This window comes from Amblyomma maculatum, unplaced genomic scaffold (assembly GCF_055883805.1).
Source record: "Amblyomma maculatum isolate TAMU_Amacu unplaced genomic scaffold, ASM5588380v1 scaffold_24, whole genome shotgun sequence".
NCBI classification, from domain to species: domain Eukaryota; kingdom Metazoa; phylum Arthropoda; class Arachnida; order Ixodida; family Ixodidae; genus Amblyomma; species Amblyomma maculatum.
Window position 1 is genome coordinate 3,099,419 of NW_028146749.1, and position 144,179 is coordinate 3,243,597.

General features: G+C 45.9%; 3 protein-coding genes, 1 long non-coding RNA gene and 2 pseudogenes across 13 annotated transcripts in view; 5 read left to right on the forward strand and 1 right to left on the reverse strand.

The window, feature by feature from the left end:
• LOC146171023 (uncharacterized) overlaps window positions 1–5,017 on the forward strand; it is a 9,888-nt gene extending 4,871 nt beyond the window's left edge. For 2 of the 3 annotated variants that reach the window (XM_084586577.1, XM_084586579.1), the window contains exons 3-4: window positions 3,208–3,347; window positions 3,798–5,017. In XM_084586577.1, the coding sequence (XP_084442703.1) occupies window positions 3,208–3,347; window positions 3,798–4,023 (366 nt within the window). In that variant the 3' untranslated portion in view covers window positions 4,024–5,017. The remainder of the gene's footprint in view (window positions 1–3,207; window positions 3,348–3,797) is intronic. The other variant, XM_084586578.1, reaches the window with a different exon arrangement.
• A 3,180-nt stretch (window positions 5,018–8,197) lies between these two features.
• On the forward strand, window positions 8,198–10,309 carry LOC146171024 (uncharacterized; annotated as a pseudogene).
• Window positions 10,310–29,649: 19,340 nt separating this feature from the next.
• Window positions 29,650–32,019, forward strand: LOC146171025 (uncharacterized). Its single transcript, XM_084586568.1, has 4 exons — window positions 29,650–30,622; window positions 30,697–30,832; window positions 30,895–31,137; window positions 31,339–32,019. Exons 1-4 carry the CDS (start codon window positions 29,676–29,678, stop codon window positions 31,747–31,749), a joined length of 1,737 nt encoding a protein of 578 aa, XP_084442694.1. The 5' UTR covers window positions 29,650–29,675; the 3' UTR covers window positions 31,750–32,019.
• A 1,329-nt stretch (window positions 32,020–33,348) lies between these two features.
• LOC146171026 (uncharacterized) lies at window positions 33,349–76,934 on the forward strand. 7 transcript variants are annotated; one of them, XR_014703033.1, is made up of 8 exons: window positions 33,349–33,509; window positions 38,018–38,159; window positions 39,569–39,707; window positions 41,598–41,750; window positions 54,243–54,487; window positions 58,272–58,606; window positions 62,772–62,924; window positions 76,789–76,928. XR_014703033.1 is itself a non-coding variant. In XM_084586653.1 (7 exons), exons 6-7 carry the CDS (start codon window positions 58,297–58,299, stop codon window positions 58,803–58,805), a joined length of 384 nt encoding a protein of 127 aa, XP_084442779.1. In that variant the 5' UTR covers window positions 33,349–33,509; window positions 38,018–38,159; window positions 39,569–39,707; window positions 41,598–41,750; window positions 54,243–54,487; window positions 58,272–58,296; the 3' UTR covers window positions 58,806–58,875. The 7 variants fall into 7 exon arrangements, 3 of the variants coding, with proteins under 3 accessions (XP_084442779.1, XP_084442782.1, XP_084442781.1); XR_014703034.1 differs by lacking the exon at window positions 58,272–58,606 and having other exon boundaries at window positions 76,764–76,934; XR_014703032.1 differs by lacking the exon at window positions 76,789–76,928 and having other exon boundaries at window positions 62,772–63,054.
• Window positions 76,935–78,200: 1,266 nt separating this feature from the next.
• Window positions 78,201–97,346, reverse strand: LOC146171027 (uncharacterized). 2 transcript variants are annotated; one of them, XR_014703046.1, is made up of 3 exons: window positions 96,702–97,120; window positions 81,410–81,548; window positions 78,201–80,132 (listed from the first exon to the last, which is right to left on the reverse strand). It is a non-coding gene; the product is annotated as an uncharacterized LOC146171027 (long non-coding RNA). The 2 variants fall into 2 exon arrangements; XR_014703045.1 differs by lacking the exon at window positions 78,201–80,132 and having other exon boundaries at window positions 81,346–81,548; window positions 96,702–97,346.
• Window positions 97,347–110,997: 13,651 nt separating this feature from the next.
• LOC146171028 (uncharacterized) lies at window positions 110,998–129,802 on the forward strand (annotated as a pseudogene).
• Window positions 129,803–144,179: the final 14,377 nt, after the last annotated feature.

Here is a 144,179-nt window from a genome sequence, read left to right on the forward strand (position 1 = left end):
GTCGTTATTTTTGTTCAATCAACACCAAATTTGGCATGCATGATCTTTAGGATGTGTAGAATGCAAGTATCTAGGTTTAAATGCAATCAGCAGTATTTTTGGGCATGCAAATTTAAAAAATTATCTTGTTCTAGCCACTAAAAACAAGGCACCAGATATAAAATTGTCTCAAAACATTGCATGCCAAGGGAATGTTGCTATGTTGCTTATTTGCACTCAGTGGAGTGTTGGGGACATAAAGAACTAGTTGGCTCTGCCCTACCATGCTTGCTGCTCTGTACAGCAGCTGCACAAACATGCATTGTTTTTCACTTATGCATGGCATTTAGAATATGAAGGCATTAAGCTATTTTAAAACTAAAAGCATATTTAGAAAGAGGAGATCAATCTCTATAAGTGGTGCAATTTTCATTCACCTAGCATCAATATTAAGAAAAAAATGTTTTCGAGTAGCATCTCCCCTTAAACAGGAGCGCTAGTTTTCGTAACGTTGCACCTAATGTATGAAACGAAGTTTAGCTAGGCCTGGTCCCGTAATCATACTGCGACGGGCCGCTACATACACCATGGCACTTTTTTCTGCCTTTAGAGTAGAGGATGTGGAAATTAAGCACTCCCTTCTTTTTTTTTTTCCCCCATGCAGCAGAGTGTAGTCAGTTTGCTGTTACTAGGTTTCTTCTTGTATCGCATATTGTAGTATATTGTCATATACGACAACAGCAAATTGTCAGGATTGATTATTAATGCGAAAGCATTACTAGGCTATGTTGGCAAGGTCGCATGTACAGGACGTGTCCGCAGCCGTTCTCGTTCTTAGAAGAGTTAGGATGAAATGAATCATTTTGAATCGTAGAGGATGATGTCAGCATACTGCAGTGGTGGAATTAAGTGAATAGGTTAGTTAATTACACCCAAAGATGTAAAAGTAAAATCGATCACGTGTTGAAGTAGCTATATGATAAATGTCAACATCCAAGGGATGTGAAGCCCCGCCAATTCTCAGAATTTTTTAAAGCTTTTATCTGCACACAACTGCGAACATTTAATGTTAGAAAGTGAAGAAAAAAATTTTTTTCTTATTAGGAGTAAATTGCTTGGTGCTTCTAGTTAGAAGTAGCTTCAGTAAATGGCATCAGCTACATTGGCACCAATGTGTGCTTTTGGAGAGAGCACCATCTTGTGATCAAATAGTTTGGTGGAATGACACTAATGAACAATCTCTGTCCTTGTATCCCTCCGTTCATTGCAAAGAAAACCATTTGTAGGTTATAGAGGACGCACTGTTGAAAAGCGTTCATTATTCTGAGTAGTTTCTTACCTGCAAGAAATCAGTATGCTGTTGCAGCAAAGTGGCTTATCCTGCTTTATATTTACTGACCGTAAAAGCTGTCTTTAGAGTGATGTGGCGATTAAGGCTGTTTTCGCTATTTGTGAGCGAAATGTAACCAAATTTGGCATAATTATGTAGATTCTTAGCTGTGTTTTGCAGATTTGAATTTAAATTAGGGTACCTGGTACAGCTGTTGAGTACTTACGATTAACATCTTCTTAAACTTATCCCTGGGGTGATAAATAATCGGTTTAAAGTGCGCACGTTTGGCAGTTGAACATTTTTGCAGTGGTCTGTTATGTACAATGAAATGTTTTTTTGATACGGACATATTTAGAAACAAAGGTTACAACTTAGGGATAGTTGACGACTGTTTTTCAAAAGTCAATTTCAAGAATATTATAGGCATAATCGTTAAAGGCCTTACTGCACTCTTCTGTTTCCTTGGAGTCAGAGCAAACAGGATCTTTCTGTAGCTGGTTTTGAAATGCTGCAACGATGAGTAATAGCAATAGCCTGAAAAGAGATGAGAAAATCAGCCCCAAAGGTTTTTTTCTCCGTGTTTGCCAGGTATGGTTGCCTCACATATTTGGGATCTTGATCAGAAGAATAAGGCTTTGTAACTGATAGAAGCTTTGTTCTTTTTCTCTCCACTTAATGGTAATACTAAGATAGGTTGTGTTCTGTCATCTGAAGTCCATTGAATTCACGTGCTAGGGCCATCACAAGTACGACTTATTCATAAATATGACCACTGTTCAATTAAAAAAGATATATTTTAAATATTTACCGTAAGCATTTTATTAACGTTTCGGCACAATGCAGGTAAAGAGCAGAGAGTTAAGAAAATAGATGAAGTGAGGGTTGGAAGATGCCTCTGAATTGGTAATTTAATTTGTCTTGCCACCCTCAATGCGACAGTAGCACTGTAACCACAATGGGAATACATCTGCAAGGCTCAAGTTTCAGATTCTGGACTTGTAAAACTTGACATTAAAGCTGTCGTTTGGCTTCAGATAACTTCATTTCCTCAAGAGTAGAGGCTTAATGCCGATGCCCGAGCAGGAGCTGTTTTGGGAGGTTAAACCTCATTAACCAAACCAGATTTAAGTGCTGGCCACAGAAAATGCAGAACAGTGTTCTGGTGCTTTTTTGTAGCCTGTGGTGTAACCATGATAGCATTGCAAGGTCACATTCATTCTTGTTCAGTTCCATGACAGTGCAGGCATTGACAAAGCGTCCTATCAAAGGGTGCTACCATGCATTTCATGTGCTGTTGATCCCCTGTGAGCATGCAAAGGCTTTTTGAAGTTTGGGTGGTAAGATTAACAGGTTTGCGCTCTGGTCGCTTTAGTGAGAACACAAACGCCACTTGATTGTTGAACAGCTCAGATGAGGATCTGTGGCCAATGTAGAACTAAGCATGTTTGTTTCAAAGAGGTGCTTCTGTTCATACTTTTGGACGTCACTTGACTGGGTGATTGATTGATGCCACTCACCTTCAATTATTGGTAGGTATGGCTGGAAGAATCCGAAACCTTGGTATGTGAAGCATGAACCACACAGCAGCTGTGTAATAACATTTCAACATATGTAGATGACCTAGCCTTGCTAGAGCAGGTTGAAATACAAGCACTGTGCAGGTTTTGAAATTTTGAAGTTCAGTTGAAACCTATGTTTTGTACCAAACTGGCCACAAACTGTAATTTAACTTAAGGCTGGCCAGAGAGTCAGTTTAGCAAATAAGACTCGTTGAGTTGGCTCATTCATGCAGTTGTCTTTCAGCATTCCTTCAATTCGGCACAGACACCTCTAACCAGTGCCCATTTTTGTCCACGATGATTCTGAAGCTGGCTGATTGGGTACTTTTTGCACAGGTACGTCCTGAAAATATCATCAAGGAAGACTTTGTCAACGCAAGTTCTGGCTTGAGCATGGACGACCTGTGCAGTCATTTGAAGGACAGTGATCACTTGTGCACCATCAGTTGCACAACAAAGTCCAGCCCCATGCTTGGGTAAGTGTGCACTGTAGCCTTCTGTTATTTTGTGGATTTCGGAGATTTACTGCTCGAAAGTATTTTTTCTGTGGTTGTGGGGGGCTGCTCAAGCTTTTGTTTATGTGATATGTATTGGGTTTTGAAAGAAGGATCCATCAGCAGGTTTCCCAGATTCTTTCTAAACCCATTCTCCTCGTTAATCTTTCATCTATCCTGCCAGTGTCAGTCTAAAACTTCGCAGTATGTTGACCTAAGACCGGACTTGGCTCAAAGCTTGTATTTTTTACACATAACTTGTCAGCCTCATGCTGTTCAGAGCAAGTTTTATTTTCTGTTCTTGCTGTAACTTTTAAAAAGTACAAACGGTCTTGGGTGTCTCAGGGCCTTCGGCATTTTTCAAAAATTATCCCCACCGTGACTGCCAAGTGAAGAAGCCAACATGGTGGTTTTCTTCTCTCCTTGTTCCAGCAGAGAAGCGATGATGGAAGGCGGTTGCAGCGCAGACAGGATTGCAGAGAGGGTAGTGAATGGTCGCCGCGACATCCTTCTACTCAACTGGTGTGCGCTTGCCGCAGTCGAAGATCTTTTGACCATCTGTCATGGCTGTGCTCTAAATGGCACCATTGATTGTTATCTTATGAGCTCACCACCTTATCACAAGTTCTGCCAAGAAGAACTTGTTACGTTTCGTTGATTCTTGTGAGCAGACCATTCATTGCGACACTACTTTGTCATCCGAGACTTCGTTTGTCAGTATTTTGCTCTCTATGGCTGAAATTCTGATTTTTCGACGAAGTCTCGTTTTGTATAGTTTTTGTTCATAATAAACATCAGCAATTTCGTTGCAAGTGGCTTAGCACGAACTGTTCCAACCTGGCAAAGCCTTCAAATGCCGGTGAATAATATAGTTCCTTAGCAGAATTTTTCCTCTACGCGCATTCTAATTAACTAAACAATTGGAAGGTGTCAGAACTGATTGGCGCCAACTCAAATTCAACTGGTTCCAACTGTGTTTTGCCTCCTTCCGCTTGAGTTTTCATATTGGGTTGCTGCGAGGGGACTGAGACGCATTTGCCCGATTGCTTGTTATTCACTTGAAATAAAATGTGAATACCTTGTCCAAATGGGTGCAGCATTTGTCGTCCTGTTTGGTTTACTATAATTCTTGGTGTATAAGGCACAGCTTCTTTTTGTCTCAATTTTCAATTTTGTATTTTTAACAGTAATGATACATATGAGGGGTGATCAGAAAGGTTTGCAATCCATGTATAAATAAAACTGCCAGTTCTTTGAAACATTTTTGTGATCATAACCTTATGTAATGCCCCGAAGGGTACAGATTTTTATTTGTTGTTTTCAGCAGTTGTTTGCATGTGGCCTTATCTTTGATTGCAGCGCATTGGGATGATTTTGTGCTCATGTGTTTATGCTCAGTGTCTCGAAATGGCGCTTTATCATTTGCTTTGCTGTGCTAGATGCGCCGAGATTAGTCTGGAATGGTAGAAGCACAACAGTTTCTGTGTTCCAGGCTTTCCCAGTATCCTTTCTGGACGGTATATCTCGATCTTTCTGCGCTGATTGTAAATTGAGTACTGCCACATGCAGCGGGCATGTTTGCTGCTATGTCCTCCGCTGAGTTTTTTAGTTCTTTATTGGGCACAAGTGAGCCTAATAAAGAGTTCATTTCAGTGCTGTTGCACGTTTCTTATTTTTTGTGCTTATGGCCTTGCCACTACCACGTGACATCTGGTGAAGGTGCTGGATATCGATCCCAGTCAGGGTTCGTAACGGTCTGTGAAACCCTTGAAAACCCTGGAATTAAAAAATAGCATTTTTAAGGCCTTGAAAACCCTTAATTATTTTGAAGTCCTTAAATAATCCTTGAATTTCTTCGATAGGCTTTCGTTCAGCCGGTTTTTAGCGAATGCCTCTTGAACGACTGGCAACTACGTACTCGAGCCAACCAAAGCATCCAATCCAATCTGTCTCTGTAGCCACAATGCAGTAGCGTTGTGAGCTAGAATGGGGTAGTGGGCTCACGGGGGCTCTTTCCCTGACGCAGTGTATGTTATGTGCACGAGGTGGCGCCACCGGAGACTTCAATGTAGATTGAAGCGCTCTTCTGGTTGAGGGGTTGCGTTCGTGCGACCGCAGCCTTCTCACTTTAGAAAAACGCAGCGTCTTCGTGCACACTTTTTAGATTTGCGTGTGGCAGCTATGCAGAGGTTGGATATATTAGCAAGTTGTGCTACTACTGGTGTTAAACGATAAGCTAAGAGGTTTCTAACTGCAAACGCGTGTCCGATTTCCCTCCGACGTCCTTGGCGAAAAGTGAATTAAGGCGCTTGTATGAAAATGACTGCGGCGCTCGATAGCCCCATTTTCTGACGTTTGTGATTCACGGCCGCAATGATAAAGAGTACAGAGACACATAGGTTTGCGCAGGTAACGTGTAAAGCTGTATTCGTATTCCTAATAGGCCGCAGCTGTCGGCATCTTTTTGTCGCACCTGCCTTCTGGATTGTGAATTTACTGTCGACGCTGTTTATGGAAGAAAGGTGCATAAAAATTGCCACAACTCATTATTGAACACATCTTAAAAGCTTGCAGTTGTGCATCCTCCGTCCATTATCAGCAGTTTAATTTCTGAGAATTTTCAGATAACTGCACAATTGCGAATTAGCTGTATTCGTGTAGACAGTGTTCTGATTGATAGAGAAGGACCTGACAGGAGCTCTAGGAGTGTGAAAACAAGCATTTAGTAGGCATCTCGGGTTGATGAACGGCGGCTCCACTGCTTCCTTGACAAAAAGTACACCCGTGTTAATATTAACTGAGAGGCGAGGCGTATATATGTTTTAAACATCAGATTTCTCGCTGTGTCTTTTACTACTCCGAGTACATCAGTTTATTTGCTGCCCGAATACAGTTCATGGCATAAAAAAAAAAATAAAAAATAAAAAAGCTCAGTGAACATATATTTTTGAGAACGAATGTATACAGTGCAAATTTAAGACGACACAAGAAACAAAAGAGCGCATGCTTACATGGTATTCTTTTATTTCTTGTGTTGTCTTCTTTGCGCCGTATACAGTGTTTCTCGAAAATATGTTCACGGAGTGTTTTTCTTTCGTGCCATTAACTGCATTACGAACACAGAAAAGAAAAGGACACAACATGTGTCGTGTCCGTTTTTTGTTTTCTTGTGTTGTCATCTTTGCGCCGTGTACAGTAGTTTTCAAGTCGCGAATTATCGCCCCACAGGCCATCATATTTTCGAGCTTGCTCAAGAGGCAGTAAAGCTGAACTGACAATAGCTGAGTCTCCATTGTCGCGGAATTAAGTTTGTGACGAGTAAGCTGTTTGCTCCAGGCGACGCCGGGTTAGCAGGCTTGTACAAGCTTCGCAATTCAATTTCATTAGACTCTATTTTGCATAGTTATAGCAGCGCGTAGCCGGACAAGGACAAAGACGGAAGAACACGTGAGATGCAGAGGCGCTAAACTGTAACTTTATTTTTGGAAATCAGCCAACCATGTCATATATATACATATATATACGCGCTGCTATAACTATGGAAAACCAACTAGCCCGACAGCTTGTCCTCTTCAAGTCTATTTTGCAACATGCCTGTGAAATATTAGCCTATAATCACTTCAGCTATAATATGCTGGCTGTAGTCAACAGATATACCAGCACATTATTGACGCTTAGTAATGCGTTGAATACAGTTATTTCCTAACTACTGGTCCTCCTTTTTGTTCACATTCGTATTTGGCTTTGTGCTTCTCCTTGATGCAGCATGTCGACAATCCGGCTAGCTGGCCCTGCTTGCACGAATTCCCCTGGCTTATTGTTTCCACAAGGCCATAGAATAAAATACAACTGAAAACCTAGGATGGTATACGTGTAATTGATGTGATCAGGTCATTGTGTATTTATATCCATTAGGAAGAATTTATAGTTGCTCCCATTATTTTCCAAGTGTCTCATATATCTTTCGATTCGTGCTTGGCGCCTTTCCGGTATGCGTGTCCGGCAGCCTAGCACGATGGTTTTGTCATCGGGGTGGCATCTTCGCATCAGAAGTCGTAATTCGTTGGGTCACATTGCCCACTACAAAACGAAACCCGCAATGGCGAGAATACAGCAGCGAAGGCAAACGGCGCGCGGCGCGCGGTGCCGCGCTCTGCTACATTGAAGGCGGCAGTGGCGGCCCTTTGCGGAGGCGCACAGAACTAGAATCTGTTGACATAAGCGGCGTCATCACAATGTATGGCGCCGGCTGAGGAGTGAGCCCACTACCCAATTCTAGCTCAGTTTAGTAGCGTGGTTACAGTGGCGGCAGCGACCGCAGCTAAGCCTACCTTCGATGTGGAAAAGCATGGTGCGCGAATAGTTGCTGTTGCGTCTTTCGTAGCTGCAATATGCCCGGGAAGTGCAATTTCCAGCAGTCGTGGTTATACAGTGCTACGTATAGGGAGTGGATTTCTCCGGATGCGTCAAACTCGCATTGGGCAAAGTGCAAGGCATGCGGGAAAACTTTCTATGTGTCATCAATGGGTGAGTCGGCCGTCAAAAGCCATATGAAGAGCACAAAACACATTGCGAACACGAAAGCGACTACGGCGAATAGTACCATGCGGAGCTACGTGACAGCAATTGCTTGTGAGCAACGCATCGAGCCGGCTCCATCAACGTCGTCGGATGTGAGCAGCCTGTGCAAAGCGCACGAGTGTGTGACCGACGTGGAGATACTGTGGACCCTGAAAATGGTAACATCACACTATTCCTACAACTCATCATCACACACAGGGGAGCTGTTCAAGAAAATGTTTCCGGATAGCGAAACCGGCAAGTCATTTTCCTGCGGTGAAAGAAAATCTGCATGTGTAGTGTGCCATGGTATGAGACCATTTTTTCTCTCGTGCCTACAACGTGAATTAGAGAAATCTGATGGCTACACAGTTCTGTTTGATGTCTTTGAACGACTGCCTGCAAAAAAAAAAAAGAAAACATATGGACATCCATTTGCGGTACTGGAGTACTCAGCCCGAGCGGGTAACCACGAGGTATTATACGTCGGTGTTCATGGGACATTCGACTGCCGAAGACCTTCAAGAGAAGCTTCTGGCTGCCTTGGCAGATTTACCGTTGGCGAAAGCTGTCTATGGATGGCCCCAATGTGAACCTACAGTGTTTTAGGGAAATGCAGGAATACTTGCAGCAGAATCATCAAGTTCAGTGTTTGGACCTTGGCACTTGCGGACTGCATACAATACATAACGCTTACAGGGCGGGTGTTGTTGCCAGCAAGTGGGACATAGAGAATCTTGTTTCAAGCCTCAGTGCCATTTTTCATGATGCGCCAGCTCGAAGGGAAGACTTCTCTACTGTGACAGGCCAAATGAAATTTCTTCTAAACTTTGTTGCTCATCGCTGGGTAGAAAATGTTGTTGTGATCGAACGTGCCATTGCGCTGTGTGGTGATGTGAAAAGGTACGTGGAATGTGCAAAAAAAAAGGTGAACTTGCCAAAGTGTGCGTTATTTACACAGCTCTGCGAATTCTGCCAGGACCCACTGCTGTTGGCCAAACTGAACTTTGCTCACGGCATCGCGATGATTCTGAAACCATTCCTCATGGAATACCAAATGGACAAACCGCTGATGTTCTTTTTAGAAAGAGATGTGGAGTGTCTCTTGAGGAAACTTCTCACAAGATTCATGAAGTGCTGTCAGCTTCGACAGGAGTTGTCGGCTTGCTCAAAATGGATCTCGTAAACCCAAATAATCATGTATCTTCAGAGAAAGTTTACATTGGGCATGCAGCTGAAGAAATGGTCAAAGCCGCAAAGGTGAGTGCCAAGGACGTATTTGCCTTCAGGATGGAATGCAAACAGTTCCTTATTAGTACTACCAAGAATATTCTGCAAAAGAGCCCGCTGACATATCATCTAGTTAGGAGCCTGTCTTCGCTAGACCCTCGTCAAATGACCTCAAAGCCAGATGAGTGCCTCACAGGCTTCAGGAAAGTATTAGATGTCCTCATTGCAGTTAGACGATTGGGTGAGCATGAGCGTGATTCGGTCCTAGGCGAATACGCAGAACTTCTGCAAAACAAGAAACACAACCTGCAGCAGTTTGACAAACACTCTTTTAGCCTAGACGAGTTCTACCGTGAGCTTTTGACGGTTGACTCATCCTATAAGCACTTTTGGAAAGTTGTGCGACTTCTTCTCGTCTTCAGCCACGGGCAGGCAACTGTGGAAAGAGGCTTCAGTGTGAACCGCCACGTCTCTGTCGAAAACCTGAAGGAGATCTCATATGTGTCGCAGCGAATCGTTTAGGATGCAGTAAACAAGGCTGGTGGCATCCTGAACATTGCAATAACAAAGGAGTTGCGTAGATCTGTCTTGCCTGCACACAACCGCTATCGAGCCTACTTGGAGGATAAAAAAAAAAAAAAGCGATCGAGCAGTCAAAGGCATCAAAGAGAAGCCACATTGAAGAAATACACGGCATGAAGATGAAGAGGAGGAGGCTGGAGGCAACAATTGCCAATTTAACAGTTTGTACTGACAACTACGCTGAGCGGGCAGAAGCTACAAGCGACATCACCTTCATTGTGAACTCCAACAGTTTAAGAAAAACGGCAAAAGAAAAGACTATGGGGCTTGCAGAAATTGATGACAATTTGAAGGAAAAGCTTCAGGAACTTAATCACGAGTCCACTGTTTGAGAATGGGCCTCTTTTTGTGGGTGTGTGCAATATGTCTTAGAAAAGAAGCTAGTTAGGTATTTATTGTGAAAAATGTGCCTACTTTTGCTTGTGTGCAGTAAAAGATGTGCTTCCTTTCTGTAAAGCATGTTGTGGTCTTTTTCTATCATCTCAAAAAGTCTTGTTTCAAGTCCTTGAAAATTCTTTTTTAGGTCCTTGAAAGTCCTTAAAAACCCTTGAATTTTTTCCTTCCTGGTGGCTATGAACCCTGCCAGTACCCCTCGCTATCTTCACGGCAATAGCGCTCATGTGGTTTTCCCATATTTCTAGTTGCCAAACCACCCTTCTGTGGCAGATTGATTTTGTTCCAGGTAACAAAGCCTTGTTCTTTCAACTTATTGTGGTTTAGAAATTCAGTTACTAATGCCCAGGACGTAAATGAAGTGTGTGGCACAGCTCTTCAAAGCCACACTCTTATGCCGCCCTCAGCAGTACAACACCTGTGAACTGGGGCATTTGCAAAATTTTCTACACTTTTCGTCCACGATGAGCTTGTGCAGTTTTTGGAGAGCATTGGCGTAATGTTCCCTTTTTACTCTGGTGTTTTTTCCCAGTTAATGAGCAGGGTCTTTCATTCCAAAAAATTGGCAGTGGCTTAGCTCGGCTATGCCAGAATATAAGTAGCGAGAGCTATGTTACTCTGGTATTGGCATTTTGCAGAGACTATTGTTGAGCTTATGTTGGTTAGCAATGAAGGCACATTAGTCGTCACAAAAAATGTTTTCTATTTCATGCACAGAAATGAAGATGGCCCGGTGATCAGTATAGTAACACGCGGCCGATTCGATTGAATGTATGCAGAATTTTGAATGCATGGGCCCTTTAAATCCTCTTCTCTCATTGTCGTCTGTTCCCCTTGATCTTTCAAAGGCTCCATCTGAGCTGCTGTACGCCGCCTATTGCGCTCTGTATTCTGTCGTGTTCGCTTGGTGAGACGTTCTCTCTGTTCAGGGGTCTTTGCTACCTGCTTGGCCTTTCGGTATTCATTCTTTCACTACTGAATGGCCAATTGCCAGGCGACTACTGGATCAGAGGAATTGAGCCTCTCCTGTCGATACTGCCGTTGAGCAGTGGCCTGATTCGTTCTCCATGCGAAACAACTGTGCTGCGGCTACCGTTTCTCTCCTCCGTTTATACACGCAGTTGCGCATGCACAGTTATATGCGTAGCTAGCACATGGCATTCGCGTGACTGCGCACGCGGCAGCGGAGGCTGCACCTGGCAGTTACTCTCTTATGTCGCGCCCCTTGCACCTGCTCCTCCTCTCCACGGCGCATTGCACATATTCCAGAGCGGTTCCATAGTGAAATGCTGGACTGGTAGCCGAATATAGCTCTCGCTACAATACTGTCTCCATGACTTCCTTCCTGGAGGTTTAGGGCTTAATTTTTTCGAAGATCACAATGCTTCCACCACAAAGACTGCCGCTTTGTTTCTCAATCTCACATGAATAACCATGTCTTATCCCATCACAAGCCATGAGCAAGATCTTTTCTGGGTGGCTTGAATAAAGATGGGAAATTTCCGTAGGTGAATGCACATTGTGGTGTCAACTTTGGTAGAGATTTTGTGGTGCCTCTGGCAGCACCCTCCACAATACCAAACGTGATGAATGGTTCTGAAACCAGTGCTGGAAGGAAATGCTAGATCCTATTTTTCGGCCTAATTCAACTGTTTTTAATGAAAAGGCTCTCAGTTGTGGATCGACAATGCAAATATAGTTTCGAAGTGCTGATCTATTTTCAACGAGGGTGGTCTTGCACATCCACGAGGCCCTTTTAAAACTCAAGTTTCTTGAACATACTGCCATGCACATTAACCAGTCTAGTGCAAGTTTCTTAGGTGGAACATACTTCTGTTGAAAAAACCTCACGCTTCAGTACACAAATTTCTAAACGTGACAAGACTCCTAATTAATTTACTGGTGCACACCAGGGGGCCCAACTGTGGAAGGTTTGATGATGAGCTCCTGCTTGGCTCAAAAGATGACCTGGCTAAACAAATGGTAAAGGGTCATCATTGAGATGCTTGGTCATAGCCAAGTTGTGTAACGTTTAGATATCCCCTCATATTTATGGTGAAAAGTGATGTGCTTCCGTGCGCCATGTTTTGACATGAGCAGCAACTGTTGCAAAAGAAATACATACATGAGGGGGAAAAAAACGTTACCTCCTGTATAGAACTTCATAACTTCGCAACAAGACTGAATGTGGGAACTTGACAACATGGCGCACGTTTGGGTCAAATGAATGCAGTGCCGAATTCGAAACTGTGTTATGCTCACATGTGAAGGGTAGCAGCAAAGATGCACATTTTAAATCTGTTTTCCGAAACTGGCCAAAGCCATAAGAACTTTCCAATTGATGAAGCCAACAGAAAGGTAAATTCAAGAAGGCATGCTGGCCAGACTTCGAGATTTGCCGCTCTAGTTTCCACGCCCTCTTATTTTAGTCGCAGTTTCCGATGAAGGGAATTTCAGCGTGATTTTATAGTTCTTAATGCATGGAAGCATCTTGTATGCCGATGCATTTTTTTTGTATGACTGCTAATGATAGAAGGGTGAAACTTCTCGAAAAATAATTGTTGCCTGCAGTGCATTGCACACGGATCTGCAGAGTTTCAGGTGAAATTCCAGATGTGTCGTATGCACAGTGGTCAAGGATGTGCTGAAGTGTGTTTTTTTACTGTTGCATGTCTCTCGGGGCGAATCACATACAGTGCTGCGTGATTTGGCATGACATGCGCGATAATGCACCACCGTTTGGTCCCTGTCATCATCCTCTTGCTCGGGCTTTGTTTTGTACAGGACGCTTCTGTGATTTGTTGACATGAGCCTGCAAGGATTAGATGCTGATCTAGTCTACAGCAGTTTTGAATATTTCCCATATGTGCAGTAAAAAGCAAATGGGGCATGGGGCTGTTTCAAATATTTGCTCATTTCTCTCTGCAGGTAGTGGTGTTCTGTATACTGTGAATTAAAAAAAAAACAATTTTTTTTTTTACATTTTTGATGTGGCTTAGCACTGCGTTAACCCTCCACACGATGTAAGTTGCATGCGCACATCACATAGATACAAATGATAAAACCGCAGTCCGCGAAGCTCTAGAAACAATTATTCCTCTGTCAGGCAGTGTTGACCACAAGCTTTCTTTTTTACTAGAAACTGTTAAACCACTACTATCTAACACTTGATAAAGAGCATGTAATATTCGTACCTACTTCATTTTGACATACCAGCTTGGATTAGGATCTGCGCAGTTATTTCTAAAAGTGCAGGGTTATGTCATACAGATTTTCTTTTCTTTTTTTTTTTTTCTATACTGGCTGCCGAGGAGTCGTGCTGTTGTGTTCCAAGCCACCTTTTCTTCCCGGAATGCCGGGGACTCTGAAAGGCATCATAAATTTTAATTCTGCATCCATGCCGATGCTTGTTTTGTTTCTTAAGCGCACAATATTTTGAATGTGTTGCTATGTTGCTACTCCATCACCTCAATATAAATGTTTTATAACCATTCCTTTCATCTTTGCTTTCTGTTTTGGCTGTAGGAGTCTTGAAGGGGGAGGGGGGCACTGCTGTGAAACTTCTCTCCTCCTAATGCAGAACCCTGCATACGCCTATGGCTTCAAGTAGTATTAAGAGGCAGCTGACTTACTGAAAAAAAAATAACCAGAACAATCAAATATTTTTCATGCCAAAATGGTCTGCGCAGTATTGTACAGCCAATGTAAACATGTGCAAAACACCAAGCACACTAATTAGCCAAAGATAAAAATACACTGAATGCTTTAATTTATAGTTTGGTAGTATTCAGTTTGCCAGCACTTAGCACCTTAACCGAGTGGGGACAAACGTGTCCTGCCCTGCCGGCTAGGCCAAGGACAGGAAAAAGGTGGGGGAAGAATCGTCCGTGCCAAAATGGAGGAAAGCTTCCATGTGGGCTCGTGAGTACTGTTAATAAGTAGCTACATCCACTACAGGGCAAGACCCTTTCCTAGTGCTTTGTGTTCCACTCCTGTGCCTGCCACAGCCACCCTTTCCATACAAACATCCTTAGCTCTTCTGGATGTTCAGCCAGGTCCATCGCAGACCATTGGTTCTGTGCGTGCTGAGAGAGTAGGCTACACTTCCAGTTTTACTTTAGCATTACCTAATACTAGTTGTGCGGTACTATCCCATCAGCAGTGCTGTCAAGTGCCTGCCGGTTTGCAGTAGCTACTAGTTTTACCCTGGCCTACTGCTCGGCTTCTCTGGGCTGAAATACTTAGAAAACGAGCCTCTCATTGTGTCTTGAGTAGGTGAAAGGATCTAATGCCATGGCGCTAAAAGCTGCCAATGAAAATGCATCATCAACTTTTCCATCAGGCTCCAAAACTCTTCTTATATGATCTTTGCCTGGTAAGAAGAATATGAAGGCAGGATGAGCCTGATGTACCATGTTCGTGTATCACGTTTTGAGCCTCAGAGTTGTGGTTTATTAACAAAATTCCACTCAAATCTCCCAAGTAACGCAAAATGTTGCCTCAACATTGCCGTATCAACTGCCACTTGGTGTTGAGCAACACAATGTGATATTGCCTGAGGTAAGTTTCATATTGTTTTAGAACTACATCACCAGAACATTTATGGGTATATATCGCACCAACGTTGGGTGCAGACATCTCACCGACGTTTCTGAGACTACCGAGGTTTAGAATAGGGAGAGCCTTTTGGTTAGTGGCTGGGGGACAGCAAGGCGTGAGTGCGCATGCCCAGAATGAAAAGTGTGCCATTCGCACTTTCAGCAAAGCATTTTATACATGCAAACTCGTGCCCTCCCCTATCCCTGTAACCAGTAAGGTCCCCCTATTCTAAAACACATATGTATGGAGAACATTTGTGAACAGAAATTTGTAATATAGTACTGACAAGGCTAATATATTGCACTGGCAATTTATATTGTTTACAAAATCTGTCGCTTTTTGTGAACCCTGTGCATGTAGTGTAACTGGAGGATACTGAAGCAACATATGAATAGGGCTCAGAAAGGTGCCTTCTTGAGGGTTAACACATGTTTCAACGGCTGTATTTGCTTAATATTTGCACAAATTGACAGCTGGCTATATATGGACTTCTCAGTAAAGTTTATCAGCAAGATGATCATGCTTTCCTTATATTTTTCATTTCTGCCTTAAGTTTAGGATTGACCAAAAAACTCTCATCTCTCAATTTACCAGCATCACTGACTTTAAAACAAGGGCTTCATGAAGTATATGTACTCTCACTGAAAGTTGCCATTTTGTGTATGTGTGATGGTGTTTCCTTCTCGTAGTGTTTATTTTGTGCAGTCTCATGATACAACGGATTTACCTGATCACTGCAGAAATGTTTGTGTAGCGTAAAAGATTGATCTCTTGCAATCTGTTGACTTAAAATGCCACTATATTTGCTTCACATTTGCAGGATATGCAGAGTAAAAATTTTTTTTAAGCAAATTAAATGGCATCACTTTTCTGCGCTCCTGTCAGTCTAATGTCAGCATAATCTCATTACTCAAACATTGTACTAATGTTATTGCAGAACGTTAACTATTGTGATGAGTGATATTATTAGCACCATTTAGGCAACATTATAGACAGATTGGAATCTATTTGGGCAGTTTTCCAGCATTTTGTGTTGCTTGGCTATGCTCGCTCCTACCGATTTCTTTGTCTAGTCTACCTACTCTTGGTGCAAACTTTGAACTTCTCATTCTTCCAATGTTCGTAAGCCCGACAGTCGTTTATGTGGTACTTCATTTCTTTCTTGAAAACTATGCTCCTCGGGAGGTTAAGTGCTTCATCAGTAAAAATGGTGCAAGTGTCAGGCCTCCCTCATTCCTATATACTTTGTAAAAACCATGAATTGCAGCACAGCTTCCATGAAAAGAGCCTTACAGTGCATTCCTGTGTGACTAGTTGATCAGTATTCTGGCTTGAATTTAGGACACCACTGACTGCTGAAAAGCCTCGGAGATGGAAGCAGTTTTCAAACTGTGTGATGAAAACATTACAAATGTAGCTGCAGGTCATACAGGACAAAAGCAATAGTGTAACAATTTGCTATTTTGTCTTGTATCTAGTCGCAAAATTGACCATAAATTTGTACTTCATCTACGATGCTGATCAATTTTTCATGTTCCGTCATGTTTTTGATGTTCCTTTTCCATTTCTACCTGAACGTAACTGTGTTAACATTTCGAGGCATTTCCATGCAGCCTCCTCTCAGTAAAACCCATAAGGACATTTTTTTCTCAAGTACCTCTGATATTTGCTAGTTAGGTCCCAGAGTTTGTTTGTTTCTCTTTGATAGCTGAAGGCACTGAAACTGTCCCTTTAAATAGTAGGCTTGATATGCATGTGGATGGGCTCTTCTGTTGAAAAGACCCTTTGCCTTTTTTCGTTTGTTTGCTCTTTTGCTTGCATGGAAACGGCTTGTTTTGCTTACGGTAATCTAGATTTTAAACCTTTGCTAACAAAGGCGTGAGCAGTAGAAGGTTGCAAATCCATGCACTTGTCCCAGCCTGCTGCTCTTATACACATGAAAATCCGGACAGATTTAGGGCTTCAGTCCCTGTAATTTTTTTCTTCCTCTGTTGTGTTTGAATATCAAATGTCCCACAACCATGCAGAGAAGAAAAAAAAGTGAAGCTTGTCACATCTGTTGCAAGTACCTGGTGATTGAAGCATGATGGCATGAAGGGTGTGTATTAACTCCATGGACTCCACCAGCTCGGTGAGACACGTGAAACTTCAGGTGGAACTTATGATTGCGTTTGACTAGGAAGAGTAAGGATTGCAGTAAATCGATTCTAGAAATAAAATATGATTAAAGCGAAATAGATACATTGACAAGCATACCGTTACGTAATCGGTATATATTACACCTATGCACCTGCCAAACTCTGCGCATATAACACTGATGCAAGAAGGAAACGAAGATGAATGTGTGTGTATGCGACCATCATCAAAACAATTGGTTGTCACAAATTTTTTTTTATAAAAGATTAGAAACAAATACATACAAAGTAGGTAACCCTACGAATGACGCAGTCACAAAAATAAGGCAACATTTTACAATCTTGCGAAAGTATTTGAAACCAATACATGACGTGCTATAAAATAAAAACTATCAAAACAAACATCTTTAAAATAGTCGGGTTCAAAATTTTAAATACTGAAAATTTTTATGAATACCATCACCACCATCAGAACAGTCGGAAACGAGGAATCAAAACCGAAACTGAAGAATCTCTCGTAGACAGCGCGGACAGCGTTTCTCCTCTGCAGCTACCTCTCCATCCGGCACCTACTTGCCGGCGCAGTTTGAAAATCTTTTGCAGGACGCAGCGAGCAGGTCACCTAAGTCTCTATGGGAATGAGGCAGCCGACGCCGCCGCCCGCGCGCTCTCTCTCCTTGCATTTTCCACGGGACCCGACGCGGACCAGGATTGTGATTTCAGCCCAGCTTACAAATTTAAAGAAATATGTGAATATTACAGATACACGCACCAAACTCTTCCCACCCCGTGCAAAGGGCTGGGGAAGGCTAACGAGCGGGTGCTCCTGCGCCTGCTCACCATACCATAGCCCCCTTTATACTCTCTGTGCCCGTCAGCTCAACGCGATAACAATAGCGCGGCACCGTCGCGGATGTTGCGCGACGCCGCCGTTCTCACTGCTGGGGGCGCCACTGAAAGAGGGTCAGGGAGCAGACAGCGGGGGGAGTACCGCGTCGTTGCTATTTGCCACAAGCGGAACGTTTGCAATTAAATCTGTGTTACACCTTTCTATTCTACTTGAAAGGCGGATTTATCTACGAGTAACGGCCATTTAACGCATTTTGTTGCCGAGACGTGAAAATTTCAACATTGCATGCAATTTGCGCACTGCACATAACACTACAAGATTCATCAACAGTGTTCTGCTTTTTCTGCAGTTGCAGCTCGAATAAATGAAGATTAATAATACACTCATCTAAAACAAAATTCAGCAGCACAGGTACCAGCGTTTATTTACAGGTTTAAAAGAAAGCTGCTGAGAAAGCCAGAAATAATAAATGATTCAAATTGCACTCATCTAAAACAAAACTGAGGAGCATGCATAGCAGTATTTATTGACAGGTTTCAAGTCAAAAACAGCTGCTCTACAGTTTCATGCATTTCCGCAAAAGAGGCTTCTGGCTGAATGGCTTGTACAAGTCATGTTTGTCCGTTATTGTACTTGCATAGTTGATTAGCAGTGGCCTGATGAACCTGGTGGTCATGAGTTCAGCCAAAGTTTCACGGTGCCCTCTGTCATTTACAGGACACTTCAGGAGGTGTGATTTGCAGATAGCTGGCACTGCTGCCTCTGTCAGGGTCTTCAGTGGCTTTTGAAGTTGTGGTTTCACTTTCAAAGCTGCTTCCACAAACAGTCGCAGTGTTTCTAAAATGTATAGCAGCTGATCTGAGGGATAAAGTAGTCCCCCTCTGTCCTGCAGCCGAGTAAACTGCTGAAGTGGCTGATTAGTAGGCGGCTTTGTAGTGAGCGCACAACACTTATCACAATCTATATGCTCACTTACAATGCGAGCTATGTAGCCGCCTATATAAACTGTTGCAGACAACTGCAAAGTGGGGAGAGCTGCAGGGACACTCTGCACATTTAAACGCCTTAATACGTGCACAGCTGATGCTGGCAGCTCGTCAGTGCTCTCAGATGCTTTTGGCATTGCAGCCGTAAGTGCTTTGCTGTGCTCTTCATCTTCACGACGTAGCACATTGCTGTATTCTGAGGCAGCTGCGATACCAGTCTTCAAGATTTTTTGTAATCCTGACAGTACTGAGCGCACATCCAGTTGGTCATTGCAGCCCAGTGACCGCCTCAAAGTTCCAAATAAAGACTCAATAGGGTCGCTGCTGAATTTCCTAGTGAGAACAAAGAAGAACTGCTCCTCAACTAATAAGTAGCGAATGCAGGCAGCAGTCGAGTATGTTGTCAGCAGGAGAGCTTCATATGTCTCAGTTGTTAGAAAGCCGCGTGCATAAGTGGCACTTTTCTTTAATTTATCCATGTACAGTGGAAATGTCACCTCGAGCCATTCAAGCCTCTCATCGTTTGCATCATCGAAGTGCCTGACATCAGGGCACCTTTTCTCAATATGTTGCTGCTTGTTGCTCGTGTCATGCAGCAGAAACCAACGATAGACATTTTTCATGAACACTACCGTTGGTCCAGCATAACCAAACGATGGATGGCAACTGTGCCCTGCTTGTTCTTTTAAAAACTCGAGGGCAGATGTAACGTCAGGTGAAAGCACCTCCACGGCTCGCCTCACGTTCATTTTCTCAATGTTGTTGGGAAACACATGTTTCCTAGTTAAATTTCTCACTGGCTTCACTATCCATTCCTTCTGCATTTCATACAACTTCTTCAAGTGAGATGATGATACCTCTCCCTTCTCTCCGAGGTCCCGAGCAAGAAACTGCGAGCGAATGTTCTTCAGTATGTGGCAATAGTCGAAGCTTAAAGAAAGCAGCCTTTCTGGATCACATGGATGCTCTATCCTGTAGGTCAGGAATCCCCCGCAGAGTTCTTTCATCGCACTGACGTTTACTTTGTGATTGTCACTGACAAGACGCACCACCTTGAAGCCGGCCTCCTCAACCTTGTCCAGAACAAAGAGCATCAGTTTTGACAGTTGCTTGCCGTTGAGGCCTTTTGTAAAAAAATATGACACAGGTATCCTGTATGAGGTGGACAGCCCATTAATAACAAAACAAAGCAAAGAATTTGCCAGTACAGATTTGCTGTCAGGGTCATTGGCTACACCCATGTCTACATGGCCAACAAAGCAATCTTGTTGCTTATTATATTGCAACTTTGCTTTAATCCTCATTTCGTCCACAATCAGGGAACAAACTCTGGACTGTGGAGAGTTAAGCTTCTCCAGCTCAGATTTTAGTCGAGCTTCTACAAGGCCACTAAAACCTGTCTCTCCAGAGGTATTCCCAATGAAGTTTTGAAGCGTGTTCCTGCTTGGCAGCTTCAGAAGTCTTTCCTTCCTGATGTGCTCATACGCCTTGGTAGAAAGGTGCCTAAGCACAATGCAATGACGTACTACATCTTCCGACCACGTTGGCATTTTTCGCTTGTAGTTCACAATTTGGTTTAATAGGAATATTGCAGCAATGTCCTTCTGATTTGCCTGTTCCTTAATATATGTAATATCGCCAAATCCAGAGTCTTCATTAAGTCTTTTGAGCTCTCTTTTGTATTGGTCTACTGTGGTGCAGAGCCTCTCTATTTGCTTCTTCAGATCTCTTTCCTTCCTCTTCCATTTTGTTCTTTCCACGGCCAGGCTGGCAGGTCTGAGGTCAGCTTGTGTTGTTTTGTCAGCAAGAATTGGTGCTTCATGTTGCTTTGCGCTAATGCAGCTTGAATGCTCTTGTGACACATCAAAAAGGTTGTCGCTTGGCATTGGGGAGCCCTCAGGTATATGACTAACTAAGGTTTTGTCAGGAAGAATCGGTGCTTCAAGTTGATTTGCACTAATGCAGCTTTGCTCTTGTGCCACGTCAAAAAAGTTGTCACTTGGCATTGGGGAGCACCTAGATAACACTTCAGGAATTGTATTTTCGTTATTCCTCTTGCGTTTTTTCGTGGGCTCATCTTGGCTGTGCTGGCTCTCCAAAGCTGATCTTTTCCTGATGGTTTCACTATTTCTTTCTTTCAATGTACGGGGTTGCATGTACGTCGGGTAGTCGGCAAACACAGAGGGCACAATGCCCTTTTTCAGACGGCGCCGTTTGCCCTCTAAGAAGTCCGAGTCTGTGAAATGTTTACTACAGACCTTCGAATAGCTCGAGGTACAGTTCGGGACCCAGCCATCTCTTCTTATCTTTTTAATCCACTGCTCGCGTAGTGAAGCTTCGGCAGGAATCTCGTGGAAGGAGACGCCAGGTTCCTTCTTTTTCCCGTCTGATCGGCACAGTGGCACACAGCAGTATGCCATCGGGATCTGTAAATTGAATATTCAGACTCTTAGCAAGATATTCTAAGTTTCTGCACTTCGTGCACAAAATAACTTGCTAATCACACTTGACAAACAAATGAAACTGAAATACATATTACAGTATTCGATTTCGCGGACATGGTAACGTATGCTTACAATTCTAACGTATGTAACGTTGAACACACAGTCGCTCAATTAAATAGCTGATAATGCGATGCGCCGCAAAGAAAACTTGCATAGAAACACGTGCATCATGCTGCGCACACGTGCTTACCAAAAAAACAAACAATTGGATATGCAAATTTACGCGCAAAGTTATCGAAACTGCAATACTGACGCATATGGCTCTTCCGAATGATAACATCAATCTTTATCGAGTCTTAATGAAGCAAAGTATGAGTTATTACTTCATTTAGTTCACCGAAAAAACACGGCCCGATCGCTGAACGATAAAGCAATTGCTATCACTCAGGTGTCTAATATGAACAACAAAAACAGCAACTTACAGGTTGTTCCAGCGGCGTAGTCCTGCTACGTCCAAATGCAGTAAGAGTAGCACCAAAACCTAGATGCAACAAGCAATGCTGGTGCACGAAATGAAAACAGCACGACGGAAGAACGTACGCCAAATGCGATTTGCTGCAACGCTACGCACGATACGCGAGCGGCAGGGCACCCTCTGTCGCCGTCGCCATCTGTCGGCAGCTAGCCGCGTAACCTCCCGATGGTGGAGGAGGATGGGAGGAGGGGCAACGACGGCCACGGAGCGCGCCGTTGCCAGGCACAGGGGAGTATAAAGGAGGCTATGACCATACAATGTTATGCCCGGCTGCTCTAAAACATTTCGATCCACAATTTGACGGGCTGTGCTCGCACTGTGGGGTGGTGTCTGACACCTACCACATGGTGTGGGCCTGCCAAAAAAACCCATCTTTGCCCCCAATCCCCAACCCCACCCGAGAAAACTGGGGGCGACCCTGTCCGGCTGCTGCACCCTAGAAACCCAAAAGGTCAACGCAGAGCGCCCGGGCCATGCCCGGGCTGCGGCAAACACCAATGGAGTGCCTGTCTAGGCATCCCAAGGGCATCCAACCTAGTGTATATACCTCTTTGTACATATAATAAATGTTTTCACCATAGAGTTTCTTACGCTAACTCACGGAGTAAGATAGACAGGAGCGCCGACTCCGCTCTTTGGAAGAGCGAAATTTTGCTACGTCGGAAAAAGCTTGGTGGCGGATCGGATAGATGGCGCTAGTATTTGTCACTGACTTTTGTCATCTCTTACTTTTTGCTTTTCTCGTACCTTTTTAGTTTATCTACTTCACCAGGCTAGGGCACATTACTGAACCCACCCGATACAAAGGGTACAGTCACAAATCATCATCATCATCGACGCTGCTGCAGCGTTCCGCAGCCGCGCATCCGCTCCGGCGGTTCCGTGCTGCCACCGAGTCTGTCGTCTGCTTCATGTCGCTGCACTTGCGTATCACCTGCATCGCTGCGGGAATATGTATCGCCTGCATCGCCGCGGGGAATATATCCCTTGAAATTGTGTTGTCTGCATCTTCGAGCTGTACCGAGGTGTCACCTGTTGCCTGCCTCATCGTTGTCATATATCTTTTTCAGTCCCGTTGCGCTCATCTGCTTCATACAGCTCACCTGCCGCGTCCCGCTGACTCCTTCCTATTTGGGAAGATCCTCATGCAGACAGCGCGTTTCACCTCTCTGTGTTTTCTCCTGTGGATGAAAGTGTGAGTATTACGATTAGAAAAACAGTACGCGTTGTTAAGTTCAGTCTCCGGCCCCTGCGCATAGACGAACAGAGGCCGAAGTGGATGGTTCTCGATCAATTTAGACCACCTAGGGCTCTTGAATATGCGCTGACATTCCACAGCGAGCGCATAATCTGCGTGTTTATTACATTTCCTCTGCTCAACGTTGTAGATGCAGCATCGGTGGCAGAATTATGTTCTGCTTCCACTACTCGAAAAGCTTTGAATCAGTTTGCGGCTGAAACAAGGGGACTTTTTCGTTTCCTTTGCCGTACCCTGAATTACATCCAACGATGAAACACTTCATCGCCTACCTTGCCATCCGCATATAAAAAAAGAAGCAATGCACATCATGCGCTCCTCACACACATGTCACGCTGTGTGCCGTTCCGTCAAACGTTGGTTCCGTCTGCGTACTGGTGATCTCGCTGCGTGGTTTGTCGTCTGCGTGCCCCTGTCGACTCATGCTTAAGGGAATACGCAGACGACAAAAAACAAAACAAGAAAACACTGGCAGAGCTTTATCTTGAAGTTTTATCGTAAAAAAAAGATACAGGTTGGTGATGACCACGATTCCACTTGTGCGTTTTCCGGCTAGCAAGGAAGATAGAGAGAGGAGGAAAGCGTGACCAAAGCCGCGTCGGCGAGGAAAGGGGAGCGGAGGAAGAGAGTACAGTCCGAAGCTGAGTGCCGGACGCCGGCTCGGCGTTCGTGTAGCAAAATGGGCCTACGCCGAATGCATTGCAGCGCTCCTGTCAGTAGGTCGTGCTCCTGTCTATCTTACTCCGTGCACTAACACGGCCGGTCTCGAGGGAGAGCGCGTTTCTCTCTTCTCTTCATAGAGTTAATACAAAGAGTCTTTGTATTAACTCTATGCTTCTCTTACGGCCTCTCCAATGGGGTCTGTTTCCACCGCCCGCCGCGCCTCGGTGGGGTCGCCACCGCCCCACTGCTGCTCCTCCGCTACAGCCGTTCACGCGCAAGGGAAACGCGCGCTCGCTCTTCGCTCCGCCCGCATCGGTTGCAACCGGCAGGTTCTGATAGTTCACCCCTTATGGCTTATAGGAAGAAGCCGTAATCAGCGTCTGATTTATCGTGTATGAGTCAATAATGCGCGTGCGCGCGCCTTCTTCAGTGCTATCGCGCACGGTCGAATGAAGTTTCGGGTGCACTTACATCAACACTTTTTGCCCCTAAATTTTTACAAAGCTATATGTACCATTTTATGCAGTGTGCCTTTGAAAGCTGTAAGCAGGTACAGCGCGACCTGACGCTAGTGCATGACAAACTGTTCGGTGGATATTCTGTCAACCGCTGCCGTTTTCGTTTAGAGCAAAGAGGCACCGACGAAAATTCATAGCACATCTCAGATTCAGAAATTTACGCATACAGTTAAAATTTCAATTGTCTAGTGAAGTGGGCTGTTCTAGCTTCGTTTAAAACAAATCAGTAGGTTGAAAGACAGCAGATGTATACGCAGTCTCGCGACTGACGCACACGTAGACAGTCGTAGTCAGTTTAATACAGTGATAAAAAAACATTTAATCAAGGAAATGGGCATAAACAGATATGCATAATTTAAAAGAGCAACAAGCAATAAAAAAATATGTCCTTCAAAGTTAACACATTGCGCACTCATTCATCAGAACGGTACATATGCGGCTAGAACATTGATGTCTCAAAATCTTTCTGGATGGTTTGTGCACATATATGGAGCTGGCCTTTCGTTTCTGTCTGTCACTTTCTTAGCATAATTGACAAGAAGGATTCTGAGAAATTTATCACATATTAAAGAAGCGGACCTTATAGCATGGCTATATATTGTCAATGCCTTCCGGGCAACTCAGCAAAGGTGAGTTCTCAAGTGCTGGCTGGATTAAGATTTGAAGGACTTCCAGGACATTTGTGTGTGGTAGGTGCACGACAGCTTTTTTTTTTTTTTTTTTTTTTTTTTTTTTTTTTTAGACACAACCTTGCCCAAGAGGGCTACAAACTCTGGTTTTGGATAATGCAGTCCGCTAGAATCTTGTCCTCGCAGAATATAGTGTACATTGGGCTGCTTCTTTCGCTGGTTTCAAGAAGGACAAGCGTCACACCCGAAGTCACTGATTAACTGCACAATGTATCCAGCGACGTAAGCTAAACCAGAATACGTGACAGTGGGTAATGGGATGACAGGAGATACCATCACTTCTTTCAGTTCCTCGGTTACCGATTGCGGCAGAGCTGAAATGATTTCGTCGGTGTCGACACTCCTAGCGCGCAATACAGCGCGACATACAACTCTTATAGTCACCTCTGAATAAATAGCACAGAGAAAAGCTTTTATATCCATTATTGAGGAGTGTCCCTTGAGTAACAGTGGCGAATGTGTAATGAGCAAAGCATTCTACCAAAATAATGGGGCAGCGATTGCTCTCTAAGGCAGGCGTTGGAACTATTAGTTCAAAAACATACTAGAAAAAGAAAGAAAATATTGCTAGGAATTAGTGCTTGAAATAGATTTCCTGTTTTCTCATGAAATAATCATGTAAACATTTCATTAAACCAACGTTTATTTGCAAAATTAAAATAATGTTTACAACATAAAACATTTGCTGGTCTATAATTTATAGCAAAATTGATAACAAAACTTAAAAGCGTTTACTCTGACGTTATACTAATACTTTATGTCATGTAAGCATTGTGCAACTTACATTACATTTTTATAAAATTATTTTCATCTTCGGTGTTACCTCGATGGTCTGCAGCTAGCGCTGAAAGATGGTTTTCCCATTGTTGCTGTTATGTTTGCCTTGAAGCTTCGATGTGATCATGCTCATTCATTTTTTTTTGTTCATCTTCTTGTACAGGCTTGGGAAACAAAAGTAGATACCATGCTGCAATACATGTCATATGCTTGTCGAACGTTTGCTGAGCGACAGTGTTTTTTAATATAAAGACTCCATTCACGTGTGTAGCACGCTGACAGGATGCCGCTGCAGCATCTACCTTCTGTAATCTTTCATTCAGGGGCTGCACTCACCACGAAACCCGCGGGCGACAGCGCGAAACTAGGCAAAAGTCACCCGCCGCCACTGAAGCAGATGCGGAGCGAACAGTGAGCAGGTCGCGCCCCTTGCGGCGGCGGAGAGCGTAACTCAAGGAGAAAAGTTCCCATTGTTCACGCGGCGATTGAGGGTGCGTTCCAATACCCCCTCGTAGACGTCTACTTAGACGGCTACGCGAGCAGCCGCCATCTTGGGACGCGTTCCAATTCTCGCGAAGCAGTCTCGCGAAGACGGCTTCGCCGAAGTCAACATCGATGCAGACTACTTTGCTGTCCAAACATGGCGGACAGAGCGCGTTTCGCGCTGAGTGAGTCGCGCGTGCGGTGGTTGCAGTAGCTGTACGGTGGTCGTGCTCTTTGCGAACGTCGGAGTATGCATAATGAACGATCTTTCAAACGTGAGTTGTTACGTCAATGTATGCGCTAGCTAGAGGCTAATTTAGCTGTCTTTATGGTCGTGAGATATAGCACTGCAGATTCTTTTACCGCGCTAAGAGGAAAGCGTGCGTTGGATGCTGTTGGTCTTCTTTTTTTAACTTGTCGACGACTTTCTTCAGTCTGCTTCAGTCTTGATGTTATCGACGAACTCGTCGCACCTCGCCGGGAGTCAGGACGGCTGCTGCACAGCGCACGTGTGTGCTTCTATCTTGCTGTAGTAGCCGTGGCAAACTCTTCCGCGGATTTTCAGTTAATCTCGGAAGAACGAACTCGCCTGACGATGCCGACTTGTTGCGCATTGATTTTTTTGTGCCTGTACATTATTAAAACAAGTTGGCTTTGGTTTCCTCGTCTAGTGACTACAGACAACAGGTGTAACGGCACAGTTTTTCGTTTGCTGTAGCCGGTTATCACCTTTCGTCCGTAATCGCCTCAAGTTTACAGTATTTTGCATGTTTTCATTTTTACAGCTGTGTGAATGAGACATCTGAGAAGCATGTACACTTCAGCATCAGTAATAAAAAAGGAAAAACGGACTAACGTTATCTTCCGTCAATTCGTGAGCATGCTCATTGCGTGAGAAGTCTGTCTGCTACAAGTTAACCTACTAATAGTCCATCTACATTGTGGCGATTACACATGTAATATTGTTGCTGCAAAAAATCGGCGAACCGTTAAAAACGTGATTTTTACCTGTATTGTCGTAAATCTTTAAAGAAAACAGCGTTATAATAGTTGTACAAACTTTTTAGTTCAACCTTTATGCCGCGAGGTGACGCTAGGCGTAAACAGGTAGACGCGTTCCAATACGCGAACCTGTAGACGTCTACGTAGACGTCTACGAAGCAGTCTTGCTAGACGTCTAAGAATTGGAACGCACCCTGAGAACGCCGTAAGAAAGAGCTCGCGCTCTCTCCCTCGAGACCAGCCGTGGCACTAACTAGAGGGAAAGCTGAGGGCGCTGCACTTCAGTCACCATGGGCGCGCTAAGAATTATGGGCCGGTGTGCTACTTAAGTTATTGTGACTGGCCATAGGGTTACAATACAATAACAAGTACAGAGTCTTGAATATTTGGGGGCTGGAATTTAAAAAATTCCTATGCAAAATCTACTGCCCCATTCGAGCTGAAATAACGTTCACAAAGTAGCAAAATATCGTCTACGTTATCTGATAAGTGATTCAATATCGGTACTTGCCTACATTTTCCGAAATCGAGAAAAAGCTGCTCTTGGCGGTGTGCACAATTTTCGCAGAAGAGAGTCGAAAAGCTATTTCGACATGATGCGTCATCTGTCGAGCAGTGAGACAAGCTCCATCCCGGCCGTTGGCGCGCTTGCCTCGCTGCCCGACAGATGACTTAAGGCGCTCGTGAACTGTTTTGTGTGTTTCTTCCTGTGTCCTGTTGAAGTTGTTGCGCATTTCTCTTATATACTATGCAGAACCAACTAGCCCGACAACACGCTCTTCTGAAATATTCAAGACCCTTAGTACACCGGCTTATGTGCTTAGGAGACGCCTGCTTCTGCAGGGAAAGAGAGGTTAGCCTTGACCGCCTAGTAAAGAGCAGAGACATTAGTCTGCCAACCAAGATCCGTATAACTCGTGCTATGGTCTTTCCAGTTGTGATGTATGGAAAGAAGGCTGACCGCCGAAGAATTGACGCGTTTGAATTGTGGTGCTGGCGGAGACTCTTGAGAGTTCCTTTGACTGCCAGAAGATCGAATCAGTCGATATATCGATGGTCGACAATATATTGTCGACCATAACCCTGACTGCTCACTGGAGGGTCAAATTATAAAGTTAAAGCTCAGCTACTTTGGTCATCTGATGAGAAGAGCGGAGTCGCTGGAGAAAGATTTGATGTTGGGAAAGGTTGCGGGTCGCCGGAGAAGGGGTAGGCAGCGAACGCGATGGTTAGATATGGCATCTTCGAGGCGGATGCCATATCCGCGGCCGCTCAATGGAGGCGCACTTGGTGCGGCCCGTCGCGTCGCGCCGCAATGGCTGGGGAAGCGCGTATTGGGAGAAGTTACAGTTTCCGCCGTCATTCTCCGCGGGGGCGCCACCACTCCGGGACGAGGCGCCGCCGGCTACCGCCGGCACGGACGGCCAGACGACGCGGAAGGACTTCGCTCGCTGTTTTGGCGCGTGTTTTAGTTGTTGCTGCTCAGCATGCCTGCGTGGTTCTGCTAGTTCTGCGTGCATGTCATCGGTGTCTGTGTCAACAGCGTCCTAAACGCATGCGTCACTATGCCACGCAACTGCTGTGTGCCGCTATGCACCACGAACTCAAGGAAAGATCCGAAGATCGGTTACCACGAGTTCCCGTGCGATTTACAACGTCGAGCAGCATAGCTGAAAAACATATCTCGGGAGGGCTCGGCCGGAAAAGGAAGCCAGTGGGAGCCGAATGACAGGTCACTGGTATGCTCACTGCACTTCACAGACGACGACTACAGGAAGAACACAAAACTGAAGATCCTGCTTCCATCAGCCGTCCCCTCTGTATTCGCGAACTACCCACATTACATGCAACCAACAAGTTCGCAAAGAACAAAGAGACCTCGAGTTGACCGGTCTGCTGATGGCACAGTTCGGAGAACTCCAACTGAGCGTGATGGTTCCAGAGAGGATCCAAATGTGAGTGGGTCTCGTCTTTCTGATTGCTACCATGATGTTGCTCCTGAAGTAAGCACGCAAGTGAACATCAAAAGTAACGTGTTGGTGGAGGATGCATGCCAGTCTGCGTTGGAAATCTGTAGCAAAAATGCTCTGCTGGTTGATGAGGCTTGTCAGACTGCATTCGATCTCGCGAGCGTGTTGGACGATGCAAAGAAGGCCAAGAACAGGCTGAAATAAAAAATCGCTCGCCAAGCAAAAGCGCTGCAAAAACTGCAAGCCGAGCACGACAAATTGAAAGAGCGCTTGCAAGGTTATGAAGAAAACAAGGCGGTTCAGGACTTCATGAAGTTACTAAAATCAGCCGAAGCAGGTGAAAAAACAGCTCTCTTCATCAGAAATCAAGTGACCAACTGTCGCATGAAAAAAACTGTGTACAGTGAGCATGTTCTGAGAGAGTGCATACTTTGGAAAGCATGCTCAAGCAAAGGCTACGAGCACGTCCGATCAAGAGGTCTTTTTAAGCTGCCGTGCCGTACCACTCTGCAGAAATATGTTGGTCAGTCAACAGGAGAAGTTGATGTGACATCTCTCATCAAAGAACGCCTTCGTGTAGAATACGAAAACTTGAGTGTGCCGCAAGAGGCCTACTGTTCATTAATTGTTGATGAGATGTCTATAGCTCAAAAGGTCATATATGACCGGCAAGTCGACAAAGTGTTCGGCCTCGTAGACATCGGCTCTGCAGAGCTCTCAACAACAATCCCTCAGGTGGCAAACCGTCTGTTGTGTTTTGTTTTGAGAGGCTTATCAACATCTTACATCATACCAGTGGGTTATTTTTTCACCCGCTGCCTTAAGAATGATAAGCTTCATTCAATGGCCATGGAAGTCATGCAGTCAGTCGAAGAGGTTGGCTTTCGCATCGCAACAATTGTTGCGGACAACCATCAAACTAACGTTGCCTTTTTCAAGAGCCTTTCAGAGGAAAGTGCACTTGTACATGCGGTGCCTCACCCTTTCAGAAGTGACCCCCTTTTTTTGGCGTTTGACCCAAACCACTTGATAAAAAATCTCCGCACGAACTTTCTGGAAAGAGAAATGATGGATGAGGGGCAGGCCATTCGAGGTGGATATTACTTGAAGAAGATTTTTGACATACAATCCCAGCTTCTAGTTAAACCTGTAAAGTTCCTCACGCGGGCTCATGTTGAGCCAAGCAACCTTGAAAAAATGAAGGTGCGCAGGGCAGTAGATTTATTTTCCCCACCTGTGATAGCCACACTTCAGTTCCTCCAGAGCAACCCTCGGTGCGACCCTGAAGCGTGTGAGTTTCAAGATAGTTCCGCCACAATCACGTTTATGCAAATGATATCGAAATGGTATGCCTTGCACAACATTGCATCAGTGAAGGCATGGAAGCACCAAGAGGAGCCATTCTATCTGTCAGATGACGAGCGGCTCTCTTGGTTAGAGTTGGACTTTGTTTGCTATATCGAAGACATTCAGGTCCAAGGAGGCACGTCGAAGCAAAGACTAACCAAGGAAACGTACGAAGCAACAATCATGACAACTAGATCAACAGTGGCGCTAATTGAGTACCTTCTTGATCACTTCAAGTAAGTATCTTTACAATAATGTCTTCTGTGCGCCTTACTAGTGCATTGCATCTGACCGAATCTCCTATTTTCAGCTTCCGATACGTCCTAACGCAGGCCCTGAACAGCGATCCTGTAGAATCGCTTTTTAGCAGCCTAAGGCAATTCAATGGCGGGAACGACAGAGTTGACGCAAGGGCTGCAGTTTTCACTTCAGAGAAAATACTGAAGGTACCATTAGCGACAAACGAAAATCAACGGAGATAATACAAATTTTGCCATGCTTTGTGCAGGTTGGCATCTTGCAAGCATCAAAGTCCGCAAATGCACCTATTAACTCTGAGGCGAAGGCAGCTATAAAATTTGGCATTAAAGATTACGAAAGTTGTACCTTGCCCGCTGCCATCACCTCTGCTGCGAGAGAGTTTTCGAGAGAGCTTGGATACATTCATGTGTGGTGTGAACCAGCAGCAGACATAGAGTCAGCACCGATCGCATACTTGGCTGGTTACCTTGCACGTGCATGTGAAGAGGAGGTATGAACATTTTTACAAAATTGCATAAAACATTCTTTTTTTTTTAATTTGGTTGTTGTTTTTAGTGCTTGCCCTGGGGGGAGGGGGGTCTTTATTATTTATATTTAACAAAAGTTTAAAAGTATTCGAGTGCTTACTTTAGAGTGTCATTATTTTTTTATTTGTCCCAATCCTTTGATAAAGGTTTGTGCTCGTTTTCAGGTGCCTTGTGATTCCTGCAAAACCCTGCTGCAGGTAGCAAAGCCAACTGAAGCAATTTATGGAATTATCAAGAATCTTGACGATGGACACCTAAGGTATCCAAAAATGGAGGTAGTTGCCTTGTGCAAGCTCACATGCACCTTTGTTAGCAAAGTGATGAAGTGCCCAGAGGTCAGAAGAAGCAGCAAGTTATGCAACATGTTGGTTTTATCCCTTCTCCCCTATTTTGTGCAATGTCCGGAGTTGATTTGCGAGAGAGGAGACCGCAGTCACACCAAGGACCTCTGCAAAACGTTTTTAACGAAACTAATGCGACCCCTGCTGACCAACTGGGCAGGAAATATAAACCTGACAGTGGAAAAAATAATACTTGCACATAAACCTCTTTCTAGGAAAGTTCTTCGTTTGTAATAGGCTTGGGTGTCCTCTGTGCGTCATGTGGCTTCAAAATAAAAAGAAAAAAATTGCCTAACCTTCGGGCGTCTGGTTGAACTGGTTGTCTCGTGTTGTTTCTTTTGTAAGTTTGTGTTAGCTAGTATATTCAGGTGGTGCTTCTCACTTCAATATTATTTCCAGCGAAAATGGAGGAACACGCTGAACAATAATGCTGAACGCTACGTCCTGAATTGTGAGTTTCCACAAAGTGCACGCTGAATAAATGGCCCCAAACTTTGTCATGAGTTCAAGATTGTAATATGTTATATTTTATTACAGTGGTTTAAACGCCCGTAACTAAATGGGTGCCCACTCGGCGAGGCGCACTGCTTCTTCGATTCTCGTTGTAAACGGGTCAACGTCTAACTTGGAAAAGCGCTTTCATGGTGACATGCCGCTATCACCTTATCAATAACAAATTTGCACGTGACATCACCATAATGTGTGAAACGCAGCTCATAAATCCTAAAATGATCCAGCGCCGCTCGCGCGGATGCCTAAACGAAAGCACAGGCACGGCCGCTGCGCGCAGCTCTTCGCCTGGACTTGTCCCGGAGCGGTGGCGCCGCGGCGGTGGCGATGAGAACTAGGCGCAATACGGCTCTTTCGGGAGACGCGACGGGCCGCACCCAAGTGCGCCTCCCCATTGAGCGGCCGTGCCATATCTAACGGGTCACGAAGAGTCGGACACGACTGAACTGGTGCTACTTGTTGCGGGACAGTCGGTTTTTCTCGGATGCAAAAATTGGCATTACTGTGACGTTTTTTTCATCATCATCATCATTTCGAGGTGAAAAGCCATAGCCATAGAGTTAATACCTCTTTGGCCATAGCACGGTGAGCCACCGTGAGCCATAGTAGCGAAGGCGCAAAAGCAGACGTCGCCATAAAAGGTTTCTGTTTCCTGAAATGCCACTAAAAACTTCCTTAAGTAATTGCACAACCGTAAATATTTACAAAACATTTTTTTTTCCTTTTAAAGTGTGCCTGTTAAGTGCGAAATATTGGCATTTGTGCTGCTCAAAACTAAGCCGATAGGAGAAAGAGCCATCGCTTATATTGGATAAATCTCACACTGACATGCTGTTTATCTCCCTTTTTAAAATTTATAGTCACAATATTGAATGATAGGACATTATTTACGGTAGAACAACGTTTATCTTTGAACTAGTTTTGGCCAAAAGTTGTAGTTCTGCACTCGGTAGCTCTCCGACCCACGAGATTTTTTTTCCTGTATACCTGATTTGCTTGGAACATCAGTCATCAGTTGTGTATGAGTAATCAACAAATCTGCCGAGAGATTGTCGAGGCTTACTATATCCGTAAGGCGAAAGACACATGTGTAGCGAAGCCATTGGTTTATCTTCACAAGAAAAAGTTGCATTCTTAGATATGTCATAGAGTTGATAATGTATTAGAGCAACGGTTGATGCTTTGAGCGCCCATGGTGGCTGAACTGGTCGATTGGAAACTCTTTCCTTCCTCCATGCGTTTCATACATGTATATATACCTATATACCTTATTCCATATACAGCGCCATATATCAACTGACGACGGCTTTGCTTGTTGCGCCACCAGAGGGACTGCAAAAACTCGCGCACGCCCACCACCCCTCCCCCCTCAGCGAGAAGCGTGCTCTGAAGGCATGGAGGAAGTCTGAAGGAATGGTGGAGGTGCTGAACTGCTGATGACCTTTGCGTGTCGGTTCGCTCTTCCTTCGTTCTCACCGCCGTTGGTAACTATAATGACTATAATATATTATTCGCTGATGTGATAGCAAGTGGTTACAGAGCTTGCTTGTCAAGCTGCTAGCTTGCGTAGGCTGCCTTTGCTGCGTTCAAAACAAGAGCTGGCGAGCGGCAAAATCCGCGATATTCATATTCGATATGTTGAAGAACAGACAAAGCGTTATATTACGACTTTTTGTTGCCGGCAGGTAGGTGTACATTTCTCATGTGATATCAACCGTAGGTTGGAAATATCTTGAAAAGCGCACATCAAGCGCATTCTGCCATTTGGTCCCCTATGAGGCCAAGGTGTGGCAACTAAGAAAAAAAAGGGGGAGAGGTAAGTTTTACAAAGAAGGAGTACAGCGTGAATGAGAGAACAAGTGTGAGATGAATGTATTTTAAGAAAATTAAAGGAAAAAGTAGAGTAGGCAGGTCATATATGGGTACGACAGGTGGTCAGTTACAGCTGACAGCAAGGTGGTCGCATGGCCTGTAGAGAGCCAAGATATAAATACACTGGCAGAGTGCAGCCGCTGGCCTGACCAACCCTTCCTTGTTTAGGAACTTCAAATTTGAAATAAACAGGATGTGGGAATGTAGTAGAAGCTTGGCTTTTCTTGTAGCAGCTGTATGCGTCTGAAGGGGATGCCGGGCTTCGCTATAAGGACGAAGGCCATCTAGCGTGACACCCACCTTATGCCATTTCCTGTCATTTCTACCCTGCACAATCCAGACGTGGCACACGTTTCCAAGCGCTACTAGGACCTCAAACTCACTCAGGCCTGCACGAAGAAGCACAGGAAGAAACTTGTTGAGTGCAAACAAGGTGTTGTTTACTCCCTGCCACTGTCTTGTGGTAAATTTTATGTAGGTCAGACCGGAAGATTTCTAAATGACAGCTGCTACGAGAACCTAAAAAATGGTAAAGGTAATCTGCTTGAACACCCAGTAGAGTGCAAGCCGGACTTTATAAAATGTCGTCATTAACAAAAACGGGAAACAGGTAACAAGAGAGATCATGGAGGCAAGATAGATAAAAAGCCTAGACAGGAAATATCTGAGATGTGTGAGCATGCCCTCTGTATCACTATCAAGAAAAGAATTGCTGTTTCTTGATGGCGCAAACAAAAACTAGAATCTGTTGCACTAGTGGTTGCAGTGTGATAGGAGATGCCTTCGTTTGTGTTTCCGAGCGCTAGAGGTCTTCATCATTAAGGCTGCGTGCCAGCTTCTCGGCCAGACCCCTCTTTTCGGCAAACAGCGGCATGACGCTTACAGCGCGCGCAGCTTATGCCACTTTTGGGCGCGGATTTTCCACACTTTCTGTGTTGTCGTTCTCACTGTCAGTTGGCCACAACTGAGCAACGATGGCTTCGTCAGACATCTCTGACGAAGTGTCCACTTCCCTGTCGACGTCACTGAAATCAGAGAAGGCAGTGCCTTCTGAAGCACCTTCCCTCTCAAGGACTTCAGTTAGCAAGCTCTCACAAGCTCGGACCAGGGCGCTGGTGATGTCGCTTGCGTCGTCAGCGTCACTCGCGTACACTTCACGGAAACCTGCACGCTTGATGCATGTTCCAGCAAGTGAATCGCTCGCAGTAGATCAATGGCATACACCTTGTCGCATTCCATTGCTAGCGGCATTCTGCGCAGCAAATTCTTTCTGTAGACCTGCTTAACAGCTCTAATAATGCCTTGGTTCAAAGGCTGGGCAATTGCTGTCATGTTCGGTGGCAAACTTCAGCGCCTTGAGGCCATCCACTGCAGCGTGTGTCAATGCGTTGTCAAGAATAATGACAACACTTCTTTGTTTCACCTCAATACGGCGGTCAAAGAGGCCCACATACTCTTGAAAGAGCTTTCAAGTCATCCATGCCTTTGTTTTGTTCCTATGAAGGACTTCTGATGACATTTGGGCGCCATTGAAGCACCTTGGCTTCGCTGACTTGCCACTGACGAAAAGCGGCAGTTTCTCACTTCTACACAGGTTACATGCGAAAAAAAACTGAAATGCCATCCATTGCACGCTTGCCGTTGGTGCACAGCTCTCCCTTGAACGCAAGCATTCTGTTTGGCAGCAGCTTAGAAAAATAGTGCGGGCTCATCCTGGTTAAATATATCATCAGGCTCGTAGTCTTTCAAAAGACTCCCAGCTGACCATTCCTCCAACCTTCTGTCCCTTCAATGTCAGCCGCAGCACCTTTTCTAGCTACGGTCTACGTGCTAATGCCATGCCACCGCTTTCAATATAGCTAGCCAGCCATTGCTATACACAAAGTCAGCATGGTTGAGCAGCGAGGCAAAAACCAGGGCTTTCTCAACTAGGAGAGGTCCACTGACTGGCAAGTTTTTCGACCGAGCTGTTTTCCGCCTTTGCACCAACGCCTCCACCACATCTGCAAATATTGAGCCTAATACGTGACATCCCTTTGCAGCCGCTGCAGCACTGCTGAGCAGCTTTTTCCTGACATTCCAAATGCCACACACACAGTCAGCGGCAAGTGTCTCTAGCGCGTCAGCACAGACTTCTTTGCCACCCTCTTGATGGCACAGACAATATCTATTTGTCATTTACGCTGAGCACCTGGTACTTTTGTCCAACATTTGGCATGATGTGGACGGTGAACTCGCAATGCACTCTCCTCAAGGCCACCGGAGGGCGCTTGACCTGGGATGACAATTTTGAATTCCACTGGTTGATCGGGATAGGTTGTGTGTATTTCGCTGGTCATCTGGAGCAACTCAGGGCACTCTAGGTTGATCTGCTGACCAGAGTCAGATCTTATTGGAGGTTCTAGACGGTGATGTCGTCACTTCCTGAATTTTTTGTTTGGTTTTAGCGGTTTTAGAGATATCGGTAGAGAACACGGGGCATCATTGTTTCTTTTTGCGGTAACATGTCGAAATGTGCCTATTGAAAAATGTCTGCAGTATTAAAATTATGCGAAAGAAAGTAGCAGAGGGCTGCACTCCTGCTTATTTATCAACCGCAACAATTTCGCCGCCGGGATGACACATCAACTTGCGGAACTGGCTCAGCATTACTTGCTCCGCACGCTCTGCACATTCCGCTGGTTGACCAGGGTGATTCGCTCTGTAGAGGTTTAGGTCGCACTATTCCAGTTCGGGCACCGAGTTCCAGTCGACCAGTGCAAATCGTCATTATTGAGGTGCAGATGCTCAGACTGGTCTAAAATAGGGCCCGCTGGGTGGGAGGTAGGTGGATGTGACTGCGTGATCAGCTCCTGCGGCGCCCTGCTCAGAGGCAACAGCTAGTTTACGGCCTGAATTTGAGCGCTTGTCAAGCGTGCCAATCCAGGTGGCCATGTTGGCCAAGGGTATTTGTCGCTGCTGCAGAGGGAACTCCAAAGCTGGTGATAGTTTTATCATCATTGCCGCTGCATTTATCATTGGCCATGTAGCTTGCCATCATATCGGTTGCATTTACAGCAGTTTGTCACATTGCTAGTTGAACAGTCTTTTGTGAAGCAGTACACAGTACTACCTTAGTGAATTGAAAATAGAATGTGCTGATACATGTTTCATAAGCTGGTATGGTTTATGCGGATGCAAAATGCATTATGATCAATGAGTGCCAGGCCGAGGACTTGACTTTACTACTATTAAAACGAAACTACTCCTGAAGTGGGTACATTTTAACGAGGTTTTACTGTACTGACTTATCGGTCAATTGGAAAACCAAAGTTTAGTGGCAAATTTCTGTGCCGCTTACAGTGCAGCTCTGAAGAGATCTGGATGCACTATTGTGCTGAGTGAGGGTTTAAGACTTGAAATATTTGCTCCAAATTTGTTTGTGCTCGGCCATTGCTATACAATGCAAAGCTCAACACACATTTTTATTGCGACAGCAATACTACTCTAGGTTTCGAGCCTTCAGCGTAGCGCGGCCGGTAGCCACGTCTTACCCACGTGACGCTGTGACGTCACACCCCACGTGACACTAGGTTGTGGGCTGGCAGGAGCTGCCAACTTAGGTCTCTCGTTTCACATGGGACGGTTATGTCAGAATCAGCCTGCTAGGACCCTGGCATTCAGATTACCTCTATAGGCCACTAAGGCATGCTCATACGGCTTGGTTAAAGCAGAGCTTTATATGTGGGCTGAGGAAGAAGAAAAAGAGAAGAACGCTCGGTCACCCGCAGCTAATGCTTTCGCTCAATATTTGGTTGAGCAGTATTGAACCCTTGTAATTCTTTATTACAGTTTGGGACGTTAAACCCCACAAACCTATTACAGAGTGCCCCCCCCCCCCCCCCCCAATAGGGCCATACTCAATAATATGGACATTTGTAGTACAAGAGCGTACTTTCTTGATGACACTGCTCCTATTTGCAGGCAAAAATCTCATGCACTAAACAAAATGCCTCGCTCTTCTGTTTGCATACCACTACTTTTTTCAGGCCCCGCCTGATAGAAGGTGTCAGCAGGACAGTTAAACTTGTAGTAGTGCACTATCTCGAGGTATTTTGCAATAACTGTTTTGTCGTTCCAGTAGCACTACCTGGATTGCACGGTTTGGGACCAGCCACAGGATGAGGATGTTGCTGCTCTGCGACGAGTGCAACACCAGCTATCAAACTTACCGAGTTTCCACCACTTTGGACTGTGCCTCAAGGAAACTGGAAGTGCTACTGGTATGGACTGAGCCATTTGTTCTCCCCAGTTTGTTCTCTCTTGTTGGGCTTCCTGTCAGGTTAAGGACCAAGTCTATGTGATTTCAAATGTTACATTTTTTGTCGGCGACCAGTGGAAAAACAAATTTCTGTTTATGTTTCGACCCCTGTGTGCCGAAACAGACCCCTGTGTGCCGAAACATAGACAGAAACCTGTTTTTTCACTGGCCAACAACTGCTTTTATTTATTTACTTTTTTTTTTATAAACATGTACTCCCTGCTCTCCCCCCCTGCTCGGCCAGATGGTGGTGGCAGTAGAAACATTTATTGCCAATATTACAGAAGGTGGGGGTGCAGCCTTCTACACGGTATAAGCACAAAGCAAAGGAAAGCCCTTGGAAGGCTATCCTAGCGAGAGCGCTAGTAATAATCTTGCTCTGGTCCTGACCGGAGGTACTGGTGAGTAGGTGTTTCCAGTAATTTAGGGCCACCTCTGGAGAAGGAGGATGTGTGAATGAGGGACAGGTGAGTACTGTGTCTAAAATGTCACTAGGTGTGCCACAGAGCTTGCAGGAAGAAGGAAATTGATCAGGAAAGTGGGCATGGAGAAGGATGGGGTATGGGGCTGTACACGTTTGTAGCTTGCACCAATGGGTAGCTTATGTTATTGTGAGTCGGGCCAGGGGTTGTGTAAGATCTATTTTCGTGGTAGTAGTTAAGGGGCAAAGAGGGGATCGAAGGCTAACTTCCTTATTTTTTGCCATAGGGTGATGAAAATTAGCACAGAGACTTGATATAGCATCAAACAGTCAGATTTAATGTTTCACAATGATACCTTCAATATCATTTTTTTCATGTTGTACACATGTTGCCTACTAGTGGGAAGCTTAGCACGGCAATAAAACGGGCTAAGGGCTTGTAAATAGTTTTAATTACTAAGAAGTTTGGACCGTCTAAATCAAGATATTCTTTATTTCATTTTAATTTCTTTGCTCTTTTTTTAAACGACATAGCATGCACCTTCTCCGAATGTATAGAATGCATCATGACCCAATTACTGAATAATAAAAAAAAAAATGAGAGCTAGTGGTAAATCTGAGACTGCCTTGATACAGGGCATGTGTCAGCAATTAAAAAACAAACGTCATTAAAATCCGTGCATCCTTGTGGAGCTATACTACTTATCACGAGCAAGGTGAAATGCTCAAAACAAATTTTTGAGAAAACAAGCCTGAATGTTCTGAACTAGAATACATTGCCTATATACCTTACACTATCTGTATATTTATTTGCAACACTTAAAATTTGTTTTTCAGTGAAATATTTTAGTACAACACAGAATGAGTGTTGTAGATGCTGAAAACTTAAGTTTTCTAAAATCAACTTTCTTTGCGATTTTTGCGATCTGATCCCCAATTCCCCCCTTCAGGATGTCACAAAAGGACAGCAGGCACTCCCCAGCATCTGAGGAAGGCCGTTCCTCCCCAGCCTGGAAAGTGAGACCTCGGGCCAGGAAGTGAGACTCCTCATTACCGGGAAGGCCCGCATATGCAGATGTCCAAATAAGGGTGACAGATTTTATTTATTTATTTATTACAGATTCCTGCAGCGCCCAAAGGCATCATTGCAGGGGGGGGGGGGAGATGACAAATAACATTTGTAGAAACGCCAGTAGTACAATAAAAATACATAAAAATGGAGAAAATAAAACGACACAAGTGATAATGCAAAAAGAGAAACATGCATCTAAAGGGGGCAACTGCGCGACGAACAAAGTGATGAAGAAAACACAAGCAAGAGAACTGAGCGCTACGTCACACATTTGATAAAAAAGCCCGAAATAAATTTTCCGTGCTGCACTCAGTGATGCTAGCTGGCAGTCGGTTCCACTCACTGATCGTCAGTGGAAAGAACGATGTTATATATACATTTGTCCGACATTTTATTTCTCGAATCTTCCACTGATGATCAAGTCGGCTAGATAAAAAGTGAGGCTGAAGCAGGTACCGGTCTTTATCAATGCTGAGCTTTTCAAAATAAATGCGATACATGATCTGCAATCTGAAATGTTTTCTGCGGTGAGCTAAAGATTCCCAACCAAGATGATGTTTAATAGACGTGATACTAGATGAAAAGTTGTAACTGTTAGACTCAAATCTGGCAGCATTATTTTGGACGCGTTCGAGCATGTCAGATAAGTAAACTGGGGATCCCATACAGGGTATGCATATTCAAGAATTGGCCTTATGTAAGTGAAACACAGGAGCTGCTTGACATTTGACTGCGCTTTGTTGAAATTACGCTTTAAAAAACTAAACGTTCTGCAGGCTTTCGATTTAATATGCTCAACTTGCCTCGTCCACGTAAGGTTAGATGTGAAATATACGCCGAGATACATATATTCAGAAACTTTTTGCAGGGGAACATTATTTAATGAGTAACAGGTCTGTAGAGGGGAACGCTTACGAGTGAACGAGACAAGTTTGCATTTTGAAATTTTCAAAGACATTTGCCATTTTGAGCACCAGTACTGGATAAAATGCAAGTCTCGCTGAAGTTTTAATGCGTCAGAAGAACTTTCCACAACATGGTAAAGCACACAGTCGTCAGCATATAGCCGAACTTGGCAGGTGAGGTCAAGAACAATATCATTAATAAAAATGAAAAAAAGAAGGGGTCCAAGGACAGACCCCTGGGGCACACCTGAGGAGACGTTTACGGAATTGGAGTTACAACCATTAATTGCAACACGCTGCATGCGGTCCTGGAGATATGAATGAAGCCAGTCGATGATATTGTAATGCAGACCAAGACAATGTAACTTATGTAATAATAGCACATGAGGTACAGAATCAAAGGCTTTTTTAAAATCCAGAAATATACAATCAATATGATATCCGTGGTCAAAAGAGGAAAACAGATCATTACTGAACTCAAGTAACTGGGTGGTACAGGAAAAATCCATTCTAAAGCCATGCTGAACTGGCGTAAAGAAGTCGGGGTTGCCAAAAAAGCGAGAGACGATGGGTGTTGGGGGACAGTAAACCATTGGCAAATTTAAGGACGGCCGATTTTGAATCCGAGATGATTTTCGTGGCAGCCGTAGGTGTCATGGCTAGTGCAATGGCTGCCTCCTCCCCCTCTGTTGTAGAATCAGTGACAATTGAGCAACCTGAGAGAAGTTTTGCATGATTGTAAATGCTAGTACCTTCCGATGGGCGTTTGCATAAGTGGCTGCATCTGCATATGCTACATTGGGGTCTTCTCCATATTATCTGTGTTAGGCTTGCGCCCTGACTCTTCTGTGGTTTCCATCCCGTTCCGGGTTCATGTTTTAGGCAGAGGGGGCACTAAATTTTTGGAGCAAATTGCAGGAGGTAATTAGAAAATCGGGACAGTTAAACTTGTAGTAGTGCACTATTTCAAGGTGTTTTGCAATAACTGTTTTCTTGTTACAGCCGTACATATGGCACCACCTGGATTGCATGGTCTGGGACCAGCCACAGGATGAGAGAATGTTGCTGCTCTGCGACGAGTGCGACATAAGCTACCAAACTTACCGAGTTTCCGCCATTTAGGACTGTGCCTCAAGAAAACTGGAAGTGCTGGTGGTATGGACTGAGCCATTTGTTCTCCCCGTTTTATTCCCTCTTGTTGGGCTTCTTGTCAGGTTCATTAAGGACCAAGTTTATGTGACTTCAATTGTTAAATATACTGTCGGCGACAAGTTGAAAAACAAATTTCTGTTGATGTTTTGGCGCATGGGGGCCGAAACATCAACAGAAATCTGTTTTATTTCTGGTCAACGACTGCTTTTATTTATTTATTCCATACAAATGTACCCCACCTTCTGCTTGAACAAATGGGATTCCATGACATTCTCAACTTCAACATTATACATGTCTAAAAAGTTGAACTTTCGCCTAGTGAATACTATTTGTGTTCACAGATTACACATGGTTTAATTTTTTTATTAAGAAAATTATTTATTTAAGGAAAAAAAAGTCTGGGCTGATTGCACCTGCGACATTTGCCCCGCTAGATCACATAGATCAGATAAGGAGTCGGCTAGAATGTGAAAATGGGCTAGAATGTGAAAATGGTGCTTACAGTACTTCCAGGGCTTCTCAGTGCCAGAATTTGTGGGCTCATGTGGAAAACCTCATTGAATATAAGTAAATCAATACACACACAAATTTAGAGGTACCGTCAGGATAACCCTGGTCATTTTTGAAGAATGGTGCCAATGGGTCAGGAGGCAGCTGTGGTGTACAGTTAGAACACCCACCTCACGGGCAAAAAAGGACCCTGGTTCAAATACTGGTGCCACTCAATTCTCCACCGGTGTTCTCCATCCATCGGTGTGTTGATCGAATATCATAAACAAGTTTGGGGTGTGACCTGAAGCCGGTGAACACTTATAGAAATGCACTGCTACACCAGAACAGGATTTGGCCACCCTCGTGTAGCAATTTGCCACAACCTTCAATGAATACTCCAACAAACCACTGGCCCTCAGTCCCCAGCAGCTGCGAAGCAACTGACCACGGTGGCGGTGAGAGCTGTGATGCAGCGGAGGGGGCTATGATTCTGTGGCTCTGGAGAAGCCACTATCGGAAACTGACCCTGGCAACGTTTTACGCTATAATCCTAGCTAGTGAGGCTAGTTTTACAGAGCTGTTCAAGGAACTAGCGGGCATGAAATGGGATATTGTCACAGATGCCAGCAGAACTGGGTAGGCAGGATTACTACACCAACGCAAAAGCACTAGCAAAAGAAGGCACGGCTGGCTAACTAACTGACGAGCGCGTGCCAGTCTCCCGAGCTCGCCACATGGGAGGTGCCAGTAATAACATTGCGGCAATATCATAAGGCTTAGTAGAGGCCGTACTGTACTAAAGGGGAGGTATGTATTGTGTCGTCAAGGCAAACCTCGATAACAAAATACTACACATGGAGAATGCATAGATACCTCAATAACATAATACATGTGGAGAAATAGGAGCTATGGTAGGGCTCTGTCAGTAAGCATACAGCAAGTAACACAGATGAGTTGTATAGCATTAATGAGAGGATGGCAGGCATTGTCATTAGTGGAGTCATGACAGCTAATATTTGAACATAAACTGATTATTGCGTTTCACTCCACACACGTAAAATTATAGATCCTTGAAATTTGAACTCATTCAGTTCAGTAGATAGCTTTAAAATGAATTTCTATTATTAATATCGAAAGCAGCTTTCTGGTCTGACAACCGGTAGCCACTAACGTCACAACGAGATCTCGTCCCCATGTCGTCTGCTGCACGCTGTAGACGGTGGCCACTGAGATACTTTTATTTTCTTAAAAAAAAAAAAAAATTTATTCGCTCATTCCTTTTCTTTGAGAAGCCTTCACTATAATATGTGACCTTAGTGATTTTGTCTAGAGAATGTCGAGGAGGCTGAAATCGATGGCCTTATGCTGTATTATTTAGGCATACAATCAGAAGCATGTTATTCTTTAGTTATGAGAGTTAGCTTGTATAGCAACAAAACGCTCCCGCATATAAAAAGGCACATGTCCAACGTTTCCTTCCGCAATGTGTGCGGCGAAAGGGGGGAAGGGTTAGCGTTGTGTTACTGATTTCTAAGTTATTGCCCGTCGCTCTTTCAGTCCAAAACTAAGAGGAAATCCCAAACAAGCATACGTTAGTGCGAGAGCATACCTTGCGACAATAGAGAAGCAGACAATACTTTTGAATGAAGCGGTACTTCTTGACTTACTGTTATATGCACGTGTTAGTCAAACTTAATTATTCTCAGCTAGTAAAGCATTCTTTGTTTTTTGTTGCAAAATTATGTTTAGTTTGGCCACAGCCAGCACACAAAAGCATGCGCCACCACCCCCGCTTGAGTCCCGTCATCATAAAATCCATCGCGATTAGAGTGCGCTTCTATGTCCGCACCGAACAAGAGCCTCCCATCTGCAGCCGTCTCTGCCTTTCCCGCAGCCACACGCGCGACTGCGACCGGCTCCCGAGCCCAAATGACGCCTTGCGAGTGCTTCAACGTAAACACAGTAAACATACACCATTTAGTATTTAGTATGTGAGCCCTAAACTCCCGCAGGAATGCGCCAATTCGCAGATTACGACTGCGCTCCCTGTGTGTTTGTTTACCCACAAGCGGTGCCGACAGCTACCGGCTGCGCTTACCAGACAGGGTCACATAGACGCTTCCCGCTCAATGTGCATGCGCTTTGTGATGCAAGCAGTCGTCAATTTGGAATCACTACTGCCAGAACTACACTCGATGGCCACATTGAACTGCTAAAGCTTGTGAATGCGTGCGCTCCGTAATCGGCGAAACTCTAGACCCAAACCCCGCATACTTGTGCTAGGCCTACTAGTCGTGGAACGGGCCGCAATCACGGACTAACATTTCTGGCCAAGGTCATTGCTGATGAGAAGGGAGAACATATAAAGTGCAGCTGCTTCTTCTTATTTTTCTTACACGGTTAAGCTTCAGACAAGCGCAGCTGTTCAAGCCGTTAACTTATCGGGTGTCAAGTTCTCGCTCGGCCTCCGATCCGACCAAAACAGGTCGGGCGACTGTCCGCTGATCAGTTCCGAAGGCGTCACGGTGCCGAAAACCTCACGTGACGGTGATAGGGTTGATCGCGCTGGCGACGTTTGCGGTGTAATGCGACAGATCAGTGTGTGGATAAGTAGCTGAGGAACCTAACCGTGCAGCTCAGTGACTGTGACCGTGCCTTATACGGAAAAAAAAAAAATGCTTTGCTCTATATCGCTTTCCTGCGGTAACATCTTCATCAAGCACTTCTGCATAAGGCACAACCACTGTTTCAAACATAAAAAAAGAGAGAAGAAAAAAAAAATAAAGCAAGAGAAAGAGAGAGACGTGTTTTTTTATATTGCAGCCTTCATTGCAGATGACGCTCCGCCACGTATCCTCTGTGACATCACACGAGCATTTCAAAATGGCGGTTGTTCTCGGTGGGAGGAGCTTCTCGATTCTGATTTCTATCGCGTTTTTTCGTAATATGCGCCGCTTGCTAGGCACTAGAACTTTGCGGGTTGAATCACAGGCCTGTATATTATTTACGTAAGTAAGAAACGGCAATACATCGACCGACCCTGAACATCGCCCCTTTAAGCTTGAAATGAGTTAGACAGCTTTAGAGTATAAGCTACAAATGATAATTTCATAGCTATAATTATTGAGTACATGGACAGGATAGAACTGAGCTTTCAAAGCTAATCGATAGGTTTAAAGCATCCGAAATAAGGAGGTACAGCATGAAAAAAATCACACATGCTCTAAAAAACGGCAATAGCCTGAAATCAGTGAAGAGGAAACCAGGCTTAGGCAAAAGTGTGATGCATGTGCTAACATTGGTGGCAGCGTAGCCCGAACACTTGGCAGACACGTCTAAGCCCTATCGATTAGAGATAGTGAAATTTGAATCCATGTTCACTGTGCTTCAGTTCTCGTTATTCCTGGCGGGAAAATTGTGTCATCATCATTTTGAAGTTCGGTGCAGGCTCGGAATAGCGCCCCCCCCCCCCCCCCCCCCTTCTTTATTTTGGCCGGGAAGGGGGGGAGTGCACTTGTTCGATAGGTTACAGTGATCTTTTTTTTTTTTTTGTGCATGGCATCACATGTTCTCACTTCATCGCATATTCCCATCGCTTGCATCCATGCACTGCTCCTAGGACGTTTAAGTTGCACACTGGACATGCGCTGTTCATAGTCAGTGCAGTGAACTATATCCTCAAAACATGAGAGGGCCACTCATAAGCAGACACCATTTTTACTGGGTTGGATTGCAAAGACAGTAGTGCATGCCGTCACAGTTTTGATGAAGATTTGGCCACAGGCATTGCTGCAAAATGCTGTTATCACTGCTACTAACTGTTTATATTTGTGCTTCGTAGCTGCTACAGAGCATACATTTCCTGCTCTATTACTGCTCCAAAACACATATTTTACTGCTCCAGGAGCTGCTCCAAAGCCTGTTTTAGCCATCCTGAGGTCAACATTGGGTGCTGGCCGTAATACGGTGGTCTGACGTGGCCTATTCAACTTTGTCAATTACCTGCCTAGTGTTATGTCATATTTTCTGGATGGCCACAGACCACGATGGACCATAGGGAAGACCTTTTCTAAGTCGTCCCCTGTGTGTAGGTGACCCAGGAGGGCCAAGATAGATGCACAGTGCCAACATATATACAGTGAAACTTCACTTGAACGAACTTCCAGGGACCTTAGGAAAATGTTTGTTAAAGTGAAAGTTCGCTGAACCGAAATTTTGCAGCACTTTTGAACTTAGGACTGCAGTGGTCTTGGCCTCAGTCACTGTGTGCAAGCTCCCGTGAACCTCGCGCAGCGATCTGCTGGGCAGCAGAGGCATTCATTTCCTCCAACCAGATCATTCCTTCCGCAGATCACAATTAACCAGCATGTATACGTACGCCTTTCTTAGAGCTAAGAAGCTTTGTAGGGCTGAAGTTGTACTGTGGATCCAATTAAGCATGCAAAGATAACTGTGATTCCGCTGGATACAAGCTTGTTTAGATAGCCAGTAGAGCTTAGAGCTAAATGACGGCCAGCTTTCGTCACGCGCTAATAAAATATGTTTCTCAAAATATTCAGTAAAACGTGCACGTTGTTCTGGTTAAAATACTCAGTATGACGTGGGAAACACAGGATGACGTTATAGAAAATGTTCGTAAAACTGAAATGAACAACAATTGAATTTCGTTAAAATGAAGGGCGTTTGCATAGCGTTTAATGGAGCTTCGGCGGGGGAAATTAATAAAGTTCGTACAACTGAATACTTCGTTTAAGTGACGTTCGTTCAAGTGGTATTTTACTGTATATACACTTGGCAGCTCAAAACAGTATTGTCTTGAAGGAAACAATGTGAAAAGGTTAATTACAAAGTACTGTTCCACAGCACATACACAAACACAAAGAAAAAATAAATTAGCGAAAAACAACGAAAGGGCGAGGTGGTAGTGTTTATTGCACTACATATTGGCTAATCATCATCCATTCACTCAACGCCTACAAGGATGTTCGTGTTGACACATCTCGTGTCATTAACCACATCGAAAAAAGAAAAAAAATGGAGGACTCATTTTCTTTTGAGAAATGAGCAACAGTGTTGTATGGGAGGGTCACAGTATTATACAAAAAAGCCGATATAAACGACCTTTCCAACTATCGCCCATTATCTATCCTGCCTACCTTCTCAAAAGGATTTGAAAAGTTAATTCTTGCTCGTCTTACGTCCTTTATTAATCATAATATTTTAAACCCCTCTCAATTCGGGATTCGGAAAAACAGATCTACTGAGCTTGCCCTTTTCGCTCAAAGAGAGTATATATATTAAATAATTTTGAAGAAAAGAAACTCGTCTTCGCATATTTTTAGATTTCACGAAAGCTTTCGACAGCATCAACCACAAAACTTTAATCGATAAACTAGACAGGTATGGCGTGGCACAGCCTACTTTGTAATATCTTCCTACATAGCGAATAGGAGACAATATGTTGAAATAAACGGTTTCTCCTCTACAGTCAAGCCAGCCATCTCGGGAGTTCCACAAGGCAGTTCTTTTTATTCTCTACATAAATAGTCTTGTTTCCATAGATTCATCTGCAAAACACATTATTTACGCTGAGGATACAAGTCTGTTTTTCTCTGATCACTCAGGCATAGAGCTATCCAGTCAGGCTAGCATAACCTTGGAAAACATTGAACACTGGGCGTGTCAGAACAGTCTAAAACTCAATGTCAATAAAACAAAAGCCGTTCTCTTCCATCCCAGAAATAGAGCATTCGAGCTGCCTTCTCTTGTGGCACTAAAATAGAAATTGCTCACTCTGTAAAAACGTTAGGTATGTACTTCTCAGAGCACATGTTCACATAGAATATTTATTCCACAAACTATCACGCACAGTAGGTTCTCTACGCCGACATTTCCCAGTATTTCCACTTAACCATTAACATTATGCTTTATAATTCACTCTTTTCGTCCATTCTGAACAACGCCTTGCTAGTATGGGCGACAACAACAGCAGAAACCATTGCAAAGTTACTAGTCCTTCAAAAACGTGCAATAAGAAATATTACTAAAGCTTCTTACCTCGAATATACAGGACCAATATTTAAGCAGCTAAAAATGGTTGAAGTAACATCTTTGTATAACTACAGGCTTTTGTGATTATATAAACAAGGAATCACTAAAAAGGACAACACACTAACACTCATAGCAGTGCTTCAAGACAACATAAACACATACGACACCCGTCATCCGGAGCATTGGCACGTTGCAGCGTGCCGGACGATCTATGGCAGGCAGATGCCTCCTACCATATTAAATCAATACTTTCCTAATAGTGGTCAAGATTTCTCTCTTCCTCCCATTAAATTAATCTGCGAAATGTTTCTATGAATAGATATTTTGAAATTAAGTGTTCTAACTTGCAGCGTGTCTCTGTATTATTTTCACATATTTTTCCTGATTTACCTTGTGCTTTTTTGTAATTTAAATATTTCTCCATTCATTATTTACTCATTGTGTAAGCGTGACTTTTTTGTACTCATATACTCATATACAGGGGCAGGCGCGCCCCGTCAAGCTGCTCTTCAAAGCAGCTTTTTAGCGGCTGCTCCTTTCCTTTCCTTGTATTAAAGAAAAAATAAATTATTATTATTATTATTATTATTATTATTATTATTATTATTACTATTATTATTATTATTATTATTATTATTATTACAAGCAATAAGAAAATATGCCAATGTTATCTGTGCTTTGCATTTCACGACTGGCAGGCTCTCATTCAAGTTATAACATTGTAAGATAAATAGAAAACGATTGTATATGAATACTGCTAACGTAACCGAACCGTTAATAATCAAAGCATGAGTTATGATACAACATCTGTGGTGTTTGCCATTTATTGCTCAACAACAAAAGCACACAAAGATTGGTGTACAAATGAAAAGTATACAAAAAAATTTGTTATTTTAAACTCGTCCCCTCCTCGAAGAATAAAATATTCTTGGGACCGCCATTGCCCAAAGGTTATCCAGGAGGCTACATGGCTACTTATGAGATCACAAATATTGCCTAGGTCAATTAGAGGTTCTATACACCATTCAGTGCTGAAGTGTGCATATGTGCGAAAAAAAATATTCCTAGGACTGCCAAAGAAGTTACCTCTGAGCAGCCGGGGTTGCCGCACTTGCTTCTTAACCTTACACTCAAAAGCAGTAATAGATAACGCCACAATTGTGATGTCGTCTGCGATTTTCATCTGCCGTGTTGGCGGTCCAGTGAAGCGGAGCTCTCGACTACAGTAACGGAGCTCGAGAGGGGACAGCATGCAGGGAGGCAGTCCCAACAAAAACTAGCCCTTCTTAAAATAGTCCTGGTTTGGACTAGAAACGGTGCACTCTCGCTTATTTCGACGATGCGTTACAGTCATGTCGAATTCAATAAAGATGATGCAAATTATTTACAATCAGTCCAGCACGCTTGCCTGTACACAAGTGCACCACCAAAGCGCCTGCTCCACTCACCTGACGACGGCCACTCGATCGGACTTACAGAACAGCACCATGTTGCACTCTAAGAAAACAAACTGGAGCTCGCAGGTTTTTCTCTGAACTCGGGTATTGATTTTAAAGCGCCAAAAAAGGGACAGTGCTCATGATAAGCTTTGCGGCGTAGCCGGTCTTTAATTGTGGCACGCTTGTCTGCGGCAACCATCTCGCATGAACACAGATCAGGTCCGACTGCGGCTTTGGACCGAAGTCCTCCTTAAAGCAATTCGTTTTCGGATGCTTTCGCAGTGAAAATAATTGCCACACACCCGCACAAATGGCAGATAACATGTGCGAATTTCTGCCACTCTTGCTGCAGTAACGGGACAGCTGGGGACTGTGCCCTACGTGTGCTTCCCGCAGCCGCTAAAGGCGGTGCACGGTGCGTACAGTATAATTGAAAGCGGAGAAAAAATATTTTGCTGTCCGAGCTTCATTCTGGCGGCCTGGTAATAGTTGCAAGTGGTATGCAACAGATAAAAAGAACACTACTTCCTCTGACACATTTGTTGTCTAAGGTGGTGTCTACACCTGTCCTTGTTGAAAGGCCAAGTATGCATAGCAGGGTGCAATCAGCTTGTTCAAAACAGCTATGAAGGTGCGACACACAACGTGCACATCAGATTATTAGGGATGTTGGGTGCTGACACAGCATTGTATTCTCCACAGACAACGCTGTTTCTGAGAAGCTCAGGCAAAACAAAAGGAGTAAGTCGCAATCAAAAGTGCACTATGATCTGTAGAGAATCATTAAAAGCCATTTGCTTTAAGTGGAGGAAGCTTTATTTGGCTACAAGACAGTTAAAGGAAAAAAAGGAAGGAACCGACCATAAAAGTTTCCTTAATGAAATGACACTTCATTTGATTGGTCTGAATGGACAGGCAATACTGAAGGCATTTGGAGAGCTGCCACGAGAGCTTGCAGAAAGCTAGAGCTAAACAAACCCAAAGCGCCATGACAAAGACAGGAGAGAACATGGGGTTCACCAAAGCATTGCATTTTTGGTTGCCAAACGTGCTCCACAACTCATTAGCCACCATGTTTTCCATGCCCCAGCTGGCCATTTACAGTTGGCTCAATATGGTTGATGTGTGAGCTGCCTTTATAAAAATGTTCTTAGATAAGAGACAATGGCAAAACTGCGCGGTGCAGAGTGGGCCCGAACAATCGCCTATACTATGACGTCAGCGAATCCGAAAAACGCAGCGCCCCTCCAACGCTGCTACAGTGGATGGGTAAGGCGGAAATTTTAAGTGCTACTAACCCTCTTCTTTCAGCAACGCAACAGAAAATAAAACTGTGCTTGCGTTTTAAACACTCATTTGTACGCATGAAAAGCCACCGCATTTGCAGATGCATCTCAAGCAGGCAGGCAGCAGACGACACTCTTGAGCCGCGTCTGCAACCTTCTTGCTTGTGCGTCAGTAGACGTGGTGGCCTTCATATGCGTACAAAAGTGTGTTTAAAAATGCAAACGCAGTTTATTTCCATTGCGTTTTTAAAAGAAGAGGGTTAGTAGCGTTTATAATTTCCATTTTCACCATCCACCGCAACAGGGATGTTGGGGCGCTACGGTCATTTTGAGACTGGCTGACGTAATATAGACAATTGCTTGGGCCCACTCCACAGCGCTGCGCACCAACACAGTTTTCCATCTGTTTCTATCAAAGAACATTGCTTTATAAGTGGCCCTTAACAACTGAAAAAAAATCTTTTGAGACAAAAAAAAAAAAAAAATGGAAGACAGCAGCTTTGTTACCTGATTATCGCTAGATGGCATGGCCATCAGGAAAATGTCAAAACTGAATCCAAGACTAAGAAAAAAATCGGCTATGCCAACTGCTGCAACAGTCAGATATTCCACTGAATACAAGTCATTGCTATCTGGTGATTGATGCACTTGTGCTGATGGCTGATGATGTAAATGCCTTAAGAGCATGTACTCCTTAACAGTGAATCCAGTAAAAAGCAGCTGACATAGCAATTGCTGTATATTGATTTTGTATCTGTGCTGCAAAGGTATCCATGGACAAGCTAATTAGATGGCGCATTCACAAAACCACACGTGAGCTTTTTGTATGGCTTTCTCCCTTTCCTGCAATCAATGAATGACCATATTCTTGATATTCAACGCTGCTCATTGCTTGAAATTTAATTACTGCTCAGAAATCTCCTGGGAGAGACGGGAATGAATAAACTGAGTGTTTCAAGTCAGTTTTCAGCACAGATTTTTCTTTCAAAAGCCGTGAAAGATATGCCAGTGTGGTCTGTGTAGGTCTACTCTAGTTTAGGGCAGTCACCATTTGCACTGTACTGTGCAATAAAAGGACTGTTCATCAACTAAAATTCATTAAACATTAAATTTTTGGTTTTAGGGAACGATTTCGTTTTAAAATTGAATTAACAGTGAAGGTGAATCCATTCCATAAAATTTCAGGAGAGGCGTCGTGGTTCGAAAAATATTGAACGCTGAAAATACTTTTGAAGGCTATTGAAGTTGGCTTTCCCAACCTGTGCATTGATAAAATGGTGCTAAATCAATGAAATACAGGCCCAGTTTACATCTTTAATGATGTAGAATGCATATATGTGATTTTTATGACAATGCCACTAACAGGATGTCATTTTATTGCTAAAGCAACACTAGCTAGGTTTGAGCGATTTTGCGGAGCCCCGGAGAGCCCCAGCTGCGCATGCGTGAGGAGCGAGTGACGTCACACGGAGCACAGCTGGAGAGCCACATTGGAGACGCTGTCGTCGACTCCTCCGCTCCACGGCTGACTCAGAGGAAAAACGTTGCTCAGAAGTGCCACCGCCGCTGTGCATGCGCCAGGAGTGGGTGACGTCACACGGTGCACACCTGGCGCGCCGAGGCCACCCTTCCTCTCGTATCATTTGCTTCTCATCGTTTGCCTCTTATCAGCATTCGTTGCAGTGCTACATATAATTATAATTGGTTTACAGGAAAAGAAAGGCGCAGTATCTGTCACACTTTCTCCGGCAAATGTGTTTGGACGGTACACCACCACTCCTGTCGCATGGCGTTCCATGGACGGGTTCAAGTGTCCTCCTGAATGCTGACGGCACCCCAGACTCGGCACTCCATTTGGCCCCAGCGGCTGTCACGCTCAGAGGGCCACCTCTCTCTATGGAAAGCGAGCCGCATTCATCACACCTCTCCTTCTAGCCACCCTACCTTAGTGGAGGGCTACGGAGTAATTTCGACCACCCGGGGATCTTTAATGTGCACAGACATCGCACAGCATACGGACGCCTCTCCGTTTTGCCTCCATCGAAATACAGCCACCAGCGGCCGGGTTCGAGCCCTGGTACTCTGCCTAAACGAACTCCGGTGAAGTTTGATGTATTCAACGGAACGCCGGTTGTGTTCGATGCAACGCTCGATCGCCTGCAGCCAAAGCTTTCGCTCCACATTCAGTTCAGCAGCGTTGAAACCCTCAAATTTGTTTTGCGATGCGCAGTGCATTTTTGACTGAAGGCATGTTTCTGAAATTTAATATTTCAACTCATGTTGCCAATTTGCAAATTCTATAAATTGCACTTTCAGCATTGAAGGCCTTTAAAGGGCCACTGTCCAGGGAAGGCCCTTTTAAGAAAAGGAGCCCAGTGTTTCGATCAGGTACCGGAGATAGTCTGTGCAAAATTCTACAGCGACACGCGCGCCGCAAAGCATCGAAAATACAATTCAAAGCTCCCTCATGCTCTCCTTTGAGAAGCCAGCTTCACCGCTTCCTGCGCTGGCCCGACGGGCCCCGATAATGACGTACATACCGGGAACGACGTCCATTGGTCCGTCTCGCTGACTGACGGGAGAAGGATGGGTGTCTACCGCTCGCAGCGCGCTTTTCCCTCGCCACGGCCAGACTGAATCCAGCGGCGCGCTCTCCCTCGACCGTTTTTTTTTTTTTTTCGCGCTCGCGGAGAGCCACGCCCCACCTCCCGCCAAACGCGGAGGAGGAAGGGGAATTTGTCTTGCGGAGGCTAGACGACCTCGGGCAGGAGAGTGAAAAACCTTTGCGAGGGAACGGAAGGAGAGAGGCAGGATAGAATCGGGTGATTGCGGTGGCTGTAACTGCGTTATTAGTTACTCTTTTCAAAAACATTTTGCGGCCTTGCGTTCCAGGGGCGAAGTCTCACAGTCACTGGGGAAGAAAATATTTTCGACCGGAGGGTGGACAGTGGGCCTTTAATTTTGGTATTATAATGCTGTGCTCTAAACCCCAAAAAAACTGACTACATAATTGCACTTATATAAACATCTTTTATTGCACACCCATGCAAATAATCTATGCTATGCAAACCACCAGCACAGGCCAAACTGGCATATCTTTTCCGGCTTCTGAAAGAAAAATCTGGTCAAATCTGTATAATTTGAAGACATTCCGGTTTGATAAAGTGTAATTCGTTTGTAACATGTATTTGTAATGCAATGTATTTTGCTTGTCTTTTATTTTTCAGTTAGTCTTAAGGGGATTCATTGAGAAGTATCAAGAACGGCAAGAAGCAGAAGGTTTTCAGACAGCGAACAAGTTTCGGAATGCCCATATTCAACGCCAGCAACAAATCATCAACATGCAACTGGCTGCACAAATCTTCAGTGCACTGGTCAGGAAAAGCTCCAAGTTTGCTGACGAGCCGAAAATGGAAGAGTAATGGACCAAGAAGACATGAGGATCCGCATAGTTAACTGGTGACAGCGAGAAGTGAGTAACTAATAACGTGAAATTTTTTCAAACCTTTGGTTCACTAAACTTGCTTCATATACACTCTCAAATGTAGAAGGTACCGCAGCTGTCAGCAGCACTTCCCTGTGGCGTCTACCTGGCAACCTCGTCATATGTACAGCGAGCGCTATGCAAAAATGGAGAGGCGTGGCGATTTGGCAAAACTGTGTGACCATCTCCCGACGATGCAGTGGTTGTTTTCAAGATCTGCATAGGGTGACCCCTATGCAGATGTGGGCAGATGCTTGCCTGAGTACTTTTTTCAGGTGCACGTTTTTATACACAAAACCAGCAATCGTATCGGATTTTGCATGGTCTCTCTACTTTCGCACATCACTGTACCTCAGCTAGCGGGATGTCCACCTTTAAGTTAGTTGCCATGTTGAACAGCATATCAGAACTGGCACAGAAGCTCTGATCCTCCTGCATGCAGGGCTGTGCATTTTGCTTCCTATACCGTTACAGCATGCAAATGCATGGATTTGCATTGCTAATGAACAAGAGGACTTTGTGGTTGAAAGCTCAAAGTAGCTCTAAATCTGAACACATCTAGTGCTGCTTCTTTCATATAGAGTATTCAAGGCCATTTAGTCATAAAAAAAGGTGAAGCACAGCATCTGAAAGCACCATGAAGAGTTTCAAGACTGTGTTTCATCTTAACATTAAAGTCTATTTCAAAGACAAAACAATGCAAGTGTAGCAAGCAAGGTCGCATTGACAGAGGTGTAAGTGAAAAGCATTATGCTAAAATGTCTGTGCAGAAACAGTATCTTCCTATTCGACAATGGCTCGGAGAGGCTACTAAAAGGGTACAGTGCTTCCTATGTTCAATTTGCAGGAGAGGAGATAAAAGTATTGGTGCTGCTTTGTTTAAAATATTTTAAATATCTCTTGTATGTACAAAACGGAAATTTTTTGTAGTGAATGTCTTTCAATGGAAAATATTTTGTGGAGGCTGCAGCCACACAAAGTGCTTAGCAAGTGCCTATACAGTAAAACCTCGTTAAACCGTAGTTGGCCGGAACTAGGAAAAAGTATGTACTACACGGTATTATGGCTTAACAGGAGTAGCGTAAAATCACACACTTACCTGCCAAAAAACTTAAGCGGAAATCGGCAGTAGGTTGAAAGAAAAAAAAAAATGCATCCTTTATCTTGCACTGAAACGTCTGATGCCGCGGTGCTATAGCAGCGACAGCAGCTAGCCTCAAACTCATTCAAGCCGTGAGCCAGCTTCTCGGCCAAACCCGTTTTTTTGGTGAACAGCTGCATGACGCTTACAGCACGCACTGCTTCTGCCCCAGTTGGGCTCGGAGCTTCCACACTTTCAGTGTTGTCATTATCATTGTTAGTTGGAGACACTTTGGCCACAACTGAGGCAATGATTGCTTCGTTTGGACATCTCTGGTGAAGTTTCCACTTTCCTGTCGACGTCCCTGGAATCAGAGAAGATAATGCCTTTTGAAGCACCTTCCCTCGCAAGGACTTCAGTTAGCAGGATTCTCAAGAGCTTGGTCCAGGGCACCGGTGATAATGCTTGTGTCGTCTGCATAACTAGCGCACACTTCATGGAACCTGCACGCTTGAAACAGCTATGCACGGTCGCAGATGTGACCTGCCACCATGTGTGTTCCAGGCAGTGAATCGCACCCAACAGGTCAATGGGGTACACCTTGTTGTCAATCCAGTGCTAGCAGCATTCTGCGCACTTCCTGTAGAGCTACTTAACAGCTCTAGTGATGCCTTGGTCCAAGGGCTCGGCAATCGGTGTCGTGTTTGGTGACAAAAGGCCAACTTCAGAGCCTTGAGGCCATCCATTGCAACGTGCGCCGATGTGTTGCCAAGAATAATGACAACACTTGTTTGTTTCGCCTCAATACGGCGGTCAAAGAGCTGCAGACACTCTTGAAAGAGCTTTCAAGTCATCTATGCCTTTGTGTTGTTCCTATGAAGGACTCTTTCGATGAGAGTGGGGCGCCTTTGAAGCACCTTGGCTTGGCTGGCTTGCCACTGACAAGAAGCGGCAGTTTCTCACTTCTAGACATGTTACATGTGAAAGAAACTGAAATGTGATCCTTCGCATGCTTGCCGCCGGTGCACAGCTCTCCCTTGAACGCAAGCATTCTATTCGGCAGTAGCTTGGAAAGAAGTGCGGACTCATCCAGGGTAAATATATCATCAGGCATGTAGTCTTTCAAAAGACACCCAGCTAATCATTCCTCCAAACTTCTGCACCTTCAATGTCAGCCTCGGCACCTTGTCCAGCTACGGTCTTCGTGCTAATGCCGTGCCTCACTTTGAATCTGGATAGCCAGCCACTGGTACACACAAAGTCGGCATGGTTGAGCTGCAAGGCGAAAACCAGGGCTTTCTCAATGAGGAGAGGTCCACTGACTGGCAGGTTTTTTGGCCGAGCTGTTTTCATCCATCGCATCAGCGCCTCCTCCACATGTGGAAATGTTTAGCCTTCTATACAACATCTCTTTGCTCTCGCGGCAGCACTGAAGAGCAGCCTTTCCTTGGCATTCCAAATGCCAGACACAGTAGTCAGCGGCAAGTCTCTCTAGCGCGCCAGCACAGATTTCTCTGCCACCCTCTCGATGGCAAGGACAATCTCTAATTTGTGATTTATGCTGAGCACCTGATGCTTTTGTCCAACATTCAGCATGATGCGGACGGAGAACTCGCGATGCACTTCGCTTAAGGCCACCTCGTCGCATGTGCTAAAGAAAATGAACCAATTTCCGGCTTATGGCAATTTACACTAATCGTTCCGGCGCACGCTTTCTTGCCCTGGGATGACAATTTTGAATGCCACTGGTCAACCGGGATAGGTTGCGCATATTCTGCTGTTCGTCTGGAGTAACTCGGGGCGCTCTAGCTTGATCCGCGGACCAGTCAGATCTCACTGGAGGTTCTAGCCGGTGATGTCGTCACTTCCTGAATTTTTTGGCTGTTCTTAGCGGTTTCAGAGATATCGGAAGAGAACACTAGGCATCATCGTTTTTTTGCGCTATCATGCCAAAGTGCGTGTATTGAGAAATGTCTGCAGCGTTAAAATTATGCGAAAGAAAGCTGCAGAGGGCTGCACTCCTGCCTGTTTATCAACCGCAAGAATTTCACCGCCGGGATGAGACTTCAACCTGCGGAACTGGGACATGATTACTTCGTCGCACGCTCTGTCCGTTTTGCTGGTTGACCAAGGGTGATTTGCTCTATAGCGGTTGAGGTCGCTCTATTCTGGTTCGGGTACCCAGCTCCAGTCAATCAGTGGAAATAGCCATTACTGAGGTGCAAGGGGTGGTCTCCCAGACTGGTCTAAAATAGAGCCCGCTGAGGGGGAGGAAAGTGAATTTGACTCTGTGATCAGCTCTGGCGGCGCCCGCTCGGGGGCCAGAGCTAGTTCACGGCCTGGATTGGCGCGCCTGCCAAGTGTGCCAATCCAGGCGGCCGTGTTGGCTAAGGGTAGTTGTCGCTGCTGCAGAGGAAACTCCAAAGATGGTGATAGTTGTATTATCATCATCATTGCAGCTGCATTTGTCATTGGCCATGTAGCTTGCCATCGCATCGGTCGCATTTATGGTGGTTTGTCACATCTCTGGTCGGACAGTCTTTTGCGAGGCAGTACGCAGTTCTACCGTCATGAATTGAACGACAAAATTTGAAAATGGTATGTGCTAACCGATACATCTGATATGTGAGTGGGCTCGGCAGCGCGCACAGAATGACACCTGCTCATATGCCTCCCGTGCTTCTTGTGCAGGTCACCTAACTGGCGCTAATTGCGCATGTCAGCGAGACCCGCCAAGCCTCCAATTCCTACCTGCCGCTATCGCCTACTGCAGATAGCCCGACTTCAATGCCTGCCTGCTGCCCATGGAAAAGACAGGCAGCTGTCAAAACACCCCATGACCTGCTTCCAGCGCCCCCCAGCACAACTGGTTCACCTCGACTCTGTTTTCCCTACTACCTTCATCAACTGGATTGCCACCACCATCAGCATGCATAAGCACGAACACACTCGGCGCATCCTTCAATGGGCTCGGCAGCGTGCACAGAATGACACCTGCTCATATGCCTTCCGTGCTTCTTGTGCAGGTAACAAACAATTTTTCCTTATTTGCTCCTAAGACTGGTTGCTGCGGCTTGTTAGCGCTGCTGGGCCCACGCTGTTGTTTAGCTATTGCCTATGACTGTACCCATGTTTTTCTGTCTTCTAACAGTGTCTGGTTGCATGAAGAAAACCCTGGACCTAACACCCGCTCCTTGTCCACCAAAGCGTCGTCAGAAATACTGACTGCCTTAGAAGAAATCAGAACCGGTCAAACCACCCTTTTGGCGAGATGAAAGCTATAAACACAAAATCTGCTCAGTATGACAAACTTTGCTGAAATAAACAAACGTATGGCTAAAATTAAAGAAAACTGCGCCTCTTTAGTCGCTATCAAAGCCGAAGTTGGTACTCTGAGGACGCTTGTTAACGACCATCTGAAACAAATCACAGTCCTAACAGCCAGATTGGATAGTTCTGAGGACCAGTCTGGCTAGACTGGTCCTACCTTATTTTTTTCAACATTAACGATAGCGCTCGTGAGTCGTGGGATGACTCTGAACATGACACCCCTATCCCACATTCACCATAGCTAGACGCTACACCAAGGCCTAAGTCTCAAATTAAATCCATCGCTTTCCTTTACACTAATATCCGTAGCATTTTAACAAAACTGGATCTCTTACAGAGCCTCATCTACACAACAGATATTAAAATAGTTTTCCTAACTGAAACATGGTTGAATCCTTCAGTAGCTAATGCCGAACTATTCGCTACTTTCCCCAACTATCACATTTTTCGACATGATCGTGCAGACAGGTGAGGCAGCGGCATTTTGATCGCCACTCATGAAAGCCTGCTCTGCTGCCCAATAAATATTAGCTCAAGTTTGGAGCTAATATTCGTTCATTCCAAAGCCACTAACCCACCCCTGCTAATCGGCTGTGGCTACCGCCCCCCAGATGCGGACGCTTCATTTGTAACGGAATTCCACAACACGCTCCATTCCATAACCGAATCACACCCAAACACACCCTTACTCATGCTCGGTGACTCTAACTTTCCTTCAATAACATGGAACAATCTCGGGATGACATTAATTAAGCAGAATGTCGAGAGCGATTTCCTTAACACGTGTCTCACATTTGGTTTATCGCAACTCGTTACCATTCCTACCAGACAAAATAACCACTCGTCTAACATCCTCGACCTCGTGCTTACCTCACATCCTGATATTTCACCCCTCACGCAGCTATCAGGCCTCAGCAACCACTCTGTAATTCACGGCACTTATTATACCCTGACACCGCATGCTCAAAAAGTAACGAAAACGTAACTCTCTATGATAAAGGCAATGAAAACAGAACGCTCTATGATAAAGGCGACTTCGATACCATAAATAGCAAACTAAAGGAATTTAGTCATCCTTTCCTTGCTAATTTCTCGCATCGCACTGTTGAAACGAACTGGTCATTGTTCAAACACAAAATGGAGGAACTTATCCACCTGCACATTCCTACAAAAACAGTCATCTTGCGATCGTTATCCCCATGGTTTAACCAAACATTAAAAAGACTGCTGAATAAAAAGAAAAGGCTCTTCCGTTATGCAAAACGCACCAACAGTTCCTGTGCATGGCAACAGTACCATTATGCGGAAAAAAATTTACTTATCATGCTGCTAACGCTAAAAAAAACTTTTTACTCAACCGCTTTACCATCAATGCTTCACAGTAACCCTAGACAGTTCTGGAAAGCGATAAGTCCTAAGCCACTCAACTCATTATCACTGTGTGACGACCTAGTTTCACCCATATCACAAAATCTTGAGAGCGAATCATTCAATCATGTCTTTTCTGCCAACTTTACTAATGAACCCGATGATTGCATGCCTCACTATCCACATTTTGATTACCCACCTATGCCAGACATAAAATTCGAGCCTAACGGAATAAAATTGCTAATCGAATCTCTGAAACTGCCATCATCAGCCGGAGTTGATAACATCAACGCTAAAGTACTTCGCAATACTAATAATACTGTCGCCATCATTCTTTCCCACATTTTGCAGCAATCACTTGAACACAATACTATACCTCATGACTGGAAAGTGGGAAAAATTCCAGTGCATAAAAAAAGCTCACCATCGTCCCCTAAAAATTACCTCCCTATTTCTTTAACCAGTGTTCCCTCCATGCTAATAGAGCATGTAATTCACTCACACATAATGAAATTCCTGCAGTCCATGTCCGTTAACTTCTTCCACCCCAGTCAGCACAGGTTTTTAAAGAACCTATCCTGCTCTACCCAACTAGCATTATTCACTAACGACATCAGCTCTAGCTTGGACACTAACACACCAGTGGATGTGCTGTTTTTAGATTTTGAAAAGGCTTTTGACAAAGTTGCCCACCGAAGACTACTCCATAAGCTCTCACGACTAAACTTAAACCCACTAGTGTTTGAATGGCTGCAAAAGTTTTTGACTAATCTCCAACAGTTTGTATGGGCCAATAACCGCACATCTTCCTTGTCCCCAGTCACTTCTGGAGTACCGCAAGGTAATGTTTTAGGACCCTTACTATTTTTAATTAACATTAATGATCTTCCTAATAACCTGTCTTCTACGATTCGTTTGTTCGCCGACGACTGCATCATTTACAGAAAAATCACAAACAGCATGGACTCGTATAAACTTCGGTGTAATTTGAAACTTGTTGAAACATGGTGCACTAATTGGTTAATGAAGCTAAACATAAACAAAACCACTCTAGTCTCACTTCATCGTCGTGCATCATATCACACCGAAAACTTTACTTTATGTAGGGACCAAATATTCCATGCAACTACATATAAATACCTGGGCATTTCATTTACTCAAGATCTTACCTGGACATCTCATATAAATAACATCACTAACGAAGCTAACCGTGTTCTAGGTTATCTTAGGCGAACACTACCTCACGTAAAACTGTCTGCTTATTTAACCTTAGTCCGCCCCAAACTAGAATATGCTTGCTCGATCTGGGACCCACACCAATCTAACCTTACAAAAACACTCGAATCCGCCCAAAACAGGGCGGTAAGATTTGCCTTTTCAGACTATTCATATCACACAAGTGTTTCATCACTAAAAGAGAAAGCTAACCTTGCAAACCTAGAATCCCGCCATAAAACCACCAGTCTCTGTCTTTTCCACAAATTCTATCACTCGCCCCTGCGCAATGCCGTTACCACCCTTGCGCATCACCACTCAGCCCGGATCAGTCATCAACAAGCCGTCCAACCCCCTCATGCATCTGCGTCATCTCATCTCAAGTCAATTTTTGTTCTAACAGCAAAAGATTTGAACTGTTTGCCTGCTGAAGCTGTGACTCATCTCGACAATGTGCGCTTCAAATCATTCATTGAAAATATAATAACTTGATGTAAGCCCACCCCTCATGTAATGCCTCTTGTGGGCCTTTGAAGTATTAATAAATAAAATAAATAAAAATAAGCTGGTATGGTTTATACGGATGCAAAATGATTATGTTCAATGGGCGCCAGGTCAAGGACTTGACTTTGCTACTTTTAAGACGAAACTACTCCTAAAGCGGGTACATTTTAACGAGGTTTTACTGTATTGACTTATCGGTCAATTGGAAAACCAAAGTTTAGTGGCAAATTTCTGCGCCGTTTACAGTGCAGTTCTGAAGAGATCTAGATGCACTATTGTGCTTTGTAGGGACTTAAGACTTGGAATATTCGCTCCAACTTCATTTGTGCCCGACCATTGCAATGCAATGCAAAGGTGAACGCACATTTTTTTCTCCTAACTGTTACTAGATGTTTGTGCAGCTGGGCGCAATGCCCTTCTACAGTGAAATCCACTTCATGGAACAAAAGTTCAGCGTTGTTTTTATTACAGAGACAGCGTCTCTCATTGCCTCAATTGCTTTGGGACGTTAAACCCCACAAGCCTATTACAGAGACAACAGGGCCAGACTCAATAATACGGATATTTGTAGTACAAGAGCATACTTTCTTGATGACACTGCTCCTATTTGCAGGCAAAAATCTCGTGCACTAAACAAAATGCCTCGCTCTTCTCCTGTTTGCACACCACTACTTTTTTTCAGGCCCTGTCCGATAGAAGGTGTCAGCAGGACAGTTAAACTCTTAGTAGTGCACTATTTCGAGGTGATTTGCAATTACCGTTTTCTCGTTTCAGCTGTGCGTATGGCACCACCTGGATTGCACAGTCTGGGACCAGCCTCAGGATGAGAGAATGTTGCTGCTCTGCGACGAGTGCAACACCAGCTATCAAACTTACTGAGTTTCCACCACTTTGGACTGTGCCTCAAGGAGACTGGAAGTGCTGTTGGTATGGACTGAGCCATTTGTTCTCTCCGGTTTGTTCCCTCTATTAAGGACCAAGTTCATTAAGGACCAAGTTTATGTGACTTCAACTGATACATACTGTCAGCGACAAGTGGAAACACAGATTTCTGTTGATGTTTCGGCCCCCATGCGCCAAAACATCAACAGAAATCTGTTTTTTCACTGGTCGACGACTGCTTTTATTTATTTACTTTTTTTTTTTCATACAAGTGTACTCCCCCCCCCCTGCTCGTCCAGATGGGATTCCGTGACATTCTCAGCTTCAACATTATACATGTCTAAAAAGTTGAAAATCGTGCATACTATCTATGTTCACAGATTATACAGGGTTTAATGTATTTAGGAGCGTTTCTCAGAGGTGGAGAAGAAAAAAAAAAGTTGGCCTGATTGCACCTGCGACATTTTGCCCCGCTAGATCACATAGATCAGCTCTGATAAGGAGTCGGCTAGAATATGAAAATCACAGTACTTCCAGGGCTTTTCAGTGCCAGGATTTGTGGACTCATGTGGAAAACCTCATTGAAGATACGTAAATCAATGCACACACAATTTTAGAGGTACCGTCAGGATAACCCTGGTGGTTTTTGAAAATGGTGCCAATGGGTTAGGAGGCAGCTCTGGTGTAGAGTTAGAACACCCACCTCGCGTGTAAGAGGACCCTGGTTTAAATACTGCTGCCGTGAAGTTCACCGGATTAAAAAAAGAAAATTGGTGTGTCGATAGAATTGCATAAACAGGTTTGGGGGGGTGACCTGTTGCCGGTGAACACCTTTAGATGTGCACTGCTTTACCAGAACAGGATTTGGCCACCCTCGTGTAGCAATTTACCGCAACCTTCAATGAATACTCCAACAAACCACTGGCCCTCAGTCCCCAGCGGCTGCGAAGCAACTGACCACAGCGGCGGTCAGAGCTGTGATGCAGCAGAGGGGGCTATGATTTTGTGGCTCTGGACAAGCCACTATCGGAAACTGACCCTGGCAACGTTTCACGCTGCAATCTTAGCTAGTGAGGCTAGTTTTACAGAGCTGTTCAAGGAACTAGAGTGCATGAGATGGGATATCATAACTCTTAGTGAGTCTAGGAGGCCATACTATACTAAAGGGGAGGTATGTATTGTATTGTCAAGGCAAGCCTCAATAACAAACTACTACATGGAGAATGCATACATACCTCAATAGCACAATAGATGTAGAGAAATGGGAGCTAGGGTAGGGCTCTGTCAGTAAGCATGCAGCAGGTAACACAGATGAGTTGTACAGCGTTAATGAGTGTGTGGCAGGCATCATAATTAAGCTTTAACAGAGTAAGACAACTTTACAGTATAAGCAACGAATGTTAATTTCAGAGCAATAAGAGCTATAATTATTGCGTGCATGGTGGAAGTAGGCAGTAGGAGAGTTAGAGAGGATGCCGTTAAATCATCGAAGCAGACGAATAATTATAGAAATACCAAAGTATGAAAGCCTACAACCTAACAGACAGGATAGAACTGAGCTATCAAAGCTAATCCATAGGTTTAAAGCATCCGAAATAAGGAGGCACAACATGAAAGTACTAAAACAAAATCTTTGTTTTAATGGCATCTCTTGAAACCTCCAGAAACCTCAGAATGCGAAACCATTATTTCTTCTAATCAAAGCTGGGAAGAGCCTGTAACTATTCTGCTGTTGTGTACTTTGTGCTTGGGGTCTGGTTGGACAGAAAAACTAGATTGTGTATACAGTCAAACCTCGATATAACGAACACGCATAGAACAAATTATTGAATATTGACACGCTGCATTCTTTATCTTCCCTCTGTGCTAATCGCGAGCGTGTGTCTCCTCGAGGCGAAGAAACTGAAGTTCTTCTGTCGAAGCGGGCCTGCTAGTTTCCTGCCGCACTGTGACTTCTGTTACTCCTGTGTCCCGCGGTGACTTCTGATCAGAGACTTCACACCGTGACATCTGGTGGAGCTGCTGGGTAACGCAACCCATGCTCCGAACACCTCCAACCAGCCGAGACTCCAGCCCTCAAGGATCTCCTACCATCGAGATTACGCCTACCCATCAGAGTAGCCGACGGCGTCGAGGGCTTGATCCTGAATTCGCGCCTCTACAATTTTCTCGTACTGCGAGGCCGCCACCATCTTCTCCAGCACCACCTTCGGAGACAACACAACCACCCGTAATGACGCAGGTAGACACCACTGCCCCCTCCTTCGTGTTGCAGCAGCCGCGGGAGATACCCGTCTTCCAAGCCTTTCCCGGCGACGACCCGGAAGACTGGCTAGATAAATTTGAGCGAGTAGCCCAGTACAATCGCTGGGGCGACGACCAGAAACTGCAGCATGTATTTTTTTCGCTCGACGGTTCAGCTCGTACATGGTTTGAAAATCATGAGACTACTATCACAACGTGGAGTTCCTTCAAGGACCAGTTCCTGCAAGCTTTCACCACTGTTTTTCGGAAAGAACGCGCCGAGCTGCTCCTACAGACGAGAGTTCAGCTCCCTAACGAGAGCGTCCTCGTTTACTTCGAGGACATGACGAGGCTATTCCGTTGCGCTGATCCAAACATGTCCGAAGAAAAAAAACTTCGCTATCTCATGAAGGGAATTAAGGAACAGATCTTCGTTGGATTAGTGCGATGTCCCCCCAAGACCATCGGGGAACTTGTATCCGAGGCCACTACCATTGAGAGGGCTCTAGAGATGCGATCTAAGCACTACGAGCGGCCGTCCATCCCTATTGCTGCCGCCATCGCGGACACTGGTAGCACTGACGTGCTCCGTGAGACCATACGGGCCATCGTACGCGAGGAGCTGCAAAAACTATTTTCGACGGCAGCACCCCCTCAAGTATCCAGCCTTTCTCAGATGGTTCGGGAAGAGGTCAACCAGGCACTCAACCCACCCGAGCCACTCCCGACAATGCCACCACAGCAGGCCATGACCTACGCCGCAGTCACTCGTCGTGCCTGTCCACCTCCCAGTCAGCACCAAGCAGCCCCTGCATACACTCGTCAAGCACCTCCCACTCAAATTTCTCAGGTGCGTCCACGCAAAAGCGACGTCTGGCGCACTCGCGATAATCGCCCGCTGTGCTTCCACTGTGGCGAAGCTGGTCACCTGTTCCGCGATTGCTATTACCGACGAATGGGTCTGCCGGGATTTAGCGCCGACGCGCGAAAGCCGCAGCGTGGTGAACGACCCCCTGCCATTGACGCGTACTTGGCTGAATCATCCGGAACGCCCTATGACTACTCGCGGTCGCCTTCACCGCGCCAATACTCCTCGCAGACACGTGGTAATGCCGGCCTGACACGGGTCCGCTCCCCTAGCCCCCATCGGGAAAACTAGACGCGGCAACCTTTGGAGGGAAGGTTGCTCATCGACGAAATTCTCAAGCTCCTCCACCGCTGCAACCGGATGGCCACTCCGTTTCACGACGACACGACGCGCCCCACAATGATCTGCTGCCTCGGCGCTCCAGTTCTCCGACGACACGAAATCAGCTAGTACCACACCGCAGCCGTGACCGGACCCCGCGACGTTCCGGCAACACCACAGCCGTAACCGCCGACCTGAACATTTCAGTGGACGGAACCGACGTGACAGCGCTTGTGGATACCGGCGCCGATTATTCTGTGATGAGTGGGCCTTTCGCCGCCACTCTGAAAAAGGTGACTACACCCTGGACAGGCCCACAAATTCGTACCGCCGGAGGCCACTTGATAACGCCGACCGGTACCTGCACTTCCAGGGTAACTGTGCAAGAAGAAACGTACTTAGCAACCTTCGTCGTACTTGTCCAGTGTTCCCGCGACGTCATCCTTGGCATGGATTTCTTAGCAGAGAATGGCGCCGTTATCGACCTGCAGACTAAGTCAGTGACCTTATCGACTGAGAACGCAATACACAGTGCTTCAGAGCGACCGACAGCACTGCACATCCTTGATTATCACGTCACTATTCCGCCCCGTTCCAGCGTGATGACGTCTGTGGCTGCGAATACACTGCGAAACTTTGAAGGTGTCGTGGAGAGTAAACAGATCTTACTTTTCGAACGCAGTCTTGCTGTAGCCAGAGGAGTCGTTCGCCTCGAAGACGGCAAAGCAGACGTCCTACTCACAAATTTTGGCGGTGAGCACCAGCATTTAAGCACTGGGACTGTAGTGGCCCATATTTGCGGTATCACGCATGTTCGAAAAGCCTCTGGACTTGCCACGCTGTCATTGACCGAAATGGAGAGGCCTACCACCGATTTACACTTCGACATTAACCCTGCGCTTTCTCAACTGCAGCATCGCCAAGTGAACCAGCTCCTCCAGCGCTATCGGGCGACCTTCTCCAACTCTTCACGTGTTGGCAGAACCGATCTCGCCAAGCATCGCATTATTACGGATGATACCGTGCCACCTCTCAGACAGTCACCTTACCGAGTGTCTCCGACTGAACGCGCCGCTATCACCCGCCAAGTGAAAAAGATGCTTCGCGACGATGTCATCCAGCCCTCGCGGAGTCCATGGGCTGCACCTGTTGTTCTTGTGAAGAAAAAGGATAGTACGCTGAGGTTTTGTGTGGATTACCGCCGGCTAAACAAAGTTACAAAGAAAGACGTCTATCCTCTGCCACGCATCGACGATGCTTTGGATCGTCTCTGCTCCGCGAAATATTTCTCTTCAATGGACTTGAAATCCGGATACTGGCAAATAGAGGTAGATGAGAGGGACCGCGAGAAAACGGCGTTTATTACTCCGGATGGGCTCTACGAGTTCAAGGCTATGCCCTTTGGTCTCTGCTCTGCTCCGGCTACTTTCCAACGCCTTATGGACACCGTACTTGCAGATCTCAAGTGGCAGACATGTCTCGTTTACCTTGACGACGTTGTGGTCTTCGCTCCAACGTTCGAGGAGCACCTTCGGCGCCTTGAAACTGTTTTGCAAGCCATAACATCCTCTGGCCTTACGTTAAAGAACGAGAAATGTCATTTTGCTTATACGGAGCTCAAGTTCTTGGGGCACGTTGTAAGCCACGCTGGTGTCCTGCCGGATCCAGAGAAAACGACAGCTATTGCCAACTTCCCTCCGCCCAAAGACCAGAAAGCTGTTCGACGATTTCTTGGCTTATGTGCCTACTACCGGCGCTACGTCAAAGATTTCGCTCGACTCGCCGAGCCCCTAACACGTCTGACAAAGACAGACACGCCTTTCACTTGGGACGCACCACAGGAACAAGCATTCAAAGAGCTTCAACGCCGCCTACAAACACCTCCCATATTGGCTCACTTCGACGAAAACGCCGACACGGAGCTTCACACCGATGCAAGCAACGTAGGCCTGGGCGCCGTTCTAGTTCAAATCCAGGGCGGCCAAGAACGTGTAATCGCTTACGCCAGTCGCTGTCTATCTAAAGCGGAATCCAACTATTCCGCAACAGAGAAAGAATGTCTAGCCATTGTGTGGGCGACGTCGAAGTTCCGGCCATACCTTTACGGGAAACCATTCAAGTTAGTGACTGACCATCATGCCCTATGCTGGCTTGCAACCCTAAAGGACCCTTCAACCCGTCTTGTAAGATGGAGTCTACGATTACAGGAATTCGACATAACTGTCACATACAAATCTGGCCGTCAGCATTCGGACGCAGACTGCCTCTCACGGGCTCCTGTAGATCCCCCCGCAGATGAAATTCCTGATGAGGCCATACTGCTAAATGCCATCAGCACAGAGTGCCTCGCTGAAAGACAATCTGCAGATCCCGAACTTCGTCACATCATGGACTATCTAAACGGTGCATGTACAACCGCTCCGAGAGCTTTCAAGCGTGCTCTGTCATCGTTATGTGTGCGCAATGGTGTCCTCATGAAGAAAAACTTTTCTGCCAGCCAAACGCCGTACCTGATTGTTGTACCTATGTGTCTACGTGATGAAATCTTACAAGCTTGCCATGATAAGCCAACCTCTGGACATTTGGGAGTCATCCGCACGCTTGCAAGGCTCAAGGAAAAGTACTACTGGCCTCGACTTCACTCAGACGTTTCACACTATGTGAAAACGTGTCGCAACTGTCAGCGTCGTAAGGTGCCGTCGACTAAGCCCACCGGACTCTTGAAGCCAATAGACCCACCATTGAGGCCTTTCCAGCAGATTGGCATGGACATGCTGGGACCATTTCCCCTTTCACACTCCGGTAACCGGTGGGTCATTATTGCCACGGATTACCTTACACGATACGCGGAAACCTCCGCTCTACCCAACGGTACTGCCTTAGAGGTTGCAAAGTTTTTTCATCAATTGCGTTGTCCTGCGCCATGGCGCACCGGAGATTTTGATTACTGACAGAGGAGCCGCATTTACAGCCGAATTGCTGCAGCAGATTTTAATTCACAGTCATACTGAACACAGGAAGGCAACACCTTACCATCCTCAAACGAACGGCTTGACCGAACGCTTGAACAAAACACTCGCTGACATGCTCTCAATGTACGTCGACGTAGAGCACAAAACGTGGGATGAAGTGCTCCCGTACGTTACCTTTGCATACAATACAGCGGTCCAGGAAACAACGAACATGACACCTTTCCGTCTGGTCCATGGCCGCGAAGTGACCACAATGCTTGATGCCATGTTACCACATCTAGACGACGGCAACCAACAACCAGATGTTCACACCTTTCTGCACCTCGCCGAAGAGGCCCGTCAGCTGGCCAGGCTGCGAATTCAGAATCAGCAACGCCGTGATGTCCAACGATACAACCTCCGACACCGTGATGCCCGGTACACAGCTGGAGACAGTGTCTGGGTTTGGTTTCCTGTACGTCGACGAGGCCTCAGCGAGAAACTGCTGTGTCGTTACTTTGGCCCGTACAAAGTGGTAAGCCAAGTCGGGGACCTAAACTATGAGGTTGTTTCTGATGGATTTAAAAAGTCCCGACGCTCCACGCTCCCGGACGTGGTCCACGTGGTCCGCCTGAAACCGTATTACGACCGATAGTGTTGACTCTTTCTGTGCGTGAGCAACTGCCCTTCGTGCAATGGTTTTTTTTTTTTATCTCTACCCACACTTCCCGCATCGGGACGATGCTTCTTGTATCCGGGGGGGCAATGACACGCTGCATTCTTTATCTTCCCTCTGTGCTGATCGCGAGCGTGTGCCTCCTCGAGGCGAAGAAACCGACGTTTGTCTTCTCGAGGCGAAGAAACTGAAGTTCTTCTGTCGAAGCGGGCCTGCTAGTTTCCTGCCGCACTGTGACTTCTGTTACTCCTGTGTCCCGCGGTGACTTCTGATCAGAGACTTCACACCGTGACAATATATCGAACTCTTCCGAAATAATTTTGTCAATCACGTGTATTTTTAACTTCCCATAGCGAACGCGGTTCGGCTTAAAACGGATACAACGAACTTTGCGACGCCAAGCACTACCTCACTTTAATAGCAGGAGGCAGGCTTCGTTGCACTACATGTGTGTTGTGCAGCGCAGCAAACGTTCAGGACTACCTCGCAGGCGCTGACAGCGCCACAGATGCCACGTCGGCATTGAGAGTGGACAGCCAAAGAAATAGTTCACATCACAATCGCTGACAGAGCCACTTTAGCAGCGGCGGCATCGGCGCAATCGAATGTTGCTTTTGCCTTTTTGCGTCTTTTGAGTTTTAGTTTTAGCAGCGGCGTCGCGGCGTGGTTGTCATAGCATTCGGTGGAGGCTGTGTCGGCCGTCGTGTCGAGTGTGGTGCACGGGTGTGCGTAGTGCAGTGATGGCAGTGAACGTGAAAAAAAGTGCAGCACTGACGTTAAAGAATAAGCTCGAGATAAAATCAGGGACTTTAAGTGAAGATTGACTTGCTGGGAGCATTAAAGCGGCATGGGACAGCGTGAAAGGCGGAACTATTGCCAACTGCTTTCGGCACTCCGGTTTTGGTCCAGCAGAGGCCCGTGCATCAAGTGACGATGGGAACAATCCCCACGAAGCAGAAACAGAGCACCGCGAGCTCAACGAGGCCTGAAACGATTTTTCGCGTTTTGTTGGTGACATGCCTCCAACAATGTCTGTAGAAGACTTTGTAGGCGGCGATGACATCGCAGCGACCACGGCTGTACTGACGTACGCCGAAATCGCTGCGAAAGTTTCTGAACATCCCGCAGACGAAGCTCAGGTTAACCCTGCAGACGATGAGAACATTCCGACTTCACAAGAAGCGCTTGCTACAGTAGATATACTGCACCGCCACTGCAGTGCTATTGAGGGCAGTGGGTTTGCCCTTGTTGGTGTTTGCAAACTGTGGAACAAGGCCTGATACGGAATGCCATCAACACAAAAAAGCAGGCCGCGATAACGAAGTTCTTTGCATGTAAATAAATGAATGTGACCCAAGTAAGCACCCTCCGAGTCGCTGTGCCTTCTCTGATTGAATTTTGCTGCTCTTGCATGTATTTTCTACAAAATTTTATATTACGAATTATGGATACAGCGAACTATTTTCCGATTTTTTAACTGTTCGTTATAACGAGGTTTCATTGTACATTCAGATGTTTCCAGTAGGCGCATATAAACTGTTAATGCATACATACTGAAATGCTGGAATGTATAACTTCAGCACTATATGCAATGTGTTCAGTAAAGGAGTCAAATGCGAAAAGCCAGGCATAAAGTCAACTTGTCTTGTGGTTCTTCATAATAAAAACATCAACTGAAAGACGTATCAACGCTTAGCACAGCTTTGCTACTGGCACCAAGAGAAACAGTCAGGCACAAGAAAATAGGCAAAGGTAAAAGTGACTAGTCTTTGTTATACATCCATGAAAAAGTAAAGGTTCTTTGAAATGGGAAACCGTTCTCATACTGTAATCCAGCAGAACTTTTGCAGCAAATTTTTTACGGCATGTGATTAATGACCTCCAAGCAAGGCTGGGAGTTAGGTATAGTAAATTGTGACAAAATGCCTAGTAGAAATGAGTTTCAATAGACCTGTGGGCAAGTAACAGCAAGCTCTAAGAAAATGCGTAGTACAGAGCACAGATATCTTGCCTCAGCGAAATTCATACTTCTTATCCTTAGGCATAAAAGCTACTAGCTAGACCAGCCCCTGCCTACCTTGCAGAATTTTGCACTTCTTGAGATAGCCAATGACCCCTAGCACCCTGTTTTCCATCTGAAGGCCACACAGCAAATGAAAATTTAACACATAAACTTCACGTATGCAGGTATCTTGCATATGCATCACAAGTAGCTTATGTAGATGCATTCATTTAATTTTCGCATGCAGCACCTAGGCATGCAGCACCTAGGCCATTATAAAACTGCTTTGCTGAACAGCAAAATTTGGTTTTATGCCACGCATCTCAGCTGTCAGCTTTTCTATTTTATGAAAGAGGAAAAATAGCTGGACAATATGTTAGTGCTGTCCTTAAATGAAGATTTCATGACTCTGACCCAGAGTATAGAAAATTGCCATTAATTTTTATCCTTGCAACAGTCTTTAACTGTCTCTGTTTCTACACAAGACAAGAATAAACACCACAGCACAAGCGGGAAACTTTATCAATCTTGCTTGTATTTCTCCGCAATTTCTGCGTGCTCACGCTGATTGCTTCACTGGTGAAAGCATAGGTTTTGTTATATGGAGTGAAATCAGCAAATAATTGCTTACACCACAATGTATGTCTTACAACTGCTAACGGTGAAACGTACGCTGGCCTAGTCGGGCAACGAGACCAACCATCGACAGCTGATTGGCAAGCACTCGCTGTGGTTCTAGAAACTTTCATTTAGCAGAAATGGTAGGGGATAAAATTGATCAGTACTTATAATATCATATCATGCTGTACTGAAGGAGGCCAAACAACACAATTTGCGAACCTTTTGGAGTCGTACGCGAAAACAGCTGTAGCGTATAGCCAAAGTTGCTCGAGAGAGAACTTAGTGCTTTTGAATGAGAGCAAACAATCTACTTCACAAAATTTTCTCACTTTCACAGCGCTATCCAACACTTGCCATTGACAAAATACTCGAAATAAAGCCTCGTGTTCCATGTGCAGCTCGCTGTCCATGGTCAGCCAGTGGATCGCAACGACCAACTGTTTTTGCTGTTCACAACATTTGACGGCACTCGGAACATCTTGCATCGCGTTTTAGTTGAGTTGCCGTAGTTGGAAGCCGAGCACAACACCATATTCCCAGCACATTGAGTGCAAATATCAAGAGAATAAAGGCCGAAACTGCACACCTGCAAGCAATGCCAGCAGACACCGAACCACAAAAACGACACAGAAGTCAAAATTCACGTGATAAATCCTAGCCGTGACGCAAAGTCCGCCAAAACTTGGACATCACCTATTACTAATATCGACAAAGTATGAGACGACCGCTAACATAGCTACATTGTGCCGAGAGAAAACGGTGGTGGTGGTGAAAAACATTAAGCAATGCTGGGAGCCTTAAGTGATTACATCCTAATGACGGGTCGGCTCTTGGCTGTGAACGGAAGCTGGTGCTTCCCAACAAATCCCAAAGCCCAGTCCATCAGCCGCTTTTGAATGGCCGGGTCAGAGCTGGACACCGCAGCCTCCCATCGCTTGAGGTCGGAGAGTTGCCAAGTGGCGGAAGGGTGGAATTCCGAGCATTTGATCTTAATGTGTTCAAAATCAGCTATAGGTGCCTCACACAGGCTGCACTGTGGCGAGAACAGTCCTGGGTGGATCAAAGCTAAGAAAGCAAGGGATGGGAATTTACGGTAGCTTAGTCAGAGATTTATGAGGGGGAGGTAGAGGGTTCGTTGATCACGGTAATGGAGAGATTTTGTGATAGGATACGATGCGCTCGCGAGCATCTCCCCAGGCGGTGGCATTCCCTGCTCAGCTGACGTATCCTCGAGCAAAAGGCTTCGTTGCCTGGGTGACCCATATTAATTGAATAGGGTGTTCGGGTGGGGGGAGGGAGGCGAGGAACCGGAAGGCCGGGCCAGAGATCCGACTGCAGGCGAAGTTCCGTACGGCGGATTTAGAGTTGATAAAGATGGTGGTGGCTTGAGTAGTAGATATGGCAAGGCAATCGCCGCCTCCTCCGCCTCCAGGGAAGTGGAGGCAAAAGTTGTACCGGCCACGACCAGTTGCAAAGGCCTTGATGTAGCTGTCCTCGAAGGCCTTGATGTAGCTGTCCCACGTGCTTTCACACGGGGTTTATCCTCCTACACATTCGCAATCGCGTCCTATATAAGAGAAACTTTCAGCATAACAAGGAAACCTTTCTTCTCGTTGTGCCGTCCGACGATGTGCTGCGTACCTCGCGGAACCGAGAAAGAAGGGAACGAAACAGAGCAGTGGGTGGAACTGATCGGTTCAGTGTTCGCTGCCTTGTACTCGTTACAGTATGGACAAAGTATGAGACGACCGCTAACATAGCAACATTGCGCCGAGAGAAAACTGTGTTGGTGGAGGTGGTGAAAAACTTAATGCTATGTTGGGAGCCTGAAGTGATTACATCCTAATGACAGTTTGGCTCTTGGCTGCGTGTTGTCGTCGGAAGCTGGTGCTTCCCAGCGACTCCCAAAGCCTAGTCCTGCGGTGGGAACAGTCCTGGATGGATCAAAGCTAAGAAAGCAGGGGATGGGAATGTACGGGACTGAAGCTGGCACCACATCACCTGTTGTAGCTTTGTCACGAGATTTATGAGGAGGAGGGTAGACGGTTCGTTGATCACGGTAATGGAGAGAGATTTCTAGATAGGATACCATGCACTCGTGAGCATGTCCCCAGGCGGTGGCAGTCTCTGCTCGGCTGACGTATCCTCGAGCAAAAGAGTGAGCTGCTCCGTTGCCGGGGTGACCTGTATGAGCGGCACCCATAATATAATTGAATAGGGTGTTCGGGTGGGGGGAGGGAGGCGAGGAACTGGAAGGCTGGGCCAGAGATCCGACTGCAGGCGAAGTTTCGTACGGCGGATTTAGAGTTGCTAAAGATGGTGGTGGCTTGAGTAGTAGATATGGCAAGGCGACCGCCGCCTCCTCTGCCTCCAGGGAAGTGGAGGCAAAAGTTGTACCGGCCGCGACCAGTTGCAAAGAGTTGGAGACAGCGCTGAGGGCAAACGCAGGGTGGGAGGGGTATGAGGCAGCGTCTACGCAAACGGTCTCTGGCTGGAAGCCATAGTGTTTGTGAAGAGCTTCTGCACGTGCCCTGCGGCAAGCGACATGGTGCTTGGGTGCATATTCTCAGGCAGAGGATGCACCTTAAGAATGCGTTGGTGGCGCCGTAGCGAGAATACTTGGCAGACACCGCTAAGCCCTACTGATTAAGAAAGTGAAATTTGAATCCATGTTCACTGCTCTTCAGTTCTCGTTATTGCTGACGGGAAAATTGTGTTGTCATCATTTTGAAGTTCGGTGCAGGCTTGGGATAGCCCCCCTCATCCCCCCTCTATTTTGGCAGTAATATTGACTTGCGAGGGGGTGTGGTGCGCTTGTTCGGTAATTTATGGTAGTCTTTTTTCTTTTTTTTTTTTTTGCGCATGGCATCACGTGTTCTCACTCCTTCGCATATTCCCATTGCTTGTATCCATGCGCTGCTCCTCATGCGCTTAAGTTGCACGCTGGACATGCGCTGTTTACAGTCAGTGCAGTGAATTATCCTCAAAATGTGAGAGGGCCATTCGTAAGCTGGCACCACTTTTACTGGGTTGGATTGCAAAGACAGTAGTGCATGCCGTCACAGTTTTGATGAAGATTTGACCACAGGCATGTTCTCATGTTGCTGCAAAATGCTGTTATCACTGCTACTAACTGTTTATATTTGTGCTTCGTAGCTGCTACAGAGCATACATTTCCTGCTCTATTACTGCTCCAAAACACATATTCTACTGCTCCAGGAGCTGCTCCAAAGCCTATTTTAGCCATCCTGAGGTCAACATTGGATGTTGGCTGTAATACGGTGGTCTGACGTGGCCTATTCAACTTTGTCAATTACCTGCCTAGTGTTATGTCATATTTTCTGGATGGCCACAGAGCACGATGGACCATAGGGACCTTTTCCCAGTTGTCCCCCGTGTGTAGGTGACCCAAAAGGGCCAAGATAGACGCACAGTGCTAACTTATATGTACACTCGGCGGCTCAAAACAGTATTGTCTTGAAGGAAACAATGTTAAAAAACTAATTACAAAGTACTGGTCCACAGCACACATACAAACACAAAGAAAAATATTTAGTAAAAAACAACGAAAGGGTCAGTAGTGTTTATTGCACTACATATTGACTAATAATCATCCATTCACTCAACGCCTACAAGGATGTTCGTGTTGACACATCTCGTGTCATTAACTACTTTGATAAAAGAAAACAATGGAGGACTTATTTTCCTTTGAAAAATGAGCAACAGTGTTGCATTATTAAAAGCAAGAAGAAACGATACCTATGTCATGGGTGTTTTACTTGTACTTACTTTTGCACTTCACGACTGGCACTCTCATTAAAGTAAAATATTTTAAGATAAATAGAAAATGATTATACATGAATACTGCTAACGTAACCAAACCGTTAATAATCAAAGCATGACTTATGATAAAACACCTGTGTTGTTTGCTAGCTATTACTCAACAACAAAAGCACACAAAAAGCGGTATGTAAATGAAAAGTAAACAAAGAAATTGTTATTTTTTTTGGTAGAAACTCCTCCCCCTCTCGAACAAAAATATAGTCTTGGGACAGCCACTGCTCAAAAGGCAGTGCCCCAAAAGTTATCCAAGTGGCCGCATGTCAACCTAAGATATCGCAAATATTACCTAGGTCAATTACAGATTCGATCCATCATTCAGTGCTGAAGTGTGCATATGTGTTGTCCATCCCTTCTACAGCATCCGTTTGCGCTGCCACATTCAGGATGAAGAACCAACAAGTCTGCACTCAGAATTCACACAAACTAATAGGGGAGACCATAGTGCAGAAAAGTGCAAGGCCAAGAAAGCTGCTTCGCAAGTTTCATTCACTGCTGTTTGATGAGAAACACAGAACCTCGGCAGAAGCTGTAGTGCTGGAGAAGTAGAACAGTTGCTGTGTGGTATAAACAGTGACCTTTAAATAAAATCTGAGTTGATATCTCATTTCATCTACTTTATTTACATTGGGCCTCACCTTTCAGCACTAAAGGTGCGGCACTCATGCACCAGCTAGCCTGCAAAGATATTTTTGCAAGATGTATGCGTTGCTTATAAAAGTATGCATATACCCTGTGCCCTTTTGTGCAGTAAAATGGGGCGGGACATATGCATATTTTATAATGCAATTCATACATCGGTGAAAAATATGGGGACCCTCAGGAGAAGGTGTGGTTGCTGGTGAAGACAAGTGGCAACAGTAATACCTACTACAAAACTCTAAACTCTACAAGGAACACTAGGGAAGTATACATCACTGTAACCTCTTAAAGCAACACCGTTAAGGATACTCAAGTGTCCCCTAATTTTTTTCATTTCTGACAGGTTCATTCATTCCCCCGTCCAGTCGTGTTGTCCTTTTGTATACACTGTGGTGTTTTTAACTTCAAGGCTTGAGTTGCACCATTCCCAAATGCGTTCAAAAATATGCTGCCCACTATTAAGGTACCTCCCTGCCTTGGTGAGATACTATTTACTTGAGGCCAGCGTTATGGAATAAAAGACCCCTTGTGTGCAATGCTATGAAGCACTGTCACTTTGAGCATGCGATGGCTGCCGTCTCAGTGTCTACTCTCCTGCAGATTCTGGAAAGCTTATCAGGTGCAGAAAAAGGATCATCACTCTACCCCTGCTGCTGCCAGCTTTCTTGAGGCTGTGAAAGAGCCCCTGAAGATGCACGATAACTGCTACTTTCTCTCTCTCTATTTTCTCTGACCACTTTTCTCAGTTTACTGGCTGGTCTGTCCACCCTTTTTACCAGGTGTTCAACAACTGCCACTGAGAGTGAAGGCTGGTATCCTGTTCTAGAGAGGCACTGCATCATTGAGAGAGCTGATAATAAAGTACAATTTCACAATTCCTCTCTAGCCTGCTCGCAGTGCACAGAGTGGAAAGGCAGCAAGGATTGCCTCTGTTGCTCCTGGGCTGAAGGGCTCAGTTTGAGTCCCCTTAAAAAATGTAGCGTTGTCTAGAAACCTCACTAAATTATTTTACGGTACTTCGCGTGTCAGTACTACCTGTTTGAGGCACTTGGGAAACATAAAAACATACCTATCTTGCTTAAGCAGAAAAACATTTCGTGCCATAGTCAATGAAAACAATGTCATTTACAAATCTAAACAGGTAGGGTGCCTCAGTAGCCAGCTGCTTTCAAGGAGTAAACACTGCTCTCTCTGGCAAGCATGTTGGCTCCCACACTTGATCCTGTTTGGCTGCACCGACCACTGTGCATTGGTGGGCTGTTCGTGGTGTGGTGTGGTGGACTGCAGAAAACTGCTGTCGCGCAGAATTCCACAAATTTCTAGGTCATCTGCTAGAAACTCTGCACCTTGTGAGCATTCATACTTTTGGGCAATGCAAGTAGCATATTCTTTGGCGGTTCATTGACGTCAACGCTAAAAAATACTGCGAAGCTGCACCCTCTCACCGGTATGCAAGAAAAGGTAGAACATGAGGAAAAAGAAGTAGACTTTCAGTGGTGTGGTGAGCACAGCGTCAAAAATTTTTTGTGTTTTATTTCATGGCGACATGTCCTAGAGGCTGTTCTGCGCGTGCTGACAGCAGCGGGAATGAGTTTTGCCTAGATGGACAAATGTGGACTAGTGGAACCTGTTTTTTGGTGGAAACTAGGTAGGTCGCCCTTGATGATATGACTTTGCAAATGCCATGGTTACACTGCCCATAGGTCAGTCTTAGGTAGCTCATCCCTCATTGGTTTTGCAGTTTGTTGGGACAAGTTGCTGTTACTTGGTATTTGTCTGTGCTTCCATGATGACCTTCACTGCTCACTCTCAAGGAGTTCACTGCACAGCACTGTGATTGTATCAACAAACGCCGCTAAATATGTCTGTACAGGAAGTTGCTGGTGCGAGACAGTCATAGTTATTGATAATGGGTTCGGCCTTTCCTCTGAGTCAGCAAGACTGCAGGCATAGGCTGCGCCTTAGCATACCTGGGCTTTTTATCCAAAGGTAATTGTGTAAAAAGTCAACTGTGCAAAAACTTATCATTTGCAGCTCAAGTTCCGTGCTACTGATGTAGCCATGGAACTGGCCTGGTGAACGGTTTTCATGTTCATACTAGTGTGGCATCATCCTACGCAATTTGGCAACTTTGTGCTCTATATTCCAAATAGAAATAAAAGAAAAACATTAGTGACCACAGTCAGTTCTCAGTGCCCTTCCCTAGTTGCAGTGTAAATTAACCAAGTAAGCCAAGCCTTTTCGGTATTTGGCCTAGAAGCATAATAAGCTAGCAGAATCTTTACTGTGGTGGCGAAAGCAATGTCACTTGCAGAAAAAAGCGGCTTGTATTGCATAAATTTGCACAGTCCCTTGATCCTGCATGCAATAAATTGTTATAATTGTTTATTCAACGATGTAATGAACTAAGATCAGCTGTTGCCAGGTAAAAAAAAAAAAGACTATTTACGAGTTGTGCTTGTGACAAATTCCCTTTCTGAGACTGTCATTTTGCCTTATTTTTCGTTGTTACTTCATAATTTGGCTAAAATGGTATTCAGCATACTGTGACAGGCCATTGGAATAATTAATTTGATTTGGTAGCACAGTTTTAGCACTCTTTCTGCATTTGGCAAAGTATGCTTTCATTGCTCTGCGGGAAAATTAATCTGCAAAAGTCATGTGCCTGTTACTAGCTGGATTGATTGGGTTAACAATATTCTAAAGTTACCTGCAAGTACACATTGTGTACTTATTCATCCATTCTTGTATCATTTTCTTCTGTAAATGTCTTCTAGCTTACGCTTGATATATCCTGTTCTCATGCATATTCAAGGAAGAAAGGGGGGTACAATGCACAGTTGCCAGTTGAATTTCGCAGCACTTTCGCAGGAATGGGAGAGCTTGCTGCGCTCTTGCTTCAAATATGCTGCTGAGCGAGAAGGGGTCCACCGCCAGGGCCACGGCGCCGAGCTGTCTGGATGCTCAGTTCATGTTCTAACACGTTGCTTCTCTCTCCTTGGCATGGCTCGCTCCCAGTGCACCGGTGCTTTGCACAGAAGTATCCGGATTTTGTGAAGGAGGCGTTCGCCGGATGATGCCGACTTGTCTAAAAAAATCCAAGCCATTAGAAAAAAAGTGAAGCACAAACTGCTTTATTAAAGCATTCATGAGAATAACTGACTGGTATCCATTTGGCTGCATGCAGCGATGGGGCTACAAAGTATATCTGTTACGGCTGTATACCTTCTCATTCTAGCCTTATAGGGCTGAAGTCAGCTAGCTAGGTGAACGGTAATTAGCTATTCGTTCATCCAGGACCTAATCCAACCTGGAGGATTTCATTTCATTAACAGTCAATATCCAATAAAGTCTGGATAAATGTTTTGAAGTACAGCGTGTTCCACAATTATATGCACCCCGTAGAATACATCTCCTTGTTAAACTGGTGCATTGTTTGAGATCAAATTTCACACAAAAATGGCATTTGGTTGACAATACTGTCCTCTAGAACATTTGTTTGGGGTACTTGCCTGACTCGATCACTGCGGAGCAATCCACTGTCTCAGTGATGGCACTGGTGAGGCCATCTTATTTTGTTTGTCTCTGCTATAGAAATTTCACAAAGGGAGGGAGGCCGGGAGAGACTTTTTTCGCTTTGCCATCCCCGCAAACAATGTGATCGAATATTCAAATTCAGACTGAATCAAGCAATTGCCCCAAACAAATGTGGTATGAAACAATACTGCCAAGCAAATGCCGCTTCTGTACAAAATTTGAGCTCAAACGTAAAGTTCTCCAGTTCAGCTGAGAGAAGCAATCTACAGTATTGATATAATTGCAAAACACGCTGTGTGTTTAATAGTATTTTACTAGAGGCATCTGTTCCTGAGTAACTCAACTTGCCAAGTGGTCTCACATTGCCCCATGGCCCCTCTTGAGAGGTCCCTGTCCAATAAGCACACTGCGCATGACCCTAATTGCAAAATTTCCACGAACGTAAAGCCTTTTCCTTTACCATGGCTGAGACAAACACAGAACACTTGTTTGTGATTTCTAACTCACCACCTTGAAGTAACTTTGTGTGCACAAAACCACAAAAACTACCAAGAAAAAATCAACATGCTACCAGCAGCAACCATGCTGCACCATCATTCCAAGTACTGCAAAAAGTTGAAGCCTATTGTGCACGGTCGGGTGGTATACTCTAAGTTTTGATTAATACGCTGCTGTTCGACAGTGGCTGAGTACATGACGGGCACCGACAGAAGCACCAACCATGACAACAACAATGACTAGAAAAAAATAAATGAAAAGAAGTGTGCATGAGGGCAAATGAAACTTTTATTTCAAGGTCAACATATGAACTCCATGATTCCAACTCACATGATATACTGCGTGTGCTGCTCTTCCCCCGTTCCAGACAAAACTGTGCTCATGAAAAAACAAACAAACAAGCAGGATCCATGTTGCAGTGATGACCCCCCTCAAAAAAACGGTTGCTGAATCAGGTGGCACCATTTTCCTGCGAATAAAATGAGTTTTGATAAATGCTTCCACCTCCGCAGTACCTAGCTGATCAGAGCTAAGGCACTGATCGTGAGTACAGATTTGTTTCTAGCCACAACTACTACTTTGCAATTGTGGTGAAGGCAGGTCAAACTCCTCGAAATGAGGAATTGAATTTGGTTGTCCAGCACTCACATCGGTGGAGCTAGGTGACTACACAACATGCCATTCATAGGCAGGAATGCTTTAAGCTGAGGTGACAAGTGGCTTGTCTTGTACATCAAAGTCGAACAAATGACAGCAACATATATAATATCAGACTGGGTCTATATCTAACTGATTGGGTAACTGGTAGCAGACCATGAGCAGAGGTTGATGATCTTCGATCTGCAATAGTCTGGAACTTGGCCCCGATTGAGAGAGCGCAAATGATGAGCCTACATTTTATTCTTCCTTCACTGGTTACATCTTTGTAAGCATAAACCAGCGAGCCTAGCAATTTACACTCTTGAATTATGAGCGATCATAAAAGATCACTGGGTAAGCAAGAACACAGGCCAGGGTGAGACGTTGAGCGTGCGGATTCTTTCGATTTTTTTTAAATCAGAAAATGCCCATGTAAGAAAACCGCGGAGGACCTTAATTACTTTATGCGCGCGCGCATGGATGCGGCTATTGTCACGAGGTTGTTTGCGGAAAAAAAAGAGGAGGAGGAAGGAAGGGGGGGGAGACGGGTTCTGCACGAGCTAAGAAGCGTGCTAAACGGGAACTGATTTGTTAGTTTTTTTTTTTTTTTATTATTTTCAATTACAAAATGCCCCCCGTAGCTTAAACCTGTTTCCGCTGTTACCCTTTCGCAGCGTACTGGAAAGTTAACGCCGTTTTTCTTCCTGATTTTTTTTTTTTTTTTCTCTACTGGGACGTCAAGCTTCGCCCAAAGGCGAACTCCGTGAAAGAGAGAGAGAGAGAGAGAGGAAAAAAAAAACGCGTAAAGTGTTCCTGAGCTGGTTCCTCCGAAGTGCAGTTGATCGCCCGTGAATCGGCAAAGTACGCAGACGAACAGAAATTGTCTAGGCACCTGGGTCTTCCACACGGATATGCTTTTTCACTGACATTTTTCGTTAACATCCGAAAGCTCCTACCTAACTAGGCTAAGGCGTGCCTAGCAAAGCAGACAACGCACATTGTTAAGCCATGATCCACCAAAACACATACGGGTTTTATTAACCTTTTTGTAGTGATTTTTTTATACTGTAGTGTGCGTTTTAAATCACCACTCAATGCATTGACTATTTCATGCAAATCATGAAAATCGGACAACATTGTTCATAAATACTTTTTAAACATCTGGCAATACAAAACTTTGGGTTTTAGCGTGCAAATACCTGCTTTGATTTTTCACGAAAATAAGTTTAATTTTAATTTTATTGAATATAAGAGCCTTGAAATAATGGAAAACGTAATCACAAAATATTTTTATTTTTTAAAATGTTGGCCACATTGTAATTTTACAAAAACCTGGCAACATAACAAAATCAAAATCCTTATTATCAAAATATTTTCAGGATATTTGACCACCTCGTAACTCCACAAACAATTTCATTATTTTATAAAAATAACGTTCAGAGACAAGAGTGGCTAATTCAACGCACGAAAGAAATGTCATAATCAAATATGACGTCATAAACCAGAAGTGACGCTCAGACCATGTTCAGAACGAATGACGTCAACAGTACCTCTTGCTGGGCTAGTTGGTCTGGCGGTTCGTCTTTCTGTGTGTTCTGTCTAATATTTAGCGCTGTTTTTTTCCTTTGGTTAAACAACGAATGACGTCGTTGGTTTAATGGTGGATTTCTGAATTTTCTTATACTTTCTAGAGAAGAAGCCTTCTAGAACACTTTGTCTGTGGTCCGTGCTGCCTAGTGCTGATGAGACCGTAGGCCTAGCGATCTGTAGTCGAGCGGTCGTGTTGCATCTTCTCTTTCTAGGCGTGTCCACCGTCACTGCATCGCATTTTGGCTTGTGCTAGCGCCTCTGCAGCATCGCTGGGCCTTTGTCGCGGCAGTTCCTAGCTCGATCGGGGCCTCGCTGAAATCAGACTTACTGAAGAGGATACCCAAGTGCAGCAGCTACTCATTTACAGTACATCCTGTGCTCGACCCGCAGCTCGGGTCTGCTGCTTCCGTTGCAGTGCGGACTGTTAGCAACTGCACGAACGTAGCCTTCGGGCACCATCGCCGTTGGAACGTTGATATTTTTCTGCGTCTACCGTGCGCGACTCTCCTGCTGGTGACGGTGTGTATGTGCACGCGGAATTAGCTTCAAAATGGAGAGACCACGCTTAACTGACAACAGGGCAAACTCAATGTGCGAATATCTTCATAATGGTCCGACGGTAGTTTGCTTCTGAAAACAATAACTTGACAGTGCCCATGTCGTTTGGTTTTATTTACGCTGCTTTTTTATTGCTTGGTAGGTCCCGAGTTTCAGCGGTGTGCCATTCCCAAATGAGAATCTAGTTCCTCTGACTTGCTGAATTGAGGTGCAGACTAGTGAATGTTGCTTTTCTGTATTTTAGTTTTGACAGAGACCTTCAATGGTAGTACTGAAGGGCTCTGGTTATGAGTCAAGTTTTACTGCTAGGATCGTCTTGTAACGCACAATCCAGGTGCCTGAGCAGGAAAAGGCATCGTCTGAGCTGTCCGGCAATGACTTGCTGCCCAGAAGGCTTTAGCTGGGAAACATACACGTATCTAGGAGGCAAATGTTTTTGTTGTTAAAATAAGAGAGATCTCAATTGAACCAAGAGAAGGTCCATTCATCCAATCTTGATATGTTCAGTGCTGATTAAGTGATACTGTACCATTCATTTGCTCACAAAAAAAAAAAAAAATATTTTATATATTGCTGAATAAATTCGTTTGCGTGGCACTGCCAGTCAGTTTGCTATCTGATGCTGCCTAAATATTTAAGAAGTTATCTTTTGCTAGCAAGGGCACTTTGAGTCTCCAGAATAATAGCACTCGGCACTATCACGGACCCTTGGCCGAGATCAAGCTCAGTGGGAGTTGTTCCATAAGCTAGCTGCACCAGTTATGATTCTCACCAGAGCCTTGGCTCCCCATCAATGGCCAGTGGCTGCACCAATCTTCAGCATCCCATAGGTTAACTCGTAGGCCTCCGGTTCCAAAGAGACAACCCGTGGGCCTGTCTGGCCCCTTGTGACAAATCCCTATTGGCCTCCGAATTTCCGTCGCAGGTGCTGGAGGTGACTATGGACTTCTCCACGTCAGTGAAGACTAGGGATAGCCATAAAGCAGGTGTTACCTTCTCAATTGCCACAAGCTCAAAAAGCAGCCTCCAGTCCAGCTGTTGCATAAAAGACGATGTCTAAATTATAGCCGCTTGCTCCCTCTTTCCCACTTATCTTGCCTACTGAGAGTATCATCCGTTGGAACCACTGAAGGTGTTGAAGAACAATTTTTATTTATTAAATATTTATAATGCACCAACATTTTGCCTACAAGAAACACAAAATGACTCCCACAAATTTTGTGACTAATAATGTATTCCGCAAGGATAAAGCAGAGAAGAGCTCACCAATCAGGTGATGTACCATTGTAAACCAGAAATCCATTTCATGTTGAACTTTCTTTATATATAGCAATCTACAGGGGTGGTGGTAGTACGAGCCTTTATTTTTGTTATAACAATGTGTTGAACCTCCACTCCACTGGATTATAGGCTGTGCAGCGAAGGGTAAAAGCTAATTGACCAGCTCCCAGAGCCATCCTTGTTAGTTGCAAGTTTTAATGCACATTATCTATTGTGGAGATGTCCAAGAACCGACTCACAAGCTGTAATAATAGAAAACCTATTGAACAAGCAAGAGAAACCATACAACAACATATCCCACTATACGTACGCAGCAATAGACCTTTTTGTTGGCTGTCGGCCTCTTTTTGTTACCATTGAAGTGGCTATTATTAATCTCTATGGAAGTGGTCAGTTCCCATTTCTCTAAAACAAAAAACAATCAAGGCATAAATAATCCTAGGAAGTTTAAAGAACATGCTGCTGACTAGACATTGTGACACTCTCTGCATTGCCCTCTTCATGAACCACTGAACTAAGTGCACATTAATTTCAATCATTGGTGACACTGCATAACATAAAAGGTGCACAGAAATACTTTACAGAGATATCAGGTAAAGCACAAAACAAATGAAGACCATAGCTGTGCACTCTGGTTTCCAGTCTTAAATGGCCTGGCCTCCACATAAAGTGCAACTGCTTGGAAATGCAGGCTGGAAATTGTGGCATATTCCTCGAGGTAGGAAAATATGAGCTATCAATTGCCGTATGATATGACTTCATGTCCTTGCAGGCAGAGTACGGGTGCTGGGAGTTTTACACAGATCCTCCAAGTTTCCTGGTCTTGTGTGCAGCACGTGGGCCCTGATTCTCCAAATAAAAAAGCAAACGCAGATTTTCTGCCTAATGTTGTGGCGTCCTATTGGCTGCAAGACACATCATAGAAAAAAAAAATGTGGGTCATTTAAGTGTGGCAACTGCCTTTATTCTCTGTGAAATGCCATCAGAACAGATGGACCAATTTCTTTTCAAAAACCTCATGTCATGCTTGCAAATCCAAGTTTGAAACTACAGTGTGCTGGGAGCTACATTGCCATAACATGCCTAGAAATGAGGCAGTCAACAGACTGCTTGTGTCTGCCACTCTCCGTAGTACTACGAACATTGAGAAAAAGTACCACACTAAGACCTCAAACCGCCCGTTGGGGACACAATTCGCAGAATTCAGAAACAAGAAATGGTACGTACCAGCCAAAAACAAGCTACATGCAATAAAACCAAAAATTGCAAGCTAAATTACCAAAAACTAAGACCAGTTTAAAGGAGTAGCTTTGTACAGGCTGATGATATTACATGCACACACACAACACATTTATATCTTCTAAGTACTAATGCGCTGCCACCACATTGCTGTAAACACCATGACTGGCTGTCATCCATGTTTTATTCATCTGTAGAAGGCTAGAATAAGAAAGAAGGTTTCTCTTTCCAGAGTGGTACATAAATCAGATACCCATACACAGATCCTTCTTTCTCAGTGGTGCCCATCAAATGTTTTCTTTAAAAAGAGAAAGTTGTTTTCAGGATGTAGGTTTTTTACATGAAAATTTTACCAGCCTAAACCTGAGCCTCTTTCTCAATCCTGAAAAGATGATTTGTTTTTTGTTTTTTTCAAGCCCACGCATCACAGGCCTCGCCATATTTGCCCAGGCAAGGGCTGCCACTGAGGCATCTTAACCTCATGTCAGCTTAGTAATTTTTGCAGATCTTGTTATAGACCCAGCGTAGGCTGGTAACTCAGGCAAGAGCGGCAGCCGAGGCCACTGGGGTCTTGAAATGAAGACTCCACTCACTGCCCCCCCCCCCCCCCTTTTTTTTCTCTTTTCCTTTCTCTTTTCTTTTTCTTTTCGAAATAAAGTTTTCTCTCTCTCTCTCTCTGTTATACACTGCAAATTAATCTTTTAGAGCTATTGATATTAATCACCTTCTAAAAGCTTCACACCCAGCACATTTTACTGACTCGAGTTATGCACTTATCTTGTGCTTGGCACTCATTGGCCTCAGGTCTCCTACACCGTGAAAATCCACCGTCACAGGGAGTTGTCTGCTCCTAGTGGCTAATGGTGGCAGTTATGCCAAAACCACAAACACACAATAACGTGATGAGACTAAGCCGAGACAGTCTTATCATGTTACTGCTGCAATCCAAACTACATGTGGTTTATTTGTTATTTCAGGGTTGTTTGTGCTGTATGCAGTGCATATTACAACATGAAACACCGTAACTTTGATGTTGGGTGTAGTTTTAGTGAATGAATCAATCTGCACTGACCTGTACAGAGTGCGTGCTGTTGTACTGAGTGAGCAATTTAAGCAAAGCATTCAATTGTATCCTTGGATCAGCAGGGTTAATAAATGTTGCAACAGCAGGCTCGGGTATGTACGCCACATCAGCATGATCCAATTTACTATATCTTATCCTTTTAACATTTTCATGGATGCTGAGAATGTCATGCTGATTGTTTACCCTGCCACCTGTGGTACCATTTTGTAAACGAGCTGTTACAATAGTTTAACCAATAAACTTATCATTCACTTTTGTGTCTTTGCTATGGCTCTAGAGCACTATAGTGTTCTGCAACTTTATCGGAACCATCTAGGAAAAATTTCCCACTGGTCGAGGTGGGAAAATTCTCTAAGCCGGTTCCGAGAATTTTGCAGAACACTGTATATAGATGCGTGCTTCCTTTTATTCACTTTGTCTCCACAATGACTTTCAAGGTGTTGTTGCAGCTTGATGCAGAAGTGGCGCAAGCTTTATGGTTCTAAGAAATTTATCTTTTGGTCTTGTTGCTCAGTGAAGCAATTTGTCAAGAAAGGCAGCTCAGTAGTCAAAGTAAATGCACAGTGGTGAAACCAAAATGGTATTTTCATACCTTAAAACAAATGTGTACAGCACTATACATTGCAGCGGTGGTGGAATATATGTCTTCTGTAAATTTTACTGCCTCATTAGACAGGAGGAGAAAATGGTCTAGGCATGTATGCAATGCACAGGACAAATAACTGGAAGAAAGTGGCATTGCGCATGGGTGGGAAGGGAAGGGAGCCTTTACCAAGGGGATGTAGCTTGTTGGTATATTGGATGGGTAGTTGAAGTGGGCAATTTTAGAGACCTGCGAGAGCGTGAATGCTCTCCAGGATGCCAAGTTCCTGATGTGGAACACATTTCCGATCCTGCTACATATGTCATCATCATCATTCCCCCCCCCCCCCATGTCAGCATGTCCCGCATTTAGCTAACAGGTGGTGCATGGTCACCCTACCTCTACTAATGCTTCTCTTAAATGCCTGCCCACCACCACAACACAAAATGTTAGACAAGCAATCCTAATTTAAGTTCCTAGAAAAACTCCTAGTCAGGGATAAGGTGGATATAGGGACGCAGAGGGCAGATAAGGATGAAAGGTACAGTGATGTGCTTGGGATGCAGGCGGTTGCATTTTCACTAAGCACTACTAGTAGCAAAAGAAAGGGAACGAAAGAGAGGAAGAAAGAGCTTCTGCTGTATATTCTCGCAGGCTTTTAGAATGGGTATACAGTACATGTACAGCATGTTAATTATGGACAGGAAATGTATAAGAAGGATGGGCTATGAAAGTGAAGATATTTCCCATTTGTTTCTTAGTGAAAATTTTAAACTGAAAAACCAGGCTGAACACCATATTTTTTTTTACTAAGAAAAAATCCCAAGAAATTTATACGAGATATACCGTCCCCGCGATCACTCTTACAAAGAGTGGCCCATAGATCCGCCCCCGGCATAGCTACATTTCCGAATGTTACATTTCCCTCTGACATGGTGGCTCAGTGATTAGGGTGCTCAACTGATCATCCTAAAGTCGCAGGCCGCGTTTCTGCGGAAACGAAGCGCAGAGCCCCGTGTACTGTGCAGTGCCAGCTGGTTCAGGAACCAGGTGGTTTAAACTGCTACCTCGCAATTAATTGTGGCAGTGTTCCTGGTCGCACTTCGCTAATGCGGCCGTTTGACAGCATGCCGTCATTTCGATCGATATACTCTCCATCGGCGCTTGGATGGTGTGAAATGCTCTGTCTGTTTCGCACTGAAGTCTCGCACGCTCAGAACGACGTGAATTTTGCTCCTTCTCACGGGGCAGATCGATAACCACTGCAATTAACGCGAGTGCGAACAATCAAAATCGCAAAGAGAAACGAAACTATACCGTGCCAAACGGAGCACGACCTCTGTGGTTTCGTTCTCGGCATTTTTTTTCCTTGACCTCTGCAGCTTAATTAAACGACGCAGGTTGTGTATACACATTCCACAGACACACGATAGCTTTTTCCTAGGTTTAGGCACCCGCCACGAAAATAACGGAGATCTCCCGCCCGCTGAACGCGATCGACGCGGTGCCTGCGCTCAGGCATGGCAGTGCGTTTAGGATGTTCTGCCCATACTGAACAGTAGCTTGTAGGGAAAAAGAAAGAAAGAAAAAAAAAAACCCCGCGGTGCACAATTACTAATGGAAGTTTTTTTTTTTTGTCTTTTTTTCTTTTACGTTCTCTGCATTCGGTACATATTACAGGCTGGTACGCTTCCTTTAGTACGAAAAATATGACAGCACGGGGTTCTATCATATCGATCGATATGCGGTCACCTCAGTCAGTTGAGAGTAAAATTTGATATGGTGTGCGTATTTGTGCCATGCAGTTTTTTGGAGCTGGAAAAATGGGTCGTGATGAAAAGCTGGCATGCTTCGAATGTTTCATCCGCTTTTGTATTGTGACTGATACAACTGATATATATTATGTGCCCGCACTTTGTCCATTACCTTTTGGTTTTTGGTTTACGAGGCTTACCGTTCCAAAGCGACTCAGGTTATGATAGAAGCCTTAGTGGAGGAACGGAAATTTCGACCACCTGGGGTTCTTTAACGTGCGCTGACATCGCACAGCACACGGGCGCCTTGCTTTTCGCCTCCATCGAAAAACGGCCGCCGAGGCCGGAATTCGATCCCGCGTCCTCGGGAACAGTAGTCGAGCGTAGTAACCACTGCGCCACCCCGACGGGCAGGGCTCCATTACCTCTTCCGTTCTTACAGCTTGAGTGGCTTTGGAACATCACTTAAATATAAGCGATCTAATACGCTCTTTTATAAAACAAGTACGCAAAGATATATTGGCAGTTTCAAAAAATCCGGCCCCTGAGATCGTGTGGGCCTGCCTTAATTGTATGTTCGAGTTGTGCTATAAAGTGCACTTATGTATATGTATATAGCACAAACGCATGAGCATGCATGCTCATGCAGGGTTCGATGCAGGCAGTGTCCACCCTCCTGCGCAGCATCAATTAATTGACCAAAGGTGCTGGACACGTAAATGCAAGCTTTACATTTGCAGACGAGAAAAAAGAAATGCGCTATTTCTTGTCGGTCTTACAATTTAATTTACTAGCTGGCGGAAAGTGCAAACTTTTGCCACTCAGCTTGAAAAATGAGAGCATCGACACTCAGCACAGGCTTTCCTCAGGCGTAGCTGGAAAAGCAGGTTTCCTGTTCCCAGCTGGAAGGGAATGCGATTGCAGCTGCAGTCATTCCAGCATGGAGCCTGCAGCTGGAAGTGTAAATTTTCCACAAACCGAACCGACCTTTTTTCGCCTGGAGCTGTTTACTTTCACCGCGCAGAATTTTTTTCCTACTTCCCCCCACACACACATGAATAAAGCTTTTTTTTTGTTTGTTTGTTTTTCTTTCACCTGACCTTAGCTTCTCGGGAAAAAAAAGCTTCAAGTTTGACGAATCGCTCTTGACTTTGCTTGAATAAAAATCTTCTATAGGAGAGAAAACCTGGGCCAGGGGGCGCTGCGCCGCTCTGTGCGTCAACGCCCTCCATGGAGACCCCGTCAAAACCTCCGCGCAGTGCGGCCGCGTCGTCTGCTCTCCGCCGCATAGAAAAGTATGCTGTCGTCTGCTCCGCGCTGCTTTCCAGCACCTGTTTGCGCGCGCGCTCGGTTTTTTCTCTCCTCTTCCGGCCGCATTCTGGCCGCCGTCGCGCTCCAACAAAGGGGGTAAGAAAAAAAAAAAAAACTGGAATGAAAAAGTGACGGCGCGCTTTTTCGCAAAACTCGTGAAAGTGTTTTTCTCTCTTCTCTCTTTCGTGTTGAAACGATGGTTGTCGTTTTTTTTTTTTTTTTAGGTATCTCGCACCTCTGTTTGTAACTGGCGGTGCCGCAGCAGCCATCACGGAACCAAGTCGGCCTCAAGAAACACATATATGTCATTAATGCTATCACTCGGCGCTTATAAAGGGAAAACGCATACGTTAATCGTTCTATCCTCATACACGATCCTGCTTCGGGAGCTCAAAACTGCGCATTCGCTAAAGGGGATAACTGAACTAGGGATTGCACAGCGTAGCTGTGAAATTAAGAACACAAAAGTTTACTTGGAGAGATGTCCCCGCCTGCATGAATAGTCGTCAGGCATTTCCTCGCCCTTCGTCTCGCGGAGAGAGGAAACTGCCGAAAACATGGCACGCCTCGGCTTCTCGTCAGTGATCCACGTCGTTAAGAAACCTCTCATCGTTAAAAGTAGATAAGTCATTGATTTCGGATGGCAGCGCCACAGCAGCGAACTCCCCCTGACCGCTGTCAGCAGGAACCAAAGGGTAAGGTGGCATGCTTTGTGCCTTTGTAGGGAACGGGTCCTAAACGCGCCGAAAGCAGGCACCACGGCGCTAAAACGTCTGTCCTCAAAGAGTTGAATAGGCCCCTTTCAAGTGAGCACTCACAAATGGAAAGGAAGCTCCCCAACCAGCGCCCGGAGCACTCGTCGCGTATCAATTCTTAACGAGAAGGCTGGACCCTTCATTCTGTGAACAACATGGACAGAGACGTCAAGAGGTGCCGCCTCAAGTCCTTCGAAATACCTGTCGCTTGCCTCTGCTTTCGACTACCAAATTCGCGTTCGTTTTTTTTTTTTTTTTTTTTTTTTTGTCTGAGCCTGCCAACAAGCGCCCTTTGAAAACAATGTCCGCAGCGATCAATTAATCATAATTTCTCATTTTCGAAAGCACCGAAATAAAAAGCGTGCCTCCAGTCAGCCTCTATGTCAGCCGGGGCACAGAAAAAATCAAAAATAAGAAACACCACTGGAAAGAGCGCCAGCTTTGCGCGCACAGACGCACGACCATCCCCCCTCGTCCTAACTCTCCTTCTCCCGCTCCACGTGCACGTGTGGCTGCCTGTAGCACGCGCTCCCGAGCGAGCGGGCTGCGCAGACTCCGCAGACAGCCGCGCGCAACGCGGGCGCGGATGCGCGTAGGCACGGCCGGTCTCGAGGGAGAGCGCGCTCTCTCCCTCGAGACCGGCCGTGGCGTAGGTTTTGTAGTTCCTCTCCGCTCCGCTGGAAACCGAGCGCTGGCGTCGCGAAGCAAACTCCAGCTTTGGTTCCCTATACGAGACTTGAGCGCGACTACACGGGCAAATAACCGCATTGATGATATCATGCCTGCGTTTTTAGTGCTTTCGCAAAAACCTGATGTCTGAAGCTGATTTTCACCTCTGACCTTTCCGAGGGATGGGTAACAGGAGAAGGAACACAGATCCGTCACACAGAGTACAGAGAGCTTGAACGAGTGCAGAAAGGAGAGAAAAGGCTGCGACGCGTACTGAGGGAGAAAAGGCGGTGGAGGAATTCTAGCCACCCTAGAGGAATGCTCGACATGTGCGAAACCGGTTCAGCAGCGAAGCTAGAAGGCTTCTGCTCCAAAGCTACGGCGTTCAGACACTAGGGGATGTAGCTCGCCCCGCTTATTTGCATTCACTGCTTGGCTCTCTTGACTGATTTCTGTCACTGCTCTGCTTCTCGGCTTACAACGGAGGGTAACCGGGGCCGATCCGGTTGGATGACTAACAGCGGGCAAGGCAGCGGCTGTAGGAAACAACGGAAGTCGTCTCGGCTAAGATAAAGAAACATGTGGATGCATGAAGCGATATGCACATAAAAATTGCCCACGATTACGTTACATCCTAATGCGAAATTTGAGCGCAGCTCATAACCTGTTTCATCTTTGTGATAAATTGAGGCAAAGATTTCGAGCAAGACACGAATGTACAATTATAGACAGCTTTTTTTTTTCGCCCGTATTCCGTCAAGAAACGCTCCACTAACAGTTTTTGGCTGTCATGAAAGAAGCTTTGTGGTCGGAGAAGTGCAATTGAGTTAACGTAAGGTTGCGGGAAGCAACGCGGTGGCCCATGGGAACGTTGCGCGACGAACAGATAGCAGCGACTGACTGATGCCGCTGACGTCGCTAGCGAATGAAGCGAGTGAGAGTTGGATGCACACACCGTGATCCGCTGATAACGAGCCGCGGCGTTTCGGCAACAGCAGAGCACCCTCGCCGCACCACATGAAGAGAGGCGGAGCCCCTCCTCCTCTTTCTGCATGACGGCGACGGTGTTGCTAGCGCGGTCGCTGCTAGCGCTGCCTCCGGCGCCCCCTCCCTTTCCTCGTGCTCTTCGGTTGCTGCGCGCGCTTCTGCCCCCCTCGATCGCCGCTGAGTGTGCCCCCCCCCCCTCTTTCTGCGAGGGTCCGGTTGCCGAAGCGCCGGCTCAAACTGGGGGCTGAAATGGGGGCGGAACTGGTTACGAGGCCGACGCCGCCGCGAAACCCAGGAACGGACGCCAAAGAGCTGCGCTCTAAAAAAGTCAGCAGGAAGCCAATAAGAAGGGCAATAGAACAGCTGCAGAGACCTATCTGTATTTCAAAATTATGTTCTTGTGGAGGGCCACGTCAAACTTTTTCACTGACCACGAAATTTACCCTTTTCTAGTCGCGCACCTCTCTTGCGGCTGCCAGGCTAAAGTGAGCCAGGCGAAGTACGTTTGCCGGGACGGGTTACCAACCATAGTGGAATGGGCATATTTTCGGAGCACTAGTTGCGTGCAGGGCTGGTCTCGCCCAGCCTGGACAGACGCGTGAGTCATCTGTGGACACACTGTTAAACACTCCGCCCCCCCCCCCTTTGCCACACACACACACACACACACACACACACACACACACACACACACACACACACACACACACACACACACACACACACACACACACACACACACACACACACACACACACACACACACACACACACACACACACACACACACACACACACACACACACACACACACACACACTGTTAACTCATGACAACAGGACGGTGGCGAACCTGGCCCTGTCTTCTCGCTTGAGGCGAGCTAGAGCAGGTGGGGAAAATGCATTGAGTGCAGTCCGAAGGCCTAGAAGATGCTAGCACTGCACGAAATTATTGTGCAGCAGCTAGTCTCGTCAACGAAGCTATGAACGTCGTTTCGTGGAACAGCATGTGCCGCGAACTGCTCCCCTCATTTTCACATGGCATCCCGGAGAAAATGGTGGCCGAGGAAGCTTCGCGCATGCGCAGTAACGGTGCTTGAAAAACTACAGTACAAAGTGCGATTCTTACAGACCGGTCTGGAAGCATGGTCGCCAGATTAAAACTGGAAAATAACGTTTAACATTTGAGGCAAAGCAAACAATCTTGTCAGAACGGCCTGCTGCTGCACGATATTCTATGATAAACAGAGTTAAACCGCCGTCTGTATTTTCTGCATACATAAATTTCAAAATGACTCCTTGCAAACATGACGTACGTGGTGTTCGGTAACGTTGCAAAGGATCGCGCACCTCCCAAGGAATGGAATAAAGGGGCCCGGCCGCGATTGTCCCCTCCCTCCGTTCAAGACAAAATTTTACATACGAAAAGCATGCTGAATTGCATTGTTTTTTCTCCCACAAAAAGCATGAAATACGTGGTAAATTTAAATGTGACCGTCCCTGGAGCGACCTATAAATCAGCACGTGCAGCGAATCAAGCCCGCATTTATCGGTCATTCTTGGAGAGATCGTTGGGGATAGGTGGTGATCCCATTGGAACCATGCATTTTGAAGTTTTGGGCGAAAAATGAGGGTCTGGCGCTCCACAATATTTTAGTAGGTTGTCAGACTTTAAAACCCGCCAAATCAATAAAAATCGCTTCGTGAAATATTTGAGCGGTGTTCATGTAGCATTACAATGATATGAATGATATTTTTTTCACTGCATTCGTGACATGTTAATTTGCTATTAATTTTTGGGCTTTAAGTCTGTTTTTATTTATAGGCCCCTAAAGTTGAAGCATCACTTTTTTTAGAAGTCAGGTAGAACGAAAGGAAGAAGATGGTTTGCACGGTATAAAAAAGAAGAACCGAACAAGGGTAAATAGGGTACGCCTCAGGTCGCAGATGAGCCAACGTTTCGACAAGTGGACTTGTCTTCGTCTGGGAAGTGGAATTCATGGTACGTACTATAGTTGACGTGCATAGTCGTTCTGATGCAATCCCTCCATGTCGTTGATTTTGCTCTCTTCCATCTATTAGTGAAGTTCGGGCGTAGTGTTGGGCCGTAGTGTTCGCCTCCCTGCACGAAAACCACAGTCTCCTGCGGTCTATCTGTCCACCCTATAAGCTCACAATTTGGTACGAGCTCTCCGCCGAAATCAGGCCTCTGGAGCCGAACCTGGGTCGTACTGTATACAGTCGGACCGCTGGCCGTGCCGGACCTCAAAAAGTAGGCAGTGGCCTATGGCATGTACTCCATTGTCCACTGGGGCTACACACTCGATAATATTTCGCTACAACGAAACCGGATCAAGTTCTCCGCCGTTGCACACCGAGATACGCCACACGCACTTAGCCACACACGAGTCACAGCTAGGGCTCGGGAAACTTCAGCATCAGCCAAACATGACGCTTTTGCTGTTCATTCTACTGCTGACCCTTCCAAACGTATTTTACTCAGTCATCTTTTGTGCGTTTAATATCACCCAATATCCCTTTAGCCCCGTCGCTAATTACGTGCACCACGAGCGTTTGCTTCGCCTCCGTTTGCGCACTGTTTACTCCATGTAAGAAGAAAAAAATTCCAAGCCATGCTTTTTCCTCGCACTATCGTGACAACACTCCGTGACCGGTTCTGCATAAGAGGTTAACAAAAAGTTTCACTAGCACCTATTTCACTCATCTGCGAACGTTTGAGGCAGTACGTACACTGTACGTATTTACAGGACAGTACCATTACCCGGAAAGGCCGTGCGAAAAGAATATATGTATTTTTCACTGACAGTATATCCCTACGTTCAGGCATTATTAAATAGTAATTCAATCAGGTTGCGCTTACAATAGCACATGCAGAAGCGCTGCGTATGCATTGCAATCTTATTGTGCATTATTAACGTGGTTTGTATAGAAATAATAATCACCGAAGCTCATTAGTTTCTCTCTCTCTCTCTATATATATATATATATATATATATATATATATTTAGGCACCGTACGGCAGCCTCTTTGCGAGCAAAATACGCGGACAATAATCTTCCTGACAGAAACGGAACGAGAAAAAAAAAATTCTTGACGTTGTTCTTTTCAGACACATTTCATCTCTGAAGTGAATGACGGTAAACAAAACTTACCGCACGAGACGGGCTGTTATTTCCACAAACGCGAGGGCTGTGCGGCACGAAGTCCCGAAGCTTGCAGTCATGTGCACGTGTGCCCTGTCTCCTGCTGTCGTCAACAAGGTTCTTGGGGTCACTATCACATACAACAACACTGCCACCGCCATACTGCACTGCGTCTTCACACTGCACGTGGTGACGGGCCGCTTTTGAGATGAAGGCGATGCTTCCTGTGTGCTTGTGTCGAAGGGAACGCTGGCTTCTCGTCATGATAATCACCAGATCACGCAAAGCTGACGGGCGACACAGCATACAGGCGTGGCATACCATTTGCAAAGATGATTTATGGTAGTTAACGTCCCAAACCGACTCTGGCTATGAGAGACGCCCATTTGCAAAGAGCCGGGCGAAAAACACAACCGCCAAAGAGGTTGCAAATTATACAAAATGGCGTGCTCAGGGAATCTTCCGAGGATTCCCCGTGGGGAACAACAAGCTTGGCAATTTAGACGCCCATTGTTCCTACGTAGAGAAACCTTGTATTTGTGCAGGAAACTGTAAGAGTGCGGGAAAAAGCATACGCATGCGTTTATTTCGACTTAAATGCGGCACGCGATGGTTTAGTAAAAGCGACGTGTGCTGCTGAAACACACACCACACCTAGGGACACCGCGTGACTCGCTTAGGTAGAGCGCGGCGCTAAAAAGGGAAACAAGGCGCCAGTCAACTCTAGGCACTGACGGCGCCAGTTGCCCCTACTTTTGCTTCTTTATACCCATGCGAGTTACCGAGTGCCCCTAGCTCCAGCCCATCGTTACATCACTTCGTGGTGCGGCTTTGCGGCCTAGCGCAGTCCACGCCACCGGCAACTTCCATGGGCGGATTCCCCAGCCGGAATTTCAATCGGGCCAACTTCAAATCGCTGCAAATTTTTCACATGACGGTATACAATAACAGATTACACATTGGAGTGTTCTTTTTTGTTTCTTCGTCTTAAGAGCTTAGCGCCGGCATCTATGAAATAACCTGGACACAGTTTATCGGTGCCATTTTCATGCAATAAAGAGAAGTTGGGAAATTTTTATTCCTTCTCTGTTTGAACGGTCACTAAAACCTATACGGACATCAAAGGACTGGAATGACCTTCCTGCTGCTGCTGTTAGCCACTGCAACCACGTCCACTTCAAGCACTTCATTGAAAAACTCATCTGCGTCGCCTAAGGCCCATCCCTCATGTGAAACCCCTTCACATGGGCATTTGAGGTGAAAATAATAATAACAATAATAATTTGTATATGTTTCGCCACATGGAAGCTTTCTCACGGTAACGTGAAAGGCTCCCCGAACAGGCGAGCGTACGCATCTGCTCCAGCATTAATTGATTGACAATTTTCATTGAGCGAAATACAGGACTTGAAGAGTCAGTGTCCGGTATCCTCATTTATGAATTCTGGAGGCTGCCACTGCCGCCGTGACAAATTTATGAGCCTGTGTTGATCTTTCGGATCATTGCAAGACTGGGCTGGCCTCGCACTGCTCGAATGATGAGTGAGGAGTTTTTAGGCGTGATAATTTACCATTGCAGCCTCGCGAGATGTTGGAGAGTGCTGAGTGGTTACCACACAAGGGGAATGTATGCAGGCAAACATGGTTTCATCTGTAAGAGAGCTTGCAGCAATTAAGACATTCGGGCTACATGCGCTGTTTTAAAATACCTGCAAGAATGGGGGGTTTATTCAGTAGACCAACAGGACTTGATCAGCAGGACTGAGCAGATCAGCGGCGAACACAGCGGCAGCGAACACAGCGGCAGCGAACACAGTCAGATCCAGCACGCGCAGCGATCACGATGCCACTGACTGGCATGTTCCTTGTGCACTTCTTCCTCTTCACAATTACCCGCGGGACGAAGAGGAGACATCCTGGCGACTTACGGCGTGAGCAAGACGGCAGGGTCGTAATAGGGTTTGAGGCGCTGGACGTGAACAATCTCGCGTCCGCGCCGGCGTAGATCGTGGGACGGCGTAACAGGTTCCACCACGTAATTAACCGGAAAGGTGCGCTCCAGAACACGGTATGGGCCATGGTATTTAGCCTGAAATTTTGAAGATAGTCCAGGGGCGCTGGAAGGTATCCATAGCCACACAAGAGCGCCAGACGAGAAGTGCGGTGTCGAGTGTTGGCTGTCATGGTTGGATTTATGGCGGTACTGGGTGTTAGCCGTGAATGCGCGGGCGATTTGTTGACAGTCTTCCGCATGCTGGCTGCTTGAGACGCAGGTGTATACTCTGATATGTCTGGCTGATAGGGGAGTATGGTGTCGATTGTAGCAGAGGGGTGACGGCCGTAGAGGAGAAAAAAAGGAGAGAAGCCAGTAGTAGACTGCGTTGCGGTATTGTATGCGTACGTGACATACGGAAGGACGAGGTCCCAGTTTGAGTGGCTGGAGGAGACGTACATAGAGAGCATGTCGCCAAGGGTACGATTGAAACGCTCAGTGAGGCCATTAGTCTGGGGATGATAGGCGGAGGTGGTTCTATGAATAATGTTGCACTTGGTGAGCGAGGCTTTCACAGCGTCACTCAAGAAAACGCGTCCTCGGTCGCTGAGCAGCTCTCGAGGTGCGCCATGGCGAAGAACAAATCGCTGCAAAATGAAGGAAGCTACTTCTGACGCTGTGGTAGATGGAAGTGCGGCGGTTTCTGCATACCTCGTCAGATGATCAACGGCTACGATAGCCCAGTGGTTGCCGGCCGCAGTGTAGGGAAGCGGCCCGTACAAATCAATGCCGACGCGGTCGAAAGGACGTGGTGGGCTGGGTAACGGCAGCAACTCTCCAGCAGAACGTTGAGGAGATGGCTTGCGACGTTGACAGGTGAGGCATGAGCGAACGTACTTGAGTACAAAGGTGTACATACCCCGCCAGTAGTAACGCAACCGGAGACGAGTGTATGTCTTGAAGACGCCCGCGTGACCGGATTGTGGGTCAGCGTGGAAATAGTCACACATTTGCGAACGTAGCTGCCGGGGGATAACTAGCAACCACTTGCGGCCATCCGCGCAGTAGTTGCGGCGGTAGAGGAGGTTATCACGAATGGCGAAGTGGGAAGCATGGCGGGGGAGAGCACGCGATGGAGAAGCAGCTGTAGGATTGGAGATAAAATCGAGGATAGAGTTTATCCAAGGATCTTGCCGCTGCGCTGACGGCATGTCATCGATGTGAAGCGATGGCGGGGAATCGTCGGAAGGGGAAAGGCTCGCGACCTCAGCTGTAAGGGGGCAGCGGGAAAGGGCATCGGCGTCGTGATGTTTGCGGCCAGAGCGGTAAACAACGCGGACATCATATTCCTGAAGGCGAAGAGCCCATCTTGCCAGTCTGCCGGACGGGTCTTTCAGTGAGAAAAGCCAGCAAAGCGCATGGTGGTCCGTCACTACGTCAAAAGGGCGACCATAGAGGTAAGGGCGGAATTTAGTAAGAGCCCAAAGAATCGCTAAGCATTCTTTTTCAGTGACAGAGTAATTGGATTCAGCCTTCGTGAGTGTACGGCTAGCATAGGCGACCACGTATTCAGTATGACCTGCTTTGCGCTGAGCGAGCACAGCGCCGAGACCAATACCACTGGCGTCTGTGTGGACCTCAGTAGGCGCTGTGGGGTCGATGTGACGTAGGACAGGCGGTGCCGTGAGGATGTGTCGTAAAGCATTGAAGGCATCGTCGCACGCTGGTGACCACGACGAAAGGTCGGAACTGCCGGACAGAAGTTCTGTCAAGGGAGCAGCAATGGAAGCAAAATTCCTAATAAAGCGGCGAAAGTAAGAGCACAGCCCGAGGAAGCTACGTAGATCTTTGATGGAAGTCGGTTTGGGAAAGGCTGTTACGGCACGAAGTTTGGCAGGGTCTGGAGATACACCTTCTTTGGAAACAACGTGGCCGAGAATGGTGAGCTGGCGGGCGGCAAAACGACATTTTTTTCAAATTCAGCTGCAGTCCGGCATCAGATAGGCAGGTCAAAACGTGCTTCAGACGGTAGAGGTGTGTGTCAAAGTCACGAGAAAAGACGACAATGTCATCGAGGTAGCAGAGGCATGTCTTCCACTTTAGGCCACGCAAAATGGTGTCCATCATCCGCTCAAATGTTGCCGGAGCATTACAAAGGCCAAACGGCGTAACTGTGAATTCGTACAAGCCGTCGGGAGTTACAAAGGCGGTTTTGGGGCGTTCAGCCGCTTCCAAGGGGACTTGCCAGTACCCGGAACGTAAATCTAGGGAAGAAAAGAGTTCGGCGCCTTGCAAACAATCGAGAGCGTCGTCGATGCGTGGGAGAGGATAGACGTCCTTTCGCGTAATCTTATTAAGGCGGCGATAATCGACACAGAAGCGGATAGAACCATCTTTCTTTTTTACAAGGACAACAGGTGAGACCCAAGGGCTGCTTGAGGGCTGAATCACGCCATTCTGGATCATTAGGTTGACTTGCTCTTCAATAGCCTGGCGTTCGGTTGCAGACACACGATAGGGGCGCTGTCGTAGTGGTGCGTGGGTGCCGGTGTCGATGCGATGAGGGACTGTAGAAGTTTGACCTAAAGAACTTTGATGAGAGTCGAAGGAGGAGCGAAAGTGATGTAGTAGGTTCAAAAGTTGAGTGCGCTGCTCTGGGGGAAGATCGGCATCGATGGAACGGAGGAACAAGTCTGTAGAGGGGGGAGCGGGCGCAGGTGAAGGGGTGCTGAGCGCAGTCACGGCACAGTGTGGCGCGTCGTCAGGTTCCTCAGAGATCAGAAGGGATGCGATTGGCTGGATACCTCCGAGGAATTCGCCATGGCGCAAAGCAGTAGGGGAGTTAAATGGGTTAGAGACCCATAACATGGAAAGGCCAGCGGAAATAGCGAGCACTGCGTAGGGCAATGGAAGACACTTGCGGCGCAGGAAAGTATGGGCTGGTGTGAAGAGAACGGTGTCATCGCTAATAGATGCACAAGCGACACGAACAAGCACTGAAGAGGAGGGAGGAAGGTCGATATCTTCGGCGACGAGGACTTTAGCACTGGAATTTGATTGATCAGCGTCATGGTAAGGCATGGGGCATAGTCGAGAACCCCACTTCAGCTCGAGCACAATCAATAATAGCAGCATGGCGCGACAGGAAATCCCAGCCTAAAATTACAGCGTGCGAGCAACTTGGCAGCACGACGAACTCATTCGTATAAAGGGCATTCTGGATAACTACTCGAACGGTGCACGCTGCTAAAGGCTTGATATGCTGAGCGCTGGCCGTTCGCAACGAAAGTCCCGCAATTGGCGTCTTCACTTTCTTTAAAGTGCGACATAGTTTTGCGTCCATTACCGAAATCGCAGCACCAGTGTCAATTAGAGCCATGACAGCAACACCCTCGACGAAAACTTCAATTAGGTTTGTCGGCGACAGATGAGGACTTGGGAAGTTCGACTGGGTCGCAGTTCTCGCCTCAGGAACTGCGGCCTCTAGTTTTCCTCATGTGAAGCGTTCTGTCGACGTCGCATCGGAGAGATAGAGCGGCGTCGCGGCGACGGTGAACGGCGGTCGGACATGACTGAGCGGTCTGTGGAGAAATGAGGGCGGGCTGGAGGCTCAGTAGGCGAGGAATACTGAGGCGTCGGAGACCAGTATGCAGAACCATGAGTAGGTGGTGCCGACACCGGGAGACGGTTGCGGCAATAACGAGAAATGTGTCCAGCAAGCCCGCAAGTGTAACAAATTGGCCGGTTATCCGTCGTGCGCCAGGGATTACGTGGTCTTGGAGCCGGTCACATAAACTGCGCAGGTTCTCGCGCAGGCGCAGGAGGCGGCTGAACGTAGGCAGGTGGCGGTGGAGCATATGTAGGTGGCGGTCGGGCCGCAACAGCCGCATATGTTAACGGCGCTGTAAACAGGCATGGGTTGAGGGGCTGGAGGAAGAGATTCAGCTACCTGTTCTTGAATAATGTGGCGCAAACTGGGAGCTAGGAGCGAGGAAGGTTCTTGATGGCAGGATATAAGGGAGAGCTATCGAGCAACTTCTTCCCGAATGAAGCTCTTAATTTGTGGCAGGAGAGTAGAATGTTCGCCTGCATCTGTCAGGCCAGCAAGGGACTCCGAGTGCATGGTGTTCGCGCGAGTTATGGCCCTTTGTTTCCGCAGTTCATCATAACTTTGACACAGTGTAACCACTTCCGCGACGGTGCGGATATCTCGAGCCGACAGCATCTGAAAGGCATCGTCATCGATGGCTTGCAGAATGTGCTTGATCTTCTCGGCCTCTGACATGTGTGGGTTAACGCGCTTGCACAAGTCAACGACGTCCTCGATATAGCTCGTGAAATTTTCGCCAACTTGCTGAGACCGCGTACGCAAGCGCTGTTCAGCGCGGAGTTTCCTCACAGCTGGTAGGCCGAAAACTTCAGAGAAACTAGCTTTAAACGCGGACCATGATGGAATGTCCACTTCATGGTTTCGAAACCATAGGTTTGCTATGCCGGTGAGATAGAAAATGACGTTGCTTAACTTTGTTTCCGCGTCCCATTTGTTGTGAACGCTCACTCGTTCATAGGATATGAGCCAGTCCTCGACATCGTGGTCGTCAGTGCCGCTGAAGATGGCGGGGTCTCGCTGGCGGAGGGAGCCAGGACAGATGATGGCCGAGCCAACTTGTACGGCTTGGTGGTTGACGTCCTCAGGCATCGCAGGAGGTGGTAATGTACGGCTGCGGAGTTCCAGGGCGAGAGGATAGATATTGACCGGCAGCTACGAAATGTAAGAATGGGGGGTTTATTCAGTAGACCAACAGGACTTGATCAGCAGGACTGAGCAGATCAGCGGCGAACACAGCGGCAGCGAACACAGTCAGATCCAGCACACGCAGCGATCACGATGCCACTGACTGGCATGTTCCTTGTGCACTTCTTCCTCTTCACACACCATTTTTTTTTTAAATCTTCTCTTGGTTACCGTTTATTGTAAATCACCCAATACAGCCGTTCTGTCGATTTATTACCTGGCGTTCCTCAAGGTTCGGAGCTTGGCCTTTATGATTCCTTGAACATTAATGGCTTACCTGGCCGTGTCACGTCACAAATACGCCTATATGCAGACGATGCAGACGACTGTGCTTTAATATACCCGAAGATCACCTCCAACTAAAAGCAACATTTACTAGTTCTCACGCTGGTGTAATACCTGGCAAAAGAAAAAGTTAACTCAAACTGTAGTGATGTATTTTTCTACCAGCACGCCCTCTTCGCTGTTTTATTATGCTTTCTACGATCTACCATTGCTCAGGACTTTCGAGTATAAGTACCTCGTCGTTATATTTAACAATAACACGTAATAGACAGAGCATGTAATTTGCTTTACACTATAAAGCACTAAAAAAGCTTGGGTATTTGAGAGCATTGCCTAGTGCCCCAAAAGGAACTACGCTATTAATGTGCACATGCATTAATTAGTCTGGCAAGTGAATACGCGTCTCCGCTACGAACCCTTAATAAACACTGAAACTGACATAATCGAGAGCATTAAAAAAATGTATTCAGGATCATATATCGTCGGTACGATCGCTATTTTTCACCTTCTTGTGCCGTGTCCACATTGAATCTAACCCATCCGTGGGCTGTGCTGTCACGTGGATTCACTGAAGTTCTTGTATTGCATCGTTAATTGAGTTTACCATGTAACATTTAATTCCCTTATCTTCTGTATTCACCCACCAATCAAGAATCATCAAAAACAGGTCTTTCCCCGGACAGTGGACCTATTCCAGTAAGACTACTGAGCATGCGCGAAGCCTCCTCGGCCGCCATTTTTACCGGTTTTGCGGACGAAAAGGGGGAGGAGTTCGCTACACGTGCTTTTCCAAGAAACGACGTCCGTCGCTTCATCGGTGCGACGAATTGCTGCACAATAATTTCGCGCAGTACCCAGCACCTTCGAGGCTTTTGAGAATGCACGCATTTTATTGTCGCCGCCTACCACCTCGCCTAAATAGTGAAGTCACAGCCAGGTTCTTCAGCGTCCTGTTGTCATGGGTTAGAGCGTTGGTTGGGGTGGGTGGGGAGGTGTGCAGTGGTGTGTACACAGATGACTCACGCGTCTCTGCACAGACTAGACGAGACCAGTCATGCACTCAACTACGTCTTGAAAAGAAAGCCCACCCCACTATTGTGAACGAATCTCAGCAGGAAATATGCCAGGGAGCCTCGGTAACCCGTCCCGTGAGACTTGGCATGGCGGCCGCAGGAGAAGTCCGCCACTGGAAAAAGGAGAAAAAGTGCATTGAGCACTTCAGCACATTTCTAACAGCTATCGATGTCACGTACATGATGCTTTAAATCAATTGTGTAGTGTTCGCTCTGGAATACTTCATTTTTTTTTTCATTTTACAACGTCTGTACTCTATTATATGCGCTATGTGTATAAACATGCTGGACTGAGCTTACCGTTTTAACGGACTGCAGTGTGCATAACTAAATAAATAAATACTCTAACAGCAAATCCCTGAAGCCTCCATTTGATCTCGGGATTTTTTTTTTTTTTCGTGCCCTTCGCGACTCCCAACCTTATGTAATCCTCTCTTCTCGCTCAATTCCGCAACACCTGCCTTTTTTATGTCGCATGCATGTTCGCTGACACTCGATCAGCGCTGCTATTTACGCTTGCGCGTTTCAGCGCTTTCCACACAAATGTTGCGCGGGTGTGCGACTCGGATTTGACGGCTTGCTTTCCGCACTTCACCTGCCTTGTCCTTCCAAAATTCCTTTTTTTTTTTCGATGTGAACTGAACACCAACGTGTTCACAACCGCAGATATTTTAGTGTAAACTTGTGCTTCCTGATAGCATTTTAAGATTTCGTCTCACTACCTAGTATTGGTACAATAAAATGTGCAGCAGTTTCGAATGGGCGAAGGCTCCTGTGATTGATTTTGTTCACCTCCGCCTTCCACAGCCCTTTGTCTAAAAACATTAACATGCAGAAACACATTTCCCGGTTAGAACATGGCCGCTTAGAAACGAAATAAAATAAAATTTGCAATAATATTTGGTTTTCGCTAGACTTTTGGGGCATGGTAGTTAGGAAAATTAAGTAGCTTCAAAGTAAAACACACACACACACACACACACACACACACACACACACACACACACACACACACACACACACACACACACACACACACACACACACACACACACACACACACACACACACACACACACACACACACACACGCACACACACACACACACACACACACACACACACACACACACACACACACACGCACGCACACACGCACGCACGCACGCACGCACACACACACACACACACACACGCACGCACGCACGCACGCACGCACACACACACACACACACACACACACACACACACACACACACACACACACACACACACACACACACACACACACACACACACACACACACACACACACACACACACACACACACACACACACACACACACACACACACACAACAGGGCTGATGCCAATACAATTAGCTGAAGTTTATTATCCACCATGACTTTTTTTTACGCCAAGTCGGATACACGTGTCATATTTTAAACAAATCTCGCAAACCACATCAAGATGCAGATAATTTTAACTCGACTGTGGTGCTCCGATAGTTCCGCGTTTCCCCGGTACGGGGGCACCAAAGGCACTCAACTCGGATGGATGGACGGACGGATGGACGGATAGGTGGGCCGGTATGGAAGAATGGATAAAGTGCTCTAGAGCACTTTAGAATGGATGGATGGATGGATGGATGGATGGATGGATGGATGGATGGATGGATGGATGGATGGATGGATGGATGGATGGATGGATGGATGGATGGATGGATGGATGGATGGATGGATGGATGGATGGATGGATGGATGGATGGATGCTGAACCCTTTGAATCAGGCGGCGGCGTCACAGGCCGCCTAGCCGTGAAAAGTAATATAATTTGGACTTATTCTTGCCTTGATTTCGGCCTCCAATCAGCTAACCTTCGTTTGGCTTTTCTATTTTTCCTCCACTATCCTTAAACCCCAACGCTTTGGCTAAATCTGCCCTATTGCATTGAACTTTAGGGTGGAGCCCTTTAGAAGAAATTATTAAGGGTTCAGCCGTTTTCTCATCCTCTTCACACACACCGCACAGCGTGTCTATCCCTTGGTGCTTGACTCGGTACGTCTAGTCCGCAGTACTCCCGTCCTAGCCTCGAACAACAATGAGCTGCCCCTAGAATTACCGTAAATGTTTTCTTAGGCTATTTCCTGCTTGAAAGTTCTGTACATCTCCGGTGCTGATTTGGTATGCATCCCTGTTCTTAACTGATAATTCCTGGCTGGTGCCCCTACCACTGTCCAAATATTTGCTTGCCACTCGGCTGTCAAGTGTCGCGCCATCAAGCGGCTTGTGTACGAAACGAGAACGAAGCTGGTCTTGGAACTATTGCTAGCGATCACCACCGGGCAAGGCCAGAACCGATCACTTCTCAGCTCATACAGTAGAAGTAGTAAAAGACATAATTTTCTAATATGATTCGCCACGGAAAAATGTATACTTCGCAAGCAACGATGCCAGTTGTTGTTTACAGGCGTATCGGGAATCTTCGCAGGAAACATTGCTGCAGGCGCGGCCACACAACGTAGAGTGCTAATCTCTGTATCAAAATTCGCTCTAACCGGGTTCTACCGTATTGTGATGAAACCTTTGTACTCGTCGGGAAGGCAGACTGCGGTGCTGTTAAGGCAAGCTCTTCGGAGCCTCTGAAAAAGCCACCGGTGAAGCTTACGATTAGTGATACAGTCTGTATCAGTTTGGATTTCTACCGCTAGCAGTGTTTTGTAAGGTAGCGTCAAACAGCGCAGTCAAGTCTCATTGCGTATATTGTGAAACTCTACTCCGCGTCACGATCAAACTGTGCAGTATGTCTTTTGGTACCGTAAAATGAGGTTACTTTGTGATCAGGGGTTACTTTGTGACACGCGCTCGGTTTTCTGTATTTTACATCTCGCGCCACAACCAGGCACCGCCGAAAAGCTACGAGCCACTCAACAAGCTCGCCTGATATGCCCTGCCACCTACCGGCAGCCGGCCGAAGTTCCCGCGCTCCGGAGCCACCCAGACGTTGACAGGTTGAATCGTGTTTTAGCGCCCATCTGGTGAAGCACCGTAAACTTTGTGTGCTCGACCCGTCCGCATGAGAAAACCAGTGAAAACAGCTATGTACTTCTGATCGCTAATATCTAGGCTAAAATAAACTGTAATATAAATTTAATCAAATCATGTTTGTATAAGGTTATAGAAAGGAAACTGAAATATTGGTACTTCGCGGGGTAACTTTGTGACACGCCAACAAAGAAGCCAGCAGGACTGGAAAAGCGACAACCGGAAAGAAGAGCAGCTCTTCCTCCGGTATCAGAGCTAGACGACCTAGGAAGATGTCTTCTCTTGAGGACGACCGCACAGAAGAACGCAGTGACAGCGAATCGTCTTCAGATGGTCAGCATGGAGACAACAAAAAGTGGTCGGAAGGAGATACAAGTGATTCCGAGGTACTGTCCGGAAGTCTTGACAACCTATCGAAAACGGACACTCCTACCACTTCCGTGGTTCCAAATACTAGCAACGTCCCGAGGGTCCGCGGTACGGTTTCCGGAGAAAGCACCTTCAAGGGGAATGACTTTGTCCTAGTAAACTTCGAAGGGCAACTTTTCCCGGGAAGATCGAGTGACGGAAGTCAAACCTGAGGGGTACATCGTCAGCACTATGGAGAGGACCAAAAAGAATTGGAGATGGCTGGACCACGAAGACGCTATTTTGTACTCAAAATAAGAAATTTTGTACGCAATTGAATCCCCTAGGCCAGTAGGCAGGCGAGGCATCTTTGAAGTAAAAGATTTTGATTGAGGAGGTACATGTATCAATCATTTGGAATACAATTGTAACGCTGCCGGAGCAGAAACCAATTGTAGACAACGCAAATAAACCTTTGATGGGGTAACTTTTGTCAGCCCTTTTTTTCCCAATCATATTCAACCTAAACCAACTTTGTGACAGCTTTTAACTTGAATATTGCCGTTTGTATTAAAGATGCTGATTTGTAGAACATACCGTCGTGTGAGGGAAGGCTTTAGCAGCGTTATGCCACTATTCATTCGTCTTTATGTTGATAATTGTTCAGCGAGAGAATGAAAACGTACGAAATCTGTCACAAAGTAACCCCATTTTACGGTAACTCCATGGCTTCGGATGATTCTCAACACTGTGAGAATGTATATGCAACTTTGGGACGGGTGCCACAAATATTTAAACGCCACACAGTGTTAAAGACCACGTTCTCCAGAAAATCCTGCGTCAGCGTTGAATTTGTGAGCGGCAAATGACGAGCATGCCTGTGGTGCTAGTTGACTGGCCATCGGGTTGTCAAGAAACCACGTGACGAGGTCGAGATGGCAGGAGCTGCCAAGTTGGGTGCCTTCTTTGATACGAGAAGGCGAGATGGGTACAGCATCATCCGTGACCGTCGCATCACGAGCAGACAAGCAACTCTTTAGCACCGCGTATTCGTTCGTACCCCATGGTTAAAACTGGCTTCATATATATGTCCTTGGTCTCTCACATAGTGCGGTATCTTAATGGTGACTATATGGTAGTGCAGTATCGGTGAGGTAACGGGAGCACAGAATAAGGAATACAAAGTAATATCGCGATGAAAAGAAATGCGAACAGCGGAGCGCGCGGGAAAAGTTCCCGCTCAGGCAGTCTGCATGTCGCCATCATAGGCGCGCTCATCCGATTTGCGATAGTTTTGATTCTATTTTCTTTACGTTCGTTTTCTCGCTTTGCCACTGTTGAGCCGCATTCATCCTTTACAGAGGTGGTGACTTCCGCAGCGTGGTTTCGCTGGCAGCTATGGCCCATGCGGGTGAAGCGAGCGCAACGGCGGAAGCAAAATCAAAGCGTTGTAGGCGAGCTAAGAGCGCCAAGTGCGAGACTGGTGTTCCCGATGGGTGTTCCCGTTGACTACCCTGTGTTGAAGAAGTGCGGGGAGGCGGGGATGGAAAAAGCTGGGCTAGGTTTTAAATCTACGCTGAGTACGCTTCATGCAAGCTAGTGTAGGCGATATAAGGCTGGGCTAAAGCTATACGACGCGTGGGCTGGGGCTTAGCCGAAGAGGGGGTGTGGGGGTTTAGGGGCTTCAGCCCCCCCCCCCCCCCCCCAAACAACCATCGACGCAGGAAAGCATTCTGCATTTTGTCTACAATATCATTTTTTCGGTTCGAAAAGACATTTCGGCAGGAACATTAAGAACGTGAGCTCCATTTCATAGCAACGCCCATGCAGCTGGAGTCACATAAAGCAAGAAGCCACTTCCGAGCACAAAGTTTCAAGGGCGCTTGGAGATGCGAGCGGACTCGTCGCGTCACTCGCGGCGGCCACGGAGGGGGTGGGGGTGGACGAAACAGCACAGCGTCGAAGCCCGCTTTTCATTCCCATTCAGTGTTCCAAAATCAAAGGCAGTATTTTCCTCGTCTTAGACTCCCCACTTGCTCAAAATGCCTGTCCATCTCTCCTACTGCACTCAGCCCCTCTTGACTGCAGCATGTTTCTTTTGGTGCTTTTTTTTTTTCTCGTGCCTTCTGCGGATCCTCACCATGCTGTAGCAGCTCTTTATGGCACTCCCTTGCCCTCTCTCCGTACACTATGCCTTCCCCGTGGTTGCGCTTTTTGTTTGTGGTTGTTTTTTCATTTTCGCGCTTGTTCCCGCGCGCAGAAGAGAAGGCGTCGAACGCTGGCCTAGAGGTGATTTGGTTTTTTTATTGCATCTAGTTTTTTTCCGCTACGCCGCTGCGCAGGCAAAAAAGGGTTCTGTCCAGACAGCTCCGTTTCGGTTCCAGCCGAGCTTCGCGCAGATTCTTCAGCAACTGGAAACAGAAACGGACCTAGCGCACGCCGGTAAGCGACCGCGACCAAAGGCATCGAAGCGGCGCCGACGGTGGCGGAGTAACCCTTTGTCTCCTGCATCCAAGCCTCCCCTTTCGGGACGGAGACGAGCTGCCCTTTCAGGCCTTAATCTTCCTTGGCGCCCACTGCGGCGACAAAGGGAACCTGACCTTTTGTTGAAAGGTTCGGAGGCGCGTCGCCGATCAGCACTGACCCTGCTCGCCGACTTCTCGAGGCAGGTGCATGACCTTCTGAGAAGTAACGCCAGGGAAATGACCTCTGCCAACGAACGAGTTCTCCGGCTGCTTCGCCTTGGTGAAGGATTTCCACCGCCAGCATGCACAAGATCGTCATCCACATCGGAGAAGCTAGCCCTCGCAACCGAAAGATGTGCGAGGAGGCTCAAGCACCACCATCTGCAGTGGGTAGCATCTCAAGTCCTTGCTTGTGCCCCGCTGATTGGACTGTTCAGATTGAACTTTGTTGCCCAGCTAGAGAAGTGGGGATAACCGACCATATATGAACGGCGTAAATTGTCTCCGCAGAAAGCTCATTTTTCGTCCTTTAACTTGTACATATTTCATCATGTAAAGAGTTGCATAAAGCATTTCTTCGCCTCTACTCTCTGGCTGCTCCTACTCCTCCTTTCTCTCGGCTCCTCATGATTCCACTGCGGTCAAGTATAGGCCCCCGAACCCCGATCACATCATCTCCTCCACCTCGAAGCCTGTCCCTGATCATCGTCACTCCGCAGTAGCAGCCTTCCGAGCCAGGACCCGGGAACCTCGGCCCGGCGAGAGGCATCCCAGGCGAACCAACGGCGCCCCCCTTCAACGCAGCGAGGCCATCATTCACAGAAAAGAATATCCACAATTTTCGCAAGCATGCTCCAGACGTACAGAAAAAGTACCTAGACAGGTTAGGGACAAATTAAAAATACCTCCGCTCCCCAAAAACATGCACCCCGTTTACCATGAGAGCCGGAGGAGTGATAGAGCGACAGCGCTGCAAGCCCGTTTTGAGGGACGTCTTATATACAGATGCCGCACAATGCGCGAACGGTAGGGGACGTGTTCCAGTAGCAACTAGAGAAGACGGGGGCTCGGTAGTTTGCTGCAGCACCCGAAATTCGACCACAACGGAGGCGGAAGAAGTGGCCATCGCGCTAGCTCTAACACAACAACAGGTCAAAATTATAGTTACAGACTCGAAATCAGCGATTAGAAACTTTGACGCGGGCCGCATTTCGGCCATAGCAGCAAAAGTGTTGGCCAGTGGTCCACCACCGGCAGAGCAGGTCGCGCTCATTTGGACACCGGCGCACCAGGGGTTGAGGGGGAACGAGAGAGCGCACGTACTGGCCCGAGGATTAGCTACATTCCGGGATCCCAGTGACGACTTATGCGCAACCCCGTACCCCTTGCGCGATGAGGAGCCCCTACAGTTCGACGATTACCTTAGCACCTACCAAGATATCCTAAATCATTACAAATTAGGCAGATCAGTACTACCAAAAGCGTGTAAGCAACTCACCAAAAGCGAGGAGGTTATGTGGCGTAAGCTACAGCCTGGAGTATTCGCGAACCCCGAGCTTTACAGCAAGTGGCACCCGGAAATTTTTAGCCCCAGGTGCAAACGTTGCGATGGCATAGCGGACATGAACCTTATGATATGGACGCGTCCTAGATTTGGAGAACCTGACAGAACAGATGAGTAATGGGAGGCACTAATTCTCAAGCAGGACGAAAAAGGGCAACGAGAAGTCATCCGTCTTGCTCTGGCCCCTGCTCAGATCCAAGGGATCCAGGTCGAAGGCTGAGGGGGAGGACGTGGTTGGGGCAGAGCTTCGCCTCGGATCCTCACCAACCTTTTGACGGGTGCAATAAATGTTATTTCTCTCTCTCTTTCTCACCTGCGCCAAAGCGTCCATGCCAAGACACTGAAGCCCAGCAAAGGTAACTGCGTTCTTCTTTATTTTTTCTACTTTGACTTCTTCGCGAGAGGACACATTGAAACCCGTTCTCAATTTTCTTGTTCGCGTTACTCGGGGGCTGGCAAGGCCAGCCATAGCGCATGCGTTTTTCTCGTGTTGCCCCGACCACTGCGAGGCGCATTTCAGTGCGCGTTCTTTTGATCTGGCCGAGTGGATTCTGCCCAGCAGCCCTTTGAATGCTTTCAGGTTATGGCCGTTTGAGCTGAAGCGAGTGGCAGCTGCTGCTCCGTCCAAGTTTGCTCACCCGTGCGCTTCACAGCGAACGCCCGCCGTCGTGTAATGAGACGTGTTTATGTTTGTGCGCGCATGCTGCCATGCTTGTTGAGTTGGCTCTCCATGTGTTGCTATCGCGGTAATTGCTTCGCTTTTCCGGTGAAATTGTTTTTTTTTCTAAACATGCCCCACAACTCCTGAAACCACACTATTTGCCCATTAAGTCATTTATTTATAAGGTAGAAAATAATTTCGATAATTACTTGTTTTGGCTACCATAAAAAAAAAGACTGTCAGCTTCCCAATTCGAAATGCCACTCATGACTGACTGACAATTTTGCTGTCTTCGCGTTGGAATGACCGGTGCTTTAAAAACAACCAGGGGCGCGAAGTACATAAATATTTTGGAAAAGTAGTGCTAAGCTCCAGTTATACATTTGTCCTACGAAACATTTATATACTTCACCATAACTTATCTTTTTAGTATTGGTTTAAAGTTGTTTCCTGATGGTTGTCACTTTTTCAAAACTTCGAGCTTGTTGGATTTTGTCTGTTTAGTTCTAGCGGTCCGAAAATGTTACACCTTACTTTCATACCCACGCTCGACGAATCATCTTTCTTTCTGTGCGTAAAGTTTACTATCTGTGATTGCGCAACATATTTATTTGCCTTGTTTGACGCATTATATACAGTGACCTTGCTTAGTTGCATACATTTATTGGATACTTATACGTATATTTAAATATAGTCCCAAGCAAAAAAAGAAGTGCTTGGCAAAAGGTATACGGCCCACAACTCTCGCCGACCAAGAAGGGCCCGGCCAACCCTCGGCACCCGACTGAGGGCCGGCGTCGAGGATTGACAGTGACCTAACGTCGGCTGATTTTCGGCAATGGAAACAGCCCGACCTCTTGACCCGACGTGACCAGCCACCTTCCGCACGTAGGCCGGCCACCTGCCAGCGTACTCCTGAATGGTCGGCTGCTCGTCTGCCCAAGCTGTTTTGCTGATGACAGGCCGTACGTCGGCCGGTTGCTTCCCGACGTCGGTTAGTGGCCGGCAGACGGCTCAAAACCATGCATTTAATATACAGCGGCCCATGCATATATAACGTGGTAGAGCATGCAAATGCATCAAGAAAAGCAGCAGCTTTTCTGATCCCATCAAGAAAGTAAAGCAGCTGCAGCATTTGGTGAAAAATTTATTTCTCAACAGCGTTCAGAAAAAGCTCGCGATTTGCTTTTTAATAAGCATGGATATATGACTGACTATAGAACACGCGTGTTCCCCATGTGGAAGATGGGCTTGATGCTTGGTCCTCTTCTTCTGGCAGCTTGTAGATCACTTGATGTTTGCGACAGGTCTGATCTGCGGCGGGTTCCATCTTGGTCAGCTGCACGAAGACAAGTTTTTAATTAAATATTTAATTTTCGGTGAGTTTTACATTCCAGGCAAATATAGGGTTGAAAGGTAGAATAAATAATATCTGCTCACTGCCAACAAGTGTACTAAGCTTTAAAAGAACGACAAGGTCTGACTCTTGCTGCATTTGCCTCGATCACATCAATATAATTTATGCGCCTGACTTTCATGCTACCCGACTGAAAACGCATTAACGCAAAGTCGCAATAGATAATAAAAACATCACGCATCCGCAGATCACCCCGAGACGACAGATGGCGCCCCGTTCCTGTCAAATTTAAAGCCCCTCTCTCCTCACGCAGGAACCAATCAGCGCGTGTTATGCTGACGGTGGGCGGTAGCGGTAGACGGCCGCGTTAAAGTAGAGACTTTTAGCTTATCGCTGCCGCTTATCGCGGCCGTCTACCGCGCACCATCAGCACAGCACGCGCTGATTGGTCCCCGCGTGCGGCGTCCGCCGAAATTTGACAGGAACCTGGCGCCATCTGTCGCCATCGGAGTAATCTGCGCATGCGTACTGACGCTCGCGCGGTAGCGCTAAACCAAAAGTCTCTAATTAGGATCCATGAATCCGCGAGAAAGGCGCAGGCACTTCGTTTTGCTGAGTCATGTTGCAATTTGCAACCGTAGCGCACTCAAAGCTTATCCTGCCGACGCGCATTCTTGCATGCCAATGCTGCAGTTTAACTAGCAATACCAAGTGTCTGCGCTTATCATAGAAACATCACTATGAAAGGCAGCCGATTTATTGATTATGTCTTTTTTTAACTATGTTTCTATGTCGGGGCGCTTATGATGGATTCCGACGCGACAGAACAAACAGTTCCCGCGATATTTACATCACACGTACAATAAGTCTATTCCGCAAAAAAAAAAAAGAAAAACAGCTTAAGTTTCTCTAACAGCACGCAACTTTTACAGCAAAAGCGTTCGAATATTTAGCGATAAGTCATCTGCTTATCTTTGTTATTTAACAACCCTGCATTATGTAAAAAAAATAATCTTATCAGACCTTATCAGACAGCCCAACTCACAGAAGCTTATAGAACCAGTTGTAGATTTTTAAAGCTTGGCACAAGTTAGCTGAACACGTCATGAGCATGTGAGCAGCAGGAAATAATCCGCATGACGAGAAAACAACTGCTTGCCCAGGAAGGAAGCGGACAGAGCAAAATCAATCATATGGCAGTGTGAAGCGGCTCGTTCTGTGTGCACCACATATATCATTCCAAAATCTATAATATGAACGCGCTGGCACACTTGCCTTGACAGCATGCCGCATCGCTCAATCATCAATTTTCATGCACAGATATCATTACAGCAGCAAAAAAAAACAAAAAATCCCAACTACTTCTCATAAATCTTGTACTCAGCCCTGGTACAGAGCTTCGGCTTGGCAGCAACGATGATGCTTGTAGAGCTTCTGATCGCTCCTATGGCGAGGGGTGCTGCAATATTTCTATCAGTGATAGCATTTGACATTTAACTGGGTTGCACGCGTCCAATCGATGTGAGTCGGATAATTTTTGGTGCCCTGTTTAACATTGAATTTCCCGAACAAAATCAGCGCTAATACCTGTCCGGTAAGTGCACTGCCATGAAGAAGTGAAAGGCCAGCGTTTTGGTGTAGATGAGACCAAGGACCTCAGGCTTCGGCGAAACGAGCTTCCACTGTCGCAGCCAGTTTCCAGATCGGCTGATGTAGTCTTCCTGCACGATCAGCGCAAGGCGCGCACACCAATTACAAAATATGCATTTACAGTAACAAGATGCGCATAAGTTTCAAAACAATACATAATTAGTTGCGGTACATTGTCGATCGAAGAAAATCAGCTGTAATTTGACTTACTCCCCACCCCTCTCCCATTTCCCCCGTCGTTCAAGAAGCGTCGAGATTGCTTTTTTTTTCTTTTTTTTTTTTTTTTTTCTACGGCTTCTGTGAAGCCCTCGTCTGGACACTCAGCGGGTGTTGTTCTTTGCATGAAAAAAATATGGTTTGGAGGGAATGCATGTTCCTTTTATCCGAATATCTTGCACATAAAGTAAGTGTCGGGCGCAGTACAATGTACTTGACCTGCATCTTCATTTATCCAAAATAGCACCATGTACGTATATATTATATTTGTTATTCTTCGGGCTGGCATATCGATCGCAAAGCACATTTCCGTTTTTGCGTTTGGTTTCCGTCCCAATGCGGCTTCTGCAGCTCGACTAAAGCCCGTGGCCTCGAGCTCAAGAGGTAAAAACCAATTGAACCACATAGTAACTGCTGCAAGCTTCTCACAAAAATATTTTGTCCATCTGTTCTAGAGATGCACGCAAAGCAGTTGAGGGTCGCAGGGCAAAGTTCACCGGATCCGGATGAGGAAGAGGAAGATGAGGAGGAAAGGCAGGGAGGTTAACCTGTAGAAGAAACCGGTTTGCTACCCTGCACTGGGGGAAAGGGGTGAGAGGATATAAAAGTTGCGAGAGAGGGATGGGTGAAGTTAGTACAGACATGTCACATCACATCGCGTCAAAGTCATATCACATAACTTAACAGCAAAATCATAGTGTTTCGATTAGGCCTGTGCTTTTCATAAAGAGGAGCAGTGTCTGGGAGGCCTTCACCGCAGACGATCGCCGCGGCCAGGGACCTAAAATCTTAATTTCAGTCAATGGGCGTCCATCTAGATGCTTCAGCGCACGGCATAGACACTGTCTTTCCTCACTGTATATGGGACAATAATAAGTATATATATCATGCGAAGCGTTTATAGCTCGTTTGGTCCAAAAGCCACCTCGCTACCCCAGGTTTTCGCTTTACTATAATAGAACAAACTACGGAAGCGACACGGAAGCATGAAGCGGCCGGCGTACGCGTAGCTGTGCTGCCGTTGCACTCTACACGAACGCAGTGCAGTTATGACTACGCTATGACAGTTCTGGCTTCGAAGGCATGCATTTCCTCAGAGAACGCGTTGGTGTGATGCGAAATTTAATGCCGTGAAACATGTGTGACAGCGTTGTCGACTTGCTCGCCAGAGCCAGCGTTCTAGTTTTTACGCGATATTGTGACGCGCAAGTCATTTCGTATTAAATTATGACGTAGACGCGTTCACTGCGCACATTCAGCTTGCTGTCATGCAATTTTTCGCTTCTTATTTAACATATACCTTCTTTTCCAGTTTCCGTCCAATTTGTGACAGGGATTGAAGCCGCCGACATGTGTGCCTCCAATTCTATGCCGTTCACTCTAAAAACATACATGGTGTGCGCCGAGAAGATGCTGCGTCTTTACCCTAAAATCAAAAACAAATAGACGTACGCTTTGCCAACTATGTGCCAGCCTCTAGATGCCTAAAATTGGCGTAATGAAGAGACGGCGTTAAAGGCGCTATCGCGTCCTCTCGTGATACGAAGTTTTCTGCTATACTTTTGTTTACATCAGCACTCTTCATGCCGGCCTGCATGCCGGCGGCAACGAAGCCTATTGAAACGATTACTTGGAAGTCCGTCATTTGTTCGTGTCACACTGATATGCTTCCTCGAGATTAAAAGGTGGACACAAGCTTAAGAGATAACTTGCTCCGAAGTGAAGAATTTCTGATCTGCATTTAGAAAAGGAACATATTCAAGTACTCACGTGATAGTTCCTGTAGCAAGGCTCCTTATTTTCTTGCTGAGACATATTTCGAACGCAAAATGCATTATATACCGAAGAGAAAGCACCCTAATAATCGCGCTGCCCCGTGTGTTTCGACAGCAATGCCAGTAGAGAACTTGCAAGATTCCAATAGCCTATCAGTGTATACACAGCGCAAATCTGACAGCAGAGCTGGCTGCATAAAGGGATTTTGATTAGGATCATTTTGAGTTCGTCGCAGTACCAGCAATTCGAAGGAAATTTGAGTATTTTCGCGACGAGGAAATAGACGAGCCACGAGGGCGAGGAAATTTGCTTGTTGAGAAGACTTTTGTCATTGCGCGGTTAATTGTCACGGCAATGATATGTTGTGCATAAAGTTCTCATATCATGTGAATTGAGCGTTGATTACAGCTCTTCTGAAGCATGTCAATGACGCGAAATTGTGCACGGGGCTTCCAACTCAGAGCTAATGCGAATAGAGGAGGCATCATAAAAACTGCAGAGAAATTCGACAAGCAAGATTACCAGAATAATTGAAATATCTTTAAAATAACTGAGCATGCGGCGTAGAAAACGCAGCGAGCTGCGGCAGCTGTGAATAAAAAGAAAAACATATAATGATTGAATAAAGCTTTCATTTGATTAAAGGGATATAACTCTCGGCCGCTGTTTGGGTAATTAGGGAGTTAGGAGAGATGAGAGCTAGTGTAGCTTATCGCTTCTCCACGGTTCTTCAAGCTGTTTCTCGTAGTTAAAAGATAAGCATCTAAAAAGCTCAGACGAGGTTCTAGATCGGCATCTACAAGCTAGGCCTTCCAGACATGCAATACATCCAGCTCCTGCCTGGACTGAGGTATGATATGTTGAACGGCTGCATTTTTGTGAGGCGGGCAAGCAGAAATAGCTCAAGATATGCTACCAATCAAGCATATGATCTTCTTAATGCATGCATTGAAGTGAATTCGCGGCGAATATGGGTTTTGCTGTTCATCATCATCATCATCAGCCTTACTATACCCACTGTAGGGTGAAGGCCTCTCCCATAATTTTCCAATTAACCCGGTTCTGTGCTAGTTGAATCCACTTGACCCCTGCGAACTTCTTAACCTCATACGCCCACCTAATTTTCTGCCGCCCCCTGCTACGCTTTCCTTCCCTTGGCATCCAGTGTTTTGCCCTAAGCGACCATCGGTTACCCTTTCTTCGCTCTACATGTTCTGCCCATGCATGCCCATTTCTTCTTGCTTTCCACTAGAATGCCAGTAACTTGAGCTATTTCTGTGACCCATTCTGCACGCTTCCTATCTCTTAGTGTTACCCCTACCTTTTTTCATTCCATAACCCTATGCGTTGTCCTCAACTTAAGTAGAACCCCCTTTGTTAGCCTCCACGTTTCAGCCCCATATATAGGTGAGTGCAGGTAAAATGTAACTGTTGTATACTTTCCTCTTGAGCGATACCGGTAAGCTGCTAGTCATAATCTGCGAGTGCTTGCCAAATGCGCTCCATCCCAATCTTATTCTTCTTGTTATTTCCTTTTCATGGTCCGGATCTGCGGTTACTACCTGTCCTAAGTAGACATATTCGCCTACTACTTCCAGTACTTCGCTACCTAATGTAAACTGCTGTTCCTTTCCGAGGCTGTTGAACATTATCTTAGTCTTCTGCATATTGATTTTCAAGCCTACCTTTCTACTTTTTCTGTCTAGGTCACCAATCATTATTTGCAGTTCATCCCCCGAGTTGCTTAGCAAGGCAATGCCATCAGCAAATCGCAGATTACTGAGGTATTCTCCATTTACCCTTATCCCTAACTGCTCCCATTCCAAGTCTCTGAATACTTCCTCTAAACAAGCTGTGAATAGTACTGGGGAGATTGTGTCTCCTTGCCTAACACCTTTCTTTATGGGAATTTTGTTACCTTCTTTATGCAGAACTATGGTTGCTGTGCAGCCACTATCTTCCAGCACTTTCACGTACGGCTCGTCTACCCCCTGATTTCGCAATGCCTGCATCACCGCCGAGGTTTCAACTGAGTCAAATGCTTTCTCGTAATCAATGAATGCTATGTATAAGGGCTGGTTATATTGCGAGCATTTTTCTATCACCTGATTGATGGTATGGATATGATCGATAGTAGAGTACCGTTTCCGAAACCCTGCTTGATCCTTTGCTTGATTGCAGTCTAAGGTTGTCCTGATTCTATTAGCGATTACCTTAGTAAATACCTTATACGTAACAGACAGTAGGCTGATTGGTCTGTAATTTTTAAGGTCCTTAGAGTCCCCTTTCTTATGAATGAGGATAATGTTTGCATTCTTCCATGATTCCGGTACCGTCGATGACACCAGGCACTGCGTATACAGGGTGGCCAGTTTTTCTAGCACGATATCCCCCCCGTCCTTTAGCAAATCTGTAGTTATCTGCTCCTCTCCAGCCGATTTCCCCCTTTTCATAGTTTCTAATGCTTTCTTGACCTCGTCCTTCGTCACTGGTGGAACGTCTGACTGTTTTTCCCTGCCGCTAATCTCGTTACGGTCGTGACTACTTTGGCTCTTGTAGAGATCTGTACAGAACTCCTCGGCTAAGTTTGACTATCTTGTCCATATTCGTGATGACGTTGCCGGCCTTGTCCCTTATCGCAAACATCTGGTTTTTGCTTATGCCCAATTTCTTCTTTACCTAAGGCTTCCCCCGTTCTTTACAGCATGCTCAATTTTCTCCATGTTATACTTTCTTATATCGGCCACCTTGTGCCTATTGATTAGCTTTGATATCAAGGCCAATTCTATCTGGTCAGGTTAGTGACCTGGGAAATCTGTAAACAAAAGCTGGGACTTGTTCGGAAAGCCGATTGGGCGGGCTCTCGCCGCAAAAACAGAACTTTCCACTCGCACCCAATCCCCCACGGAGTCCTACCTTGCCTATATTCAAGACGTCCTTTCGTTGTGCCGCAAGGTGCTCCATGCCAGAAAGTGACAAGATAGGGCATATCCTCAAGGGTATAGCGGATGATGCATTCAACATATCCTCTTCTGTACGGATTGCGCTACCGTTGACTCGCTACTTCAAGTCTATCGAAAATTCGAGCAGGCTAAACAACGCCGTCTCGTACATCGCTTTGACCGCCTTCCAAACACAGTGGCTACATCATCCTGCGCTGACCTGCCGCCTTTGGAACAGCCTTCTCATCCAGCGAACATCACTCGGATCATCCGGAGAGAACTCGAGGCCTTGGCTCCTGCACCACTCACGTCTCCGCCGCCCGACACCATGGCCATGATACAGACCGTTGTTCGCCAAGAACTCTCCAACGTCGGCATCTCCTCCAGCCCCGTGCCGTCACCAACACACCCTGTTCCTGGCTGCTGATACCGCGAGCCAGGCTTCGCCACGTCGCTACCTTAGCAGCAATCCTGCAGAGTGGCGCACCTCAGACGACAGGCCAATTTGCTTCATTTGCTGTCTCGCCGGCCACACGTTTCGTTATTGTCGTAGCCGTACCTACTTCGCCCCTCGCTGTTATTACAACGCCGACTATCGATACTACAATGGACCTCGACGCTTCCCTGCCCAACCAGAGGAGCCCCGCCCCGCCTATGATGGACCTGGACATTATCTTCATCAAACAGATCAGCCTCGCAACGAAACCGTCCCCACTGCCCGTCTTGCCAGCCGATCTCCATCCCCACTGGCTCGTCGACCCCGTTCACCGGTACCTCGTCGCTGCTCCTCCCCATCATACGCCGGCACCTACTCGGGAAACTAGCGAGTGCAGCGCCCGGGAGTGACGCTGCATTACCGACCCGGGATGTCAACTCGGAACCGACCCCCACACACAGACGTAACCTCATTGACATTCTTGTGGACGGAGTCTCCGTTTCTGCCCTTACTGACACTGGAGCCCATATTTCAGTCCTTAGTTCGTCGATCAGCCAACGCTTCAAAATAGTTTTTACGCCCGCTAACACCTCTACAGTTCGTGTTGCTGATGGAAACACTGCTACCATCATCGGAATGTGCACTGCGCGCGTCAGCATTGCCGGCCATCACGTCCCTGTGCCCTTCGCCGTCCTTACTACTTGTCCTCAAGACGTGATTTTAGGCCTAGACTTTTTAACAACCCATTCCGCTCTTAGTGACTGTGCCTCCGGACTTCTGCGTCTAGCCCTGCCCCATTGTGTTCACGACCCTAGTGCTGACCATTCCCAGCCTCGCCTCCGCTCCAGTACATTTACTCTCCTACCTCCCGAGGCGGCAGTATACGTGCCCATGTCACCATTTCCCTCCCTTCTGACGGCGACTCTCTCTACAGCGCAACATCGTCCTACCTCATAACATTGTACACGTCGAGAATAACCTCCCCTACATTCCTGTACTCAACTTCAGCATATCTTCGCAAGTTCTCCCGGAGGGCATTTTCCTTGCCGACCTGTCACCTTTGTCCAGCTTTACTATTTCTACAGTGCTTTCAGACCGTCACGCCGAGGTACCTGCACAACCGGTCCCGTCACATAGTCCGGAGGACCGCATCTCAGCCATGGTTGCCTCTGACCTGCGTCCCGAATATGCAAGCGCACAACTGCCGGCCTTTTGCGGTCATACAGCGACATTTTTTATTTCGGTCACGGATCCCTGGGCCAAACGTCCGTCGTCACACATCGCATCGATACTGGAGATGCCCGCCCTAGGCTGGTTAAATATGAACACTACCGGAGACGCCCAGGGGCTGCTCGACGGCTCAATAATGTTGCTGGCCAACATTTTATCCAATTCTTCCTGAATGACCCGGCGTTTGGAAAGAGCAACTCTGTAAGGCCGAACAGACGGCCTTACAGAGTTGCTCTTTCCAAACGCCGGGTCATTCAGGAAGAAGTGGATAAAATGTTGGCCAGCAACATTATTGAGCCGTCGAGCAGCCCCTGGGCGTCTCCGGTAGTGTTCATATTTAACCAGCCAAAGGACGAGTCTGGTTAAATATGAACCCTTACCAACTTTCCCAGTTATCAACCTTGTTGTCTCCGGTAGTACTCGTTAAAAAGAAAGACAACAGCTGGAGGTTTTGCGTAGATTATGGACACCTAAACAAGATAACCAAGAAAGACGTGTACCTTCTTCCCAGGATCGATGATGCCCTCGACTGCCTGCATGGTGCCAACTACTTCTCCTCCATCGATCTCCGTTCTGGACATTGGCAGATCTTGTTGACGAAAGAGATCGTGAAAAGACGGCTTTTGTCACCCCAGATGGCCTCTACCAATTCAAGGTGATGCCTTTCGGCTTATGTAATGCAACTGCGACCTTCGAGCGCATGATGGACTCTTTACTACGCGGGTTCCAATGGACCACATGTCTGTGCTACCTCGATGACGTCATCGTATTTTCATCAACCTTTGAGGGCCACCTCCATCACGTTCCGGCTATTCTTGGGATTTTCCGACGAGCTGGCCTTCAGTTGAACTCCAAGAAGTGTAGCTTTGGTCGCCGGGAACTCAAGGTCCTAGGACACTTGGTCAACACCCATGGCATCCAGCCGGACCCCGACAAAATTCGCGCTGTGATTTTCCTATACCGAAATCTAGCAGCGACGTGCGTAGCTTCCTCGGACTTTGCTCACATTTGCGGCGATTTGTACCAAACTTCGCGGAAATCGCCTGTCCACTCACGCAGCCTCTGAAAAAATGGGTCTCCTTTCCCTGGGGTCACGAACAATTGGCCGCCTTCGTCGCTCTTATTGCCCACCTCACCGGTCCGCCAGTGTTGGCTCACTTCAATCCGTCACCGCCAACAGAAGTACGCACCGACGCAAGTGGTCATGGAATTGGTGCCGTTCTCTCACAACGTCAGCTCGGTTCCCCTCGCGTCATAGCCTATGCCGGCCGACTCCTCTCTGCTACCGAACAGAATTATTCCGTCACTGAACGTGAGTGCTTAGCCCTAGTTTGGGCCATTACGAAGTTCCGCCTTTACTTGTATGGGCGGCCATTCACAGTAGTCACTGACCACCACGCATTGTGTTGGCTTTCCACACTCAAAGACCCTACCGGCCGCCTTGGACGTTGGGCCTAGCACCTTCAGGAGTACAATTTTTCAGTAGTTTATTATACGTCTGGCCAGTTGCACCGAGACGCCGATTGCCTGTCCCGTCATCTAGTCGACCCGCCAAGCCAACTTGAATGTGACAATGACGCTTGCGTGCTCTCTATTTCTGACTTTTCCAACGTTCGTCGGGAGCAACGCCAGGATCCTCAGCTTCGCGAAATTATTAATCGCCTCAGCGCCGATCGCCATGACCCTTCCCTTCGTTTGTGCTCCACGACGGCACCTTATACCGGCACAATATGCGACCTGATGGCCCCGACCTTCTACTAGTAGTCCCTCAGCACCTACGCACAGCCGTCCTTGAACAGCTTCACGACGTTCGCACAGCGGGTCATCTAGGCGTCTCTCGCACATTCGACTAGTGTGCGCCGTCGGTTCTTTTAGCCAGGCCTATACCGCGCAGTCCGCCACTACGTGGCTGCTCGTTACCGCTGTCAACGCCGGAAAAAGCCATCATGCAGTTTTACCAGCTGGACTCCTGCAGCCGATCGACATCCCAACAGACCATTTCTCGAGTGGGTCTGGATCTTCTAAGGCCTTTTCCACTGTCCGCATCGGGGAACAAATGGATTGCGGTGGCCACTGATTACACCACACGCTACGCGGTCACACGAGCAATACCAACCAATTGTGCAACTGATGTCGCTGCTTTCCTCCTCAATGACGTTATACTCGTCCACGGAGCTCACCGCCAACTGCTCACCGACCGTGGCCATTGCTTTCTTGCGCGTATAGTCGACGAGATCCTACGGTTGTGCAACGTTCGTCATTCTTTCACGACTGCCTACCATCCACAGGCCAACGGGCTTACTGAACGCCTTAACCGGACATTAACTGACATGCTGTCTATGTACATTTCTGATGACCATCGCGAATGGGACATAACGCATGCCATTTGTGACATTTGCATACAATTCGTCGCGTCACGACACTGCCGGCTACTGCCCCTTCTATCTTCTATACGGCCGTGAACCTCTGCTTCCTTTTGACAGCCTGCTCCCTTCTGCCGCCACTGCCAGCTCATACGCTCGTGACGCCATAGCCCGAGCTGATGCTGCCCGCGTTGTTGCTCGTAACCGACTCGCAGCCTCCCAGCACTCCCAGAAACGTCGCTATGATTCCTGTCATCGCTACACCCAGTATTCTTGCGGCTATCTCGTGCTACTTTGGACCCCAGCTCGTCGCGTTGGCCTCTTGGAAAAACTTTTGCCCCGTTATACAGGACCCTACCGAATTTTACGACAAGCCACTCCAGTGACATACGAAATTGCGCCCTTGCACCCCGCAGAGCATACCTCTACACCACGCACCGAGACGGTCCATGTTGCACGCCTCAAGCCGTACTACACGGACCCTGGTTTGGACGCTAGTACGCACCGGGACGGTGCTTTTCAGCCGGCGGGGTAGTGCTACATTAGGCGGTGCATGCACTGATATCTGCATAAGGACGGAAGAAGAAGAATCTCGTGAGTTTTGGTGAAGACGACGTGCGAGCAGTGTCGGTTGGTGCCCGGTTAACGCTGCTGTGTTTCTGTGTGCTGTGTGCGGAGTCATCTTGGATAAATCTCTTGGCCTTACCTTGCCACGTATCAATATTATACTCGAATGCAGTGGTATCTATCCGGGAGTCGATGCAGGTGCATTCACTCTTCCTGAAGCTGTGGGGTTTAAAGATACCAGTGATCGGGTGAATGAATGCAGCGGAAGCTAGCAAAAAACGATTGGAAGATTGATGGCTTAAAAGCAGAAAAGTAACAATGTTAGCAACATAGAAAAAATTCAACAAATAGAATGATGGTATGGTTAACCAATCTAAAATAATAAAGTATGGGGGAAAATGAGCATGATAGACTGCTATCACCCTGATTCAAAGGAGCGCTCCTATATTACATCCATCCGTCCACCCACCCACATATCCATCCATCCACCCACCCACATATCCATCCATCCATCCATCCATCCATCCATCCATCCATCCATCCATCCATCCATCCATCCATCCATCCATCCATCCATCCATCCATCCATCCATCCATCCATCCATCCATCCATCCATCTATCCATCCATCCATGCATCCGTCCGTCCGTCCGTCCGTCCGTCCCTCCATCCATCCATCCATCCATCCATCCATCCATCCATCCATCCATCCATCCATCCATCCATCCATCCATCCATCCATCCATCCATCCATCCATCCATCCATCAATCAATCAATCAATCAATCAATCAATCAATCAATCAATCAATCAATCAATCAATCACCGGGGGGGGATCCCTCGCTGCTGTCACGTGCTACGTCAACTGACCTCACCTGACGTGACCCCCCCCCCCCCTTTCCCCCAGTAATATTTAAAAGGGGTCTGAGACCCCCAGAGCTTGAAAGTATAAGGACTGTATGAAAACAAAGCATGAAACCATTTTTTGTTCTGTGACTGGTGTAATGAGAAGGTTTCTTCTCTATCGTTTCGACAGTTTCACAGTGAGTATTAATAAGAACCAGTAACACGTTTTCTAAAACCAGGGATGGAGAAACATAATGATTTCTCCCCTTTGTATAAAATGATTTGCAAAACAGCCAGCCAGCCGCTTTCCCTCTTTATTTCCAGTTCCACCAGTGCTCGAATCGCTACAGACTCCCTTCCGATGGATCCAGGCTTTAAGCATTGGCTGCAAGGAATACATATGCCTTATACATTTCTTTTTTCAGCCAAAACGCTCTTCTCCATGATACAACAATAGCCGCAGGATCTATGCAGGCAATATACCGTTTCGTGTAGTGAAAGAAATACAGAAAGTCTGCATGTTCGGCGAAATGTACTACGGGAAAGCTGACTCGGTAGGTGAAAATGTTTTAATGCGCATGTTTCAGTGTTGTTTTATTGCACTTTCATGCACTGAAGTCGCAGTAGATGTATGGTGCTCCTAGTGCATACAATTATATGGTTAGTGAAGGAATTCATCATATTCGCGTAGTTAATTCCTTGGACTTTCTTCGTCAAAATGCAGCTTGTGATCGTTACGAAAAAAAAAATGTTAGATACCCATTCCGCCTAAACCCTCCATGAGCAAAATGATACCCTTTTTCTTTCTTGAAATCACATGATACGGCATTGAGCTTATCTGCATATACAGAACCGGCCACTTGTTTATACCGTTGCCTCGCTACGATTATAATTTGTGCCGCTGCCTCCGTATATCGTATGTCTTTCTGTCGCCTAGCCGCGCCTCTTAAACTCTATCTTGCTGCCAATGCTAAGACGTGAAACGTTATGAAACCTAATTCACAGGGTCCGGCAACGACAAATTGGACGCACGTCTACCAGAAAAAGAGAATCAACCTCCAAGGAACCAAGAGAAAGGGATGCCCCAGTGGATTGAACTATACCCAGACTTTAAGGTAAGTGGTAAAGGAAGATAGCGTGAAATCTCGTTGATACTATCCCGCCTAATACGTTTTTCGGCACAGTACGATGCTCTTTTTATTGCGAAAGCAATACTGATTGCACTTTGTGCCATTGATGGTTTGGCACCTCTTCGTACAGCTGCGCGCCACGTGACCGTGTGACGTCACGACAGACCGAGAGGGCCCCGGCTCGTGCCATCGATGGTGGAGGTGAGGCTTCACAAGAGCCAGAGCGGTGACGTCATGCCGTTACCACGTGACCACGTGACGTCACGACAGACCGAGAGACGGGGACCCAGGTAGCGCCATCGATGGCGGAGGTGAGGCTTCACAGGCCGGCAGGGCCGCTGCCGAGAGAAAGCGCTCGCTAGAGCGGGATAAAACATGGGGCTGCAGCTGCGCTCGGATGATGTGTACAAGGCGAGGCTGGAACGATCTGCTGCGGCCAAGCGACGGCGCCGTGCCGAAGAAACAGACGAAGGGTGGGAAGAACGGCGAGCTAAACACCGTGCGTATGTATCAGCCTGACGAGCACGCCGGTCAAGATCGCTTGATGCGGAACGGCCAAGTGAAACTTCGGAGACAAGTTTCATGGACGCTCTTAATGCCGAAGATGTTGGTGAAGAATCTATGAATAGTATGGAGCGACACAATGGCAAGAGAAAAAAACACCGTGCATTTTCATACGGCTAACACGATAGTATTTTCACGAAGGGTTGGATAATATACGACCGCCGAAATGTATAAAGAACTCCCGTCGTTTCGAATTCCCGCCTAAGAGGCAGCGAAAAGTCCTAGTAGGAGGGGAGAGGAGGGGGGGGGGGTTGTAGCCGCGTAACAGACAAATTTGTGACAGACTATTTGAAGCGTGATAATAAGTCGCGTACCGCGTATGTTTCATATTCGCGCACTTTGGGGCCTGTTTTGGAAAATATGATTTTCGTACGTTTGCTTTTCCAACTCCTGTTAGAGTTGAGGTTTTCAGGTAGGCAGTGTGTACTTATCTCTGCAACCTTAACTTTGTGATATAACAACAGTGCTAACAGCAAACAAGAAAATATCGATGGCCTTCATGTAGTTGAGGTAGTAAAAAAAGGTTCTACAGCATTAGCACATTTATTGCGTGCAAGTTTTCCACTTCTTGCGCGAAATCCTTCCTTTTCGTGTTTAATTGCTTTAAAGTAGAAAGAGCGTGCGTGCGTGCGTGCGTGCGTGCGTGTGTGTGTGTGTGCGTGCGTGCGTGCGTGCGTGCGTGCGTGCGTGTGTGTGTGTGTGTGTGTGTGTGTGTGTGTGTGTGTGTGTGTGTGTGTGTGTGTGTGTGTGTGTGTGTGTGTGTGTGTGTGTGTGTGTGTGTGTGTGTGTGTGTGTGTGTGTGTGTGTGTGTGTGTGTGTGTGTGTGTGTGTGTGTGTGTGTGTGTGTGTGTGTGTGTGTGTGTGTGTGTGTGTGTGTGTGTGTGTGTGTGTGTGTGCAGCCTTGTATGCCAAATCCCTGGCCATCGCGTTTTATTCCTCGGTGCGTACTGATGTATTGTAACCCTCCAACATTTTACAGTATTCGCTGGTGCAGATTAGACTACCTCTTACTTTGAGAAAATGGGAGCTATCGTGATACGGATCAAAAGAAGAGCCCACAATAAAATCTCTTTACCACCTGTTTAAAGAACGACAGAAGATGGCCCATACAATGCATATAGGCCACTTATGTTCACTCACGCAGACTGCCAGTTGCGTGAGTTTAAAAAGTACGCTTTTGCAGGGCCAAGAAAGTTTTCATATATATCACAACGGTTACTCAAGATGTTTAAATACAAATTGGTTTGATAGCGCTTAGGGAAAGCTACGTTTACGTACGCGGCACAAAGCTTTAGCACTGGCATGAATTCAGGCACGCACATTTCAAATAATGGCGATTTATGTTGAGGTGGACATCCCCCAGCCTTGCGGTCATGGAAACGAACAGAAGCTGAAGTCGAACAAGGTCAGGCAATTGCACGAAGCGCTTCAAGCATTGGAAACTGTGGCCACAGAACGAAGGATTTATGTCACGATTGCCGACTGTGCATCCCATGTAAATCACAGGTGTGATGCAATTGAATGTTTTGGTGAGACTATGGACAAAAATGTTGCCGAGAGGATTGACGCTTTAGTTAGAGAAGGAGTTGCATCGGCATCCGACGTGAAAAAGTGTCTTCATTATTATGTTCACGATGTACTGTTTCCTGGGAAGGAAAAGCCAACTGGCAGCTGCAGGGCATTTTTTCCAACAAGTAGAGTCATATACAGCCACATTCAGAACATTCTTAAAAAAGACCGCTTCAGCACTATCGATCAAGAAAACGATCGTAAATTGGTCAAAAAGCTACAAAGTGAGCAACCCTAATGTTCTGTACTTTATCGCTCCTATGCACCAACCAAAAACGCAAACAGCAGCAACAGAGATGACACGGAAGAGAGTGATGCCAGTGAGTGCGAGGAGACATTGCTACTTTGTTTCCAGTCTAAGTTCATGAGGGATATGCTTAGAAAGTACGGAACCGCTGCTGTTTGCTTGGATGCAACACACAAGACAAGTGACTACGCTCTGCCGCTCTTTCTTTGGTGGTTTGTCTTTTCACTGTCTAAAAACTGCTTGGACGGGCCATACATATCTCAGCACCATAGTACGCTATCCCATGAAGCCCTTAACCAGAGCAGTACTGCTGAGATGAACACTGTAGAACCTCCCGATTAACCAGTGTTTATACCTGCGCCTTCTACAAGTTCAGTGGCTGCAGCACTTCAAAGTGATATTGTAGAAGAGTTGCAGAAATGTAATTCTCTCATTTTTCATTGTCATCGAGTCGAAACACTGCTGGAACTAAAAGATTTTGTTCAAAATACTCTCCAGAAGATAGTGGCAGCCGTGTCCGAAAGTTCTGGGCTTCCCATAAGGGGCTCACCAACGAAAGAGTGCTCTTCACTGAAACCCATACCAAAGAGAAGGCGCCCCCTGCCTAATTAACTATGGTTATGTTTGAAAACCAATCAGTATTAGCCTTTTGATTATTTTATTTATAGTTATCGAATTTTTCATTTTTCTGCTATTGCATGCCTTTCCGACTTTTGAAAAAATTTCCAGTGAATAAATAATTTCAGTTTTCCACCTCTTGTAAAATTCGCGCTGTATGGATTAAGGCCAATTTTATTATTATTATTATTATTATTATTATTATTATTATTATTATTATTATTATTATTATTATTATTATTATTATTATTATTATTAATTGGTTCACTGGAAGGGAACGGCACAGTATCTGTAACACTTGCTCTGTGGACACCTGAACCGCGCCGTATGGGAAGGGAGGAAGGTGGGAGTGAAAGTGAAAAGAGAGGAAGGGGAGCCGTAGTGGAGGACTACGGAGTAATTTCGACCACCTGGGGATCTTCAACGTGCGCTGACATCACACAGCACACGGACGCCACTTCGGCAGATGTGTGTTTGCTGTCTTGTGTGTATTGCTAGATTATTTTTGCTGTTTGAGTATGTACTTTTTGCAACCACGTTTTTGAAAAGTTGAGTTTTCTGTCTCCATGTCCCACATATTAAAAGGTTTTGAATTTCAAATATATATAAAAAAATATTGTATCTCTGAGGTCATCTTTTTGCATGTTTCAAAACACAGTTCCTAACAAGACATTCTGAATAGTGCTTCGCTCTCCAAGGCGTCATGCACACATATCTGCACTTGCGTGTTTCTATCACAACCGCGGAGAGCTATAATTACTGGAAAATAGACTGATGGATCAAACAAGGGTGTACAAGGAACAAGACTCTTTAAAATTGCACTTGGGATATATCCTCTGCTGATGTTCAGGTCAGTAAAACGGCTAATATGCCTACTTCATAAACAAATCGCACTCTGCGTATCTCTACGTAAATGCTTGCTAAAAATTACAACAAAGCTGGTCCTAAGCCATAACTATGCATGATTATTTCTAGATCTGCCTTGATGCAGTCGAAATGTAACGAAGTTCCTCGTCCTTGTACTCTGTCAAAACTCGCGCAAAAAAAAAAAAAAAGCGAATAAAATGCAGAAAGGTAGCTTGGCAGCACGCAGCCTAGAATCAGACAACACTCGCACAACTCTGGCACGGCTCCTCCCTCCTCTTCCGGCGGCGCCGCTCATCCTCTCGCATTTCGTCCGTGGCTCCACCTACGCTGTGCGCGACTAGCGCGCGCCGATCGAGGCGGCCGTGCGCTGGTAAAAGCGCTGGTGCCGGGTCTCACCAGAGTATTTCAGCTTGCATATTGTCACAATGTGTTCAGGTTAAAATATTACCCACTGCTGAAACATAATTACCGAATTTTGACAGGGATTTCCCGCCAAAATAGTTTCAGTTGTGTCTTACACCCCATGTACACGATTTCGGCATTGGTTCAACTCGCCGTCATCTCCGCGTGTCCGTAGCTCGTCACCCTTGGCCAAACTCAGCGGCATGCTTTAAAACATTTGTAACTAGGCCGCGGACAAGAACAATTTAGCAACAGTCTGTGTATGATTTCTTTGCAGCATTGATTGGTTTGCGAGCTGCCGGTGAACTTGAGAAGTGTGGCAGCAGTTGTCCTCCATGTATTTTCCACTTCAGCTGCAGAAGCTGGAGTCTGTGTGGTGTCTTTGCAGCTTTGATTGACTTGTGAGCTACCGGTAAACTTGGGAAGGGTGGTAGCAGGTATTCTTTTTAATATTTTGCACTGAGACGGTGCCGTTTTCAGCTGTCGTGGTGTGTCACCATACGTACACGATTTCGGCGTCGGTTTAACTAGCCTTCACCACCTTGAGTCTGTCAGCCGTTGATAAAAGTGCGCAACGTGCTCGAAAAAAAATTAACTAGGCGGCGGAAGCTGGAGTCTGTGTGGTTTCTTTGCAGGTTTCACTGAATTGTAAGCTACCGTTAATCTTGAGAAGCGTGGTAGCAGCTTTTTTTTTTGTAATATTTTGCGCTGAAACGGTTTCGTTTTCAACTGTCAGTGTGTGACATCATTCGTACGTGACGTCTGCGTTGGCTCAACACGTCTTCACCTCCGTTCTTCTATCAGCCGCCTGCCAAAGTGCGCAACATTCTTAAAAAAAAAAAAATTAACTAGCCGGCGGAGTAGAACAATTTAGCAGCAGTCCGCGTGGTTTCTTTGCAACTTTGACTGATTTGTGAGCTACCGGTAAACTTGAGAAGCGTGATAGCAGTTTTATTTAATAACGTTGTTTATTGCCTCAGCGCATAAAAGAATATGTAAAAATAAAATAAGATGTATGAAACATCAATTAACAGCAAAAACCATATTGCTTTACTTTGTGTACATATATGGTGGAAAACAGAAAGCAGGATCGATAAAATACTGTAAGTATACATTTATACAGACTTGTTCAAGATGCAAACAAACTAGACGCGGCATAAATGAGATTTAAACATGCTCTGTACAACATGAAAAAATTCGGGAGAGGTATACCTGTAGAAGATGAGATCACAGAAAATATTGTCAACACATATATAATAGGATACAACCTAATAAAACAGAAGTTACTAACTATATCAGTGGTAAGCAGTGTGTATATCACTCCGCTGAACGGCAAAGAGAACCAGTTTTGAATATTTGAAAACACCATGGACCGTGTGTGCATTGAAATTCGCCCGGCCCAGTCAATGAAGCCAGACCTTCCTCCGAGCAGCATTTCGATTCCCGGACGGTATTCTAAATAACCTCTTGCGATCACGCTCAGTTGTGCTGCACCCGAATGCGCAGCAAGCCGGCATTTGAAACAAAAGACTTCAAAGAGCAGCGACAAAGAGGTGCGAACTGCAGGAAAACACACGGCATGACACGCGACGGCGTTCGGCTAATGAGAGCGTCGAACGACGAACGAGGGCACCCGGATAGGGCACTGTACCCAGGAGAGGATGCGGGCAGCAAACTTCACATGTTGGCACTACTTTTAGTTTATTGGATGGTTTTATGCCAGTTGAGTCCGTCGCGCCATCTTCAGTGCGTTGAATCGAAATGAAAAAGAGCGCATTTAAAGACCGCACTACTATAGTGCCTTAAGGTGGCGGAGTGGCGTTTCTACGGTCGCCATCTTGGAAGTAGTTCAAATTCTGCCACCAGGCTACGCCACTAATCCATGACTGAGAATTGAGTACCCAGCCACCCAGCCCTCTCGACTTGAACGGCCTGAACTAGCCTGAACGCTTTTCTTGTGTTGCTGCGTGGACTTTCAAAGGTTTTTGCGGCTCCACAGCAGTGTCCAGGCAGAGAAGGGGAGGGATTTTGTCCCCGTCCTGCGCAGCATGGGCTGCCCCATTGAACTCCCCTCTTCACGCCACCGCACCACTACTTCGAATAATACGCGCCCTGACAATTGGACTAGAGTCTTCCCTCTCTTGCCTATACTTCGTCTCACAAGATGTTTGCAGCACAGCGAAAGGCAGAGGCACCCCAGCCGGTCTAACCAGAATCACGCGTACAATAGGCAATTGTGCTTCTAAGCGCCTCTCGCCCCCCCCCCCCCCCCCCCAAATTGGCGGGGGTGACAGTAGGAGCACAATTCTCTATTATAGTGCGCACAGGCGAGAGGCACTTAGGAGCACAATTGAAAGGGCTCCTCTGCCTTTCGCAGTGCTGCAGATATCTTGTGAGACGAAGTATAGTTTCCGCTGTAGAGCCACGAACATTGCTCCTACCCGCCGAGCGTGAGGGGGTTGGACTGGACTGCAGTAGGCTAGCTTGACTGAACACAAATAAAACAGGGTGTCAACATGATTGCACAGTGCAATCTTAGTACGAGTGAAAAGGAAAAGCGAATGACATTATTTCTGCACACTTCGTCAATGAACCTTAGTTGAAGTCGGCGCCTGTCTTGTGTTCTTTTGATCCTCGTCTTTTGGGCTGTGCAATCGAGTGATCATTAGCGAGCTTTAGAATACGGCGACCCTATCCGTAAGTGGGATAGACTAATAGCGGAGCGTGCGAACTATAATAGAGAATTGTGCTCCTACTGTCACCCGCGCTATTGCCCTGTCCCCCTAAGCGGTAGGGGTACCATATTCTAAACCTCCCTATTGTTGATGCCATAGATATAGTAAGGATCGGAACACTCCTTGACTGTAGTGGAAGCTGTCAGTTCTTGCGGTCACCAGAAATTTGCTTTATCAAACGTGATTACAAATATGATAACGTAGCTATAATTAGCTGAACTTCAGTCAACAGTCGCCCTTGTTTATTTTTTGTTCGTGCTTGTCCAATCTTGGAAACTACAGCTGGTAAGTTACAATGTGCAAATAAGTGAACGATTGCCAATTTTTTCCTTTTGAGATGAATCGATATTCCGAAATGGATGTGAAATCCACCAAGAGGCTATTTATCGCGCAGGAGGCCGGCATGTATTCATGTTCTCTTCGGCACTGAGGAGGCGCATTCACACTAAACTATGTGGGAAATGGGGGAAGGGGAGAAGGGGTTGTAAAGGAAGGTTGCCAGAAGAAAGGACCTAACGGGGACAGTTTTGTAGGCGCTTATGGCGGCCACTTCCCTACTCCCAGTTGGATGCTCCACAGTCTTCATTTTATTTATTCGCTCGCGCGTGCGTGCGTGCGTGTGTGTGTTTGTGTGTGTGTGCAATTAAAGGAACACAGTATTTTCAGGCAATTAGAATAAAATTTTAACAATCAATCTCCTAGAAACATTTTTCTCCTGCAGAATTTCACTTGACACTGAAATCTGATGTGAAAAGTAGCATGCTATGGAAGACGCTGACCTGTCCTGCTGCAGCTTCCCGTGATGATGCATGCGCTTTCTGAATCAATATATTGGGTGGACTACTGTAGCTTGTAGCCTACTTTATTGTACTCATTTCACAGGGCACACACACGTATGCAACAAGTATACTTTAGTGTTGAGCACGCCTTTCGGCTTTATGTATTGGTAGTAAATAATTTCGTGATGTGGCACTTGTACATTCACACATTTGCAACATAATAATCAGAGCCCAATTTTTACTCCATGCAAGAGCGCCCATGCTTACCAAATGTTTTCCTGCAAATGCCAAACGATTAGACGCATCGATCAGATCGCGTTCGGTCAGATTTGGCATGTGCTATAATTTGTGAATTTTTCCATACCAATGCAGTCTAGCGGTTTTGCTTCATGTGGTCAAACGGAAGCACGTTCTTTGTATGCTTCGAAATTCTCACACGCTTCTATGTCACTTTGCTAACATGATCGGATACCTTTCAGAGCACAGGAAGCCGAGTTGCTTCAAAACAAGGTTCAAATATAAAGTCAACAAGTTGGGCGTTGAGACGGCGGGTGAGTGGACGCCTGGGTGACACGGTATCTACCTTACTCGAGATAAGGGCCCCATTCGTTTGGAAACGCTCTGCCTGCCGACGGGCTTTTAGAGCGTTAGCTCTGTTGCTCACTTGCGCGAGTGGTGCGTCTTTCTAAGAATCGTAAACAGTCCCATCACCATAGCAACATCGCCGTCTTCACTGTGCCCGGGCAAAATAGATCGAACGCTCCACGCCCACGGCCACAGCGGCAAAGCGCGGTAGCAGGCGATGCTAGGCAGGTATAGCATTATAGCAAAATGAACGCCGAACCAGCTTCCCTGCCGAATGCATCAACGGTTTACCCTAGACGCCGTAATGCTTCGGACAATCCGCGGTATATCCCCCTTCACGAAGCGGAATTAGCTGGGAAGAGGACGGGACATCATGCACGTATAAAATAAATAAAATAAGCGCAACTAAAAGCATCAAACGGGAAACCAATTCAGTGTTTTCTCTCATAATATATATATATATATATATATATATATATATATATATATATATATATATATATATATATATATATATATATATATATATATATATATATATATATATATATATATATATATATAGGGCCACTGATCAAGTCAAAGTATTTGAAGAAGATATTAACGAATGCTTTTTGTCTGGTTTCTCCATTGTGAACAACGAAGCTGTAGGGCTGTCGAAACGATAGTATGTTTTCATGAAACTTTGACTTGGCCAGTGAGCCTGTATATTTTTTTTATGCCACCACCTGATCAGACTGCATTTCGTCGAACTCTTGATTACAGTGGTTTCTCTCATTTGAGCTAAGCTCGACGTTCGGTTCAGCAGCGTTGAGCCTCATCGTTGTTTTTTTAATTTTTAGTCAGGGGAATGACGGAAATGCAGTGGCAAAACCCGATTCAACATCACATTTTTGTATTGGCGAAGCTTCACATTGCTTCACATTTTGCGAAGCTTCACATTTTGTATTGGCGAAGCTACTTGCCCATTCACCGAAAATATCCCCGGCAGCTACTGCGGCACCTTTACTATCATCACCGGAACGCAACATTCGGAAAAAAAAAAAAAAAACATGACTGAAACGCTGGTGATTATCTTCGGCTGCCCACTATATCATTTTTTCTCCTTTTCTTTGGAGCCTGCACTGCTTGCGCTATATAGGAACTTCAGTGGGAAGGTTGAAGAGGCATGCTTGTGCATGTTCAGGTTTTCAATTTGCACTTGGCAGACTGTCGAAACATTTTATCTGTACCAGTAAAGTGGTAGAGGGTACAAGTATTCGTGCAATTTCTCCTAGGGAGACGCTCTTTGAAATTATATTATATTAATTTATGCAGTGTTATGGTTCCGTGCCCTACTATTCATTTTATCGTAGAAAGGGGAAGTTATTTTTTCTTCTTGCCACTGAAAAAAAAAAAAGAGTCTATATTCCACATCCTCACAATATATGCTAACACCGCGAACATCTGAAGATAGCTTTGTGGAGGAGCTAAGACGAGGAATAACCAGCTCCGACAGCGTTCGGGTTCGAACTGTTTTTTTTTTTTTTTTCGCTGCTTGCACTGAGACGCTTAGTGCCAAATTCTTCTTTGTCCAGCGCCGTGCTGTTGTTTGTGATAAAAGCGCGGCGCGAGGGGCGCTACTAGACTACAAAACAAAACCAGAAAAAAAAATTTCAATGTCTCCGCCACGATTATATCTTGCTGAGTAAGTAGAGTAAGTAAGTAGCGCGAGAGCCTTAGCTGGCAACGTTTCGGCACACAAACAGTATGACACACTTTATTCGAGGCGATAAATAAATCTCAAAGCAAGCAAGTGTACATTTGTCAAGGGACCATTTTCAAGTAGCGCTACTGCGCATGCGCGAAGCACCTGCACCTCAGTTCGACCCGACCACTCGACCCGACTCGCCAGTGCTTACCTCTCTCGCCCGATGGAAAGGAAAGGGCAGAGGGAAAACGTTGTAGAAGCACAATACCCTCTCGTAAATACCCCTCGATTCAGGGTGTTTGTGGCGCTATCCTCGTAATTTTTCTGAACTGCGACATTTTAGTGCACATGAAATTTCATAGATGGCGCTACCTACTACGTTTATCACACGTGGCTCTGTTATTGCACTATTATTTGCTTTTTGTACACTTTGTAGTTGATAATTGTTACCGGTTGAATAAAGGAACGAAAGCCCGAACCTTTAAGTTATATTCGCCAGAAACAAATAAGCCATGGAGCATTTCAATCATGCTTAAAATATTTCATGAAGAGCTCGCGCGCTTCAAGTGAACCACGAAAAAATTAGCTGAAATCATCCTGACAGTGCACATTCCTCGAGAGTCGTAGAACAAAACCGATGCTTATCCTCTGACAGCGAGGTGTAAAGTTTTTCCACGCGAAATTTCAGCACAGATAAAAGCTTATTACTTGAACAGTTAAAGTTTGATCCCAAATAACTTTTACACTAAATGAAGCATACAGATGATATTTTCAGGAAAAAGCGAACTATGTACGACCTCCAACTGCGCAAAAAATCTCTGCAGCAGAATGCGTATCTTGAAAGTTATTGTATGTATAATTACCTGTTTTATACACTTTTCACAGGCGCGTGGCTAATAAACTATGCGATACACAGTAATAAAAATGCTTAACTTTGTTCATTAACATCTAATCTCAAAACATCTCGAACGGTGTTATCCTAGGTGGAAAAGATTTTGCACAATTTTGCTTTTCCCGAGACAAGTAGAGCTGAAAAGCCGTTTCTTACCTTTGTGTTTTCCTTTACAGCTTAAACATCGTTGCAGCTATTTATAAACCAAATGCCCCATTAGAAAGGAAAGGAAATAAACTTTACAAATATATTAAAGTCACATTTATAAACTAAACTAGTGAGGCGCAGTAGGCGTATGAATATCGCCAAAAATGTCGTCTCTTCACCGCTGGAGTGGGATCGCCACCTTAAGGATATTCTAGGCACTATAGCTACATGTGAACTACAGTGTAATGTGAACTAACCACCATACTACTATAGTGCCTAGAATATACTGGCTAGTGTGACGTGCGGAGGGCTCTCTCAATGGGAGGAGGTGACCGCGCCGGCGATGCCTTCCAACTTTGGCCGCCAGGGGCGCTGCTCATCGTAAAGGTGCCGTCGACGCCGTCGGCCGCCGGCGCGCCCTTGATTTGCCGCAGCTGCGCTGGCCGAGCCATCAGTGGGTTCGAGCGCTTTGGACGCGTCTACACTGTTCTTTTGTTTTAGTCGTTCTGTTTCTTGCATTCATATGAAATAATTAAATTTGCAACGACTAATGATGCTAAAAATAAAGCATCAGGGCAGGGAAAAGACATGTTTCGTGTCGCTCTGTCGGAGTGGCTACCGCTCGAATCAGGACTAGTTTTCTATGTTCGGTGTGCCATCGAACCCTGCGCAGCTTGCGTAGTGGAAGCGGCTGATTAAAAGACAGGACCGCAAGTTGACTTCAACGTGTGTTGTCTGCGAAAAATATTTTGAGGAGAGCTACATCGAGAGAACGTTCAAAGTGACAGTAAGCGGCATCGTCAACGAGCTCGCTAGAGATAGACCACGAATTAAGCCCGAAACCGTGCCAACGCTATTCGACCATTATCCGAACCATCTTCTGCCTAAGAAGACACCGAAAAGAAAGTTGAGGAACCTCTGTGACCAACCGGCCGCTAAACGACAAAAACGCAGTGCCGTAATGCCAGTGGTGCAGACGACAGCCATGCACGCACCGTCAAGGATGTTTGACAATGCTTCCAAGGAGCTGGCAGCAGAAGAGCCGAGCGAGAACTGATGCCCGCAGCAGCAGACGTGCAGCTTTGAGCCTCGGGATCCGTTTGACTCAATTTACATACCTGCGACTTGGACCAAATTAACCGAAGCACCTGCTGGATCTGTAGCCTACGCGCGTTATCGAGCCTAAAAAAAAAAAAAGAACTTTGTCATTTTGTCACTTTGTACATAGAAAATGTGATAACTTTTGGAAGCCTGAACGCAGTTCTGTGGACACTACAGTGTATATTCTGGGAAAAGAAAAAAACAAGCGCGTACAATACAACAATATCTAAAGCTGAAGATAGAGCTATATAGGTAGAGTGCACTGGAGGGTCTTTGTTCCGAATGTGGCCTGCAACCAGCTGATTCAGGAAGCACATATCATTCATGGGAATATATTTTGCAGAAAAAGTGTCGCTTGACCGTGAACTCTGAAGGGGTTAGCTGCGCTTAATGCAAATACCAGCGGAGGCTTACACAAGATGCGCAGAAAGAAGGGAAAAGCATGCAACTAGCCAAATAAATGCTGCAACATTTCTCGCGCTCTGAGAAGAGCTAAGAGAAAACTGGCATGGAGCGCAGAACAAGTGGCTCTATTGAAAGCGCAAAATGAGGAGCTAATAAGTGAGTCTGTGGTTAAAGCTTTTTTTTTTTTTTTTTTTTTTTTTAAATCCCGCGCGTGACCTAGACAATTGTGACCGTACAACAACCGCTCAGCTGCTGAAACCGCGAAGCCGAAATTGGTGAAGAAAGTAAAATTAATTATAAATTACATAGCGGTGGTAAGCGAGAAACCACGTGGAGAATTATACAGGAATATCTAGCGCATCGTTAGCAAGTGAAAAAAAAAAAAAATACCACCAAAAATTGGTATCAGACTACTTTAAAATTATTGCGGTGTCATATGTGCGGCCTTACTCCAAAACCTTTAGCGGTCATTTCTATATTTTTACTTGTTTATTGTTGCTGCGCCTTTTTGCTCAAATTTTACTATATTGTAGACTTTGTAAAAAAAAAAAGAAGAATCAGTGATACAATCACCACTTTTGTTTCTTGCCTTTCCTTCTGTTACAAAAGAAAGCACACCACACAATAATCATTTATGTATGAAGCAACAATTAACTGACTTCCTAATAAAACAAATAATTAAAGAGTAAGAACAAAAACTGAAGTCAGATTCAGACTGCTTGTGTTTATTGTCGAATGCGATCTTTGAAAACATGCGCGCGTGATGTTACGAAAAAGCAAGATCGCCCTTCTTTTCTGTAGCATATATGTGACGCTATGAAACGTCACTAACCTGATATATATCACCTTAGCAATAAGCATGACTGAATTGCAGAAACGTCGACGTAACCTATCCGAAAGCATGAGGCCCTTATACGTATTGACGTTCGTAGCACTTGACTGCGGCATCGCGATATACCATGGACCATAAGAAAAGACCGAAGAGTAAATAAAATTCAAAGTTGGATTAATGAACAGTGTAAAATATTGAGGGTATTTTCTGATACCTGTGTCACACGGACAATAACAGTCGTCGTCGATCCGTTCCGGGTTAGATCGCGATTGAGAATATAGTTCCCATAATTGGGACAACCACCTGGGCTGACTGAGCGCTCACTCAGAAGGAAGATGCATACGATACCTTACATCCGCAATCGCGATGCGTGGATCGCAATCGAGTTGCTCTAGATCAAATAAAATCGTCATCGGAATATTTCATATATTGAATCCAGCCCGTACTCGATCGTTTAATCAAAGATTAACAAACTATTGCAACCGTGTCAACTTAAGGTGGTTTTCTCAAATTTCTTCTCTCGCTGGATATCAGGAAGTCAATATGTGTTCTGCTTAAGACCTTATCCGGTTCAGCTGAATAAATAAAACAGATAAATAGCAGACATGGACCAGACAGTATATTTGTTAAACGCTTCCTCGAGCGCTATTTGAGCGTATGATTTCCTCCGCACAGTACTAGGACGGTATGAATGTCTTCCACCAAGACTGTTTTTAGACACAAAGTGCGCTTAAACCGTCAAGAGACAGGTTTCGCAGTGAAAAGCGCAGCGCGCTATCCGGGCCTATATGCCGCCTATGCTGCCGAGGCCGCGAACGCGGAGCGATAGCACCTTAGCTATTGGTAGCGCCGCCCCGCGGTGGCGGCGGGAAGGCATCACCGCGGCGGACACGCCAGCGCGCGCCCTCGGCACACTAGATAGTATATTCTAGGCACTATAGTACTACTAGTACCCATACTATAGCACTCACTACCCGTCTTGACACTGACAGTAATCAATTCCTGTCTTCAGTGTATGCATATTACCTTTAGGTTGCGTTCAGAGACAGCTCTCAGAAAAACCCTCTTTTAACATGGGTATAGTGTTCTAGAATTGGGAAGTGTGCCGTCTTCGGCGCGCGGCAATGGGAGCGACGTGGTCGCCGGAGCGATGAAAAGCGTAGGTGGCGCTGTCAGCCGTAGGAGCGCATCACAAGCGCGCGCGCCGCAGAGGAAACGCTTGGGGCGTCTGCTTCTGCGACTCGTTTCCTGCGTGAATTTTGTTGCATCGCGTTGCTTTTCTGGCTGTTGTACTATGGAGCGTTGTTGAGCGAAGAGCAATGATTGGTCAAGCAGGAAAACACATGTTTGCAGAGAGCACAGTAACAGTTCCGTCCGTCTCGTATGACTCCCCCCCCCTTTTACTGAATGCTCTTTTCCTTCCTTTCGTTCTTTCTTCTTGCTCATTGCGCGCTCTTTCTGCTGCCTTCCCTATTCGAACCCTTCCCTTCTCGAAATACACTCAAAGCATGGTTGACTCAAAGCATGGTTTCCTAAGCAACAGCACCGGAAGGCCTTCGGGTAACTTTGCAGTTCACAGTCGACCTCGTTTACTACTTATCTGCAAAATGCGGCTTTACATACATTATCACATCGAGACTAAGCCAAGACAAACTAGAAAACCTCTTCGGCATCGTGAGGCAATTTAATGGCTGCAACGATCATCCCACGCCGGCTCAATTTTTTAGTGACAGTTAATGCCCTGACATTTTACAACTTAGCGAAGCCCCCAAAAGACAGGAAATTGTAATGCTGAAATTGTGAATTCCTTACTTGGAATTAGCCGTACAAGCGAGAAACCTACCCAGCTTCTTTCAAATCCTATTGATGAGCTTGACCGTTTGGTTGACGAGGGAGGCTCGAGCTATATAGGACGTCGAAGCTACTTTGATTCCCTTCTTTCAGATGACCACAGATACGTCACTAGGCACAGTTCTAGCCGTCTCATAGCTTATATTGCAGGATATGTCGCTAGAAAGTTCATGAAGAAGTCAAAATGCAGTACTTGCTCCGCTTATCTCATTTCAAGCAAATCGTGCGAAGCACAAAAAGAAGAAAATCAATTTATCTCAAACTTCGACCACGGAGGTCTTCTTTATCCGTCCTCGGTGCTTGCAAAGCTCGTGCACACGCTGGAAGAGTCTTTCACGTTTTTTTTTTTTTAGTTCAAGAAAGATTAACGCAAATAGCATGCGTGAATTTGCTTTGTTTTTGCAAAGCGCAGAGGTTTCCAAGTTTGGTTGCCCTACTCATGATAAAGAAATGACACTTAGTGAAGTTCTACGTCCTCACGATTGCGTTTTTATGTCAAGTCGCTCAACCAAGACCAGACCTCTAAAGCAGAGCAGGTAAAGCACCTAAAGCTGAGGAGGTGCAAGTAATCGTGTTTGAGGACTTTAATCATTCTGCCTTTCTCTTGTGTGTTTTCAAATTTAGCAGCTTAATTTATTCACGGCCTAGTACAGTTCATTAATAATCTCATATAGTTCTATACAGTTTTATACGTTTGTACCATATTCTTGCACTAAGTCGCGATTTTTCTTGTTTGTTTTTTCACGTCGTCCATTATGTGGTTTCGTTTATTGTTATGTGCTCTCATTCATCCATTTCGTTTTGAGTAGGACTGCCAGTTCATATGTATTCGCCCACATTTAAATAAAGTCATCCGTAAGCGCTGGCATAATTTCTGTCTTCAAGCAATCTTCGCATACCTCTATTTACACGTGGCGCAAAAAGTACGCTAGCCTAGCCTAAAACACCATTCACTGCGTTTTCAGTACGTGCGAGCGAATTGATGGAAGACTTCAGTCTAGCCCGCATAAACCGGTGCATCCAATATTAAAAATTTACGCGATCATAGAAATACGTTAGACATTCGTCATTGAACCTCCCGCTAGTGTTCGAGAAATAAAGCACCCAATACGTTCAGGAAATATATCTTGCCGTGTCAGTTCGTCGGCAATCTGTATCTTACATTGCCTGTATTTGTATTGGCGTTCCCTGACGACGGCCGCTTATTTTATAGGGAACTAGTTGTTTTATTCATGAACATAACCGTTTTAATACATTTAGACAATCGTGTGGGAGCTAAAGCGACACAATTTCTTGCTACGCGCCTTCGGAGTCCGATTGAACTAGCGGTGACGAAGGCAGTTCACCCAGCTGTCTGCTCCGCGCTCACTGCGCTCCTGCACACAGCGCCCTCTCTCCTGTCATCGCTGAAACGACCAGCTCGCCGGTGGCAGACGGCACACTTCTCAATTGTAGAACACTATA

Excerpts from the sequence above, each read along its gene's own strand:
- LOC146171026 (XM_084586653.1), top strand. The coding sequence starts at position 58,297 with ATGTCAGCGAGACCCGCCAAGCCTCCAATTCCTACCTGCCGCTATCGC. Across the intron at positions 58,607-58,731 it reads CTTCCGTGCTTCTTGTGCAG|TGTCTGGTTGCATGAAGAAA; the intron begins GTAACAAACAAT and ends GTCTTCTAACAG.
- LOC146171025 (XM_084586568.1), top strand. The coding sequence starts at position 29,676 with ATGTCTATAGCTCAAAAGGTCATATATGACCGGCAAGTCGACAAAGTG. Across the intron at positions 30,833-30,894 it reads CTTCAGAGAAAATACTGAAG|GTTGGCATCTTGCAAGCATC; the intron begins GTACCATTAGCG and ends TGCTTTGTGCAG. Across the intron at positions 31,138-31,338 it reads CACGTGCATGTGAAGAGGAG|GTGCCTTGTGATTCCTGCAA; the intron begins GTATGAACATTT and ends GCTCGTTTTCAG.